Raw genomic sequence first — 144,179 nt, forward strand, 5'->3', positions numbered from 1 at the left:
TGCGCATGGATAAACATATGTATTTAAAGACTTTAAATATATTTAAAAATGCAAGGTTTGGTCAGTGCTGGGGAACAAGTCCGGTGGACATGTCTGTGACTAGTAATTGAAAAACACACAGATACTGTGAGGTGCAGACGAGGTGCAGCTCTATCAGAGCCAAAAGCACTCCCACTGACATCACTAGTGATGTCAGTGGGGCCGGCCCCAGATGGTAGGCGTTCCCATGGGAATGCCTCCATTTGGGCAGCCACACCCCCAGCACGCCCACCAAAGAAGGCGTGCTGTCACTCACCATCGACAGCATGCCCCCTTTGGTGCAAGATCCATAACGACGGCTTGGCCGTCATTATTCGGGTCTCACGCATGCGCACGATGGAGCCGCCTCCATCGTTTACATGCGCACTTGGGCAACATCGACCCGCTTGCGAGTGTTCTGCGCTCGCGAGCGGGTCTGAATCAGGCCCTTAGTTCAGACAGAAGTAATATCAATAATAGCAGTTACTGGATAAAGATATATATATATATATATATATATATGTCTGTATATATAAACCCATCATACTGATGCACATTTGCACACACACACACACATATATATATATATAAATACATACACTTAAACGATTGCATGTGAATCCACAATGCATGCACACATTTACACAGTTGCTATTGTAAATATAAACACACACACAGCACATGTTTGCGCTGTACACAACCCCTGCATACACCGCAGTTCAGATGCACAACACACACTGCTGAATTCCTGTAACTTCCTGTAACTGCTGAATTCCTATTTCTTATGCAAGCACTTATAGAAAAAGTTCCCTAGCATTAAGAAAAGGTTTTGTTAGACAATCATTATGATATAAAGGGTGCATATATGATATGTAAGGTATAGAACTTAGTAGACATGTCATGTCTGGTATCATACTGACACATACTTGCCTACTTTTGAAAAGTAGTTTCAGGGAGATTACATACTACAGTAAAAAGTGCGGCGCGCCATTGAGAGGCGTGTCCGGCACCACCCAAAAGGCGTGTCTAGATCAACCTATGGGCGTATCTATTGCCAATTGGGTGTGTTCTGGACCGAATTAAATTACAATTACTTTATGTAAACACTTGGCATGTGACACTAAGTCACCAAAAAATTCTGTATTGCTGACATAGAGGCAAAGTTACATCAGTACATTTCCATAGACACAGGGGCATAAGAGGGCCTTGCAAAAGGAAGTGTGGACAAAATAAGAATCTGCTCCCCCACAACCATTCTTATTAAAATTCTTCAGTAGATGACAACACAAATATAATAACAGATCTTACTATATGCTGACACCCTAGCCCCGCCCCCACTGACATTACTAGATCTCCCCCTGCCACATTAACATTACCAGATCCCACACACACACACACACACACACAAACATTCACAATAGATCCCCCCACACACACATATTAATAGATCCCACCCCTCACAAACACACACAGACTCCCCTCTCTCCTCTCCTCTCCTGCAGCACTAGCACTAACACAGATATACACACACTCCCCCCTCCTGCAGCACTGACACAATACAGATATACACATACACACACACATACACACTCCCATCTCCTGCAGCACTGACACAACACAGATATACACACACACACACTCCCATCTCCTGCAGCACTGACACACCACAGATATACACACACACACACACACACACTTCCCTCTCCTGCAGCACTGACACAACACATATATACACATACACACATACTCCCATCTCCTGCAGCACTGACACAACACAGATATACACACACACTCCCATCTCCTGCAGCACTGACACAACACAGATATACACACACACACTCCCATCTCCAGCAGCACTGACACAACACAGATATACACACACACACTCCCCTCTCCTGCAGCACTGACACAGTACAGATATACACACACACACTCCCCTCTCCTGCAGCACTGACACAACACAGATATACACACACACACTCCCATCTCCTGCAGCACTGACACAACACAGATATACACACACACACTCCCATCTCCTGCAGCACTGACACAACACAGATATACACACACACACACACTCCCATCTCCTGCAGCACAGACACAACACAGATATACACACACACACACACACTGCCGTCTCCTGCAGCTTCCTTGAAAAAGCCTCCGGCAAAACGCGCGTCGGCCTCACAGCTGGAGGGGATTCAGTGCGCACCGTAGGACCCCCTATATACTCCTTCTCATTCATTGCTCTCTCATTGGTTGTTCCTCACCAGGCTCCTTGCGCTGCCATAGGCAACAGGGACCCTAGGTTATGTGGACACTAACAGCAGAAGCAAGCTATACTGGTTTCATGTGGCGTATGTTAGTGACACTCATTCCACGTCTGATACTTGTAAGATGTGGGACAGCAGCATCTAACTAGTAAGTGCACTACTCTCATTTTTAATGACTATTTACTCAGTATTTATCTTCATTCTCCCAGATAGAAGGGAGGGACGCCTCCAATCGTATTTCTTTATTGGTATATAACATTGAAAATGGTGTTCAGCTATTTTAACTATATGTGTATGTCTTTTTGTTTTATGTTTGATATGTTTTAATATTTTGCCTTATTCTATACTAGAAAATTATTTGATTCACATGTGCATTGATTTGTCTGCATACCTGAGTATTTAGCAATTATATACCCCAATACATATAAATTTTTTGTGATACACCCTAATAACATCAGGATGTATGTGGCAATTATTACTACATACTAACTCAGTATCAAGATCAATTGTTTGACCTCATATCATTGCAGACAACACTAGAATAAATAAACATTTTTTCTTTTCTTGTGTGTATTGTCTGATATTGTATTATTGTCTATGTTTTTATTTGTGTGCCTGTCTTGCCGCCTCCCCCACATCTACTTTTTTTGCCTTATAGTATCTATTTTAACTTTGGCATTAATAAAAGTGATATTTTAATATTATTTTCCCACTTACTCTAACCAGAGTGTGCCCCACAATAGGAGTTTTCTTCTTCTTTTTTTGCTTTGACAACACAGATATACACACACACACACACACTCCCCTCTCCTGCAGCACTGACACAACACAGATATACACACACACTCCCCTCTCCTGCAGCACTGACACAACACAGATATACACACACACACTCCCCTCTCCTGCAGCACTGACACAACACAGATATACACTCACATAATCCCCTCTCTTGCAGAACTGACACAGCACAGATACACACACACACTCCCCTCTCTTGCAGCACTGACACAACACAGATATACACACACACACTCCCATCTCCAGCAGCACTGACACAACACAGATATACACACACACTCCGCTCTCCTGCAGCACTGACACAACACAGATATACACACACACACTCCCATCTCCTGCAGCACTGAAACAACACAGATACACAAACACACACTCCCCTCTCTTGCAGCACTGACACAACACAGATATACACACACACACACACTCCCATCTCCTGCAGCACTGACACAACACAGATATACACACACACACACACACACACACACTCCCCTCTCCGGCAGCACTGACACTACACAGATATACACACACACACTCCCCTCTCCTGCAGCACTGACACAACACAGATATACACACACACACACACACACACACTCCCCTCTCCGGCAGCACTGACACTACACAGATATACACACATACACTCCCCTCTCCTGCAGCACTGACACAACACAGATATACACACACACACACTCCCCTCTCTTGCAGCACTGACACAACACAGATATACACACACACACACACACACTCCCATCTCCTGCAGCACTGACACAACACAGATATACACACACACACTCCCCTCTCCTGCAGCACTGACACAACACAGATATACACACACACACACTCCCATCTCCTGCAGCACTGACACAGCACAGATATACACACACACACACACACACACACACACACACACACACACACACTCCCCTCTCCTGCAGCACTGACACTACACAGATATACACACACACACTCCCCTCTCCTGCAGCACTGACACAACACAGATATACACACACACACACACACTCCCCTCTCCTGCAGCACTGAAACTGACAACAACAGATATCACTGAGTTTTTTGCCTCAGCCTCTGAATTGTTAAACACTCACACAGCTCCTCGGGCTCAGACAGCTCGGCATCAGCTCCTCCTCCATGTGTCCTCCTCGGGATCAGACAGCAGGCAATCAGCTCCTCCTCCATGTGTCCTCCTCGGGCTCAGACAGCAGGCAATCAGCTCCTCCTCCATGTGTCCTCCTCGGGCTCAGACAGCAGGCAATCAGCTCCTCCTCCATGTGTCCTCCTCGGGATCAGACAGCAGGCAATCAGCTCCTCCTGCATGTGTCCTCCTCAGGCTCAGACAGCAGGCAATCAGCTCCTCCTCCATGTGTCCTCCTCGGGCTCAGACAGCAGGCAATCAGCTCCTCCTTGGTTATGGCTGAGCAGGGAATGCTGGGAGCATCCGTCTCTCCCAGCAGTCTGTGTGAACTTTGGCCGGGCAGTCAGCTGCTCTGTGCAGGGGGTGGACCCAGGAGACATCTCTCTGTAGTAAACAGACTCCCTCCCCCTGCGTCTTCACGTATTGAAGCCCTGGCCCTGCCCAATTACATCCAGACTCGCGCATGCACAGTCGGGGCTTTCTGCTGTGCAGAGAGGAAAGCGGGGGATTACATCTACTGTGCGGGATAGCGGGAGCTCCCACCTTAATTCGGGAGGCTCCCGCAGAATTTGGGAGGGTAGGCAAGCATGTACTGACACCCTGTTTAATTACAGATATCTGAATCTATCGGTGAAGGAGTCACATCTTGCATTCGGTGGTTATGGATTATAGGGAATCATTGGTTAGAATATGTATTTTGTATGTAGTGTTATTTCATCTGGAGGGATGGACCATATCCCTGTTGTCAACATATGAATTGTCCTATGAACTACAGCATACTACAAAGACCAAGAGCAAGAACAAATGGAATTATGTTTGTCTGTCTACATTGTTGTTATCTGTGATCTGTAAAGTTTATAGCCTGCTTGCTGATCCCAACATACAGCCATTCTCCTTAGATGACCACAGGCTTCTGGACTGATGACTGTATGCTGGGACCAGTGCGCATGCGTATGCGTGTACCTTTCTTTTTGAATGCACTAAGAATTTTTGTGCTTAGGAACCTTAATTATTGTCTGGACAGCGATTATTTCTCTCTAGCAATTTAGGGGTATTCATACATACATACATACTGGGCTGTCTGGCTACTGTGAAGATGCTGGCTAGCTACTATTGTCCATACATAGGGGCTGGCGGGCTACTTTTGCCCATATAGAGGCTGGCTGTTGTCCTGTCCATAGGGGCTGGCAGAGGGAGGGAGCTGAGAGCTGTTGGCTACTGTACTATTGTTGTGATAATAAGTAAATAAAAATAATAAACTTAGTAGTACACTCCTTATATACATTACAATACTGGGCTGGCTGGCTACTGTGAAGAGGAGGGAGCTGTTGCTGATGCTGACTGGCTGGCTACTGTTGTCCATATACTATAGGGACTGGCTCGCTACTGTTGTCCATAAAGGGGCTGTCTGTTGTCCTGTCCATAGGGGCTGGCTGTAGTGCTGTGTTCAGGGGGTGCACATCATTCAGGGTGCTCTCTTCACCTACCACCACCAGTGTTAAAATTTTATTTTATTTTATTTTCCTGTGTGAGTGCCGTGTTAGCCAGCCACACCTCTCATTGGCATAGGTAGGTGCGCAGGGGTGCTGTGCTCCTATCAAGGGGCTGCTTCCCAAAAATACAAATAATTTTTACAGGGGCTGTCCTGTGTGGTGCAGGGTTACAGTGCCCTTCAAAAATAAAAAACTTTTACAGGTGCTGTCCTGTGTGTTGTGCTGTAGGCTACCACCCCTGCTTACATTTTTAAATGTGCTATCCTGTGTGTTGTGGTGTAGGCCGCTGCCCTTTAAAAATAAAAAAAAACTTTTACAGGTGCTGTCTTGTGTGTTGTGTTGTAGGCCGCTGCCCTTCTTCAATTTTGTACAGGTGCTGCTCTGTGAGGTGCAGGGGTACGCTGCCCTTCAAAAAAAAACCCTTTTACAGGGGTTATTCACTCGATAAAAATAATGGAGGATAAAATAGGGGAAGATCAAGAACTATTTCCTCCTAGTGCAGACATTAACGATGAAATGCCATCAACGTCGTCAGCCAAGGCCGATGCCCAATGTCATAGTAGAGGGCATGTAAAATCCAAAAAGCCAAAGTTCAGTAAAATGACCTTAAAAATAAATTTAAATCATCTGAGGAGAAACGTAAACTTGCCAATATGCCATTTGCGACACGGAGTGGCAAGGAACGGCTAAGGTCCTTCCCTATGTTCATGACTAGTGGTTCAGCGTCATATGATGATGGAAGCCCTCCTCCTCCCACTAGGAAAATGAAATGAGTTAAGCTGGCAAAAGCACAGAAAAGAACTATACGTTCTAAGAAAATATCACAAATCCCCAAGGAGAGTCCAAGTGTGTCAGTGGTTGCGATGCCTGACCTTCCCAACACTGGACGGGAAGAGGTGGCTCCTTCCAACATTTGCATGCCCTCTGCAAGTGCTGGAAAGAGCACCCACAGTCCAGTTGCTGATATTCAAATTGAAGATGTCACTGTTGAAGTACAACAGGATGAGAATATTGGTGTAGCTGGCGCTGAGGAGGAAGTTGACGAGGAGGATTCTGATGGTGATGTGGTTTGTTTAAATCAGGCACCGGGGGAGACAGTTGTTGTCTGTGGGATGAAAAAGCCCATCATGGTCATGTCTGAGCAGAAGACCAAACATTCCACCTCTTTGGTCTGGAAATATTTCAGTACAATCTGGACAACTACTGCCTTGCCATATGTTGCTTATGTAAAGGTGTAATAAGTAGGGGTAAGGAAGTTAACCACCTAGGAACATCCTCCCTTATACATCACCTGCATTGCGTTCATAAAAAGTTACAATTTAGCAACTGTTTAGTTACTCCTCTTATGTTTCATACAGGTCTGCCTGCTGTTTAAATTTATACAGAGACTGATTAGTTACAGCTTCCTATTACATTGATGGGGACACAAAGACAATTACAGACTTTTATTTTAATTTTCATCACTTTTCTACCATTTTATTTTGCTGATTTTAACATAATTTGTTTGTTTATAGTTATATCTAATAAAGGTTAAGTTTTAACATTAAAGTATCTACAGTGACATATCAGTGCATTACAGTATATGGACTACTTTTTCTCTATTGTTGTGTATTAGGTTTACAGTCCAGGGATAGCACCACTCATATTAATCAAGATAATTAATTGGATCTATAATAAGAGAGGGTTTTGTTATATAGGTATTATGTACGAATCTCTTTGGTGCAACCTACTTTGTTTTGTGTGTACATAAAAAGTTACTGCCAAGTTCAGAAACTGTGGCTAAGACCATAAGCAGTCCAGGGACACCTAAATCCCTTTATCCTGTCATATCCAAGTGCCTGCAAACCACACCATCAACTCCCTCCTCGTCAATTTCCTCCTCAGTCAGGATTGGAAGTAGTCCTGCAAGCCATGTCATTGGCATGACTGACTCTTCTCCTTTCTGGGATTCCTCTGGAAGATCCTGCATTGCTATGCCTACTGCTGCCACTGCTGCTGTTGCTGCTGGGAGTTGTTCATCATCCCAGAGAGGAAGTTGGAACTACACTACTTCTTTTACAAAGCAATTGACCCTCCAACAGTCCTTAGGAAGGAGGATGAAGTACGAAAGCAGTCATCCTGTTGCAAAGCAGATAACAGAGGCCTTGACAGCTATGTTGGTGTTAGACGTGTGCGTCTGTTATCTGCCATTAGTGCAGTGGGATTTAGACAATTGATGGAGGTAGTGTGTCCCCAGTACCAAATCCCATCTAGATTCCACTTCACTAGGCAGGCGATACCGAGAATGTGCAGAGACGGCATAAAAAGTGTCCTCAGTATCCTAAAAAATGCAGTTGTACCCAATGTCCACTTAACCACAGACATGTGGACAAGTGGAACAGGGCAGACTAAGAACTATATGCCTGTGACAGCCCACTGGGTAGATTTATTGCCTTACGCAGCAACAACAGCAGCATCATCAGTAGCAGCATTTCAGAAATGCCAGCTCATTCCAAGGCAGGCTATGCTATGTATCACCGGTTTCAGTAAGAGGCACACTGCTTACAACCTCTTAGAGAAACTGAGGGAAATCATCGCCCAATGGCTTACCCTACTTAAACTCTCCTGGGGATTTGTGATATCTGACAACACCACCAATATTGTGTGGGCATTACATCAATTCCAGCACATCCCATGTTTTGCTCGCAAAATAAATTTGGTGGTGCATAATTTTCTGAAAAAGGGTGTGCAGGAGACTCTTTGTGTGGCCTGAAAAATGTCTGCCCACTTTTTCCATTCAGCAACTGGAGCACCAGCAAACACTCTTGAGCCTGCCCTGCCATCAACTGAAGCAAGAGGTTGCGACGTGGTGGAACTCAACCCTCTATATCCTTCAAAGGATGGAGGAGTAGCAAAAGGCCATTCAAGCCTATACATCCACCTATGAAATAGGCAAAGGAGGGGGTATGCACTTGACTAAAGTGCAGTGGAGAATGATTTCCATGTTGCGCAAGGTTCTCCAGCCCTTCAAACTTGCCACATGTGAAGTAAGTTCAGACACTGCCAGCTTGAGCCAGGTCATTCCCCTCACCAGGCTTTTGCAGAAGCAGCTGGAGAAAGTCAAGGAGGAGCTAAGATGGAGCAATTACGCTCGGTATGTGGGACTTGTGGATGAAGCCCTTCATTCGCTTTGTCAGTATTCTAGGGTGGTCAATCTGTTGACATCAGACCACTACATTTTGACCAACGTGCTCAAACCTAGGTTTAAAGCCTATGTGGTGTTTCTCTTTCCAGCGGACACAAGCCTGCAGAGGTGCAAAGACCTGCTGGTGAAAACACTGTAAGCTGAAGCGGAACTTTACACATCAACAACTCCTTCTTCATTTTCTCCCGCAACTGGGACTGCCAGGAAAAAACTTAGGTATCCTAAGCAACCCGCTGGCGGTGATGCAGGGCAGGCAGGACCAAGTTTGGACATCTGGTCTGGACTGAAGAACCTGCCAACAATTTCTGACATATCTATTGTCACTGCATATGATACTGTCACCATTGACAGAATGGTGGAGGATTATATCGGTGACAGCATCCAAGTAAGCATGTCAGTCAGTCCGTACCTGTACTGGCAGGAAAAAGAGGCACTTGGAGGCCCCTGTACAAACTGGCTCTATTTTAGCTAAGTTTCCCCTCTCCAGTGTGTTCTCCGAAAGAGTTTTTAGTGCAGCCAGGAACCTTGTCAGTGAAAGGCGTAGGAGGTTGCTTCCACAAAATGTGGAGAAGATGATGTTCATCAAAATTAATTATCAATTCTTCCGGGAAGACCAGCCTCCAGAAAGTACAGAGGAACCTCTGGTGGTGGATTCCAGCGGGGATGAATTAATACTCTGTGAGAGTGAGGATGTACACAACACTGAAGATGGTAAGGAATTGGTGGATGAGGATGAGGATGACATCTTGCCTATGTAGAGAAAGTTTGTGCAGGGACAGATTATTTGTCAGCTTGTTTTGTGGGGCCCAAACGAACCAATCATTTCAGCCACAGTCATGTGGCTGACCCTTGCACTGAAATGATTAGTTTGTTAAAGTGTGCATGTCCTGTTTATACAATATAAGGGTGGGTAGGAGGGCCCAAGGACAATTCCATCTTGCACCTCTTTTTGTTCTTTACATTATGTGCTCTTTGGGGCCTTGTTTTTCAAACTTCCATCCTGTCTGCCACTGCAGTGCCACTCCTAGATGGGCCACGTGTTTGTGCCGCCCACTTGTGTCGCTTAGCATAGTCATCCAGCTACCTCAGTGCAAATGTTTTGGCCTAAAAACAATATTGTGACGTGTTCAGAGTCGACTGGAATTGAGTGGAAATGAATGTTATTGAGGTTAATAATAGTGTAGGAACAAAAAAAACAAATTTTGTGATTTTAGCTGTTTTTATGCTTTTTTCCAAAAAAAATACAGATCCAGAACACAAAACCCAAAACACGGAAGGGTAGTTTTGGCAACACCAATCCAGATCCAAAACATGAAGAAAGATCCAGATCCAAACCCATAACACAAAACACAAAAAGTGGTGGTGCACACCCCTAATAGATGTAGATATATTGAGAGAGAGAGACACACAGACAGACACACAGCCCCTGATTAAGATCACAACAGTCAGAATAGTACCAGACATTACACTGACCTGTTGATATATGTGACAGCTGTTCTGTGACTTTGTGTTTCTCAGGCTGGTATTTCCACCAGCAGTTCAGCCTGTGCGGTTCCCAGTTCCCATCGGTTGCCAGGGGAGAGAGGTGGGTGGGGCTTCAGATGGCCACGGGTGGACGGGGCACTAATGTGGGTGAATAGACAGGCATGGCTAATGACTATTGGGGGATAGTGGGTGGGGCTTTGCTATGCCAGTGGAGATAACAGGAAAAAAAAATTCTGTCAGCACTTTCTAGCCTACACTACACTGGTTCATGTGGGCCTATTTTCATTGGTGGCCTGGAGCTGTAGCTCCACCTGCCCATTGTAAATCTGGCCCTGGCTCCAGGCCCATATGGACCTTAATCTGGCACTGCTTACACTATGTGGTACAGTATATATAACTGACTGCCTCCTTACACTGGGGAGGCAATGTACTAAGCTCTAGAAAGTGATAAACTACTAGTCACTCAGCTCCTGTCGTTACAGGCTGTGTTTGAAAAATAACAGTTAGGAGCTGATTGGTTAATTCTTCATTATTCTACAATTTCACTAAAAAAAACATCAAAATTTGCACCAAAAAATAGGCGAAAACAGCAAACGGCAAAAAAAAACTGCAGAAAAGCTTCTCCATCCCTGACCAGGCGAAAAAAAAATGCAAAATCCCTATTTTTGGCTAAAAATGTTGGGATTTATTTCAGAACACTTTAGACACCCCCCTAATGATAAAATGTGTAAATTGCATACTTTGGTGAAAAACGGCCGGGCAAATAGACTATGTCTACCACTGACTACCTCATTACACTGTGACTCTGGTATAAATACAATAGAATATAATACTGACCATAGGTGTGGGAGTGGACGGGTTTTCTGTCTATCCATCAATGGTGGCCACTGGATAGTGAAAGAGCCTTTGTAGTAGGCATGTTACAACAATGTGTGGGGCAGATAATGAGCGCACGTTCCTAGCGGTCGGCGGAGCCAGTCAGTAATAGCGCCCCCTTGCAGCCAGTGTTTTGCTCGCACTGTACTGTCTCAGCGGATAGCTGATCCATGATCCTGGTGGTGCAGCAGCTGCTGCTGCTCAGTCACTAGTGGAGAACATAGGAGTGGGTGGTGCCGATGCTGCTGAGAGGAGGACTGTACAGGGTTAAGCACTTATTATTATCACTCACCCAGGGATCCTGGAATGGAAGCTGGGACGGTGTGGGGGCTTGCAGGTAGCTGCTCCTCTCCAGCCTCTCCCTCTCCCCCCTGTAGCATGGCCCATCACTGCGCTCTTTGCTGGACGGGTGTGGATAGCGGTGTGGATGGACCTGGGCTAACAGGTGGGAAGGACCTTGCATGGAGTAACGTAGTGTGTATGTGTGTGGGGGGGTGCCTTTCCTGGAGTAACGGAGTGGGGGAGCCCTACCTAGGTTAGAGGAGTGGGGATACCCTGCCCGGAGTAGCAAAGTGGGAAGGGGGTGTCCTTCCTAGGGTAATGGGGAGTGATGCAGAGTAAAAATGGCTTGGTGCACAGCAGTGCCTGTGCCTGGAGCTGTATATAGTGTCATAAACATAATAACTAATGTTATATGACATCACAATAGGAATAGTTATCACGTGATACACCTATGTACTATGATAAATACCAGTGTGTCATATAGTTGATACTGTACATATAACACATACAGTTGATTAATAGACAGCTCGTTTTATTGCATATAGTATCAAGTGAGACTCTTACATTCCTCAACCCGGGAATTATTGAGGTTATATAAGGAAGCCAATGTGCATGGACTGGATAATATTTTCTTAACCAAATCACAGGTTATACCTCAGAGAAATTGAGGGTAAAGAGTACTGACTGAACTACCTATAGGAGCATGCAAACTCTATATATGAACCCTCTATTCCTGCCCTCCCTTATTCTTAAGTATATTACATTTAATGTATGATAGTGTATGTTTTGTGTTATGTCAAATATACAATTATATGATTTAAAAACAATACTGTTAATATAACAATAATATTAACAATATATTAATATGAAACAACAAAATAATTGCAATCACACACCATTATCTGGCTTGGATTAATGCATTTATTAAAATAACTAAAACTTTAATAAATGCACATCTGATTTTTTTATTTTTTGTAATCCACACTTTGAGGTAAATTTACTAACATTTGATTTTGCATATTGAGTCATTTGGCATTCGATTTGCATTCAATTTGTATTCGATTTTGCATTTGGGTATTTACTATAGGCCAAATCGAATGTAAAATCAAATGTAAATCCAAATTTTACTCAAATCGAACTGAAATAGAACATCGGTAAAACATCGATACTTTTGCATAGACCAACACACAAATCCCTTATTTACTATCATTCAATTTGAAATCAAACACAAAATCGAACTTCAAATCCCCAAATGAATAGCCCTGCTTCATGCTTTCGAATTGAGCATGAGCAGGTCAGATTGACACAAATACTGTACATGCAGACATCAGTGATATGTATGCATGCATCTTACTGTAAAAAGCTAAGAAAAAAATTAATTTAAAAAAGAAAGAGTGGGGTCACCCCCTAAAACAGAACCAGCACCGAACTTTTCATAGCCAGTCCTGGTTCTGGATTTACAGGAAAAAAATTGCGAAGGTTTCCCCTGTAAGATCCAGAACCAGCAGTGGACCCTTTCTAGCGGGGGACTGATGCTACAGTCAGTGGAGCCCTATCAAAGGGCCCCCTAGCTGCAGCATCATCCCTGACCACTAGTCAGCCCAGGCCAGGGATTCCTGGGGAGTTGGTGACCCCTCCAATAAAGGGGTTCCCCTCTCCAGGGCACACCCAGCCTAGGCTGATAGCCCGGGGCTAAGCCCGTCACTACTGGACAGTGGGTGGCGGGTTGATAGTAGATATGATATATCAGTAAGTGTAGTGTAATAATAGAAGACTTAAAACATTGTCTTTACAGTAGAACTGCAGGTCCCAGCAAGCCTCCCCCACATGCTGGTACTTGAAGAACCACAAGTACCAGCATGCGGGGCATTAAGGGCCCACTGTAGTTCACCTGTAAAGATATGTTTAAAACAACACAAGACACACACAACGTGACAGTAAAGTTTTAATACATACATATATACATACACACTCACACATACTCACCTACATTACCTGGAGTGGTCCCCTTGTCCCTGTAGGCATCCAAGGTCTTCTTAAAATAAAAAAACAAAATACGAGACCCACGCACTTAAGTAATAACCAGGATGGTTATTACTTCCCGACTGAAGTGCTCAGACACGGCTTCTTCCTTTGAAGGTCCGTGTCTGAGCGTTCATTGACTGAGAGAGGTCACCCCCCGCCTCTCTGCCAATGAACAGCTCCCTCCATTGTACTCAATGATGGGAACCACTGAATAAACTTTAGTTACCCTGCGGCTCTCCATTGAGTTCAATGGAGGGAGCAGTTCATTGGCTAAGAGGCGGGGGCTGACCTTTCTCAGCCAATGAACACTCAGACACTGACCTCCAAAGGAAGAAACCACTTCTGAGTGCTTCAGACGGGTAGTAATAACCATCCTGGTTATTACTTAAATTTGTGGGTCACGTATTTGGTTTTTTTATTTTAAGAAGACCTTGGATGCCTACTTTGGAACAAAGAGGACAGATCCATGCATAGGAGAAGGTGTGTTCTGTTTTGGGGGGGGGGGGGTACCCACATCATTATTTTTCTAAATTTAGCTATTTAGAAGCTTGTTACAGTCAGATACATGCAGGTATCTCAATGATGTCTGGATGTATCTGTGTGAAAATGAACTGCTCATGCTGAAAGTGAAAGCATGAAGCAGTTCTATGCAGTCGGGGATTTGCAGTTTGCTTTGAAGTGGGATTTGCCATTTGATTTGTACATGAACATGTCAAATCGAACAGCAAATCACTGTTCCAAACCGAACCAAATCGAATTTGAATTGAGAAATGCTTCTCAAATCAAATTTTAGTAAATGAGGGATTTGAAGAGGGATTTGAACATTCGATTTGAGTCGGTTTGAGGTGAGCTAAATCAAACTACAAAACGAAAGTCAAACTGACCCTTAGTAAATTTACCCCTTTATCTTTAAGCACAAACTCTCATTTATTTTAAAGAAGATTTTGCTGAACCATCTGAAAACATTTTATGTTGCATATAATAAATGTGATATGTATGCTGTCTTTTCCTGAATTATGCGCACATTATGACATTGCTTGCTGGAGTAGGGGGTTAATTAATATAATACTGATGTGGTGGGATACCAAGTTAGGCAGGGTACACACTAGTCAATATAGCTCTTGTTCCAACAACACACGGTATATCGGTAGCATATCGGCAGGTGTGTACACCTGATATGTCTGTGAATGATGTAGTTCACAGATATATGAGGTCGGCCCTGCAGCACAGCCGATGCAGATATATTGGTACGTCTGGCTGTGTGCACAGGTGATCTCCTGACCACCCGTACACTGGCTGCAGGAGACCGCCGACTCTGATATCTCAACTGGATGGGAAAATTTAAATGCCCGCCCCATTGTGATGTCAACCCAGACACTTCAGAGCTGCCGATTGGTAAATGTTTATAACTTACCAATCGGCTGCTCTGATGGGAGATCGCTCTGCCGATCGATACGTCATCACTGTATGTACCCAGATCAAGACATAACTTAACTTTATCTTAGTAATGCTTTGTGTTTATGTTTTTAAAAAGTTAATAAACACTGATCTAGTATCCTAGGGGGACATCACATAATTTATAAAATAATATAGGGTTTTAAATAAGTTACTAGGATTATCTTTAATACATTGGAACTTCCCCTGGTTTAATATTGTACTGATGGGGTGATATTTATTCTTTTGCACTGTATGTGATGAGTTACTAGTACTGGTGTGACTGGTATTCCTCCTTTTCTAGAATATATATATATATATATATATATATATATATATATATAATGCGAGTAATGTGCTTACTTTTTTTTAAACATTATATTCTTATAAAATTTTTCACACACAAGGAAAAAAGGGGAACAGAAAAGAAAAGGGGACAATGGGAGCATAATATAGGGCACGTCAAGGCCCAAGGATGGGTACACAACATATACACTTATACATAATTATATAAATGATGCAGGAAACCACAATAAGTGCTACATGAAATCTACAGATGGGTAGTTATATGAACTCTACCTGGAAAGGAAGCACACAGCAAAGAGGGCAGTAAAGTTCCACTTCTCAGTTACTTAGGGAATCCAGAATGCTAGGATCGGTCGTCCTACAATATGAGGAGGGGATTCCCTGTGTTTCTCGGTATTCACCCCAACTGAACCATTTCATAAGAAGAGATTAGGCTGAGAAGGAATATTTACAATCTTCTGTCTCAAATTCAAAATGTTTCTGTATCTTACCCTTTGTGATGTGCATACTTGGTACAGCAGCTGTCCTCCACAGCTGAGCAATGGTATATTTTGTGGCTATCAAAATATGACCTAAAAGGTACCTGTCATTTGATGTTATCTCCCCCGTATATTGTAATAAAACAAAGTGACTAATGGGAAGCAAAGTAAAGTCACAACCATTACTTTCTTAAGATAAAAACTACCAGTCAAATAGCCTGGAGTAGTGAACAGTTCCAAAAATACAGAAAATTACCCCACCTGTCCACAATAAGAAAATATGGATTGAGAGGGACATATATTATGCTTTCTATCCGGGGAAAGATACACTCTGGATTAATTTATTAAATATTTCTCAAATATTTATACACTGGGACACTTTGAAGCAGTGCGAAATATTATTGTCCAAACCGCCTCCGACAATGGCTGAGATAAGTCACTCTCCCAGTTAAGTCCTCTTAGTGTGACAGGCAAGCTTGCCTCTTTTAGCATCCAAAACTTGGAAGTGATACCACCAAGTTATACCCCTTTTGTGTCAAGAAAAAGTAAATTGTGCAAACTCATATGCAGGAAAAAACGGCTTACTAAGAGGGACAGGCAAGACACCCTGCAGCCAGTGTTTTAATTGCAAATATTTATATAAATCCTGAGCCAGAATATTGTAAACAGACTGTAAATATGAAAATGTAGGTAACCCATTTTCAGACATAGCATCCTCCAATGTGGATAGACCGCAGCTGGCCCAAGAATCTAACTGTAAATATAGTATCAAATTAGCTATTCCAGGCATGGAGATGGTAACAAGATATCATATGAGGCGGATACTAGCCAATGCCAAGCCAATATAGCAGCCAACACTGCCTTTGATATCCCAAACCTGAAGGATTAATAGATCCATGGAGCCATGAAAGTCTAAAGGTTTGTGCGAAGCCTCTCTCTAAGAACACCCAAGATTTAGAAGTCTCATCAAACCAATCTCTGGCTTGACTCAACAAACATACAGATTGATATTTTTCCAAATTGGGAAATGCTAATCCTCCATCCAGGTTGGGCAGGGATACCGTTCCTGTAGCTAATCTGGATCTATAGCCACTCCATACATAGTTTATGATCAAAGAATATAATTTATTGCATTGGGATTTAAGAATTGGTCTAGAGATAGTGCAGAATAAATATTACTACAGTTTTGGGTGCAGGACCATCTTGGTTGCAGCTAGCCTACCCAACCATGATACCTCCTGAAACATCCAATCTTTAGTGATCTTATATAAAACCTTAAGAAGCGGGTTATAATTACAGGCTAAGAAATCCTGCTTACAAGATATATGAACCCCCAGATAACTAAGAGATTGGGATTGCCAGGCATATTTATAAGTGGAATGCAGATTAACCAATATAGAGTATAATATATGTAAGGGAAGGGCCCAAGTTTTATTAGTATTTCACTTGTAAAAGGAGACTTCCGAAAAATCTTTAAGTTTGAAAGGCAGAGCAAGATATTTCTGCAAACAGACATCTTGTGTGAGGCACTGCCTCTCTGGGGGCCTTCGATGGAACCCATGTTGCAAATTTTTGCAGCTAGAGGCTACATTACAAGCATAGAAATCAGAGGAAAGCAGGCAGCCCTGGCAACTATCACTGAATATTGTGAAACCAGCAGAAAGAAAACCATTTACAAATATTCTCACCAAAGGGAAGGAGTATAAGGCTAGAATTGAGACTAAAATCCAACCTTCAAACCCAAAATGGAGTAGGACAGCTTTAAGGTAACCCCAATGGAGCCTGTCAAAAGTCGATGCTTCCTGCGTGTTGCAATACTCTATGATATTAAGGACATGGTGGGAGTTATCCGGAGCCTATCTGCCCAAAAAGAACTCTCCTGGTCCGCATGTATCAATGAGGGAAGTAAAGGACATAGGGCCTGATTCAGCAAGGAACACAATTGTTAATGAAATTGCTAATATGTTCGCAGTTTCACTGCAAAAGTATGCTAATCCACTGTGATCACTATGAACTCGCAGCACTAGTACCATCGGATCCTCACGCACACTTGTACAAGCCCTGACCTTACTCAAAAATTGCTATCTTCAGTGCACACTGTCAGGTCTCAGGCTGCGTAGAGCATCATAGTGGATAATTTATGCACACCCCTGCAATGGCGATCAAACACCCTGGCACGCCTGCGGTTTGCCAACCACTCCCCATCACCATCCACAAACAGCACTTCCTGTCAATCACTCTGCGATGGGTCTGCATAGTCATTGTGATTGTAGTTCCAATCGCCGTGGCCTGTTCGCACATGTGCACTGCAATGCATACACATGGGCAGAACGCAACTATCAGCTGATTGAGTGCATATTAGCAACTGTGATCCAAGTTGAATCAGGCCTATAATCTGATAGTGACCAATTTAGCTTACAGTTTAACATCTGTGTTCAATAAGACTATGGGACTGTAATTTTGAACAGAGGTTTGGGGAGAGAGCGATAATCTGTACTTCTAACATCTCTTGGGGGAACTTCCCTTACAAGCCTCTTTGAATGCAGACACCAACACCAAATTCCCCGTAAAGGTCTTAAAAAAGATAGAAATAAAAATAAATAACTCATTCAACCTCTTCCACCGACTAAGGGGAATCCAGGGACAGATAGATCTCAGGAGCAAGAGAAGGAAGATTTATCCCTTTCAAGAACTCTTCAATACCCTCACAGTGGGGTTGGGGATATTAGGATCGATCTCAAGGTTATACAAATGAGAATAGTAGTCAGCGAACATATTTGCAATCACTAGAGGATCAGAAACCTTAACCCCTTTGGAATAAAATATGTTCTGCATTCTTCCTCTTGCTTGCTTTCCCCATATCCTGTGTACCAATAGTCTATTGGCTCAATTACCAAAAATAAAGAATTTTTGGTTGAGGCGAGAAAGATGGACTTCATAGAGAGTAAACATTAACTTTCTCCCTCGCTTGGAGTCATTTTTTAAATTGTCCCCTATTATTAGGGTTTGCTTGAGCACCTCCAACCACTGCATTCAAGGAACACCAGAAATTATAGACAGGCATACTCAGGTTTATTGGTGTCTAGAAACAGGAACATCGATTGCTGGAGAGCCTGTTTATATTCTACTTGTGACAGCAAATAGTCATTTAGTCACCAGGGGGGACATACCTAAAACTAGTATCAGGGGCAACGGAACGATATTATGTTGGGGGCAACATAAAATTATTTTGATGCCTCTGCCGCCTTCCCCCCTCCATACCTCCAACTTACCTGGTTGTTGCTGGGCACGCAGGGACTGAAGTGACAGCCGCAGATGGTCAGGGGCTGTGATTTATAGCAATAGGTTGCACAGTAATGTGTGGTCTTTTAAGATCAAACATTACACCCAGGGGCACAGAGAGGGGGGAGTGGGTACAAATTACCTGGGCCCGGGCTTCCTGAGGAGCCTGGCAGGGGCCCGGGTCTTATGCCACCCCCCCTCTCTCATAGCATCTCAGCACACAGTGTGTGCTGAGCTGCAGTGGAAGGCTGCTCGTGGCTGCTGAGCAGCAGCCACAGCAGTATCCTATGCCTGTGGGGGGGCGATAACACTGATCATGCCCTCCATGGCATTGCACCGGGCTGAGGGTGCTCAGAGCGCCCTTGCCAGAGCGCAGCGCCGCTCTGCGGGCACTGAAATTTTTTCCCTGAAGGGGGTGTGGCTACACCTCCCGCGATTAGGCTACGACCCCTGTTACCTGGGCCCGCCGCAGCTGTTGGAGGGCCTGGTTACACCTCCTTGGTGCAGTTCAGGGGCTGTGTAGCCTTTTGCTATAATGCACATGACCATCTGCTGCGCCTTTCAAATGTTTTGGGGGGTGAGCTTCACCCCCTCCCATTCCGACACCTGTGACGACTATCTCAGACAAGAAACAAAGGAGAATGATCCGACCATGACATTGGTAAAATATGAAATTTCTTAATAGAGTGCAGAGTCCACTTATCACAGGGCTAAGTCAATCCTACAGTATAATCTATGCACATGTGAAAAGAATAAATAGTTCCTTGTCATGGGGTGTTTAGCTCCACACATCATGGCTCGTACTCTGCTATGAGTTGTTGGAAACCTCTAGAAAACTTATGGGGTTGACAAGAGCAAGGAGAAATAGTTTGAGACCTTTTCAATACTGGATCTAGAACCACATTAAAATCACCAAGTAACAATACAGCTTCCTTACTATATAACAAAATTTAGTAGAAAATTGAAGCTGACTGGTGTTAGTGGCATAAATAGACACCCATGTGATCTCTATCCCATCTAAACAGACAATTAGAATTAAATACCAACAATTTACATGTATGTTTGCTTGCCAGTACAAAGGGGCAATGTGTAGATATCAGAATGGCCACCCCTGCTTTTTTATGTATACTATTTGCTGTATAGTAGAGAGGGAAGTTTGGAAGAGAACATAGGGGTAACAAATTGTTGGAAGTGAGTTTCCTGAACTGCAAATATATGTGCTTTCAGTCTGGCAAAATGGTTTAGAGTGGGTTTCCATTTTTGCGGAGAGTTAGCCCCTTAGCATTAATTGATACAATTTTTAACCATTATAAAACATACATGAGATTGAAGCGCCAACAAAAGTGAAAAGGGAAGAAGGAAAAAATAACAAAAAACAACTGAATTTGCTTCACTTGAAGCCAAGAGTGGCCACCAAACCATGATAGCACTAATGGTGGCTGGGGGGTAGAGTCCTGTCTCCTATCACATAAAAGCTTAACTTATCATAAAAATGTATAACATCAACTAACCAAAGCAACCCAAAATCAACATATGGTGACAGGTAGAAAGTCTAGCTGAAAATATGGGGTATGCAGTATCAAAGCTAACTAACTAGGACAGGTTAAATTCATTGCTCTAGGCTGTAGCTGGTCCATATAGGAGGATAGCTAATTACAAAGTATCCAGTCGGGACTTCAATTTGTATGGAAATAGCATATGCAATGCTCAGCATTTGAAATCTGTACCGGATAACATAGTTAATAAAACGATATACTAAAGGAACTATAAGGAATGACCAAATGAATAGCAGCCTTGTCAAATGAGATACAGCTGAAAAGATAAATGCAAGTATCTGCAACAAATAACTTGACTTCATCCCGTTGGTCTCAATATGGCCCAGTACTGCTAAACCACGTGGCTAGAACTGGATTGCAGAGAAGTCCCAACCAGATTCCATGTGGCCAGTATTTTTGTGCTTTCCTCCAAAGAAGAGATCGTGACTGTGGAGCCATTGTGAGAGACAAGCAAATTGGTTGGGAATCCCCAATGGTACAGGATGCTAGCTTTCCGTAAAGCAATGGTGTTGGATTGGAGGGTTCAACGCCTAGCTAGGGTAGCCAGAAAGAGGTCTCTGAATACTTGAAGTTGGCCCGAAATCACTGCTGACTCAGCTCATTGCCTAGTTGCCTTAAGAATTGTCGCCTTAATATGAAAATAATGCATCCTCACAATTTAATATTTTTGTGCGGTAATCTGTCTCCCAAATTGTGAATTTTTTCTTTAAGAGCCACTACATCTGTCTGCAGTGTTTCATGGAGAATGATCAGGTCATTATAGGAGCCTACAACTGCTTCCAATTTAGTTTCCAGGTGATCTGTCTGACCACTATAATCATCTAAAGATTGCTGACAAGACTGGAGAGTTGCTCTAAATTCAGCCACTACTTCCTCTTTAAAAAGGGACAAAAAGGTGTTTCATGGAGTCCACTATGAGGGCCTTACTGTCACTAATCTGTCACAGTGGAGATCCAGAAGCAAAAGACATGAAGCTGTCACCGAAGTTAGTAGATTGACACTTCCTCTGCAAAGTAGTATTTCCCGCACTTTTATACTTGGATGCCTGGAGGGAAGGCTTGAAACATCCACCTGTGAGACTGTATGGGACAACTTTGCCCTGTAGGGGCCATAGTAGATAGGCAATAACAATTAAAATTTCAGAAAGTAGACTAAGAGGAGTGGCAATAATACAAGATAGAAGACATTCTGGCAGGTAATCCCAACACTTGTACAACTACCTGACAGCTGGAAGGGTTGTACCATATAGGGACAGTCCGTAAGACTCCTTGTGTGCAATATAGCTAGCTGTGTGACCATCCCTCAGCAGTGCCAAAGAAAGCAGTTAATCAGGGCAGCAACCCATAGAAGGAACAGACAAAGGGGAGATCTTCACATTCACCCAGCAGCCTTGAAAGAGACAGCCTCCTCCGGGGTCACAAAAGGTGTGGGGACTTAGAAGGGATGCAGTTGCTGCAGAGAACTCAGTGTCTGCTGGTAATGGAGTTCCCAAGATGGCTGCCGTCCTAAGCAGGAGCCCAGCATTGAGCGCTGAACCTGACAGCAAGCCGCTGAGAGCTGCCAGAGGATTCCTGCAGCCAGTAAGGAGACTTGACACCACCTCCCTGCACAACTCCTTCTGTGAAGCCGATGGTCACGGAGCGCCAGGCAACCTCTGGCAACCTAGGCTTCCCGCAGAATGAAAGACCCCATCCTCCTAAACACTCCTGGTGCAGCACTGTGGCACAAAAAGGAGACCTGTTCACAGAAGATGAGACAGTGAGTCCACAAGCGCCGTGCTGAGCCAGGTATAACTGCAGAGTCATATATTTAATGCTGAAGTACAGGAGCCCACCTTAGGCACATCTGCATCTGTTGACATCCAGGCCACTCCACAATGTGCTCAATTTTGAAAAACCCAGCAAATTAGTTGCACTCAAGCCATCCGTTAATGGTTCCACATAGCGTATACGAAACCGAATGCAAATATTTGCGTGTATGCAGAGCTGTATGAATCTACTGTATGTGACTACTGCCCCACTCCATACATGTGGTGTGCACTTGCACCAGTGCTATCCTTGGTGCAGGAGATCCATCTGAAAATAGACGTATCTTTGTGCCCTCACAGCTCCGCATAGGCCACAATTCTGTCAGCAGTCCCAAGTTACACTTGTGGAAACACCCATTTACCATAGCAGTTATGCCCTTTCAGTCAGTGGAGATGTGAATGGGTGGGTACGACTCTGAATTTTATGTGCATTTGACTCCGCAGCATGCACAGTACACAGATGGGCAGATCCATTCACATAATGTTCATCTCTCCAGCAGCTCCTTTGTTTTAATAATTAATAGTACTCCCAGCAGGATTTGGAGGAGGCAGGGTGCAGGAGTGCGGTGGCCAGACGGTGAAGGGAGCACAGCCCCACTGACGTCACTGTTGGGGGTAGTGTGGCCCCACCAATGTCACTAATTCAGGCGTGCCCAGCCAGCAGCATCACTAATGGGGGTGTGCCCAGCACCTACGGAGCTCCCATAATGTGAATAGATGCCGTGCGCACAGCATCTATTCATGCGGCAGCAGAACAGCAGCAGCCAGGCTCTCTCTCTCTCTCTCCCCCTTACTCTGCAGTTGGGTGAACTGTCCTGTCTAACCAAGTTACACTATCAGCCAATAATGCATTAGAGCTGCTCCCACTCCCCAGCACCTCAATATTCTGCCCGGACTCCCCAGTCTGTGAACATCTCAGAATTGCACCTACATACTATTGTCACAACACTATGCTAACCCAACCATACCTATTCAGCCTTAGTCCTAACCCTGCACTCTATACTGTGTCCTTACCACTCAACCCTACACTCAATTCTCATCCCCCTTAACCCTACATCCACTAGTCTGTCCTTATCCCTTAACCATACCTCCCAACATTTAAAGCAAGGAGTTGGGACCTTCGTGCACCAAAAAGGGGGCGTGGCCAGATCATAAAGGGGATATGGTCTGATGACACCCCCAGATTACATCACTAATGGGGCAAGCCCAGCATCTCCAAGATGCTGGGCTGCCCCCGTGCTTCACCAGTACTGTGAATAGATTCTATTCTCGCTCTACATACATGCTGCCCTGCATAGCAGAGCAGCAATGAATGCTTCTGCCAACTTCCCTCCAACCACGGGACACTGCGCCTCGCAGTCGGAACAGCGGGCCAGTCCCTGAAAAATTGGACTGTCCCGCTAAATGCGGAACAGTTGGAAGGTATGCCTTAACCCTGCACCCACTACTTTACCCTTAACCCTATTCCAAATACTGTATACTTACCCTCTAACCCTGCACTCAGTATTGTAGACTTATTTCCTAACAATAGTCTGCACCTGATACTGTATCTTTACACCTCTAACCCTGCACCAAATACTGTATCCTTATCCCCCTAACCCTGCACCCACTACTGTACCTGTACCCCCCTAACCCTGCTCTTAATACAATACCATTTACCCTCTAACCCCGCCACACCCAATACTGTATCCTTACACCCCTAACCCTGCACCCAATATTGTATCCTTACACCCCTAACCCTGCACCCAATACTGTATCTGAACACCCCTAACCCTGCTCCCAATACCGTATCTTAACACCCCTAAATCTTCACCCAATACTGTAACCTTACACCCTTAAGCCTACACTCAACACTGTATCCTTAGAACCCTTAACTCTGCACCCAATACTTTATCTTTACACCCATAGCCCTGCACCCAATACTGTATCTTAACACCCCTAAACCTGCACCCAATACTGAAACCTTACACCCTTAAGCCTACACCCAATACTGTATCCTTAGAATCCCTAACCCTACACCCAAAACTGCATCCTTACACCCCTAACCCTGCACTCAATATTGTATCCTAAGAACCCCTAACCCTGCACCCATTAATGTATCCTTACACCCATAAAACTGCACCCAATACTGTATCCTCACACCCCTAAACTTGCACCCAATACTGTATCCTTAGAACCCCTAAACCTACACCCAAAACTTCATCCTTACACCCCTAACCCTGCACCCATTATTCTAGCCTTAGAACCCAACCCTGTACCCAATACTATATCCTTACATCCCTAACCCTGCACCCATTAATGTATCCTTACACCCCTAACCCTGCACCCAATACTGTATCCTTACACCCCTAACCCTGCCTCACCTAATACTGTATTCTTACACCCCTAACCCTGCCACACCCAATACTGTATCCTTACACCCCTAAACCTGCTACACCCAATACTGTATCCTTACATCCCTAACCCTGCACCCAATATTGTATCCTTACACCCCTAACCATGCTCCCAATACTGTATATTAACACCCCTAAACCTGCACCCAATACTGTAACCTTACACCCTTAAGCCTACACCCAAAACTGCATCCTTACACCCCTAACCCTGCACCCATTATTGTATCCTTACAACCCTAACCTTGCACCCATTATTGTATCCTTACAACCCTAACCATGCACCCATTATTGTATCCTTACAACCCTAACCATGCACCCAATACTGTCTCCTAACACCCCTAAACCTGCACCCAATACTATATCCTTACACCCCTAACCCTGCACCCAATACTGTATCCTTACACCTCTAACCCTGCACCCAATAATGTATGCTAACACCCCTAACCCTGCACCCAATACTGTATTCTAAATTCCCTAACCCTGCACCCAATACTGTATCCTTACACCACTAATCCTGCACCCAATACTGTATCCTAACACCCCTAAACCTGCACCCATTATTGTATCCTTAGAGTCCCTAAACCTGCACCCAATACTGTATCCTTACACCCCTAACCTTGCACCCAATACTGTATCCTTACATCCCTAACTCTGCAACCATTACTATATCCTGACACCCCTAAACCTGCAACCATTACTGTATCCTTACACCCCTAAACCTGCACCCATTGTTGTATCTTTAGAACCCCTAACCCTGCACCCAATACTGTATCCTTACACCCCTAACCCTGCACCCAATACTGTATCCTTGCACCCCTAACCCTGCACCCAATAGTGTATCCTCAAACCCCTAACCCTGCACCGAAAACTGTATCCTTAGAACCCCTAACCCAACACCCAATATTGCATCCTTACACCCCTAATTCTGCACCCATTATTGTATCCTTACATCCCCTAACTCTGCACCCTATACTGTATCCTTAGAACCCCTAACCCTGCACCCATTATTGTAGCCTTAGAACCCTTAACCTTGCACCCAATACAGTATGCTTACACCCCTAAACCAGCACCCATTACTGTATCCTTACACCTCTAACCTGCACCCAATACTGCATCCTTACACCACTAACCAGCACCCATTAATGTATCCTTACACCTATAACCCTACACCCAGTAGCTGTACTAAGGGTGGGCTAACAGGGTAGTCCCCTTGGGCGCTGACCCCTAGAGGGCGCCACTGAGTCCCAAGAAGGTAAAAAAAAAATACCATAAAAAAAAAACAGCGCCGGTCCCGCCCAGGCACCCAGCTCCCTCCCTGCAAAGGCAGATGAATCTCACTCCAAAGCTCCAGCTCCCGCATAGAGCACTATGGGAGGGATGTCATGACGTCTCTCCCATAGATCCGTGGAGCCGGAGCTCACTCCAGAGCTCCAGCTCCAGCAGAGAGCACTATGGGAGGGATGTCATGACGTCTCTCTCATAGATCCGTGGTGGAGCCGTGGTCAGACCGGATGGCAGCAGACACAGGAGCGGGGCCTAAGGTAAGTATTGAGTTTTTTTTTTTTTTCAGAAGGGAGGCATGGGGGCATTACTACTAGGGGCATGTCTATAAGGGGGCATTACTAGTGGGTCATTTCTATAAGGGGCTTTACTACTGGGGGCATGTCTATAGGGGGACATTACTACTGGGAGCATGTCTATAAGGGGCATTACTACTGGGAGCATGTCTATACAGGGGCATTACTACTGGGGGCATGTCTATAAGGGGGCATGTCTATAAGGGGGTATTACTACTGGGGGCATGTCTATAAGGGGCATTACTACTGGGGGCATGTCCATAGGGGGGCATTACTACTGGGAGCATGTCTATAAGGGGACATTACTACTGGGACATGTCTTTAAGGGGGCATTCCTACTGGGGGCACTAGTATAGGGGCACTAATGGGGGCATTCCAACTTTGAGCACTACCATGGGGGGCATTCCTACTGTGGGCACTACTATAGGGGGCATTATTACTGGGACACTACTAATGTGGGCACTACTATAGGGGGCACTACTACTGTGGGCATTGTATTAGGGGCACTACTACTCAGTACTGTGGGCCTTGTGTATAAGGGGCACTAATTTGGGCATTGTGTAAAAGGGGCACCACTGTGTGTCATAACATGAATAATGGACTAATGTGTGGCATAATTTGAATTGGGGATACTGTATTATAAAGGGAATTACTGCATGTGGCATAATGTGCTATACAGGGCATTACTGCACGTGGCATAATTTGTTATACAGGCCATTACTGCATGTGGCATAATGTGTTATGCAGGACATTACTGCATGTGGCATAATGTGTTATAAAGGCCATTACTGCGTGTGGCATAATGTGTTATACAGGGCATTACTGCATGTGGCATAATGTGTTATACAGGGCATTACTGCCTGTGACATAATGTGTTATAAAGGTCACTACTGTGTGTGGCATAATGTGCTATACAGGGCATTACTGTGTGTGGCATAATGTGTTATACAGGGCATTACTGCATGTGGCATAATGTGTTATACAGGGCATTACTGCATGTGGTATAATGTGTTATAAAGGCCATTACTGCGTGTGGCATAATGTGTTATACTGGGCATTACTGCATGTGGCATAATGTGTTATACAGGGCATTACTGCCTGTGGCATAATGTATTATAAAGGTCATTACTGCGTGTGGCATAATGTGCTATACAGGGTATTACTGCGTGTGGCATAATGTGTTATACAGGGCATTACTGCGTGTGGCATAATGTGTTTATAAAGGGCATTACTGCATGTGGCATAATGTGTTATACAGGGCATTACTGCGTGTGGCACAATGTGTTATAAAGGCCATTTCTGCGTGTGGCATAATTAGTTTATAAAGGGCATTACTGCATGTGGCATAATGTATTTATAAAGGGCATTACTGTGTAAGGCTCATTACTGCACATGGCAATTATTCGCCATGAGGGGAGAGCTTGGGGGAAGCCCAGCACCTTCATAAGTGCTGGGCATGCCCCACAGTTTAATTAGTTGGGGGTGTTCTGCAAGGACACGCCCCCTTTCCAGAAGCGCGTGTGCTTTCAGCGCATGCAGAGGAACGTCATCTACAAAAAGATTTATTTTTTTTGGGGGGGGGGCGCAACTGTGAACTTTCGCCCTGAGTTCCACAATGTCTAGAACTGGCCCTGCTTACACCCCTAACCCTGCATCCAATACTGTATCCTTACACCCCTAACCCTGCACCCAATAGTGTATCCTCAAATCCCTTACCCTGAGCCCAATACAGTATACTTAGAACCCCTAACCCTACACCCAAAAATGCATCCTTACACCCCTAACCCTGCACCCAATATGATATCCTTACATCCCTAACCCTGCACCCATTATTGTATCCTTACAACCCTAACCTTGCACCCAATACTGTATCCTTACACCCCTAACCCTGCACCCAATAGTGTATCCTTAAACCCCTACCCCTGCGCCCAATACTGTATCCTTAGAACCCCTAACCATACACCCAAAACTGCATCCTTACACCCCTAACCCTGCACCCATTACTGTATACTTACATCCCTAAGCCTGCACCCATTATTGTATCCTTGCAACCCAAACCTTGCACCCATTATTGTATCCTTACAACCCTAACTCTGCACACATTATTGTATCCTTACAACCCTAACCCTGCACCCATTATTGTATCCTTAGAACCCCTAACCCTGCACCCAATACTGTCTCCTAAAACCCCTAAACCTGCACCCAATACTATATCCTTACACCTCTAACCCTGCACCCAATACTGTATCCTTACACCTCTAACCCTGCACCCATTAATGTATGCTAACACCCCTAACCCTGCACCCAATGCTGTATTCTATATTCCCTAACCCTCCACCCATTTCTGTATCCTTATACCACTAATCCTGCAACCATTACTGTATCCTTACATCCCTAACCCTGCACCCATTATTGTATCCTTACAACCCTAACCTTGCAACCAATACTGTATCCTTACACCCCTAACCCTGCACCAAATAGTGTATCCTCAAACCCCTAACCCTGCGCCCAATACTGTATCCTTAGAACTACTAACCCTACACCCAAAACTGCATCCTTACACCCATAACCCTACACCCATTACTGTATCCTTACATCCCTAACCCTGCACCCATTATTGTATCCTTACAACCCTAACCTTGCACCCAATACTGTATCCTTACACCTCTAACCCTGCACCCAATAGTGTATCCTCAAACCCCTACCCCTGCGCCCAATACTGTATCCTTAGAACTCCTAACCCTACACCCAAAACTGCATCATTACACCCCTAACACTGCACCCATTACTGTATCCTTACATCCCTAACCCTGCACCCATTATTGTATCATTACAAACCTAACCTTGCACCCATTATTATATCCTTACATCCCTAACCCTGCACCCATTATTGTATCCTTACAACCCTAACCCTGCACCCATTATTGTATCCTTAGAACCCCTAACCCTGCACCCAATACTGTCTCCTAACACCCCTAAACCTGCACCCAATAATATATCCTTACACCCCTAACCCTGCACCCAATACTGTATCCTTACACCCCTTACCCCTAATATGTTATACAGGGCATTACTGCGTGTGGCATAATGTGTTATAAAGGCCATTACTGCGTGTGGCATAATGTGTTATACAGGGCATTACTGCATGTGGCATAATGTGTTATAAAGGCCAGTACTGCGTGTGGCATAATGTGTTATACAGGGCATTACTGCCTGTGGCATAATGTGTTTATAAAGGGCATTACTGCGTGTGGCATAATGTGTTATACAAGGCATTACTGCGTGTGGCATAATGTGTTATAAAGGCCATTACTGCGTGTGGCATAATTTGTTTATAAAGGCCATTACTGTGTAAGGCACATTACTGCACATGGCAATTATTCGCCATGAGGGGAGAGCTTGGGGGAAGCCCAGCACCTTCATAAGTGCTGGGCATGCCCCACAGTTTGATGAATTGGGGGTGTTCCGCAAGAAGCGCGTGTGCTTTCAGCGCATGCAGAGGAACGTTTACACTCAATACTGTATCCTTACATCCCTAATCCTGCAACCAATACTATATCCTTAAACCCCTAACCCTGCACCCAAAACTGTATCCTTAGAACCCCTAACCTAAATTATTTTGCTGGTGGCTGCTGTTTATTCAAAGTATGGATGTACAGGCTCGGATAGGTTCGAGTTTGCTCGCCGAGTTCAGATTTTTCCCTCCAAAAACAGAACTCAGAAAGAGGCAAAACGTCATCTTGCATGGACAAACATCATCATTCCTGGACAAAAGTGGCTATAAAGTCCAGCAATGATGATGTTTGTCCATGCATGATGACGTTTTGCCTCTTTCTGAGTTCCGTTTTTTGGAGAGAAAAATCCGAACTCGGCGTGCAAACTCGAACCTATCCGAGCCTGCACATCCCTAATTCAAAGGAGTATACATTTGTGGGAAAAATGTATATATCCTTATTATATGCATCATGGGGAAGGGCCAGTGTGACAGCTGAGGACAGCGATGGGACTGCAGCTGGCATGTGTCTACCTCCAGCCCCCTCTCAGTAGGTTTGTCACCATGGGGTATATTTACTAAAGTTTCTGCTGGACATATGGGACTGGAGGAGCCTCCTTGTGGAGCATATTATTGTTGGGGGAATCCAGGGGGGAGTTAGTATTATTCTTAAACCGCCCCCCCTAAAAGTGAAGTCTAGATCCGCCACTGCCTAAACGTCCCTCGACAAATGCTATGTAGAATAGTGAAAACTGCATCAAAGTCCATCCAGTGATTCTTGAGATTAGCCCAAACAGACAGACGACAGCCAGGGACTTTATTTTATACTATGGGCCGTATTCAATTAGGTGCAAAAAGTCTAGTTTGGTGAAAGATTTTCGCATTGCGAACTTATCGCTGCATTCGCCAGTTTTGATGCAATCTTTTCACATACTTTCTCAATGCACGCTCCTGTTTTTCACCAGATCCTACATATGAAAACGCATATGTGCGATAATTGTGCAATAGGAAAACTAGCGAAAAGTACAGCACATTTTGGGGAAATCAGTCTGTACCCCATAAAAAGCCTAATTGACACTGGAAATCAATACAGAAGTGTATTAATAACTGTAATAAAAGTTTTGGGGTTCTTAAAATGAGTCAAATGGCTGTTATATGTATATTTGCATAAGTGGAAAAATTATATAAAGCAATTTCTTTTGAAAAAAATAATTGCTGTAGTTAAATTTGGGGTACATTAAAATGGGGGCTAGTACATTCTTGTGGCTATAAAGTGCAGTTTTAAAAAAATAAAAAAATTCACCTGCTATGGCCACCTGCAATCCTAAAAACCCTGTCCCATCCATACAGCCACCCAAAATACCTGCTTTAAACCCATTTTCCAACACTCTTTAAATTTTCACCCCAAAAATGACGTCATTATTAGGGGGAATTAAGCTAATTAAATTTTTGTTTATGTAATTAGTCATTAGGGTGGGTGTGCAAAGGGTTCTGAACCAATGGCCTGATTCACTACGGATTGCAATACTGCGTACGCATGCAGTTCAACTGCGATAGCAAGCTAATCCACTGGGATCGCAATGCACAACATAAGGATGCCCACTTTACCTCACACACATCCGTAATGTTTAGCAGAATAGCGAAACCATTGGTACAATCGAGTACCATCGCAGCCTCACGCACACTTGCACAAGCCCTGACCTTACTCAGAAATTGCCAACTTCAGTGCGGGATGTAGTCGGCCTCCCGGCATGTGGGATAGTGATGGTCTGAATACTGACCTGTGGCATCCCGACAGCCGGGATTTCATACCCAAACCCTTCAGTGTGTGCTATCAGGCCTCAAGCTGCATATGGGATCGCAGTGGAAAATTTATGCATGCCCCTGCAAAGGCATTCAAATGCCCTGGCATGTCTGCGTTTTGCAGACCACCCCCCATCACCACCCACAATCGTCACTTTCTGTCAATCACTCTGCACTGCGATTGCAGTCCCGATTGCAGTGGCCAGCCTGCGCATGCGCACTGCGATGCATACGCAGAGCAAAACAATCGGCAATTGCGTGCATTTTTGCAGTTGCATTTGGTAGTGAATCAGGCCCCAAATCCTCACATTTTTAGCCAATAATAGAGATCTTGCACATTTTATCATCTGGTCTAAGATGGTGAAAACTTTTAACCTGTTTCTGCCTGTGGAGTTTTTGCACATGCGAACAATTTGCAAGCAATTGGATAGCGCGATACGCATGTATGCATGAAAAGTTTGCACCGGCGAACACTTTTCACCAAACGCAACTTTTCACATTTGATTGAATACGGCCCTAAGTATAGATTTTGAAATCATGGAAATATGTGTAACAGGCTGACAACCCATGAGTAAGAAGACGTAGTGATGAGGATACATCTCCAGTTGTCTAGTTTTGGTGTAGTCTAAGCAGTCACACTCCCTTTCTAGGTATGCACACATTCTGCAAACGCAGGGGTCGCAACTTTGGGGCCAGAGGAGCAAACATTAGCTGATGGCACACCATACTTGAACATGATCATCAGTGGCATAACTAGGGTATATGGAGGCCAGGGCAAAATGAAAAATTGAGCCCCCCCACCTATGTACGCATGCCGAGGGTGTGCGCGCTGGGAAAATGGCACATGACACACCCCTTTCTCATCACTCTGAACATTCCATTTCATTCCATATGCACCTTAGTGGAGTGCCCCTTATACAGTCCCCCTTATGCAGTGCCCCCAGTAGTGGTCTCCCACTAGTGCCCTTATATAGTACCCCCAGTATGCAATGTCCCCAGTAGTGGTCCCCCTTATGCAGGCCCCCAGTAGTGATCCCCTATCCAGTGCCATTTGTACAGTGCCCACTGTAGTGGTCCTCCCTATTCAGAGCCACCAATTTTGGTCCCCCCTATGCAATGCCCCTTATATAGTGCCCCCAGTAATAGTGTACCCATGCAGTGCCCCGAGTAGTGGTACCCCCCTATGCAGTGCTCTTTAGATAGTGCCCCCAGTAGTGGTCCCCCCTATGCAGTGCCCTTAGTAGTGGTCCCCCGATGCAGTACTCCAGCAGTAGTGCCCCCAGTAGTAGTCCCCAGTAGTGGTCCCCCCTATGCAGTGCCCCAGTAGTAGACCTCCCCAGTAGTAGTCCCTAGTAGATGTCCCCCGCAGATGCAGTACTCCCAGTAGTAAGCCCCCTGTAGAGGTCTGCCCCAATGCAGTGCCCCCAGTAGTGTAGACACACAAGTTAAAAAAAAAAAAAATTCTTACCTGAAACCCCGCTCTTTCTCCTGCTCCCGCCGCCATCCACACCTCAGCCTTCCAAGGCTGGAGCGCTCTGCATTATGGGAAAGACGTCATGACGATAACCATAACCCGCTGCAGGACCTGGAAGGCGGAGCTCATGAGTGAGCTCCAGCCTGACTCTTGCAGTGGGAGTAGCAGCATCCAATGAGAGTTTGTCTGACTCATTGACTGCTGAAACACACACAACGCCTCCGCGAAGAGTAAAGGAAATAGTTAAGAGCAGCCGCAGCTGCATATAAAGAATAAAAATGTGAAACACATATATAAAAAAAGACAGTGAAGCGTTAAAATGTGCTATAAAGTAAAAATGTGTTATAATGCGGTGCCCTGCAGCAGATCAACCAAAGCAATCCAGGGGACCCATGCCTCAAAAATGAAACAAAGCTGCACCAGTCTAAATATTTGCAGGACTTACCTATATTGTGCCTCTGACTGGTGAGCATATTACAATGCCAGACTCCATGCTCTAAACCAATGTGGTAGGGGTGCTAGTCTGAGTAGAAAGTGTCTCAAGCTTTCAGGTGTGCAAATCAATGCACTGATTGGGGACCTACCCTACAGAGGTTACCTGGATGTGGTGGATAGGCCCATAACCTTGCCAAGATTATGCCACAAACCTCTACTTACTGCCAAATGTATATAGTATATACAGTATAATCAGTTAATTGGAGTTGTGCACTTGTATTTCTTCTTTTTGTGTATATATCAAAGGTCTCCACAGGTAGCACCTCCAATTATATTATATATATATATATATATATATATATATATTCAGGGTGTGTAGTGTGAGGCCCATTTTCTATGTGTCAGTAATGAGCCCAACTCATTTTGTCACATCTGCGGGACTTTTTCAAGTGTAGTCTATAATGCCTGTAAGGTGATTTTTGTGTAATTATTAGCCACTTTTAAAAATTTATTAAAAACACCTATAACTCCCACAGAGCCGTAACTAGACATTTTGGTGCCCTGGGTCCATACTTTAAATAGGGACAATGCTGGGGGTGTGGTCACACAATAGTACAAATTCAAATTACACTTCACAGCAGTGCAATATTATTTACATTACAGCGCACAATTGAGCCCCTTATTCATGTTACGCCATACAGTAGTACCCCTTATTCATGTAATGTCACACAGTAGAGTCCCTTATTCATGTTACGCCACACAGTATTGCCCCTTATTCACGTTATGTCACACAGTAGTAATGCCCCTTATACACATTATGCCACACAGTAATGCCCATTTCACATTATGCCACAAATTAGTAGTGCCCTTATACACATTATGCGACACAATGGTCTCATATAAATGAAACATATTAAAACAGGGCCTTAGTGCAACCAGGACTGTAATTATAGGGGTATAGTGCAGCGAGGACACTGTATACTGATTTACTGAAAAATGTATAAATGAGTATAACACCATATAGAGATACTGAAGGTGCTGCTGCCTGCTGCCCAGGTAGGAGGTTGACCTCAGGGGGTGTTGGTTGAGTGTGCTGCCATCACGAGGTGGGATGGGACAGGATGATACTAGATACTAAAACTGCTCTGGGGGGAGTACAGGCATGGGGAGACAGTATCTGAGCGGATGAAGCTGTCCTTCTCCTTTGTTCCGCTCACAGCCTCACACTCCTCCACCACTATTGGCCTCTGCCCCACTACTCCGCTGCTGCCATTGGCCCAGGGCACTGTCTGGGAGGTGGAGCTCCACACTGCATTGAAGAAGCCAGATGCACTGCAAGTGACATGCGGGAACCCAGCAAACAGTGCCACCCCAGGACAACCTCCGCACCACCCTAGTTAAAGCCCAGAACTCCCACCTGTAAGCCTCAATACAGTTTTTCCATCAATACAACACCCCATACACCTCTTACATCAATGAACCAAGTATTCTTCATTTCGCAGAATATCACCCCAAAAATGACAGATCATTATAGGTCAAATTAGGCTTAAACTTCCAAGTGCCTTATTATTTAGTAGGGATGGTATAGCAGGGGTTATTAACTAGGGCCCTGATTCAGAGCCACTCGCTGCTACTGCCCGCACACTGGGATTGTGGGCGTTTTTTTTTGTTCTCCGCCCGCTTGCAAAGCTGTGGGAGACCACCCACAGCTTGTGCGAGCGGCCTGGAGACCATTGCGATAATCGCGACAATCGACCTTGCGATGAGACACTACGGCAGGGTCTAGGCTGCCGCAAGGCCAAGTGGACTTCCTGCTCTAATAGAGCAGGAAGTCCACTACTGACATCAGTAGTGATGTCAGTAAGACCTCCCTACAAACACCAGCCGTTCCTAAGGGAACGTCTGCATTTGCCAAGCCACCCCCCTACCCGCCCACAAAACTGGGAGAGCTGTCACTCACAATCGACAGCCACCCCGTCTTGTTGTGAGCCCCATTGCAACTGAACTTCAGTTGCTCGGCAGGCATCACACACCCCGGACGAGGCGCATGTGCAGTGCCTAAACATCGGGCCGCTTGCGAGTGCACAGCACTTGTGAGCAACTCTGAATCAGGGCCTAAGGAGCTCCTTCTGACCCGGTCACTAAGGCGTGATCGCTCACTTCCAAAAGGGGCCGGATATTTAAATTAAGCCCTCGCACTGCATCGCGTAAGGACTCCCTTTATGTCTTAGCGAGCTAGAGCTCTGAGCGCTCGCAAGTGTATAAAGACACCCCCTTTTCCACTAGCAACACATGTCATCTTCAGGAATTATAGGATTAACATCGAGAGCCATCGGAGCTGCTTGCAGCCCATGAGGTTGGCTTTCCCTACAGCAAGCACTGCGATCAGTGCGGGCTGAAATACATGCAGGTGACATGTACAATGACTTTACATTGCTAATTATGCACGCCCATTAAACAGCATTTTGGCGGCCTGACATGCCTGCGTCCCCAACACCACTCCCCTGTTTTCAAGCACCTCCCCCTGTTACCACCCACAGACGGCACTACCTGTCAATCAAAGTACAGGTAGCGACCTGATAGTGGCTTACGAGCAAACAAAATCAGATCGCAAAGACTGGCTTGCGCAGATGGCCAAAAATCGCTCAGAGCGAGAGAGCGCAACTTAGCGACTGAGTCTGAATCAAGTCCTAAGGGTCTGATTCAGAGCCGGACGCTATTTGCGGAAGGTCGTTCAGATAAAGGGGCCGGATATTTAAATTAAGCCCTCGCTCTTTGCGGTCTGTTGACGCCTCTATGTCTGAACGAGCGAACAAAACATGCGGCCGCTATTTTCCAAAAAACGCCCACTGGCCGCTCGCACCATACGTCATCTCCGCTATTTATTTGATTAATCGAGTACATCGATCGGCGTCTGAACTGCTCGCTATTCTTGTGGTAGCATTTTCCTACCGCAATCATGTGAGCAGTTCAGGCTAAAAGACAACCAAGTGACGTGGTCAATGATGCTTCTTTGTTAATTATGCACACCCTTAAAACGCCCATTTTGATCGTTTGGCACGCCTGCATTCGGATCTCCACTCCCCCCGTTTTCAAGCACCTTCCCCTGTTACAACCCACAAACGCCTCATCCTGTCACTCAAATTAGCAGGCACTCGCTATTTTGCGAGCACACGAATTCCGGCCACACTGATTGGTTCGCGCATGCGTATAACAATCCATACGCATGCGCAGATGTGCGAACATTGCTCGGAGCGAGCGAGCGGCCGCTTATGAGCGGTTCTGAATCAGGCCCTAACTCTCATAATTTTGACCTTAAAATATAGCTTTCCTAAACTTTTCAACTGCTCAGGGTCTGCTAGAAGAAAGCCTCAAAGTTAATATGGCTTAATTTGCGCAGCTAGTAGGATAGCAAGAAACTCACACACAGCTGTGGTAATGTACATTTAGCCATGTCAATCTCTGTCAACTGGTTAACCCAGCTATATGAACATGCCCCTATGTATATTTAGCAACTAATCTGGTCAGGAGAAACATCTCATTCTACAATATTGCCCAAAACATGCTTATTTAAATGTGCTTTGATAATATTTGCATTTTGCTTTCTTCTTTAGTGAAATATGCAAAGTAAATTAATAGACTGACAGTCAATTATAGTAAATGAGTTTCAGTTTCTACACTATCTCCTCCATGTGAATTTATAATGACTAGATATGTGATTGACATTTGAAAGTGCAACATTGTTTTTAATATATAGATGGTGAAATTATAGATTGGGACAAAAAAGAGATACCGTAACATACAGGAGCAATAAACATAGAAAGGTTGTGCCAGATGCAGGGTCTGCTCACGGCCCGTTCCAAGCGAGCGGCCACTCCAAAGAGGGTGCGCAGTGTGGGATCCACTGTGCTGTGTCTGATTACTTGTAGCCTGGCTCGGGCAGCACTGGGCTCTTCCAGATAGACCAGCTGTGGCCCGATTTGGGTGTGACGCTACTGATGATGATGCAGTGGTGTAACATCATAGGTCACATTGCTGCATGCTGCCCCTGCCCGAGCACAGTGATGGAGTGACTTAGGGACTCAGGCTGTGGTAGGGTGCTGAGGGGCTGAGCCTGAGCTACTGATCAGCCTGGTAGCACCAGCACTGCAGGGTCTCCCGGCAGCTCTCTTCATCAGCCACACCTGGCAATGAATCACACTAGCCGCATCTGCTCTGTTACTAGGCTGTTTTCGCAGGCTCTCTCACCCTGCCAAACACCAGACCTGTCTCTGCAGACACTGAGGCTGCAGCTGCTGCTGGTGTTGCCTGAGGGCGAGGAAGGGACTGGGAGCTGCTCTCTCTCTCTTCTGTTTTGCTACCAACAGGTCAGGTCAGTCAATCTTCTGTGGTAGGGTGCTGAGGGCTGAGCCTGAGCTACTGTTCAGCTTGGTAGCACCATCTCCGGGATACTTTCTTCATCAGCCGCATTCACCGGCAAAACACACTAGCCACATCTGCTCTGTTACTAGGCTGTGCATGCAGACTCTCTCTCACCCTGCCAAACACAAGACCTCTTTCGCAGGCTCTCTCACCCTGTCTCCCACCAAACCTCCCCTACAGACTCTCACCATATCATCATGCTGTGGAGCTGAGCCTGAGCTACTTCTCAGCATGGTAGCACCATCACCGTTGGGTCTCCGAAATGCTTTCTTCATCAGCCGCATCTGGCGACAAATCATACTAGTCGTACCTGCTTTGTTACTAGGCTGTCCACACAGACTCTCTCACCCTGCCAAACACAAGACCACTCTCGCAAGCTCTCTCACCTTGCCACCCACCAAACCTGCCCTACAGACTCTCATCCTATCAACCACCACACCTGTTCCTGCAGGCTCTCTCACCCTGCCAAATACCAGACCTGTCTCCGCAGACACTGAGGCTACAGCTGCTGCTGTCCTGGGGGGGTTAGGGACTAGGAGCTGCTCTCTGTCTTCCCTTTTGCTACCAACAGGTCAGGTCAGTCTTCTGTGGGGGCTGGAAACTAATGTGTTTGCTTTTTTCCAATGGTGGCCAATATGGTATACATTCAGTATCCCGACAAAGGGGATGCCAGTGCTTAGAATACCGGCTCCGGAATCCTGACACCTGTCAGTATCCTGGCAACAGCATCCCAACCACCAGTTCCTGAAGGCAAGTAGACGGGGTTTGTGGGAGGGTTAGGGTTAGGCACTAGGGGGAGGTTAGGCTTAGGCACTAGGGGGATCAGGCACCGAGTAGGGGGGGATAGGGGTAGGGAGAGGGGGAGGGTTAGGATACCAACCAACAGGTGTCAGTATCCTAATCCTGTTGGGATGCCGACGTTGGGATCCCAAGCACCGGCATATACATAACCAGCCAATATGCTGTATTTGTTTTTTTTCGCTGTGTTTTTTCCTGTGAGAAGCCAACATGTTTTCTTTCCTGTGGGGGCCAGTGTGCTTTATTTATTTTGTTGTGGAGGCCAACTAGTGTGTTTATTTATAATAAAAATATAAGTATTCCTTATGGATATAGGTGGGATTTTTTTTTGGGGGGGGGCATTTCAAAATTTCTTGCACAGAGTGCTAGTAGAACTCGGGCCGGCCTAATATATAGCTAATCACAATTTTATTATATTGCTCATTGTATATGTTGAGGCATTCTATCTGAGATATACATACCTGAACTGGCCCTAGGTGGGAATGTCTGGGCTCCCCTTCTGTATATGCACAGATATAAAGGATATAACAGAAAATTGCAGGACAATCCAATTGCAGGACCAATCTGCATCAGTTACTGCCTCTCAGACAAGTAGTAGTGGATTTATTAAATGGAGAGTCTGTAGACAAACCCCAAGTATGTCCTGGGATACCTCCACTTTCCCTCCATCTCTCTCATGTGTTGGCCAATTGTTACTGTCAGTTCAAACAGAGACTCCAGAGTTTTGGGTATTCTCACATGCACCTTTTCATCTTGTAATCTATCAGAGAGAACCAAGCAAAATGTATAATTGAATAATGGAACAATTAAACCTTTGCAGCTTACCCTGACTTTGCTGGGTCACTCTTCTGCTCACCCCTCCAGATTGGCATTGTTTTTACAGGTGCTCTTGTTATGAGGGTTGGATTGGGTAGTTACTGTAGCATGACCCTGGTAAAATTCAGAAAAAAATCCTGTTATATACTGTATGTAATAGTGATTTACTGAATTTACTGAATTACCTAACCTGAATATCTTGATCTGAAATGAGCCCCTTGGGGGGCTTGGTCGCATCCCAACCTGTGGTATCGCTTCCCCTTGGCTACCGTCATATGAATTTGATCCACCAATCATCACAGTGGGCATATTATTAATTTTAATTTAATTTGTACACTCCAAGGATTCATAAATATAATACATAGCCAAGGGGAAGCAACAACACAGGCAGTAATCTGACCAAGACCCCCTAGGTGAAACATATATCTATTAAGCCTTTGTATGATTTGTAGGATATTGTCCCACAACCGCCTTGAGAGCTGGTATCACCTTGGCTAGATGCGGCCATGTAACAGCTTGAACAGCTGATTTGGAGAGTGGCTGTGGCCTGTGGGCCAGTAGATGAGATGCGGCCTTTAGGCCAGTAGCAGCCTATGGGTTGAATAGCAGCCTCTGGGCTGAGTAGCAGCCTTGAGGGCTGGAGTAACTTGGCAGGTTGTTGCCTTTTGGGCCATGTAGCAGCCTAAGGGCTGGTAGCAGCCTCTGGGCTGTGTAGCATCCTTGAGAGCTGGAGTAACTTGGCAGGTTGCGGCCTTTGGGCCATGTAGTTGCCTCTGGGTTGTGTAACAGCCATGAGGGCTGGAGTAACTTGGCAGGTTGTGGCAGATGAAGATCTGTACAATAATAAAGTCACTGGCATTGGTATGCCAAATGGAGTGTGGCCTGTGTTGCCGGGTTGACACAAGCAGCTCAGAAAAGAAATATGCCCACGCTCGGTTTTACCCTTATCATACATGGTACCAGCAGCATGACAATATTAATGCCATAAATGTATACAAAACAGAAAAACATTTGCTATTGGCGCTAACAGTAATATACTGCAAATTTATGTGTGTGCAGCAAATAAAACAAAGGGGATTTTCTCATGATTTGATCAAAGCATTTAAGCCTGTAGCCCAGCATCAAGGGACACCATTTTTCTGCAGGTCCCTACACTAGCATATATGCCCAGCACATCATTACATTGCAGTTAAATGTACTCACCTCCTAGATATAGAGGGACACATCTATACAGGGGCTGACACAAGCAGCTGATGCTGTAGTGCAGCCTGTGTCACTGGGTTGACACAAGCAGCTGATGCTGTGCTGTGTACTCTGGACACAGAGTACTGTCCGTGCCACCTGGATGACACGAACGGCAGAGGACAGGTATGCGAACCGTGCCTCCAAGATGACACTAACAGCAGGTAGATGATAAGCGAACTGTGCCGCCCAGATGACACAAATGGCAGAATAACACAATACAAATGACAGGAGAACTGGAGCTCGACTGGGTGACAGGAGACTAAGCCAGAACCGGAAACACAAATACTCTATCACCGGCATGGAGTGAAAGGCTGGCTGTAAGTTAACAGATACAAGGCCCAATCAGAGCAACTCTGCAAGCCTAGTAAATGATAGACTAGTGTGCACACAGACAAGATATTAATTAGCATGTAGCTGATACTGCACACAGACAGTGATTAATGAACACATGAGATCAACACACAGACAGGAATGACAGGCAAAGAGATAAACACAGACAATACAGGATTACATGCAGTTTCCTAGTAACAACAAAGACTGGAAACTGCAACCTAGATGACCTACTAACTGCAGATCCTAACAGTATCTGAGTCCGCAATCCGAGTGCCACCAGCTCAGATGGCACATGGTGAATGACACAAAACCTCATATTGGAAATATCTCCACTCCACTAGGCATTGCTTTGCTCTATCCAAGTACTCTCTCATCAGTAGCCACAGTACATGTCCTGCAATATCTCCTGACACCAGTACATGTAAGCTGTATGCATACTGACAGCAGAAGTACTTACTTGTTTCCATAACAGCAGCCTCCCATTGTCCTCTAATCTACCGTCCTTTGCACAAACATGACGATGTGAAAGTACTGTAGAAGTAGAAAGTAGAAGCCAGACAACTTAGGCATACTGGACTATTACTACATCTCACGCACACACACTGGACAATTAAGGATGTATCCAAAGGGTTGACAATGACAATGTCGACATTCAGATTGTTGACATCATAAAATCAACAGTTATCATGTTGACCTGGTTAAATTGCAAACAGATGTATTGTTATTCTTAGAATGTTGACAGGTGAAATGTTGACATTGTCAGTATGTCGACATTAGGGTTAGGCTACAGATGGGAGGGTTAGGGGTTAGACGCTGTCACAGAGCACCAGACACTGGCTGTTACTTACTGGGTCCAGAAGCACTGGGGTCCCGGCCAGTGGTGGGCAATGGGCAGGGAATCCCTGGCACCCGCTGCTGGTGTCCTCACTCCCAGCTCCCTACTTCAGCGGCATAAGTGTACAGGTGGCTGCAGCTCCCTTAGGGATGTGCACACCGCTCTGTGTAAAATTTAAGGATCCAGACACACTAGGCTCATCCCTATATATAGGAGACTCTGATCACTGAACAGTTCCAGAGTATAGGTTCACAACCTTACTCAAGCGTTTCTTAATCCAGTGATTCATACTGCTCGTTCCTGACCTTTAGCATGTCCATGACCTGATTCCGTCTCCTCCCTGGTACTGTGCTTGGTATTCTGGTTCTGACCTTGGCTTAATTCCTGACCCTGACACTGTCTGATTACTGGTACCATCTTGTCCGTTTGATTCTGACCTGGCTTGTTGACTATGTTTGTATGCCTTCATCGTACACCACTGTAATCCAGAGTACACCAGCACCTGTACTAGGGGACCGAGTCTGAGGGCCACAACTTGCATGTTGGATGCAGTTAAATCCAAACCTCCTTGCAGGGGTCCCTGGTTAATACTGCAGGCATGTTAGACACCGTGCCAGGGTCTCACCAATCCCGAAGTATGGACTAGCATCCACTACCTATCTGTTAGTTGCAGCAGAATACTCTGGCCCAAAAACATGGATGTGGCTGGTAATCCCTCACTATGGGAATTGCTTGAAAATCTTACTAGAGTTGAGAAGCAAAACCATGATCAGGCCTAGATCAAGCAGGGGCTATAGACACTGATACAGCAAGTCAGTTCCAATCAGTTGCCTCTGGTACAATAAGCACCATCTCCTGTTGTATCAGTTTCAGCTACCGGAAATTCCACGCCACTATGGATTCCAAATCCTTTGATATTTGATGGGAATTCCAAAGGTTGTCAGGGATTCCTGAATCAGTGTTTTTCCGGACTTCATAAGTCACCATGCAAGTTGGCACTCTCCATGAGGAGTTAATCTTGTTCTATATTCTTCAGCCAAGTCTGATTTTCCTGGGTCTTCTGTGCCTCCGTAAACAGGCTCCCACTTTAGATTGGAGTGAACCTCAAATCTTGGCATTGGAATCCCAGTGCAATTAGACCTGGTTGCCATCTATCAAACCTCCACATTGTGTCATCAGGAGTTCAGTCATCTCCCCAGAGGATCCTCTTCCAGCTCCACACCAGTCTTTCAGGGATGTATTCAGTAAAAAGAGAGTGTCAGACATGGATCTGTTTGTGGATTTGGACTTGAGGTTGCCAAGGGAGTGGGAAGTAAAAGGCTGGGTTGGAAGTTCGTTGGCTTGATATAGCTTTTCTTCATGCAGAAGAGAGCCGTCTGGAGAATGGCAAAAATATGGATAGCACTAGGATTGCTGGACTGCCGAGTAGTTCAGCTATTGCAGGATTATTGGGATGCAGAGTAGTACCAGCTATTCAGGAACACTGGGATTTGCCATAAAAGTTACATACCTCCCAACATGACCCATTCCAGGAGGGACAAAATGCTCTATTCCTTGATTTTCTTCTTACATTTTTTTTTATGCATTCTGTTTTCATTAACTTTCCAAATAGACATAAAGAATACAGACACAGACATTGCAATTTGATATTACAACAAAACTAGATCTGTTCACAATGACAATCATATGCCTGTCTTAGAGAAAAAAAGAGGAAAAAGCTGAAAAGGGAGAAAAAAGGAATATGTGTGGCTGTATGGTAAAAGAAAGAAAAGGGATCATTCAAGAATGTTCGAGATGTTGTCTATTGTGCACAAATTACATATGTTGCTATAAAGATGAAATATAATTTTTATAGTTTTCCGAGGATTTGTATTCCAATTTCCAAACAATGAATACTGGTAAAATCAGAGGATTTATCTAGTGAGGAGCTTAAAATATCTTCCATAGACATAAAATAATTGATCTTATGAAACCAATCTTTGTGAGAGAGAGATTTATTAGAATTCCAAAGTATAGGAATAACAGAGCGCACTGCATTACTAAGATGGCGAAGTAGGGATTAATTATATTTGGATATCGGGTTTGGGGAGTAGTTAAGTAGCCAGAAAGTGGGAGGTTGATAAACGGGGACAGTCCCACCATATCTTACGTAAAGATCCTAAATCAGGAGAGCACCGCCAGCAGGAGTTAGAGATAGATGGATACACTGCATGAAGCAGAGAGGGGTGTCTATACCATCGCATTGGGATCTTATATTGTGTTTCCTTAGTACAAATAGAGCTTGAATGGGCCTTGAGGAAAATATTCTGCCATTCCAGGTAAGACAGGGAGAGACCTAAATCTTTTTCCCAGGTCCTGCTCAGGGTGGGTGGGAGGCAGCCTTTTCCAATACTAGCAACTGGTATAGGACATGGTGTGTGTGGGAGGGGTAGTGGGGAGAGACACAAAGCTTCTCAAAAGGGGTAAGAACTCTATTAGCTAAGGCCACTTAATTGTCTGAAATTAGAAAATGACAAACTTGGTATTATTTCCAAAAATTGGAAAGAGGAATATCCCATTTTTCTCAGATCTGTGAGAATTGTTTAAAACCTGCAGTAGTTACCAGTTGGCCATCTCTAAAAGGCCTGTAGTGGTCCAGTTGGGGAAATGGGATGGGTTGACACCCGGCAGGAACCTGGGGTTAGCCAGAAATTGGGTGAGAGGGCCAAAGACTGAAGATATAGAAGGGTGTTTTCTCAAAGACTTCCAGATGAAGAGCATAGAGGAGATAGTTGGGTGAGGAGGAGAGAACTTGGAAAGTGAGGGCAACCATGGTACTACTGTATTTCAGGGTGTTGCTTCATGAAGCAGCCTTCCAAGGCAACCCATTGTTTAATGTTTCTATTCCCAGTCCATTTGAGAATTCTACTTAGGTGTATGGCATGATAATAAGATTTAATATCAGAAAGTTGAAGAACATTTGACTGTTTTGAGCATGACAATAAATCCTGTCTTATTCTGTGTCTTTTCCGGGACCAAATTAACTGCCAAATCAGTAAGGCGAGTGGACGGAACCAAGTCTCAGGCACTCCTATCGGTATGGACTGAGGCCATAAAGCAACTTAGGAAGCATATTAATGTTAACTACATTCATTTTCCCTACCCAGGAAAGCTGCTTCAGATGCCAACTATTATAATCTAAACTAACTGAGGAGAGGAAAGGAGAGGAGAGGGGAGAAGTTAGCTTGAAATAATTGTGAGTGAGTTTACTCCCTAAATAGGTAATGTAGGAGGAGTGCCATGAAAATGGGAAGGCAGCTTGCAAGCCAGCTACTGTAGAGGTGGGGGAGGAAATATTGAGGGCACTAGATTTTTAAAAAATAATCTAAAAATTGGACAACTTCCCATGGTGGCTAACAAATCATCGGGAATAATGCAAGTTTGTGTTCCACTCCACCAACTTGTATGCCTGAAACAAGTGAATTGGCTTTTATAGATCTTGCTAGGGCTTCTATGCACAGCACAAAAATTAACGAAGATAATGGGTATCCCTGTTGGGTACCATTAGTAATAAAAAATGCCTGTGAAAGTGTATGATTGACTATAACTCTCACTGAAGGAGTCACGTATACAGTAGCTAGGATTATTTTTAAAGCAAGGGGACTTAATCCCATGTGACCAAGCACAGACCTAATATACGTCCAACTGATACTGTCAAATGCTTTTTCAGCATCAGTGGACAGAAGAATAGTGGGTATATTTTTCTGTGATGCTAGATGTATAAGATTAAGAACTTTTATGGTGTTATTGCGTGCTTCTCAACCTCTAACAAAGCCTACCTGATCACTGTGGATCAGTTGTGGAAGAAGGGGATGAATTCGGTTGGCTATGAGTTTGGCATTTAATTAAATGTCAACGCTAATGTCAACCTAAGTAGCTCGGGCATGAGGAGGGGTCCTTACCTGGCTTAGGTATGACTGAGATGTGTGCTTCCAAGGATTGATTGGAAACCTGGGAGTCTGCAGAAAAGGCATTAAAAGTGCAAAGAAGCATAGGAGCCAATGTATCTTTAAATGTTTTGTAGTAAGCTGTTGTTAGGCCATCAGGGCCAGGGCTTTTACCTGAAGGAGATGAAAACAAGGCCAATTCACCTCTTGTAGAGTAAAATGAAGTTCTAGAGATTCTCTATCTGATGGTGAAAGGGTAAGAAAGACACTGAAGAAAGGTAGTCCAAGATATCTTTAGGAGAAGGATGGGCTGATAACCAGGGGGAGGAACCTGCCAGGTTAGAAAGAGCAGAATAATACCACTGAAAGCAGGAAGCAAGTTTAGAGGTCAGCAAATGTGACGTACCCAAATTATCTTTAATAGTGTGTATATAGCTCTGGCAAGAAGCTTCCCTGGTTTGTTCCTTCATTGGTAAAATAAACGTTTGCATTTCCGCAATGAATATTTAACTTTGTCAGAAAGTAATTTATTGAGTGCTGTGCGTGTTTCTGATAACTCAAGATAGACGTCACCAGAGAGAGAAGACTTGTGGGAGGTCTCAAGTTGTCACACATGCTGAAGTAGGGCTAAGAATGAAACAGTTTTTTTGCTTTTTAATATAGGAGCCTAGTTGAATAAATTTGCCCCAGAGAACACACTTATGTGCTTCCCAGATAGCAATCTGGAAAACTTTGAGAGTGACATTATGGGCTAGATTATCAGCAAGAGCCAATACAATCTCAGCTCTACAATGAGCATGTTGTAAAAGAGACTTGTTGAGCCGCCAAGTCCACTGTCTAGATGAGGAATGGGGTAGAGTTAATGTCAGAGAAATTGGGGCATGATCTGACCATGTAATCTAACCTATTGTAGCATCAGCAAGCATATGGAGGATGTCTATGACTCAAGAATAAATAGTCAAGGCAAGAATATTTTGTGAGGATGAAAGTAGAATGAGTAGTCACAATTTGAGGGGAGCATGATCCTCAAATAGTCGGCCAACTAGTAATCATGAAACACTCTACTAAGACTACAGTACTTGGCGTTTGAGAAATGAGGGAAGTTATTAGAGGTATCAAGGGTAGGATCTAGAGTCCAGTTATGATCTCCACCTAAAACTGCAATGCCCTTAATCAGGGGGTCAATCTGATTCAGGGAAGATTTGAGAAAAGTGTGGTTCTGAGCATATAAATTGATGAACATAAAGGCCTGATTGAAAAGCTGACAGGTTATCAGGAGAAGTCTACCTGGAATCAATATGTGGCCAAAAATTGATGATGGGGAGTCTATGTGATAAGAGAATGACTATGCGTTTAGATTTCCCTTCAGGGCTGTTGCTAAAGAAGGTGGTGGGGCAATGGCAATCATGGAGGGTAGGAGCTTGTGAGTCAGATTTAAAGTGGGTTTCTTAAATAATGGCCACATATACCCTGTCAACCCAGAGTGAGTGTAAAAGTTTGGAATTTTTTTCAGGAATATTTAGGCCTCGGCCATTAATGGAGGAGATTTTAATGTTAACCGCTGAAGTCATCAGATAAAATTAGATAGAAAGTATAATGGCGATCCACAGGAAAATGAGGGTAGGAGGAATAGTGAAAGAAAAAGTATAAGAAAAAAAAGGAACAAACATAGGAAATGTACGATACAATATTAATAACAATAATACAATTCTCACAACTGAGACCACGGACTGTGATATACAATCTGGCATCAGAGTGGGTGAGAACATGAATTGTGGGGAAGGGAGCATAGGGGGTCTGTGTCGAACACAGCCTCATTAATAAAAAGGATAACATTTCAATTCAATGACATCTTGAATATATAAACTAACCTAGTAAAACAAATATAATGAGACAGACAACAATATAGAAGTATACAAAACTAGAATTTTAACACCTAAAGTTATTATAAAGTTATTATTATTATGGTGATTACCAGTGGCTGGCAACTTTTTGCCTGGGGAGCAAATGCATGCAGGCGGCCCTGGCAGAGGGGTAGCGTGTAGCCAGGGTGCCTGAATAACATGCGTGCTATGGCACCCCCCCTCAAGTGTTCCAGGGAGGAGGCGGGTCCATATGGGATTAATGTAAAGTAAAAATAAAGATTAGGAACAGCCCCGTCGTGGTGCCCATATGCAGTACCCCCTGTGCCCCAGGACAGGATACCCTTATGCAGGCCTCCAGTAGTGCCCCCAGTAGTGATCCCCCTATTCAGTGCCCCTTATACAGTGCCCCCAGTAGTGGTCCCCCCTGTGCAGTGCCCTTTGTGCCCCCAGTAGTAAGCCCCTTATATAGTGCACCCATTAGTGGTACCCCCTATGCAGTGCTCCTTATATAGTGCACCCATTAGCAGTCCACACCACATGCAGTGCCCTCAATAGTGGTAACCCTTATGCAGTGCCCCTTAAATAGTCGCCCCAGTTGTAGTCTCCCCCCTATGCAGTACCCCCTGTATTGACCTTTTTATAGAGCCCCCAGCAGTGGTCCCTCGATGCAGTGCCCCCAGTGGTAGTCCCCTCCACCCTATGTAGTGCTCCTAGTAGTAGTCCCCTCCCCCCTATGCAGTGCCCCTAGCAGTTGTCCTCTCCCCTTGTAGTACCCCTAGTAGTAGCAGTCCCCCCTTGTAATAGTAGTCCCCCCTTGTAGTGCCCCCAGTAGTAGTCCCCCCCTTGAAGTGCCCCCAGTTATAATCCCCAGTAGTGGTCCCCCTTTGTAGTCCCCCCCTGTAGTACCCACAGTAGTGATCTCCCCCTTGTAGTACCCCCAGTAGTGGTCTCCCTCTTGTAGTGCCCCCTGTAGTAGTCCTTCCCTCTTGTAGTGCCCTCAGTCCAGTAGTGGTTCCCCCTTTGTAGTGCCACCAGTAGTCCCCCCTTGTAGTGCCCCCAGTTGTAGTAGTCCCCCCCTTGTATTGCCCCCATTAGTAGTAATCCCCCCCTTGCAGTGCCTCCATTAGTGGTCTCCCCCTTGTGGTGCCCACCAGTAGTGGTCTCCCCCTTGTAGTGCCAGCCTTCCCCTAGTAGACACATGTAGTAAAAAAAAAAAAAAACACTTACCTGAATCCCCCCCCGCTCCTGCTTTGCCATCCGCTCCTCCGTCTGTCCTTCCCAGGCCAGGCCGCTCTGCATTATGGGAGAAATGTCATATGTTGTCATGACGCCTCTCCCATTGCCCACTGCGGGAGCCGGAAGATGGAGCGGTTCCTGCAGTGGGCGCAGCAGCAGCTAATGAGAGTCTGACAGACGGCTGTGTGTTTGTCACTTGTGTAGCGCTGACCGAACTCCGTCCGGTCAGCGCTACACATGCGGTGCAGCCTGTGTCACAGTGACACAAACTGCCCGTGGCCCGCGGTCCCGCATGAAGCTGTGGCCCGGGGGGCACATGGCACCCTGCCCCACGGCCCAGCCCGCCACTGGTAATTACTATCAGTACAAAGTAGGAAAGGTACTGATTGCATAGAGAATGTATATTGAGAACACTTGAAGAACAATGTTAGCATTGGAACCTAGGTGGAAAGAGCCTGAAACCATTTTAAGGTCATTGTTCACAATACACAATCTACAACGGAATCTAGAAAAAAATGAATAGGAACAATAGTAGAAACGGTAGTAAGACCTCAGGTGTCATCCATCTCTAGGTGATCAGAAGTATGTCTCGGGTTCTGGACTTTCTGCCAGGAAGTATTCTTTTCCAGATGAGAGGGTGAGTTCAGCTGAGCCAGTGGGTCCTTCTATTCAGGTGTCTTGATGAGTTGGAGGCCAAGAATAGCACAAAATGAGGGAAGGTCATGGAGAGAGTGTTGTTCCATTAAAATGCTTACCCTCGGCTCCAAAATTAGTTGATGTGTTCATACAGGAAATCAGATAATATCAAGGTCAGAAACGAAGCCAAGGTCACATGGATTGGGGCACAATTTACTGTACCTCTAAATTCTGTAGGTCATTATGTAAGTGCTTTTGGGTTAACCTAAGTTTCTTAAAAACCCTCAGTGTATTGGTTAGACGGATCAAGTAAACCAGGACCTGGAGACGATTATTTGGATGTATGTGTATGCTAATCAGGATGAATGGATATCCCTGTTGCCATGGGCTGAATTTGACAATAATAATCTGTTTCATGAGACATCAGGTCATTCTCCATTTTTTATTCAGTATGGCCTGCATCCTATTCTACCAGAGTTACCAGTCCTTGGGTCAGTGTCCCTTCCAGCTATCTGTGGTATGGTGGACCAGTTCTTCAAGATCTGAAAGGAGGTAAAAAGGAATCCTTGCAAAGCTTCCAGATGGTATAAACTGTTTGCGGATAAGAAGAGCAGGAGTGCTCCTTTACTAAGGCCTCGTGGCAAAGTGTGGTTGTCAACTAAACACTTCTGATTAAAAGTTTCTACCATGTAGTTCGCTCCCAGATTCATTGGTCCCTTTCAGATTCTCTAGGTGATCAATCCAGTGGCATTCAGTGTAAAACTTCTTGGCACTCTCAGAATACCTAATACATATCATGTCTCTCTTCTCAAACCTCTGGTGCTTAGATGATTTTCAATCCCCTCGCAACCCTCCCTCCGCAATTCCAGTAGAACATCAGGATGAATATGAAGTGAAGCAGATCTTGGACTCCAGTGTTTCTTAAGGTTCTGTTCAGTTCCTGGTGGATTGAAAGGGGTATGGACATGAGGAGCACTGCTGGGTCATGGCTTCAGATTTTCATGCACCTCAGCTCGTCCAGAAATTCCAGCAGATGTTTCCTTACAAACCTTTTGTTGGGTGTTCAGTGCCCACCCCTAGAGGAGGGGTAATATTGCAGTGCACCGAACACCGGCTGTTACTTTCCAGGTCTGGCAGTGTTGGGGTTCATGCCAGCAGCAAGCGGCAGGTGGGGAATCCCAGGCACCCTTTGATGGTGTCTGCAATCCTGTCTCCCTCCATCAGTGGATTCAAGGTGCAGACAGTGGCAGCTCCCTTAGTGATGCACGTGCAGTTGTGTAGAAAATTTAAAGGGAGAGATGCGAAAGTCAGGCGTGAAATTTCTGTGGCCTCTCACTATATGAGGGCTGATTGAAAAGTATTGAGACTGCCTCTGTTTTTTTGTCCCATAGGTAGAAGTGACAATGATATGCTGGTTATTGTGAAGCTCATACATCGATGTGTCTGAACGTGTGGTTGGACTGCCATATTCTTCTTTGTTTGGTCACAGCGAGTGGTAGATCTTCATGTTTCGTAATGGCGGATGAGGAAGATGTGTCTGTAAGATTTTGTCAGAGATATGTGATTGAATTTTGTGTTAAACTTGTAAAAAGTGGAAATAAAACTCAATAAATGTTACGGCAAGATTACGGTGGAGAAACAAACAGCCGTGCTGCAGTATTTTGGTGTTGGAAGCACTTCAAAGAGGGTAATATGCGAGTGTTTGATGAGGCACATTCAGAGAGACCATCCACCATGGTTACAGAAGTCAACATTGCCAAAGATGTGGAGATTTTGCAAAATGACAGAAGGTTAACTTTACTCAAACTTATGTGACACGTCAAAATCGATGTCAGGAAATATGGTATCTTCTCCTAAATTCGACTGGTGTTCTTGCACAATTCAACTCGTTGTGGCATCTGCTCTTTTGTGAGGTGTATGGGTACCCACTTGGCACACACACAATGCATTTTCAGAACCTTTATCACAATATGATGAACCCGTGTGAATGAGATGCCAAGTGAGCCAAAAGTTTGCGTAAAGTTAACCTACTGTAATTTTGCTAAATCTCCACAGCTTTGGCAATGTTGACATCTGTAACTGTGGTGGATCCTCTCCCAGAACGTGCTTCATCAGTCACTCACATATTACACTTTTTAAAGTACTTCCACCAATGAAATACTGCAACACAGCTCATTGTTTCTCCACCGTTTGCTTACCGTAATCTTTCATGAGTTTCATGTCTGCTTTTTCCAAGTTTAACACAAAATTCAATCACACATTTATGACATAATCTCAAAGATACCTCTTCCTCATCCGCCATGATGAAACAAACAAAGATCTTCGACTCGCTGTGACCAAACAAATAAGACGACGGCAGTCCAACTGCTGGTTCAGACACATCGATGTATGAGCTTTACAATAACCAGCAAAGTGTTGCCATGTCTACCTGGGACAGAAAAAATAAGGCACTCTCATTATTTTTCAATCAGCCTTTATATATAGGAGACTCTGAAATCTGAACAGTGCTAGAGTATAGGCTCCCAACCTTACTCCAGCATTCCTTAATCATGTGATTCTTACTGCTCATCCCTGACCTTTGGCTTGTCCATAACCTGATTCCATCTCCTCCCAGGTACTTCGCTTGGCTGTCCAGTTCTGACCATGGCTTCATTCCTGACCCTGATAATGTCTAATTCCTGGTACAGTCTTGTCTATTTGGTTTTGGTCTGGCTTGTTGACTAAGTTTGTATGTCATCATCATACACCAGTGTGATACAGTGTACACCAGCATCTATACTAGGGAAGCAGGTCTGATGGCCACAACCTACGTGTCGGATGCAGTTACAGTAACTCCAAACTTCCTTGTGCGGGTCCCTGGTGAATATCACTGGCACCAGGGCCGGCTCTACGGGTGTTCAACCTGTGTGGTTGCACAGTGGTGACACCCATAGATTGCGCACCCAATCCCAACATCCCAATTTCAGCGGGACAGTATTGTCCCGCTGTTCCACCCATGGGCAGAAGTGGCTTGCAGGTGGGCAAATCAGGAGTTTGAGGACCCTCACTGCCACAGCTGTGCGGCAGTGCTGTGGTGGTGCCAGACCCCGGAGACTCTGAATTGATGCTGCGCGCATGCGCATGACATCCATTCAGTGATGGAAGAGGGGCTGTGGGACGCCCAGCTAGTGAGGCTCTCCCCAGCCTGAAGTTATTTGGAGGTGGGCATGTCTCCTAATACCATCATGTAGGGGGTGTGGAATATGATAATTAGTCCACGCACCCATTTTCGAGTGCCGAAACAGTGTGCTCTGACCCCTGGAGCCAGCCCTGACTGGCACATTAGACTCCACACCTCAGTATTGGGTCTTGCCAATCCTGAAGTAAAGGCTAGCATCCACTGCCTATCAGTGAGTTGTGAGGGGCTATTGGGAGGGTTTGGGGTAGGAATTAGGGATAGGGAAGAAATACTCACCCAAATGCTGAGGGACTGGTGGTCTGACATGGGAGTGACAGTCACATGACTGCTAGGACCCAGGACACACCTCTGAGCAGCAGGTCAGTAACCGATATGTCAACATTCTAACATATCGACATTTCACCACTGTCTACATGATGAATGACATGGACAATGTTGACATTATGACTAAGTTGACATTCTCCTGTCGATATGATAAATGTCGGCATATTTTACCCATCCCAGACAATTATTGCAGTAAATACATTCAACTATTCAACAAAATGTGTTGCTGCCATAAAAAATAATTGTGATTTCTGTTTTTTATACTCAATATATAATTGGTTTATAAAGCTGCTATAAGTGCTAAACTATTATGTGCAACTGTTAAAAAGGGAAAATTCATGCACAATTTATTTTGCATCATTTGAAATGTTTATCAGCCATGAGCAATGATTCGGAAGCTTGGCTCTCACTCATAAGTATATTATTTCGGCATCAGTATACCGATGCCTGGCATCCCCTCCACCGGCATCTTGACCGCATCCCATTGTGAACAAGTAGTGATTCATTCATTTATGAATCCTATACCAGTGGTTCCCAAACTTTTGTGAATCACTGCACCCAAAAGTAGCAGCATTTTTGTCATGGTTACCCTAGGCCAAAAGTTTTTTTATTAAGAAATTTAGCAACAATTATTAAATTAAGTAAATTGTGCTTAACGTCATCCTTAGGTTCAGTTGTGGTGGTAGACAATGTTGCACTTCTGTTTAGACATGTATTTTATGATTGGCAGTCACCAACCCATCGCATTCCTGTAAGTGCATCCAGTTTGGGATCCACTGGTCTATACTCATTATAAAATTGTTTTTTTTTATAAAACTGCTGTAAATGTGAAAAATGCATACACAATTTATTTTGCATCATTCAAAATGTATCTCTGTCATGATAATTGATTGGGAATCTTTGCCCTCACGCATAAATATAATATTTTGAAATAAACTATTAAATATATGTAAGTAGTTAATTACTTAATTAACTAACCTGAATATCTGCTCTCTGAAGTGGGACCGTCCCTTTTTGTTGCTTAATACAGTGCTATTACTTTCAAGGAACATACTGTACATCTTTATATGCTCTGTTGGTTTGAATATATTACTGTCTATTTTTCCAATAAATATTCTGGTCTGAAGTGGAACCCTCATTACGCATAGATATACAAAGTGGAACGAAACTGACTTCTACTTGTATATGATTGCTATGATTTTGTGACAATGTTTAAGCTCTCTATTTGATTTGAATATAGAAACACTTATATTTGTGTTCCTTTTATATGTGTCATATTTTTCTATTATAGATATTTATACAGCTATGATAGAAAAATTACTTTGCCACAATTCATTTGATGTATGATATTTTTCACTAATTATTGTCTACATATTTTTTTGTAAACAGTGTTATATTTTCACGCTGGATTTAAAATAATATAATTTTCTCTGTACAAATAATTACATGAGACGTCTTAATATTGAGAAATTGTTTTATTCTAAATACCCTCCATTCAAAAAACCTTTTTTTTTCTTACCACCAATAAAAGTTAAGTTTTAATTAAATAATGAATTAATTAATCAGTCAGTCAATCCCTTCTTCCAATGTACAACTGTGTGTCACAACCGGGCAGTAGGAATACCTCTGTTGAGGTTAAGAACTGGAGGGTTAGGATAGCCATGAAGCAATGATGGGGGTGACAGACTAAGGGCCTGATTCAGACCCACTCGCGAGCGGCTGTCCGCTCGCAAGTGGGTCGATGTTCTGGACTGAGCATGCGCACGACGGAGGGAGCTCCGTCGTGCGCATGCGCCAGATGCGACGAGCGAAGGAAAGTCCTTCGCTCGTTGTGTCTGATCAAAGGGGGTGTGCTGTTGATGTTGATTGACAGCACGCCCCCTTCGGTAGGCGTTCCGGGGGCATGCCTCCCTGACGGGGGCGTTCCCACTCCCACGTGATGTCAGTGGGAGTGATTTTGGCTCTGATAGAGCCAAAATCACTCCGGAGCTTGCGGTTGAAAACCTCAACCGCAGGCTCCGGCTCGCAGTTTCGATGGTCGCGATGGTCAAGACCATCGCGGCCATCAAACTGCACGCTCGTATAGCCTGTGGGTGGTGACCCACAGCTATACGAGCGTCCAGGAGGACGCTCTCATTTTCATGGAGGCCGGCCCTCATTCAGAGCGTGCGCTCTGCTCAGAGCGTACTGCTCTGAATGAGGGCCTAAGTCTTCTAATTGCAGCAAAACAAAGGTTTGGCTAGACCTGCCCAGAGTCTAACTCACTTGGTGGTTTTCTCCAGAGACCCCTCCAATTGGGATTTAGTTTTTGCTTCACCAAGTGAGCAGGTCGCGGCCCTCTGGACAGGTACCTGGGAGCGACAGAAGACCATATCAAATTTTATGAGAAAATCACTAACACTGGGAACATTAGAAATAACACAGGGAGACTGGGCATAAATTAACACTAAAAGGAACTGAAATAAAGAGGCACTAGAAGCACTAGAGGAGTATGATCCAGAGATAGGCTTGGTCAGGAAAACACAGGGAATATCCTCAGAGTTGCACTTGAGACACACTAGAGCCATTGACACAAACTGGTAAAGGTACATGGAATGAGTACTTGGGAATACACTTGAGATGTACAGGAGGTGCACACAAGAACTTGTACTATGATCCGGGTATTGAGTACACAAAGATGCAGTGGGGACGCACCAGGAGTGTGGGGACGGACTTGTACTGAAATACAGGAACTTTGGAATAGAGACTTGGGAATAGAGAGAGATATCTCTCTCAACTGTGTACCTGAACAAACCATATTGCAATGCAAGGGGTGTAAATACAATTTTTTTTTTCCATGTGGTGTAAATACTGGCTGCTTTTGCATGTAGCCCACAAATACTGCACAGCTTTATTATTACTCTACAATTTAGATGTCAGTTTGGAAACACTCCACCCAAATCTAAATCTCTCTGCACTTTTTAAATTTGCCCCATCTGCAGTGTAGCATGGTTTCACCAAGATGATCAGTTGAGAGAGATATCTCTCTCTAATCCCACATCTGAATCAGGCCCTGAGTACACAAAGATTGTCTGGGAACGTACTGGATTTGCCGAGATGATTTTGAGGTCCGGGTAATGAGTACACAAAGATGCTCTGGCAACAGACTGGACATGTGGGAACAAACTTGTATTGAGACACAGGAATTGAGTACACAAAGTTGCTACTTGAGACACACGGGAAGTGCAAACATGAAGGCACAAGTACTGGATACACAGAGAATACATAAACACTGGAAATAAATACACAGGTGCTCTTGAGATGCACCAGAGGTGTGGGCACAGACTGATACAGGAACACAGGTAGTGAGTACATGTAGGTCTCAGAAGACAACAAGAAGTCAGAAACACTGAGGAAAGTAATACAGTGATGTTGATCAGGCAACTTCCTGTTGCAGGAGTCAGAACTAAATACCACTAGGCAGTTGATCATTGGATTGTGAGATCAGTTGAGAGACCACAGGACTGCCATTGGAGGAGACTGATGAGGTGAAGATGACATGGCTGCACCCATGCCCGCTACCACAGGAACCGGGATGCACGCATGAAAGTCCTAGCAAACCCCGGGGATAATCCTCAGCCATAGCTCACCACAGCACACCAGGCATCCAAACACCTCGGACCCCAAGGACGCCAGTTCAGCGGTGAGTAAAGGCTGATCCCAGACCACATGCTGACACTTTGCCCCTAACAAAGAGTCTTCTTTTCTCGCCATTTCTGGAATTTCATATTTGGACTCTAGGGAACACCACCGACTACTTTATCTAATATTTACTGGGCTTTTCTTATAAATATACATTAAATAGTTGTTTAGACCAAGAGTATTTTGTAGACAGAGCATATTGAATGGAGTTAGCATGCTGTAGACTAATACCCCTGTTACACCAGAGCTAAAACCCAGGTTATTGCAGGGTTAACCCATGTAGCTTCTTGGTGTAAAAGGGAACAAGGTTGGATTCCTGGGTCGAGTGACCCGGCAATCCAACCAAGGTAAACTTGCAGAGTTTAACACGGGAATGATCCATGGATCCCTGCAGTGTAAATGGTGCGATCCGGGTCATGGTCACCTGGAGCTCGCTGCAGGCCTGTGATTAGCCGGCTTCAGAGGCGCTTGGAGATGATGTCATCTCCAAGCGTCCACTTCAATGCCAGAAGAGCCAGGTCACTGCACACCGGTGTGAATGGCACAGACTCGGGAATATCCTGGGTAGGCGCCGGGGAAATTCTGGGTCTGTTTCGGATTGGAACCCTTTTCCAACCTCTGGGTCAGACCCAGAAATGAGGTTTAAAACTGATATTGAAACAGAGGTGAATATATTAAGTGTCTATTTTGAAAGGGATATTTTTGATCAGAGGTGCTGTGTGAGCTGTGAGTGAGGTATGTGATGCAGGTGATATATCTATTGGACCATAGTGCAGCGCAATCCAAGCTTTCAGCCATGAAGAAAAAGGATTTGCAGATACAGTACATGTGTAAAAGGAGAGAAAGGAGAGGTTGAATGTAGCTGCATATGTGTCCTGCAAGTTTAGTGTGTCCTGCAAGTTTAATGCAAGCCTGGGAATGGGCAAAAAGGTGACGTACTGTATGTACAAGGTTCTGGAAGGCTTAACATTGAAAAAAAGGAGAAGGTAATAGATATATGATGAATTGGGATAAGCAGTACCACCTATACAGGAGCACTGGGATATGCAGTACCAGTTATGCAGAAACACTGGGGTAATGTAGTCAGTTTGAGAGCAGATGGGATGCCGGCTGTTGAAATCCTGTCATCGAAATCCCAACCCAGTACTAAATATAGGTGTCAATCCCAACACCAATTTAGATCCCAATCCCGGAATCCTGACATCTGCCATCCCGATCGTAATTATAGTGGTGTGCCTTAGTTGTTAGGCACGTCATACATAATTGCTGGGATAAGCAGTACCAGCTATTCAAGAGCACTGGGATTGTGCAGTACCAGTTATGCAGGAACACTGCGATTTGCATTACCTGCTCATCAAGAGTGGGACTACTCTATTAACTTGTTGCCTGGTTTGAGCCAGGAATTGCTGGAGGTAACAATAGCACTGGAGTCAATAGGCAGATCATTTGCTAGAGAGATTCCTAGATTAGGATACAGCAGGTCTGAAGACACTAAAGCACTGGCAATCAGGAAGTGCAGTTGGACTTCCTTTATACCCCTAGGTCTCCAGTGATTGGCCCTTGCCACCAGTGTACTCCAGCCTGGTGCCATAGGGCTACTCCAAGCGGAGAGATGTAATGATGTCTGTCCCATAGTTCCGAGGAGCAGCCAGGTGAACCAGATGGTGGCAGACATAGGAGCGGGGTTTAAGGTAAGTATTGTTTTTTTTGTGTAAGTGTCACTACAGGGGCATTACTATGGGGGCATTACCATATGGGCACTAAAACAGGGGCATTACTATGGGGGCATTACCATATCGGCACTACTACAGTGGCATTACTATGGGGGCATTACTATATGGGCACTACTACAGGTGCATTATTTCAGGGGCATTACTATAGGGGCACTGCTGCAGGGGGCATTACTATGGGGGAATTACCAGGGGGGCACCAAATTACTGTATTGCCTCGGGTGACAAAAATACTAGCTTTGGCGCCCAGGTACAGCTCCATGTGAGACACTGATCATTGTGGCCGCTGAGAGAAAAAATGACCTGCAGACAGAAGGTGCCAGCGGAGATGTGCTGGGGCACACTCACAGAATGGGAGGGGTGAGTAAGCACCCAGTGGAAAAGAACAGCATGCACCCATTTTGTGAGAGGCCACTAAGACACTACCAGCTCATCAGGAGTGGGACTACTCTATTAACTTGTTGCCTTGGAAAATGCTCCCTTGTGGAAGTGTTCCCTCTATCACTTCCTGAGGCCTAGGCGGTGTCATAATACTTCAAGAAGAAACTTGAGCATGAGTTCATCAGAGTCTAAAATCTCCCACAAGAACTGGCATATTCTTTGTAAAGAAAAAAGATGGTGGTCTGAGCCCATGCAATGATTATTGGGGCCTGAACGACATTACCGTTAAGGACTGGATCCCCTTATTTCTGATTTTTGAGCTTTTTGATTGAATAAAAGGGGCAAAGATTTTTACCAAATTAGACCTTCGCAGGGCCTATAATCTAATCAGGATCTGATCTGGAGATGAGTGGAATACAGTGTTCAACTTCGTGATGGCCCTTTTGAGTACTTAGTCATGCCGTTTGGATTAAGCAATGCTTCTGCTATTTTCCAAAAAAATATGAATCATATTTTGCAAGACCTGTTATATAAGTACGTAGTGGTATATCTGGACGACATCCTGATATTTTCTGAAGAAGTAGTCAGCCATTGTCAACACATTAGTGAAGTACTGTAATGTACTCTGGTCTAATCTGCTCTTCCTAAAGCTACAGAAGAGAGAAATGCTCCTTCAAGTGAAAGGAGCTGACATTCCTGGGTTACTACATTTCAGGCTCTTGCCTTTGGATGGATCCATAGAAACATGCTGCCATTGTCAACTGGCCTTGTCTGATTGGGTTAAAAGTAATACAATTATTCCTGGGTTTCTGCAACTTCCATCATCAGTTCATCTGGAAATACTTCTCTATTTCAGCTCCCATCATTGCTCTTAGCAAGAAAGTTCAAGACACTTGAGTGTGGCCTCCTGAGGCAAAGGAAGGTTTATCATCCTTCTGAAACAGTATTTTATTTCATCACCAATTGTAAGACCACCTTAATTTGACCTACCTTTTTCCTGGAGGTGGACGCTTTTATGGTAGGAGTTGGGGCAGTCCTTTTGCAGACATAGGAAGATTGCAAGTGGTATTCCTGTGGGTTCTTTTCCCATAAGTTCTCTTCTCCAGAGAATAATTATACCATTCTGGATAAAGAACTATTAGCCATCAAGTTGACCCTTCAGGAATGGTGATACCTGTTGGAGAGTGCAAAATTTCCAGTGACAGCTTATAGAGATCACAATAACCTGACATATCTCAAAACAGCTCACTACCTAAATTACCGTCAGTCTATATTGTCATTATTATTTGATCGCTTTAATCTGGCGAATACCTACCATCCAGGTAACAAAAACACTAAAGCCAATGCTTTTTCCCAAGCATTCAGTTCTGCTAATGTGGAACAGGAATGGTATAACAAGCTCATTCTGAACCCTGCTTGTTTTTATAGCAAACACCTTCAAGGTCAAGATTCCACCAGGTAAAAGATTCATAGCAGCCTAAATCTGGCCTAAACTACTTCGGTGGGCAAACATTCATCACGCTTTACTGTTCATGCAGGTGTGAGAATAACTCTGTAACTAATCCTTAGAAACTATTGGTGGCCATCTGTGCATGGTTATGTCAAAGACTTTGGGGCAGCCTGTACTACCTCCACTCAACACAAGATTCCACCTCATTTTCCCTCAGGATCTTTAGGTCCACTATCGATGTATGATCACCTGTTGTCCCATATATCTATGGACTTTGTCACTGATCTACCATCCTGTCAAAACTTCAATACCATATGGGTGGTGGTGGACAGATTCCCCAAGGTTGCTCATTTTGTTCCATTAAAAGGCTTTCCCTTGGATCCAAAATTAGCTGATGTGTTCATACAAGAAGGGATACAATATCAGGGTAAGTAACAAAGCCAATGTCACAAGGGTCTTCCCAGGACATTGTCTTGGACCGTGGGGTGCAATTTACTCCTAAATTCTGGAAGTCATTATATAAGTGCTTTGGGGTCAACCTAAGCTTCTCACTATCTTTAGTGTAATGGATAGATGGAACGAGTAAACCAGAACCTGGAGATGTTTATTTGGATATATGTGTATGCCAATCAGGGTGACACAGTGTGGTTGTCAACTAAACACTTCTGATTAAATGTTTCTACCATGAAGTTCACTCCCAGATTCATTGGTCCCTTTCAGATTCTTCAGGTCACAAATCCAATTACATTGTCTAAAATTTTCCTGGCACTCTCAGAATACCTAATACATTTCATGTCTCTCTCCTCAAACCTATGGTGCTTAGTTGATTTTCAACACCTTGCAGCGCTCCCTCTGCAATTCCAGTAGAACATCAGGATGCATCCAACACCAAAATTCTGCAGCATGGCTCAGTGTTTCTCCACCATATGCTTGAAGTAACATTTCATGAGTTTCATTTCTGCTTTTTCCAAGTTTAACACAAAATCACATATCTCTGACGCAATCTCAAAGATGGGATCAGTATGAAATACCACCGGAACTTTGTTTGCCAGTTCAAATCCTGATGCCACAAGCCCGGCACCAGAGAAGATACCGACTACACTAAAGGTAAGTACTAACCTTACCCCCCTTTAACCATAACCCTCCTTTAGAGGTTCCTAACCCTAACCTCCCTCCCTAGTGCCTAACCCTAACCCCTCTCTAAGTGCCTAAACCTAACACCCCCTTCCCCACTGCCTAAACCTAACCCTCCTGGGGGGGTGCCTAACCTTAACCCCCTTCCACTAGCCTAACCCTGACCCTCCCGCAGGGGTGCCTAACCCTAAGTCCCCAAAGAAGCACCTAACATAACCCTCCCCCCTGCGGCTGGCTGCACCCAGTGCCCGGCTTACCTTCGATTGGTATTCCAGGCATTGGGCTCCAAGTGTAGGTAAAATGACAGGTGTCGGAATCTCAACGCCTGTCATTAGACCCCCGACAGGATTAGACAGTTGGGAAATCAGTGGTTGGCATTTCAACCATCGGATTCCTGACTGTATCCCTCAAAGACACATCTTCCTCGATGAACATACGAAGATCGATGTATGAGCTTCACAACAACCAGCAAAGTGTTGCCACGTCTAACTGGGACAGAAAAAAATAGGCACTTTCATTATTTTCAATCAGGCCTCATATATAGGAGACTCTGAGCACAGAACAGTACTAGAGTATAGGCTCCCAACTTTACTCCAGCATTCCTTAATCATGAAATTCTTTCTGCTCATCCCTGACTTTTGACTTGTCAGTGACCTGATTCCATCTCCTGTCTGGTACTGCACTTGACATATTGTCTGATTCCTGGTTTGTTTGTTTGGTTTTGATCCGGCTTGTCTCCTACATTTGTAAGTCTTCATAGTATACCAGTGTAATCCAGAGTACACCAGCATCTGTACTAGGGATAAATATGTATAAAAGGGAGAAACTGATGAGTATTAGCGCTCCCCTAAAGACTTGATGTTATAGAAAACCTGCTGCCAAAATATGAAGGATGTGCAAATACTTCAACAAATGTGTTTTAGAAAAGAAGATAATCGGCTGTGCTTATCAATAACTGTTAGAAGATTTTAATTATGATAAAAAATGGATCACGATATGTATGAGATCATATGAACAATAAAAAATCATTCAACAGAATATAGAGAAATTTTACATACAAATAATATACAATTGAATGCAGTACAGTCAAATGAGAAAATAAATATTCGTGGTGATAAATAAAATAAAAATTAATCAAAAATCAATTGATTTTCAATGAATGAATATAAACAAAGCTTATTTAAATAGAAGTTTTCTAGTTAGGTAAATAATTCAGAGCAACTACGCTAATTGGCAGTATGATGTAACTCTGCTCCAAACTTTTTAAATCACTGTACTCTAAAGTATTAGCATTTTTGTCAAGGCTTCCCTAGGCCAAAAGTTTTTTTATTAAGAAATTCAGCAATAATTATTAAATTAAGTAAATTGTGCTTAACTGTCATCTTTAGGTTCAGTTGCTGTATGTGGTGGTACACATGGTTGCATTTCTGTTTGCCATGTATTTTATGATTGGCAGTCACAAACTCGTGGCACTCCTGCAATGCATCCAGTTTGGGATCCACAAATTGGTTTTCATAAAACTGCTGTAAATGTGAAAAATTCATAGACAATTTATTTTGCATCATTCAAAATGTATCTCTGTCATGATAATTGATTGGGAACCTTTGCCCTCACTCATAAATATAATATGTTGCAATAGACTATTAAATATATGTAAGTAGTTATCTACTGCATTACCAGACCTGAATATCTGCTCTCAGAAGTGGGACCCTGCCTTTTTGTTATTTAATACAGTGCTATTACTTTCAAGGAACGTACTGTACATCTTTATATGTTCTGTTGATTTCAATATATTACTGTCTATTCTTCCAATAAATATTCTGGTCTGAAGTAGAACCCTCATTGCGCATAGCTATAGAAAGTGGAATGAAACTGAGTTCTACTGGTATATGATTTCTTTATTAATATTAATTTAATTGAAAAAGTAAAAAACAATTCAATGGGTGCAGCCCCTGGCTGAATAATTAATAAAAATAAAGTAATTGGTGCAGCCCCTGGCTGTAAAATTGATAATAAATTAATTTAAAAACAATTCATTGGGTGCAGCCCTTGGCTGAATAGTTAATAAAAAGAAATTCATTGGTGCAGCCCCTGGCTGTAAAATTGATAATATTTTAATTCAAAATCAGTTCATTGGGTGCAGCCCCTGGCTGAATAATTAATAAAAAGAAATTAATTGGGTGCAGCCCCTGGCTGTTAAATTGATAATAAATTAACCACTTAACTGATGATTTTTCCAGCAAAACTGGTCAGAAATTACATGGTCTGCAGAAAAGTCTGGGTAGTCAGAAGAGATCTGTTCTGCACATGTGTAGAACAAATATTCTCTTCAAAAAAATAGCCAGATGGTGCAATCTCACCTTGTCATTTGAAGTACAGCTGGCTGCATTTGCATCAAAACTGACCACGTCAGTTAGGTGGTTAATTAAAAAACAATTCATTGGGTGCAGTCCCTGGCTATAAAATTTATTATAATTTCATTAAAAAACAATTCATTGGGTGCAGCCCCTGGCTGAATAATTAATAAAAAGCAATTCATTGGTACAGCCCCATGCTGTTAAATTAATAATAAATTTATTAAAAAACAATTCATTGGGTGCAGTCCCTGGCTGTAAAATTGATAATAGATTAATTAAAAAACAATTCATTGGGTGCAGCCACTGGCTGAATAATTAATAAAAAGCATTTCATTGATAAAGCCCCTGGCTGTAAAATTAATAATAAATTAATTTTAAAAAAATCATTTGTCCTAAACCAACCATAACATTAATTTAAAATGTCATGCAGCAATGCCCCAATCAGAACATAATGGATAGGAAAAAGGTGCAAGATGGAATAGTCCTTGGGCCATCACACCCACCCTTATGTTGTATATGAAACAGGACATTCACAGTTTAACAAATCAATCATTTCATTGACAAGGACTGCCAATTGTGGCTGAAATGATTGGTTTGTTTGGACCCCCATAATAAAGGCTGCCAATGTGCATTGGACATGGAAATGAAAATGATCCCATACACAAACTGGCTTTACATTACAATTTGTCATTGTTCTTGTCATCCCCATTAGTGTGTACATCCTCTTCTTCACACAATATCAATTCGTCCCCGCTGGAATCCACCATAGGCGCCTCTGTAATTTTCTGATGTAATTGTTGGTAGAGGTCTTCCTCGTGGAATTTGTAATTCATTTTAATGAACATCATCTTTTCCACATTTTGAGGAAGTAACCTCCTATGCCAATCACTGACAAGGTTGCCAGCTGCACTGAAAACTCTTTCGGAGTACACATTGGAGGGTGGGCAACTTAAGTAATGCAAAGTCAGTTTGTGTATGGGACTCCAAATTGCCTCTTTTTCCTGCCAGTACTGAAAGGGACTGTCTGACATACCTATTAGGATGTTATCTCTGAAATAGTCCTCCACCATTCTGTGAATGGAGACTGCATCACACATAGTCAAGGTAGAAGACATGTCACTAGTAGGCAATTCTCTCAGGTCTGACCAGATATCATTTTTTAGTGAACGATCTGCATGACCAGTAGGCATTCTATAAGGAAAATTGAGTTTTTTCCTGGAAGCTGCAGAAACTGAAGGAGGACATGATGGCATTTCATGTGCGGCTGCAGCTGACAATATTTTTACCAACAGCTCTTATCATAGTTCTAGATTTCAGTCTGTTGGAAAAAAACTCACAAGGTAGGACTTAAACCTAGGATCCAGAATGGTCGGCAAAATATATTTTTCAGATTTCAATAGATTGACTACCCTTGGATTCTGGTGAAGTGAATCGAGGGCTTGATCCACCAGTCCAACATACTTTGCGCAATTGCTCCATTTCAGCTCCTCCTTCAGTTTCTCCAGCTGTTTTTGCAAAAGTCTGATGAGGGGAATGACCTAACTGAAGCTGGCAGTGTCTGAACTAACTTCATGTGTGGCAAGTTCAAAGGGTTTGAGAACCTTGCACAACACGGAAATTATTCTCCACTGCACTTGAGTAAGGTGCATTACCCCTCCACGGCCTATGTCATAGGCCATTGTATAGCCCTGGATGGCCTTTTGCTGCTCCTCCATCCGCTGAAGAATATAGAGGGTTGAATTCCACTGAGTTACTACCTCTTGTTTCAGCTGGTGGCAGGGCAAATTTAACAGTACCTGCTGGTCATGCAGTCTTCGACAAGCATTTGAAGAATATCTAAAATGTCCGGATATTTTGCGGGACACCGAGAGCATCTCCTGCATGCTCCTGTCATTTGTTTTAAAAGTGTTGCAGCACCAAATTAATTGTGTTAGCAAAACATGGGACGTGTTGGAATTCGCCCACATGTAATGCTCTCACAATATTGGTGGCATTGTCCGAAATTACAAATCACGAGGAGATTCCAAGTGGGGTAAGCCATTTAGCAATGATTTCCTTGAGTTTTTCTAAGAGGTTCTCAGCGGTATGCCTCTTAGTGAAACCAGTTATACAAAGAGTAGCCTGCCTCTGTATCAGCTGTCTTTTGGTAGATGTTGCTGCTGCTGTTGCTGTTGTGGGCAATACACCTGCCTAGTGGGCTGTCACAGTCATGTAATCCTTAGTTTGCCCTGTCCCACTTGTCCACATATCAGTGGTCAAGTGGACAGTGGGTACAACTGTATTTCTGACGACATTAATAAGGTTTTTTTAATGTCCTTGTACAGACTTGGAATTGCTGTTCTAGCAAAGTGGAAACTAGAAGGGATCTGGAGCAAGTACACAGGACCTCAATTAACTGTTGAAAACCCACTGAAGTAATGGTGGATACTGGAAGCACATCTAATACCAGCATAGCTGTTATGGCATCAGTAATCCGCTGTGCAACTGGGTGATTGCTGTCATACTTGTTTGTCCTTGCAAATGATTGTTTGACAGTTAATTGTTTTTTGGAGGATACGCTAGAAGTAGTCTTCCTCCTGGTCCCCTTCTGGGATGAAGATCCATTCACAGCAACAACAGCAGCAACAAGCATAGTCATCAAAGATCCTTCTGAGGAATCATGGATAGGAGAGGAGTCAATCATGCTTTGAATAACAACATTGGATGCAGCAGGACTACTCCCGATGATGAATGAGGATGTTGATGATGTAGGTGTTGGTGTTGGAGATCATAGGCACTTGGATCCCACAGAGAGGGAGCAGGTAGGTGACACTTGACTTTTTACGCTTTGTGTTTTGGAACTTGGCGACATACACTTTGATATTTGATGAATGTGCTCCAAGTGACGAAACAAGGAGGAGGTTCATAGGTGGTTTAGGTCCCTCCCTCTACTCACATTTGCTTTGCAACAGTCACATATGGCTTGACAACTGTTGTCTGGATTGGGGTGGAAATTATTCCACAAGAGAGAAGTGGATTTTTTTGTCTTTTGCCGTGGCATGACAACAATGGGTTTTGCCTTTTTCAATCCATGGGCAACAGCTGATGCCTTAATTACACAAAGGACATCCTCCGCATCAATATCCTCATCACCAATATCTTCATCATCAACATCCTCATCATCCTTAGCACCTTCAACTACCAAAATATCCTCCTCCTCCATGTGCAATTCCACAAAAGCATTCTCGATGACTATGTCTGCAAAATGTTGACAGTCCTTCCCCACATTTACAGAGGGCACACAAATGTTGGAACTTGGAGGATCATCCAGTACACTAGTCTTTAGGTCTGGCTTACACTTGGCAACTGCAGACACACTTGAACTCTCCTTGGGGATTTGTGATTTCAATTTCTCAGGGCACACAGTTGATTTTTCCAGAGCTGTCTTACTCATCTTAACAACTCAATTTTTTAATGATTCCACCACCACTACTACTACTACAAGCAGAAGGGCTATCAGAATCAGAACCAGCAGTCTTCCTAAAGAAAGGCCAAGGCCTTATCTTTCCTTGCCACTTCATCTAGTGAATGGCATGTTTCCAATTTTATTTATCTAAAGGCAAATTTCTTTTAATTTTTTTTTCTTAACTTCAGTAAAAGAAGCTTTACCATAAAGATGGCATGACTTAAGCCCTGGGGCATGGGCCTTCATAGAGGATGTGAAAGTTGATGGCCTTGCACTGCTGGCGGCAGCTACAACATGTGGTTCTTTGCCTTCCTCTCCTGTCATGTGACAGCCCTCCATATTTTCTGCAGTCTTGAAGCAGTGTCACAAGCACCAATAGTGTAGCCAAAGTGTGGTTACAAAATTCACACACGTGCAGTCGTGCGCACACAGACACATTTTAGACAAAAATAGACAATTTATTTATATTTTTTTTTAGGTCCAGAACTTGGACACAGAGCACAGATTGATGACGACTGGAGTCGGGCAGCACTAGGTTGCATTTCTGACTTGCTTTATCTTGTGCAGTAAAGCCTAACAAACACACACAGACAAATATTAGACAAAAAAGGACATTTTTTTTTTTTTTAGGTCCAGAACTAGGGCCCAGAGCACAGATTAATGATGACTGGAGTTGGGCAGCACTAGGTTGCATTGCTGACTTGCTGTATTTTGTGTGGTTAAGCCTAAAACGCACATACACAGACAAATATTAGACAAATAAGACAATTTTTTATTTTTCAGGTCCAGAACTTGGGCCCAGAGCACAGATTGATGATGACTGGAGTTGGGCAGCACTAGGATGCATTGCTGACTTACTGTATCTTGTGCGGTTAAGACTAACATGCACACACAGACAAATATTAGACAAAAAAAAAAAATTCAGGTCAAGAACTTGGGCCCAGAGCACAGATTGATGTCGATTGGAGTCGGGCAGCACTAGTATGCGTTGCTGACTTGCTGTATCTTGTGTGGTTAAGCCTAACATGCACACAGATTAATATTAGACAAAAATGTTAATTTATTTATTTATTTTTTTCAGGGTCAGAACTTGGGCCCAGAGCACAGATTGATGACGACTGGAGTCGGGCCGCACTAGGATCCATTGCTGACTTGCTGTATCTTGTGTGGTAAAGCCTAACATACACACACAGACAAATATTAGACAAATAAAGACAATTGTTTTTTTTTTTCAGGTCCAGAACTTGGGCCAAGAGCACAAATTGATGATGACTGGAGTCGGGCAGCATTAGGTTGCATTGCTGACTTGCTGTATCTTGTGCAGTTAAGCCTAACATGCATACACACACAGACAAATATTAGACAAAAAAAACAATTTTTTTTTTTTTTTCAGGTCCAGAACTTGAGCCCAGTGCACAGATTGATGATGACTGGAGTTGGGCAGCACTAGGATGCGTTGCTGACTTGCTGTATCTTGTGTGGTTAAGCCTAACATGCACACACAGACAAATATTAGACAAAAAATTACAATTTATTTTTATTTTTTTTTCAGCTTCAGAACTTGGGCCCAGAGCACAGATTGATGATGACTGGAGTCGGGTAGCACTAGGATGCGTTGCTGACTTGCTGTTTCTTGTGCGGTTAAGCCTAACATGCACACACAGACAAATATTAGACAAATAAAGACAATCGATTTTTTTTTTCAGGTCCAAAACTTGGGCCTAGAGCACAGATTGATGATGACTGGAGTCGGGCTGCACTAGGTTGCGTTGCTGACTTGCTGTATCTTGTGCAGTTAAGCCTAACACGCATACACACACAGACAAATATTAGACAAACAAAAATAATTTATTTTTGTTTTTTTCAGGTCCAGAACTTGGTCCCAGAGCACAGATTGTTGAGGACTGGAGTTGCTCAGCACTAGATTGCATTGCTGACTTACTGTATTTTGTGTGGTTAAGCCTAAAACACACACACACACAGACAGACAAATATTAGACAAAAAAATAATTTATTTTTTTTCAGGTCCAGAACTTGGGCCCAGAGCACAGATTGATGATGACCGGAGTCGGGCAGCACTAGGTTACATTGCTGACTTGCTGTACATTGTGCATTTAAGCCTAACACGCATACACACACAGACATATATTAGGCAAAAAAAGACAATTTATTTTTATTTTTTTTCAGGTCCTGAACTTGGGCCCAGAGCACAGATTGATGACAACTGGAGTTGGGCAGCACTAGGATGTGTTGCTGACTTACTGTATTTTGTGCTTTAAGCTTAAAATGCACACACACACAGACAAATATTAGACAAAAAAAGACATTTATTTTTAATTCTTTTTAGGTCCAGTACTTGGGCCCAGAGCACAGATTGATGACGACTGGAGTTAGGCAGCACTAGGATATGTTGCTGACTTGCTGTATCTTGTGCGGTGAAGCCTAACATGCACACACACACAGACAAATATTAGACAGATAAAGACAATTTATTTTTATTTTCAGGTCCAGAACTTGGGCCCAGAGCACCAATTGATGATGACCGGAGTCGGACAGCACTATGTTGCAACTTGCTGTATCTTGTGCTGCTAAGCCTAACACGCACACACACACACACAGAAAATAAATTGAAAAAACATTTACATTTTTTGGGGTCCACAACTTGGGCCCAGCTGGATGCAGCAGACAGCACAGCACCAGCCAAGATGGATCAGCACCAGCCCTGATAGAAGCAGTAGGCAGCACAGCACCAGCCCAGATGCATCAGCAACAGCCCAGATGGACACAGCAGACAGCAGAGCACCAGCCCAGAATGGATCATCACCAATTCAGGACACAGCAGACAGCACAGCACCAGCATGTCTCCCAGCCCTACACTACCCACCCTACCTGTTCAGTCTCCACAGCCAGAGTGAAATGGCGTTCACTGCGTCGTCCCTATATACTACATAGATCATAGAGATGAAAGCTCACGAACTGCAAGATTTGATCTCTATTGTTTTGCCTTGGCTTGAGATCCTGGGCTGGCAGAGGAACCAAATGCACGTTCGGTTCTCACCCCAGATCTCAAAATTCGGGTGAGTTCGGATCACTGAGATCCGAATCCGCTCATTTCTATATTGAGGGGTTGGAATTTGTGGTCCCGAGTCAATGAAGGAGTCAGGAGTAAGGGGCCTGCTTGTTCAGTCTCCTCATCCACAAGCATCAGATGTAAGCGAGACCTGACCTAGGGTGCGGAGTCTAACCTGCTGGGAGGTGTTCACCAGTGACCCCTCCAAGCGGGATATGGGTTTCAGCTGCACCTGGCCGGCAGGTCGCGGTCCCCAGGTCAGGGATCTGATGAGAGTGGGAATAAGGAAAGACACCGAACTTTGGCCCTCTGGAAATATAATCTCTGTACCACTAGTACAGAGAAGCACAATAGAGATGTTTCCTGAAGAGGTGCGGTGGCAGACCAGAGAAATGAAATCCACTGAATAGTATATTCTGCAGCTAACACTGGAGAATGAGGATATGCTGCTGATTCGAGGAGAAGGAGGATCTGTACTTGTACACCACTGTGCATACTGAGTACAAGGCAAGGTGTTCTGTAGTGATATGGAATGGAGTACAGTGTCAGCTCTAAGAGGTCCTGCTATGTCTGTAATATGTAATCAATGTGGAAATATATAATATGATTATTGTTCACATGGATTAAGTTTATAAGGTAGTGTCTATTTAGTCTCAGTGTGATCCACCTAATGCAAGCTGTAGGGTGGGTGTTCTTATAATGACAATTTTAGTGTTCGGTCAATAGTAATCAATTGCTTGTTTGCAATAACTTGGGGCAGGAAAGTTCATCTGTGTCTCAAAGAATAAGTAAGGATGATGCTCATTAGTGATGGCAAGTTGTTGAAAACTTCTCTCCTCTCCAGCTGGTAACTGTATCAGTATGTTGCCACTCCACCTAAGGGTTCACACAAAAAAAAAAAAAAAACAAGGTGTCAGGTACTTGTAGACACTATTGTACAGAAACGCTGGGTAAGATGTGCAACTTACCAAGGTTCTGATGTTTTCCTGCTGGTCCACCTGACGTATTACTGTGGCTCAGTTGATGTGTGTGGGTGAGGGGGGGAGGAGGGGGAAAAAAGGCAGCAGACTCTGTGGTCCAATTGGTACACATAACACTATGTGCAAGGAGGAGATAAAAAGGTTTTGTTTGTTTCTCTGCCCTCGTGCCTGTCTTGGCTTGTGTGTTTGCAGGGAGTATAAAAACACTAATAGTCAACACTACTCCAATGCATGTGTCACAATGAATAGCACATACATATAGGTCAGGATTTGGGATGGTAAAAATATGGTGTTCCAGTGGCCCAACATGTTTCATCCCTCACCCACACACATCCACCGAGCCACAGGAATATGTCAGGTGGACCAGCAGGAAAACATCGGAACCTGGGTAAGTCTGCACATCTTACCCACCATTTCTGTACAATAGTGTCCACAAGTACCTGACACCTTGGTTTGTTTGTTTGTTTTTTTGTGTGAACCCTTAGGTGGAGTGGCAACATACTGATACAGTTACCAGCTGGAGAGGAGTGAAGTTTTCCACAACACGCCATCACTAATGAGCATCATCCTTACTTATTCTTTGAGACACAGAGTCCTCCCTGTATATGGTGGAATGGACTCTGGCATCTTAGTCGGCCACCCTTTGAGGATGTAGAATTTCGTTAACACATCGGATATGGTTCTATCCCCCGATCAATCAGGCAATCTGAACACAAGAAATTATTAGATCAAATTAATTTTTCTCCAGGTTTAAAATCATTAGTTTGCTTCAGGCATGTTAGTAAATAACACTTCAATTCCTGTTGTTCTTACACATTGTCATGAGAACCTGCACAGTAACCTCATAATATTTTCACATGAGGCTACCTGGCAAACAGTATCTCAACGGGAGACAGACAGGTGGTCTGGGATGATCTTGATACTAGTACCTATCACATTTCACATGTTGTAAAAGATATTACTTGTGAAATGAGTATCCCTTCTATCACTAATTCTAAGGATACTGTATTGATACAAAAATCAGTCACCTACTGCTGCACCTGATGTCTCACTGTTCACGCTAGTGAGGGGAAGCCGGCACTGTGCCAATCCCAGGCAGAATCCTGACAGTACCCCATCCTTTTAGGCTGGACTCTGGACACCAATAAAGGTTCGGCTGGAACTTCACAGAAAAACATGATCAGCTATCCACCAGGAAAAGTGAATATCTTCTAGATGTAATCCTCTTTAACTCAAAACTTCCAAAAACCTTGAAAGATCTTCACTAGGAGTAGAAGGAAAACACAAATCTTGAAAAAATGTAGTACTTGAAAACACAAGAAAATCAAAGAATCTTGCTTGAAGACATAAAAAGAATTGGGTTCCACAAGACTTGAAAACTAATTTTCAGATATCTTCCCAACTCTCGTATCCCAAAAAATTATTCTCATCTTCATGATCTGTAGACCATTCATCTTCACTATAGATGGAACTTTCATCATCCACAAAGTCTTTAGTAATGCCTAAAAAAGGAGTATTTTTAATAACTAAAGCACACAAAGATTTAGCATGAGGAACTGTGGAGCTCCCAATTTTCAGATCGTGTTTAGTACGGAAAGAAGAACTTTTCTTTTGCAGTGTAGTAGCTCTTACTGGTAATTCTTGGAAAAACACATAACTAGGAAGAATAGGATCAAATATCAAATGGTCCTCAGGAAAAGGTGTATTGTCATGTACAGGATTGAATTTGGATTTGAAATCTATATCCAAAAGAAGAACAGAAGAGCTAATATGTTTTGTAGCCCCAAAGGGTTCTGGAGATGGGCTGAGGTAAGCCAAACCAATACTGATGGTATCAGGTTGTTGGCCCCTAATAGGTTTTTTAGTCTTTTTTCCCTTCCATTTAGAATAATGTGGATAGCATACCCTACCTTAGCACCTGTATGAAATACACACACAAAATGTACTCAACTTGGTGTGTCACACGAAGTCTTATTTTTCAAAGCTCACTTCCAAATGGTGTTGCAGAATAACACATATATGTTGAGACATGTAAGAGAGGAATATAGAAAAATCTAGTGCAGATTGTAATGTGATTTTTCGCACAATCTCTTACAACAAAATTCTTATGTGTAAGGCAAAATAGATCATCTCCTATAAGTGTTTATATTAAAAAAACACATTTATTTGAACAAACAGCAAAACACATAGAAATAATGAAAATAAAGGAAGTTCTCAAAAGCGTTGTATCTTCCTTAAATGTACAACTGGTACATAATTTATCACAGGTGAAGTTGGTCTCCTATCAGAATCCAGAGTAACAGATGCGTATAACCACTGAAAAGATGTTGTTTAACCCGGGTCAATTCTCAGCTATCAATCCTCATCTGTCCCACAATGATTCTGGATGGGTCCTGTGGTATCCCTCCTCTGCCGCTGTTACTCTGGATTCTGGTAAGCTGCCATTTGAGCGCAAGGAGTATAATACTTCTTTTTCTATTATTTTTTCCCTTCCAGACAGATTGAATTTGCTCTGTATATGTCACGACCAGGGGTGACAAGCTGCCGAGATGACAGCGCTTACCGCTCCGGGTGCTGTGGCATGGCATTTCCAGCAGAGATGCAGGTTCCTGGAGAACAGTGCTGGGTGCTGTGTGTCTCCACAGACCAAGGGCTTCCATCTGGAGGCAGGTGAGAGGGGCTGAGACTGGCAGCGCTTCCGCGCGGTGACCACTGGGCGTGGCCATCTTGGATTTGTGTCACATGTTGTTTCTGGCCAATCAGGTTCAGTCTGGGCTGGGGAGGCTAGCAACCAATCCTGCACTACCTGAGGGTACTAAATGGCTGTCAAGAAGTACTAAAGGGCTGTCAAGAGGCAAGTGCAACGTCTATCACAGCGTATGCTGTGAGCTAGTTCTCTGTGCTCCCTTGCTCATTTAAAGTGCCATTACCAGTGTGTTTCTGCAGACTCACCTCTCAGCCTTGGTGTGGTTTGCTCCTGTTACTACCGGTCTCCTTACCCAGACTACCTGCTATTACCCAGCCTACCCCGGGTTTCTGAGTTCTGCCAGTGTCTCGCAGCCTAGTTCTGATCCCATCGTGTGCCACTCCTTTGTCAAAACCGGATAATTGGCGAAGACAGAATCTGTTTGCAATTGGAATCTGCGCAATGCTGTCTTGTAAAGGGCCAAGACTCCATCTTAGAAATAAAATCTCACAGCACTATTTTGTAAACAAAAGGTACATAGTCAGCCTTCCTCAAACACAGGCAGACTAGACAGGGAGGCTCCGAAAGCACAGCTGGAAGCCTCCTTCCTGTATGAGAATTAAATTCACTGTATAAACAGGTAAGTGAAAGTATCTTGATTGTCTTTCACTGGTTTAAATTTTTATTGAAAAGCGTAGGAGTTGTCTCAGAATGGGAGCCACGCAAACAGTAGAAATGTTAGGCAATGATGTGCTGCTAATGGAGGCGCCGATCAGATCGGCCCGTCGTATCATGCATAACTAAGTACGGTACTTATGCAATAAGGTATTGTGATATATGGTTTAATATGACGAGAATGAGTGTTAGTCCGTTCCCCAGACTTGGTAGTTTTGATAAAAATGTGTTAGATAATGTCCAGGATCACATCAGTATGGTGCGATCCCGAGAGCAAAAAGATTAAGTATTTTGATTGTTTAGAAAAAATATGGCAGCATGAAGGGGATGACTGGCTTAACAATGTGCAAACGAAGCAAACTAGCGTCGTGAGCACATTACCATAGAATAAAACCCGCAGCGCTGAATTGCAATGCGTGCGAGCTGTGAAATAGCGCGCACGTGCTGTACGGTAGCATTGTGGAAGGTAGTACAGATGGTTCACGCGCACCACCACCGTCATATGCGGATGGGGTGTAGGTACAGTCAATGTGAAAACCCATAAAAATGTAAGAGATCCAGAGTAAGGTAGCTTAACTATTGTTTATTTTCTCCCTCCCATAGCCCAATTACCAGTGCCCTCTTGCTTCCATATAAGGGAGAGGTACACTGCACATAGACACAAAAGCCTCAGGGTCCCAGGGACTAACCCAGTATTGTTTGTCAAAGCTTTATAGAACTGTTTAAAATCTTTTCAGCCCGTATGTTTAAATGATATTAAACTGTTTTGTTTTATCTCTCATATACAGGACGCAAGGCTGCCAAAGACATACGACAGCCATACCCGGCTAAGGTTAAATATTTGAAGTACTGCCCTACCCAGGGGACAAGGAAACAATAGAACCGTAGACATTTATAACAGAATTTTTTTATTGCAGGAATTTTTGTATCAATACAGTATCCTTAGAATTAGTGATAGAAGGGATACTCATTTCACAAGTAATATCTTTTACAACTTGTGAAATGTGATAGGTACTAGTATCAAGATCATCCCAGACCACCTGTCTGTCTCCCGTTGAGATACTGTTTGCCAGGTAGCCTCATGTGAAAATATTATGAGGTTACTGTGCAGGTTCTCATGACAATGTGTAAGAACAACAGGAATTGAAGTGTTATTTACTAACATGCCTGAAGCAAACTGTAATGATTTTAAACCTGGAGAAAAATTAATTTGATCTAATAATTTCTTGGATTCAGATTGCCTGATTGATCGGGGGATAGAACCATATCCGATGTGTTAACAAAATTCTACATCCTCAAAGGGTGGCCGACTAAGATGCCAGAGTCCATTCCACCATATACAGGGAGGATTAATCTACCGGAGGAGATACAAGGCGGAGACGAGGCCGATAGCATGGACCTGTCGATCGCGAGCTTGTGCCGGGAAGATTAAAAGGTGACTGTGAGCTATCTGAGCTATAGAAATTGCAGATCAGTGTTGCAGCAATGGACCAGTCCGCTGTGTTCATTTTTGTATTCTTTTTCAGAGTTTTCACCATCCTGGGTTGCTCGGGGATTCCTTGTTTCGGTGATGGGGTACTGATACAGAGAATGGGAGTTGATGTCGGCATTGATGCAGAGGAGTCGAAAGGAGGAGTGCTATACCAAACCAGGGGAGTGCCAGTCCAATATGTAGTGTATAATAATGTAGCCTGAGTTTGAGTGGTCATGCATGAATATAACGTTTATGTTGTTTTAAGACATCTTAGGTAATGCAGTCCCAACCCCTTCCAAGGCTCTCCTTATAGGATAGGTGCATCCCAACATCTTTCCCATGATCCCTTAAGGATCCGCGGTGTGCGTATAAGGACAGTTTCATGTCCCTCCCGGAGATGCATTATCTGAATGGTTCAAATGACCATACTGTGTCATACCATAATAACATTGAACGGTATGTTCTCATGCATGGCTAAACAGATTCAGAACAGGTTGTGATAGTGCTTGATTGGCTATCAAAGGGTGGACTGTGAAAACCGGATAATTGGCGAAGACAGAATCTGTTTGCAATTGGAATCTGCGCAATGCTGTCTTGTAAAGGGCCAAGACTCCATCTTAGAAATAAAATCTCACAGCACTATTTTGTAAACAAAAGGTACATAGTCAGCCTTCCTCAAACACAGGCAGACTAGACAGTGAGGCTCCGACAGCACAGCTGGAAGCCTCCTTCCTGTATGAGAATTAAATTCACTGTATAAACAGGTAAGTGAAAGTATCTTGATTGTCTTTCACTGGTTTAAATTTTTATTGAAAAGCGTAGGAGTTGTCTCAGAATGGGAGCCACGCAAACAGTAGAAATGTTAGGCAATGATGTGCTGCTAATGGAGGCGCCGATCAGATCGGCCCGTCGTATCATGCATAACTAAGTACGGTACTTATGCAATAAGGTATTGTGATATATGGTTTAATATGACGAGAATGAGTGTTAGTCCGTTCCCCAGACTTGGTAGTTTTGATAAAAATGTGTTAGATAATGTCCAGGATCACATCAGTATGGTGCGATCCCGAGAGCAAAAAGATTAAGTATTTTGATTGTTTAGAAAAAATATGGCAGCATGAAGGGGATGACTGGCTTAACAATGTGCAAACGAAGCAAACTAGCGTCGTGAGCACATTACCATAGAATAAAACCCGCAGCGCTGAATTGCAATGCGTGCGAGCTGTGAAATAGCGCGCACGTGCTGTACGGTAGCATTGTGGAAGGTAGTACAGATGGTTCACGCGCACCACCACCGTCATATGCGGATGGGGTGTAGGTACAGTCAATGTGAAAACCCATAAAAATGTAAGAGATCCAGAGTAAGGTAGCTTAACTATTGTTTATTTTCTCCCTCCCATAGCCCAATTACCAGTGCCCTCTTGCTTCCATATAAGGGAGAGGTACACTGCACATAGACACAAAAGCCTCAGGGTCCCAGGGACTAACCCAGTATTGTTTGTCAAAGCTTTATAGAACTGTTTAAAATCTTTTCAGCCCGTATGTTTAAATGATATTAAACTGTTTTGTTTTATCTCTCATATACAGGACGCAAGGCTGCCAAAGACATACGACAGCCATACCCGGCTAAGGTTAAATATTTGAAGTACTGCCCTACCCAGGGGACAAGGAAACAATAGAACCGTAGACATTTATAACAGAATTTTTTTATTGCAGGAATTTTTGTATCAATACAGTATCCTTAGAATTAGTGATAGAAGGGATACTCATTTCACAAGTAATATCTTTTACAACTTGTGAAATGTGATAGGTACTAGTATCAAGATCATCCCAGACCACCTGTCTGTCTCCCGTTGAGATACTGTTTGCCAGGTAGCCTCATGTGAAAATATTATGAGGTTACTGTGCAGGTTCTCATGACAATGTGTAAGAACAACAGGAATTGAAGTGTTATTTACTAACATGCCTGAAGCAAACTGTAATGATTTTAAACCTGGAGAAAAATTAATTTGATCTAATAATTTCTTGGATTCAGATTGCCTGATTGATCGGGGGATAGAACCATATCCGATGTGTTAACAAAATTCTACATCCTCAAAGGGTGGCCGACTAAGATGCCAGAGTCCATTCCACCATATACAGGGAGGATTAATCTACCGGAGGAGATACAAGGCGGAGACGAGGCCGATAGCATGGACCTGTCGATCGCGAGCTTGTGCCGGGAAGATTAAAAGGTGACTGTGAGCTATCTGAGCTATAGAAATTGCAGATCAGTGTTGCAGCAATGGACCAGTCCGCTGTGTTCATTTTTGTATTCTTTTTCAGAGTTTTCACCATCCTGGGTTGCTCGGGGATTCCTTGTTTCGGTGATGGGGTACTGATACAGAGAATGGGAGTTGATGTCGGCATTGATGCAGAGGAGTCGAAAGGAGGAGTGCTATACCAAACCAGGGGAGTGCCGGTCCAATATGTAGTGTATAATAATGTAGCCTGAGTTTGAGTGGTCATGCATGAATATAACGTTTATGTTGTTTTAAGACATCTTAGGTAATGCAGTCCCAACCCCTTCCAAGGCTCTCCTTATAGGATAGGTGCATCCCAACATCTTTCCCATGATCCCTTAAGGATCCGCGGTGTGCGTATAAGGACAGTTTCATGTCCCTCCCGGAGATGCATTATCTGAATGGTTCAAATGACCATACTGTGTCATACCATAATAACATTGAACGGTATGTTCTCATGCATGGCTAAACAGATTCAGAACAGGTTGTGATAGTGCTTGATTGGCTATCAAAGGGTGGACTGTGAAAACCGGATAATTGGCGAAGACAGAATCTGTTTGCAATTGGAATCTGCGCAATGCTGTCTTGTAAAGGGCCAAGACTCCATCTTAGAAATAAAATCTCACAGCACTATTTTGTAAACAAAAGGTACATAGTCAGCCTTCCTCAAACACAGGCAGACTAGACAGTGAGGCTCCGACAGCACAGCTGGAAGCCTCCTTCCTGTATGAGAATTAAATTCACTGTATAAACACATTTTGCAATTTGCAGTTTAAGAACATCAGAAAAATACATGTGTGCTTGTGTGTGTGTGTATATGTATATATATATATATATATATATATATATATATGTGTGTGTGTGTACATGTGGCCCATCATGCGTGGACTTTATAATATCACACAGACTTATAGTGATCCTTCCCAAAATCATACTGGCATGGCCACACACATACATAAATGCCCTTCCAGCTTAGTGCTGCTCGCTGAGTGCCCCACCGACCCTCAGACGCACAATGCAATTCAGTGGTGTTTTCCCCGCATACATACATTTAAAAGAAATGGTCCCGTAACGCAAAAAGGATAATTAAGAAATGATTGTTTTCTGTAACTATGGCTTAGTAAATGACAATTGGACTGTGTGTGGAGCCGTACTGATCTACTCTGTTTCCGCAGCATTCCAGTGACATCAATATGAAGATCAGAACATGCGGCTATGAAATATGAATGTTAGAGAGAATATCTATTTGAAATGTTGTTTTCCATAGCAGCTTAGATTTGCATGTGAGGGATACAAAAGGAGGTTGGAGACCTTTTGTATCCATTTGGAATTGTCCATTAAATGCCCTGTAACAGATTTCTAACTTTTACCAAAAGACAATAACATGGTGTAGGCCTGTTTACATTTTTGTCCAAAGGACTGGTTATTCCAGTCTAATCAATAGAGCTAGCTAGCTGAGAGTAGAATCTAATTAACAGTAGTCTCAGGTAACCCAAAAGGATACTCCCTTTCTGATGACCTCACAGGTTAAAGGGGGTGGGAACCATAGCATGCACACACTTGGAGAAACAGACTGGGACACACTTGCAGATTTTAGAAGGAAGAGAGAGGTACACTCCCTGACCAGACAACGGAATAATGGGTCTCAGTTCCTCTGGGTTATAGCTGAGTATAAAATGTGCAATATTTAGCCTATTTGGGTGTCTGTAGCTATGTTTGGTGTTAATCTGTTATTAGCTTAGCATGGTGTGTGGTTTGTAGTTTTCTAAGGATAATCATGGGTCTGTGTTGGCATGCAGTGGATGATATGTTGTCTGGTCTGTGCTTTTCATCTGCACTGTAGGGTACAGTGGTCTGTTGTCAGCATGCAGGAAAGGGATTGATTGTGGAGTTGTCGTGATATTTGAGGATGATTGATGCTGGTTGATTGAGACCCTCTGGTGTGTTCTGTGTTGGGGCCTTGCCATGTGTTCTGTGTTGGGGCCTTGCCATGTGTTCTGTGTTGCGGCCTTGCCATGTGTTCTGTGTTGCAGCCTTGCCATGTGTTCTGTGTTGGGGCCTTGCCATGTGTTCTGTGTTGAGGCCTTGCCATGTGTTCTGTGTTGGGGCCTTGCCATGTGCTTGAGCGGTATCTCTGCTTGAGAGAGATGGGCTTGGTGTGTGTTGTATACTCATGAATGTGATCATAGGGTGGTGTCAGTGTTGTATCATGGAGGTTGAATTGATGGCAGCTTTGAATGGTCGTGGGTGGTTGCTGTGTGGTGTTGTGTGAGTCAGATGGGTATGTTGTCTGTGGTTTGTTGGAGATGGCTTGCCTCCATTTGGGTTGAACAAGGGAAATTGTGATTCTGCCCAGTTGTGGTGTTGAGTGGGTCAGATAGGTATATTGTCTTTGTTGTGGTTGTGGTCATTGATGGATGATTTGCGGAGTTGCAGCTTGGTGCAGGATGGAGTTTGCCTAGGGATCATGAGGCTTGCAAACAAAGGAAAAACATGTGTTTTGGCCCTTCCCCCTCCCCACGGTCTAGTGACTACTGGATGAGGTCTGTAGTAGGATGGTATTGTTGTATATTGGAATCAGCTTGTGTGGTACATGTTGGAATATTAAATGGTGCAGTGTTTGCCTGATGTGTTGGCATATGATATCCAGCTTGCATATTTAATTAACTATGGCATTATGGGAGATTTCAATGAGGTAGCTTCATAATGGAGTTTGTTTGTAGACCATGCGGTTTGAACAATAGGGCAGGAAGCATTCCCAACCCCCCCTCACACACAAACACACACACACTCCATCACAAGCCATCTTGAACATGTGCTTGATATATCTCTCATTGTATTTTAATGTTTCTCTTTTTCTCTCTCTCTCTCTTTCTCTCTCTCTCTCTGTCTCTCTGTCTCATATTGCTCATTGTATTTTGATCTTTAATAACTGTTTCATGTATTTTAACTGTACCTTATGACCTAATGTTTGTACAATTTATTTGCGCTCATTATTAGATCATAGCGTTGTAACATCTGTACTTTTACCTGAATAATAATCTTTAGCGCTTCAAACCGCTATTCAACTGTCTTGGTATTTCATTAATGGTATAATCAAAATAGCAACATCTTGTGGTTTTAGAAGGTACAGGCAGGTTTTGTCTTAGAGGTTCTAGGCAGGTGAACCTTAGAGGTTTATAGGCAGGAATGTATTAAAAAGGTTTATTTATGAATTTAACACCTTCATGAGTCATACTCCCCTAAGGCCGGTTGCTTTCAAGTACCAGCAAACGAATCCTCATTCATCAACCGACTCCACTCCGGGTCCAAGTGGATGCCAAGCCATGACAGTTTGCACTGGCCAAATTGATTCGGCCAGTGGACAGGATCTGAGGGCTGACTTGCTCCAGGGTATCGCCAGTTGCCTAGAGGGACTAGAGGCGTCTCAGCGTCAAATGGCACCGTTCCTGCAGGAAATGTCTCTTCGTCAGGATACGCTGCAAGCTTCCCTGGTTACTGTTAATAAGCCTGCCACCACCAACCAGCCAGCAGCTCCAGCTGTCCCTGTTCCACCTGCACCATCTCAATTGCACCTTCCAACTCCCAATAAGTTTGACAGGATCCCCAATTTGTGCCGTGGGTTTCTCAACCAGTGTGACGTCCACTTCACACTTCAGCCTGCGAACTTCCCATCTCCAAAATCCAAAGTGGCTTATATAGTGTCTCTACTGACCGGTTCTTCCCTGGACTGGGTTTCACCTCTCTGGGAGAGGTCCGACCCATTACTAGACAACTACTCTGAATTCCTCACATCATTCCGAAGGATTTTCGATGAGCCTGGCAGAACAACCTCTGCAGCAACGGAGATCCTGCGACTTCGTCAAGGGAACTGACCAGTCAGTCAATATATCATTCAATTTCAAACGCTGGCTTCGGAACTAAAATGGAATGAAGAAGCCCTGACTTCCACCTTTTGGAATGGATTGACAGATCGCATAAAAGATGATCTCGCCACTCGAGATCCACCGGCTACCCTCAACGAGCTTATCTCTCTTTGCAATAAAGTGGATTTGCGGTACAGAGAACGGCAGAGTCAGAAAACTAGGGGAGATCGCTTTAGGTTCCGGCCGACCTTTACTCCAACCCTTCCTCCGTCTGAACCTGCGGGTGATGAACCCATGCAGATTATCCGGGCTTGCCTCATGGTAGAAGAGCGGCAAAGGCGCCGATGAGAAAGTCTATGCATGTACTGCGGGGAGACAGGTCATATGGTTGCAGCCTGCCCACATCGTCCGGGAAACTCCCAAGCCTAATTATGTGCCGGAGACACCAGGTTAGGAGCGATGTCCCTGTCTCCATCAAAAAATGAATCTACCCTCTCCATTACTTTTGAGATCTCCGTTGGTTCTAAAACTGTTCTTTCTCTCCTCAATTCAGGGGCTGCTGAAAATTTTATCACTGCTGAACTTGTCCAGAGGTTTCGGCTTCCTGTCTCCTCTCTTGACCACACCATCACTCTATCTGCAGTAGTGCCAGTGCCAGTTCGTGTCGGAGCTCTCCACACTGAAACTATCTGATTCTTAGTAATTCCCAAAGTCTCCCATGAAGTCATCCTTGGATACCCCTGGTTACGCAAGCAATCCCCCAATATTGATTGGGGCACCATGCAGATCTAGTCCTGGGGAAAAACTTGTCAAGTATCCTGCCTTCCTCAAATCAAACCCGCCAAAGGTAGTTACATTGCAACCACTACTCCAATTCCCTACCAGTATCGCTCCTTCTCTGATGTCTTCTGTAAAACCGGAGCGGATATTCTGCCTTCTCACCGGGAGTGGGACTGTCCCATTGAGTTGATTCCTGGCAAAACTCCTCCGCGAGGTCGTACTTACCCACTCTACCTACCCGAGACTAAGGCCATGTCAGCATACATCCAGGAGAACCTGCAAAAGGGGTTCATTCGACCATCCTCCTCACCGGCAGGGGCAGGATTCTTTTTTGTGTCTAAGAAGGATGGAGGCCTGCGTCCTTGCATCGATTACAGGGGCTTAAACGATATAACTATCAAAAATCGCTACCCGATAGCCCTCATTACCAAACTTTTTGATTGAGTAAAAGGCGCTACTATTTTTATCAAGCTGAATTTAAGAGGGGCCTACAATCTCATTAGGATATGAGCCGGAGACGAGTGGAAAACAGCATTCAATACTTAAGATGGGCATTTTGAATACCTGGTAATGCCTTTTGGTCTCTGTAACACTCCTGCTGTGTTCCAGAACTTTGTGAATGAGATCTTTTGGGACTAACTATATATCTCTGTGGTAGTATACTTCGATGATATTCTGATATTCTCCTCCAATATTGACAGACATCGATCCCAAGTCAAGGAAGTGTTAACTCGCCTACAAAAGAACCACCTGTACTGCAAAGCTGAAAAATGCGTATTTGAAGTTCCCTCAGTTCCCTTTCTAGGTTACATCGTTTCAGGTGCCCGCCTTGAAATGGATCCCCAGAAAGTTCAGGCAATATTGGACTAGGTCTTGTCCGAATTCTTTGAAGGCAGTACAAAGATTTTTGGGCTTCGCAAATTATTATCGATGGTTTATCAAAGGATTCTCCACTCTCATGGCACCCATTTCCGCCCTAACTTGCAAGGGGGCAAATCCCTCCCGATGGCCTCCAGAGGCTGAAACTGCCTTTCAACTCTTAAAGCAAGTCTTCATTTCCGCCCCTGTGCTGAGACAACCCAACATTAACTACCCATTCATTCTTGAGGTAGATGCCTCTTCTGAAGCAGTAGGGGCAGTACTATCCCAGAAACTCGAGGACAGCAAGTTTCATCCCTGTGGCTTCTTCTCAAAGAAATTTTCCCAAGCAGAAAATAATTATCCCATTGGAGAGCAGGAATTATTGGCTGTGAAACTAGCTTTTGAAGAATGGCGTTATCTTCTAGAGGGCGCGATGTATCCCATCACCGTTTATACAGATCATTGGAATCTCCTATACCTAAAGAATATTCAGTGCCTTAGTTCCCGCCTGGCTCGATGGTCAATATTCTTTTCTCATTTCAATTTTACTTTAACTTTTCGCCCAGTCTCACTAAATCAAAAAGCAGATGCTCTCTCTCGTTCACTCTCCTCCGATGCATCTTCCGAAGGTCATAAGGAAACTCCAGTTCTAGACTCCAGAGTATTTGCTGCCACTCGCATTCAACCCCCTCCCGGGAAGACCTTTGTGGCCTCAGACATGCGCAAGCAGCTTTTGAAGTGGGCTCATACCTCTCGTTTTGCCGGACACCCAGGCATACGCAAGACCTTGGAATTCCTCCAACGATCATACCGGTGGCCTGCTATGAAGTTGGAAATTGAAGCTTTTATCGCCTCCTGTCCACAGTGTGCTCAACATAAAACTTCCAGACAGGCTCCTGCCGGCACACTCCTACCTCTGTCAGTACCAACCCATCCTTGGACACACCTTTCCATGGACTTTGTAACGGATCTACCTGTTTCTAATGGGTTTACCACCATCTGGGTTGTAGTGGATCGTTTCTCCAAAATGGTTCATTTCATTCCACTCAAGAATTTGCCATCTGCTCCAGAGTTGGCTCAGTTATTCATCGACAACATATTCCATCTCCATGAACTTCCAACTGAGATTGTTTCTGATAGAGGGGTACAGTTCGTAGCAAGATTTTGGAGAGCTTTATGTTCTATCTTTCAAATCAAACTGAATTTTTCAACAGCTTACCATCCTCAGTCTAACAGGTCTACAGAGAGGGTCAATCAAGACCTTGAGACTTTCATACAAATTTACATGTCTTCATCACAAGACAACTGGGTGGATAGCTTACCCTGGGCCGAATTTGCCCATAACAGCTACTATCATTCATCCATGGGGCAAACCCCATTCTTTGTAGTTTTTGGACTGTATCCCAGAGTACCAGAGTTTCAGGAATTTCCAGTCTTCGATGTACCAGCAGTAACCTCCACTCTACAGAAATTCTCTCAGATTTGGACTCAGGTCCATTCCTCCTTATGAAAAGCCTCTCTTCGATATAAATTAACAGCGGCCAAAAAAGGAGAGCGGTGCCCGACCTAAAAATGGGTGACTTAGTATGGCTATCCATTCGTAATGTTTGACTTAAAGTGCCGTCCATGAAATTTGCTCCTCGTTTCATTGGTCCATTTCCCATCATTCAAGTGATCAATCCAGTAGCCTATACATTAAAACTTCCGTCCTACCTAAAAATACCAACTTCTTTTCATATTTCCCTGCTGAAACCTCTCATCCTGAATCGCTTTCGCAAGACTTTGCCACGCTCCTCCAAAGTCATGACTGAGAGGGGTGTAGAGTTTGAGATCAAACAAGTCCTGGACTCTCATTTTCGTTATGGGCAGCTTCTATATCTACTGGATTGGAAAGGTTACGGTCCCGAAGAACATTGTTGGGTGAAAGCTGAGGATGTCTACTCTCCTCACCTAGTGCTTAAGTTTCACTCTGAGAATCCTGGTAAACCAAAGAATGGTCCAGAGGCCACCCCTAAAGGAGGGGGTACTGTCACGACCAGGGATGACAGGCTGCTGAGATATCAGCGCTTACCGCTCTGGGTGCTGTGGCATGGCGTTTCCAGCAGAGGTGTAGGTTCCTGGAGAACAGCACTGGGTGCTGTGAGTCTCCGCAGACCAAGGGCTTCCATCTGGAGGCAGGTGAGAGGGGCTGAGACTGGCAGCGCTTCCGCGCGGTGACCACTGGGCGTGGACATCTTGGATTTGGGTCACAAGTCGTTTCTGGCCAATAAGGTTCAGTCTGGGCTGGGGAGGCTAGCAACCAATCATGCACTACCTGAGGGTACTAAAGAGCTGTCAAGAGGCTCTTTAGTTACCAGTGCAACATCTATCACAGCGTATGCTGTGAGCTAGTTCTCTGTGCTCCCTTGCTCATTTAAAGTGCCATTACCAGTGTGTTTCTGCAGACTCACCTCTCAGCCTTGGTGTGGTTTGCTCCTGTTACTACCTGTCTCCTGACCCCGACTACCTGCTATTACCCAGCCTACCCCGGGTCTCTGAGTTCCACCAGTGTCTCGCAGCATAGTTCTGATCCCGTCGTGTACCACTCCTTCATGAGTCATACTCCTCTAAGACTGGCTGCTTTCAAGTTCCAGCAAATGAATCCTCATTCATCATCCGACTCCACTCCGGGTCCAAGTGCACACCAAGCCATGACTGTATAATTATGAGAAGGAATTAAAGCAGTGTACCTAAGTTTAATGTCTGTAGATGGTAAACTCGAACTAGAGGCTTTAACAGTGAAGGTGTCAGTAGGCGAAACCTGGTGTGCATTAGAATGGGTAGAACCCAATGACAAGGTCAAATCATTGTAAAACAATCCATCGTTTTCAAGGGAGATAGTCTCGGAAAATGATTTCTCCCTGGTCGAAGAGTAGATTAATTCAAACAACCCATCCACATCAATAATCTTGATCCCAAGACTTTCTGCCATCTTCCATTAGGATTCATCATTGTCACCATTCATGATGAGGTAGTTGGTTTCCTTTCTAATGTTTTCCATAACTTTGCCCCCAATAGCCTCTATTAATGACTTGAGTTCCTTTTTTCCCAAGAGTCCTGAAACCTCTAAATTCACAAACATCAGACCCTCTCTGTAACTATTAACTCCTTGGGGAGTCTTCTCGATATCAAGAGCTTGTGAAGAACATTCGAGAATAGAAAAGGAAGAGTTCCCCACTGGGATGGCTTAGTCACTTAAAGCTTTCTCCTGAGACAATATTGGAAACTTCCTCTTGGGACATGAAACTCAAAACCCCCTACTGGGTTATGACACTGGAAAACCCCTCCTGGGTTATGGCACTTGATTCTCCATCTTTGAGAGATGGACTTGAGACACCCTCCTGGGGCTTGAAACTTGTAACCTCCTTGTGGGGCATGAAACTCCCTCTTGGGGTGAGAAACTTGAGAACCCCTCCTAGGGTATAATACTTGGAAACCCCTCCTGGGGTATAACACTTGAAATGGAGACCCCCTCCTGGGGTACAAGTCTTGAAACCCCCTACTGGATTGCAAGACTTTAAACCCCACCTTGGGGTGAGAGACTTAAAACCCCTTCTTGGGGTGTGAAACTTGACACCCCCTCCAGGGGTGCAAGACTTGAAACCCCTTCTTAAAAAGATAAACTTGAGATCCCTCCTCGGGTATTAGACTTGAATCCCCTTCTTGGGGTAGAGAACTTGAGATGCCCTCCAGGGGTATGAAACTTGAAACCCACTCTTGGAGCAAAAAGTTTGAAATCCTCTCTAGGAGTGTGACAGTTGAAACTCCATTTTTGGGAGAGAGACTTGAAACTTCCTGTTGAGGTGAAAAACTTATGACCCCCTCCTGGGGTAAGAAACTCGAAGCTGAGACCCCTCCAGAGGTATGCGACTCTAATATTTCTCCAGCAACTGGCGAAACAAGTGTGTCACTTGAAGCTGGCAAGTCCAGTGTCTCCCTGGCTGTAGATGGGTTAGACATCATTCCTTGGTTCCCTGATCTGGAGTAAGAGTATCTTGTTATAGGACCCCAGTCAAAATGTTGAACCTTCTTTAGCATTGTAGATTTTGACCCTTTGCCCGAGACTGAGGGAACTGTGACTGCAGATGATGAATGAGAAAAACTAGAAACATGAACACTGAAATGCAGACCTTTGGTATCAGAATTAGGCTGGCGGATGGTACAGTCTTTTATAAAATGGACGGAGTTCCCACAATACAAACACAGAAAAAACACAGAAAAAAATCCCTATGCTGCTGGCGTTCAGCCTCAGAAAACTTAGGACATGGAAAACTCTGATGTTTTACTTTATTCTATGCAGAGGAGGATTTAGAAGATTCAGAGGTAACACCAAGAAACTCAGGAATGAACTGAAAACATTTTGTGAGGGAGTATTGTACTTGTTCCAGTAATTGCAGGAAGGTAGTCAGATGTCCGGAGTTATAAATATTAGAGTACTGGAGGGGTTTAATGGTAGCAAATTGGTTTCAACACCCAGAGAACCCTCAACTTCCATATTTGGCCTGATCAAACAGTCATGTTTAGCGTCCTGGAGTCCTCTACTGAGGGGCTGGAAGTTGTGGTCCCGGGTCAATGAAGGAGTCAGGAGTGGGGGTGTCCTAATCCACAAGCATCGGATGTTGGTCGAGACCTGACCTAGGGTGCGGAGTCTAACCTGCCAGGAGGTGTTCACCAGTGACCCCTCCAAGCAGTATATGGGTTTCAGCTGCACCCAGCAAGCAGGTTGCGGTCCCCAGGTCAGGGATCTGATACAAGTGGGAATAGGGAAAGACACACCGCTTTGGCCCTCTGGAAATATAATCTCTGTACCACTAGTACAGAGAGGCACAATAGAGATGTTTCCTGAAGAGGTGCTGTGGCTGACCAGAGAAAGGAAATTCACTGAATAGTACATTCTGCAGATAACACTGGAGAATGAGGATATGCTGCTGACTCGAGGAGAAGGAGGATCTGCACTTTGTACACCAGGCAAGGTGTTCTGTAGAACTGCTGTACAAGATTATGTTAATAGCAAACAGGCAAATATGTTCTGTCACACTGCTGCACAAGGATATGGCACTTTGTAAATAATCGCAGGAAAAGGCACTTAAATTAGCACACACTGGCAAGGTGTTTTGTAGCACTGCTGTACAATGATATATAAATAGCAAACATGCATAGATGTTCTATCACACTGCTGCACAAGGATATGGCACTTTGTAAATAATCACTAGGACTCAGTACATACAATAGGAGATGTACATAGAACATACTTCCCTACTTTTGAAAAAGCATTTCAGGGAGATTGTGAAAGCAGCACCTATGAGCGTGTGGTAAAGTGGGCGTTTCCTGCTACATCTGAGAGGCGTGTCATAAAATTGATTTACATCCACATGTAAATTATCCCAAAGCAGTTAGTAAGATCTACTTGTTGATGTAAACTCAGTGATATGTCTCAGAAAATACATGTAACCATAGGGATAATTGTGCCTTATAACCAATGTAGGGAAATTATACTAATGATCACATTTTAATGTATATATCTCTGTTTTTTCTTTTATATAACAGTGTCATAATGGGGGTAAGGTGAAATGAGGGAGATTGGTAGACTCTTCAGGGAGACAGGTAGATTGCTACTATTTCAGGGAGTCTCCCTTACAATGAGGGAGAGTTGGCAAGTATGACATAGATTATACTGGAAATACCATGGGGAAGAGTCTCTGGAAGATTGCATGTGAAGCCTGGACAAAGCAAACATCCACCATCTGGGAATAATGAAGTTAATTTCCTGTTCACCTGGAGTCCTGTTTATACTAGGGATGAGTGGGTTCAGATTTCCATAATTTGAACCCCCTCCGAGCCCCCTGATCCGAGCTGGGAACCGAGTCAGGCTTGGGGTTTCCCACCTGGCTCAGATCTGAAATCGAGGCAAAACATCATCATCCCGCTATCGGTTTCTCATGGGTTTTGGATTCTATAAAGGTCCCGTGATGCCCGCCATTTTTCTTTCCAGCTGTGGAGTGTGCAGAGTTAGGAGGGAGCTGGGAGCTCAGTGTTGTGTGTTAGACTGTTAGTTATAAAAATAAAAAATAATAAAGTGCTGGCTGGCTACTGTGAAGAGGGAGGGAGCTGTTGCTGATGCTGACCATAGGGGCTGGCTGGCTACTGTTGTCCATATACAATACATAGGGGTGGGCTGGCTACTGTTGTTGTTGTCCATATAGGGGCTGGCTGTTGTCCTGTCTATAGGGGCTGGCTGGCTGGCTGTAGTGCTGTGTTGTCCAAGGGGTGCTCTCTTCACCCACCCCCAGTGTGAAAAGCTGGGCTGGCTGGCTACTGTTGTACATAATAATATATACATAGGGGCTGGCTAGCTACTTTTGTCCTTGTCCATATATTGGCTGGTTGTTGTCCTGTCCATAGGGGCTGGCTGTAGTGCTGTGTTGTCCAGGGTGTGCACTGTCTGCTGTAGGGGTACGCTCATACAAATAATTTTTACAGGGGCTGCCCTGTCTGCTGTAGGGGTATGCTAAAACAAATAATTTTTACAGGGGCTGCCCTGTCTGCTGTAGGCGTAGTCTCTAACAAATAATTATTACAGGGGCTGCCCTGTCTGCTGTAGGGTTACGCTCATACAAATTATTTTTTACATGGGCTGCCCTGTTTGCTGTAGGGTTACGCTCATACAAATTATTTTTTACATGGGCTGCCCTGTTTGTTTTAGGGATAAGCTCTTACAAATTATTTTTACAGGGGCTGCCCTGTCTGCTGTAGGGGTATGCTCATACAATTACAGGAACTGCCCTGTCTGCTGTAGGAATATGCTCCTACAAATAATTTTTACAGGGGCTGTCCTGTGTGTTGTATGCTGCCCTTCATCAAAATAATTTTTACAGGGGCTGTCCTATGTGGTATAGGGGTACACTCCCTTGTGCCTTGTGTGCCACCCACTTGTGTCACTTAGCATAGTCATCTAGCTATCTCAGTGCAATCTTTTGGCCTAAAAACAATTTTGTGATGTGTTCAGAATAGACTGGTAATGAATGTTATTGAGGTTAGTAATAGTTTAGGAACAAAAAAAAAATTCTGTTATTTTAGCTGTTTTTATGCTTTTTTTAAAAAAAAATACAGATCCAAAAAACAAAACACGGAAGGGTGGTTTTGGCAAAACCAATTTAGATCCAAAACATGAAGAAAGATCCAGATCCAAAACCAAAACACAAAACACAAAAAGTGGTCGGTGTACACCCCTGGTTTATACTCCCAGGTAGCTGTCCATTGGAAGAATGATTCACTGAATATGGCTGTGCCCAAGATCATCACTACAGGAACTCTGATATGGAGGATTGTATGACAGTCACCTGAGCCCCGGGGAGAATACTCAGCAAGTCAGCTACTGCTGCATCAGACATCTCACTGCTCACGCTAGTGAGAGGAAGCTGGTGCTGCATTAAGCAACAGCCGATCTCAGGCAGAATCCTGACACTAAGATTTTGTGACCATGTTTAAGCTCTCTATTTGATTTGAATATAGAAACAGTTATTTTTGTGTTCTTCTTCTTCTTATTATTATTATTATTATTATTATTATTATTATTATTATCCTTACACAGTATATAAATGAGCACACAACAAAAAACAGTTAATAGTAATATAAAACAATACAGGACAAGGATATGGTTTATGCACATAGCTGCATAACACAAGCAGCAGGGCCTCAGCAACCAAGTGTTAGGTACCAATTGGGGAGCTGGGAGTAAATGATACTATAAGTAGGGGGAGGAGAAGCACATGAGGAATGAGGGCCCTACTCATGAGAGCTTCCATTCTAAAGGGGAGGGGCAGACAGATATGGGTAACACATATGGCGTAGATTGTGAGGAAGGAGCATGGAGCAGTGGGTGAGGATATGAGCTGCAGAATGTGCGTGTATAAGATGACCTGATGTTATGTCAAACTTAATTTCTTCATACATCTATCGTTATGACAGAAAATAGATTTTGTTTAGTAACTTGAGAGATGTAGCGCTTTAATTTTTGTGTGTTCCATTTTAGCATCTACATACATCTTGCTAAAAATGCAGCTATTATGGGACTGTCCCACCATCCTAATATAGTAGTGAATACTTTAGTCCCAGCTGCTGAATGCTATCCATGCTCCTGTGAGTGGGTGCATCTCACATGCCAGACCCACCCACAAATGAGTGCAGCCATGCCCAACATGCTGTGGTCCCACAGGATGTTGCTGTATCTGGGCCCAGAATTTATTTTGGCAGCCCTAAAGGTGACAGGCAGAACCATGAGGGAATGAGGCTTAGTGGTGGGGTAGCAAGGCCATGAAAGGAGGGAGGTGGTTGAGAGTGGAAGGAACAGGAAAGGCAGGGGAAAGGAGCAAAGGGTTGGAAATCAGACTGATAAAAGGAGAAAAAAGGGGGAACAGCAAGTGGGGAAACAAGAGGGGGAGGATAGGGATGGATAAAGTAGAGGATTATGTGGGCACTGAATAAGGTGCTATTTGAAGTAAGGGTGTTCATGCTGTGGAAGAGGTAATAAGTAAAATGAAAACTGGACTGGAGGCTGTGTTATGTAGAGACAGTGTGGATAAAAGTTGTTAAATGTTCAAAAATACGGGTAAAATAATAGTGCTGTTAATGTATGAGCGCAGCTCCAAAAGTGAAATATAAAAAGAGGTATGTGAGTAGTGGGTGCAGGAATTTGTTATTAAAATAAAGAATGTTTAAAGTGGACAGATGAAATGCAATGGAAAAAGGCAATACAATACAAACAGGATTTTCTATAGTATGGAGGCAAAAATTACAATGTATAGAGCTGATCCAGTCAGAAGTGTTTTGAACAACAAAGATCCATCAACAAGAGCAGCACGCAGCTAGGGGAGCTATGCATACAGCAGCTAATGGTGAATTTGGTAATTCACATAAGAATGTTGACTGTTGTCATTCAAAAAGTGGTCTGGTTAGAGGATGTTTTCCCTCAGTTTTCCTCCAGTTTAACTCTGGCGTAACTCCATCATAGTTATCAATTTGTAATTACACTTTTCATCTAACACAGACTAATGCAGCCACAGGGTATGCAGCCTTATGGATCACAAATAACTAAAGTTACAAACATGTCTCTGTGTGCTCACTGTTTGGGACCCACCCCCTGTTCTCAACATACACTAAATTGGGATGCAATAAAGTCTAAGATAAACAATTTGTGAGAAGGGGGTAGAACACAATAAATTCCAAACGTCCTTTATAGAAAATGCTACTAGTATAAAACTGGAGACAATTTACCTAAATAATTATTCAAAGCTGTGAATATTCATTCAATATAACAGCATCTGATGGGAGCAGTGGTGCAATTTACCTAAGTAATTTTTCAAAGCTCTGAATATGCATTCATTATAACAGCATCTGATGGAAGCAGTTGTGCAATTAACCTGCAATGAAGAGACAGAAGTCACATCAGTCTTTGCATGGTGTGCATATGGCTAATAAGATTTCCGGCGTAACTCCATCATAGTTATTAAATTGGAATTACACTTCTAATCTAACACTTTTCATCTAACACAGACTAATGCAGCCAAAAGCTAAGCAGCCTTATGGATCACTAATTTGATCATATATGTGTGTCATATTTTTCCATTATAGATATGTAAACAGCTATGATTGAAAAATTACTTTTCAACAATTCATTTCATGTATGATATTATTCACTAATGTCTAATATTATTTTTAGAAACGTTACATTTTCTCACTGGATTTTAAATAAAATAGTTTTCTCTGTACAGAAAAATACATGAGACGTGTTAATATTGAGAAAATGTTTTATTGTATATACCCTCCATTCACAAAATCTTTTTTTTTCTTACCACTAATAAAAGTTAAGTTTTAATTAATTAATTAATTAATCAATCAGTCAATCCCTTCTTCCAATGTTCAACTGTGCCCCTAACAAAGAGTCTTCTTTTCTTGTCATTTCTGGAATTTAATATTCTGACTATAGGGAACACCACTAACTACTTTATTTAGTATTTACTGGGCATTTCTTACAATTATACATTCAATAGTTGTTTAGACCAAGAGGATTTTGTAGACAGAGTGCATTGAATGGAGTTAGCATGCTGTAGACCAGTGGTGTCAAACTCTGGCCCTCCAGCTGCCATGAGACTACAAATCACAGCATGCCCTTTCCCAGTTTTAGCATGCCCTAATAGCAAAACTGTGGCAGTGAATGCTGGGATGTGTAGTTCCACTGCAGCTGGAGGGGCCCAAGTTTGACAGCACTGCTGTAGACTAATACCATTTTTACACCAGAGCTAAAACCCAGGTTATTGCAGGGTTAACCCTGGTAGCTTCTTGGTGCAAAAGGGGACAGGGTTGTATTCCCAGGTCAATTGACACTGCAGGGTTTAACACGGGAATGACCCATGAAACCCTGCAGTGTTATCAGCGTGATCTGAGTCATGATGACCAGGAGTGCGCTGCAGGCCTGCCGATTAGCCAGCTCCAGGGCCTCTTGGAGGAGATGTAATTTCCAAGCATCCACTTCAGTCCCGTAAGAGCCAGGTCACTGCACACCAGCACTGATTTGTGAATATCCTGGTTAGGTGCCAGGGAAATTCTGGGTTTGAGCCAGATAGGGACTCTATTCCAACCTCCAGGTCAGACCCAGAATTTAGGTATAAAAGTGGTATAATTGAAACAGAGGCGAATATATGAAATGTCTATTGTGAAAGGGATTTTTTTGATCAGAGGTTCTATGTCAGCTGTGAGTGAGGTAAGTGATGCAGGTGATAACTCTATTGGACCAAAGTGCAGCACAATCCCAGCTTTTACCAAGGAAGAAACAAGGATTTGCAGATACAGTATGTGTGTAATAGGAGAGAAAGGAGTAGAGAGGTTGAATTTAGCTGCATGAGTGTCCTGCAAGTTTAGTGTATACTGCAAGTTTAGTGCAAACCTGGGAATGGGCAAAAAGGTGACATACAGTACTGTATGCACAATGTTCTGGAAGGCTCCACATTGAAAAAAAGGAGAAGGTTACAGATATATGATGAGTTGGGATAAGTAGTACCAGCTATTCAGGAGCACTGGGATTTGCAATGCCAGTTAGGCAAAAACAATGGCGGTATGTAGTCAGTTTGACAGTGGACGGGATGATGGCTGTTGATAAACCTGGTGTCGAATGCGCCAACCCGGGACTAAATATAGGTGTCAATCCCAATGCCAGTTTAGATCCTGGAATCCTTACATCCGCCTTCCCAATTGTAAGTATAGTGGTGTGCCTTAGTTGTTAGCTGTGGGGGGAGGGTTATTTTTAGGCACCATGGGGGTATTAAGGTTAGGCTTTGGGGGTTAGGTGTTAGGCACCACTGGGGGAGTAAGGCACCACTAAGGGGTGTTAGGGTTAGGCACTAAGTGGGGATGGTTAATTTTAGGCATCAAGGGGAAAGGATTAGGTTTAGGCACTAACTGGGAAGGTTAGGGTTAGGGTGCAAGAAGGGAGGGTTAGGGGGAGAAGGTTGGAAGAATAGTAACCTTATCCGACACCTGTAGGGATAACGAGAATGGGAGGGGTGAGTGACCACCCAGCAGAGAAATGCAGCATGCACCCGTTTTGTAACAGTCAACTGAGACAATTCCAGCTCACCAGGAGTAGGACTGCTCTATTGACTTGGGAAAATGCTCCTTTGTGGAAGAATGTCCCCCCTCTTGCTTCCTGAGATCCATTGGGGTCTGAACGCCATTACCATTAAGGACTGGTTCCCCTTTCTTCTGATTTTGGAGCTCTCTGATTGAATAAAAAGGGCAAAGATTTTTACCAAATTAGACCTTAGCAGGGACTATAATCTAATCAGGATCTGATCTGGAGACAAGTGGAAGACGATCTTCAACACTCGGGATGGCCCTTGTGAACTCTTAGTCATGCCATTTGGATTAAGCTATGCTCCTGCTGTTTTCCAAAAATATATGAATCATATCTTGCAAAGACCAGTTATATAAGTACGTGGTGGTATATCTGGATGACATCCTGATATTTTGTGAAGAAGTAGTCAGCCATTGTCAACATGTATGTGAAGTACTGTAAAGTACTCTGGACTAATCAGCTCTTCTGCAAGCTACAGTAGAGAGAAATTCTCCTTCAAGTAAAAGTAGCTGACATTCCTGGGTTACTACATTTCAGGCTCTTTCCTTTGGATGGATCCAGAGAAAGTCACTGCCATTGTCAACTGGCCTTGTCCAATTGGGTTAAAAGTAATATGACACTTCCTGTGTTTCTGCATCTTCTATCAACAGTTCACCTAGAACTACTGAAAATACTCATCTATTGCAGCTCCTATCACTGCTCTTAGCAATAAGGTTCAAGACACTTGAGGAAGTTTTTTCGTGCTTCTAAAACAGTGTTTTTTTTTCAGCACCATTTCTAAGACAACCTTATTGTGACCAACCTATTTTCTGGAGGTGGATGTTTCCATTGTCGGAGTTAGGGCTGTCCTTTTGCAGACATATGGAGAGGGCAAGTAGTATTCCTGTGGATTATGTTCCATAAGTTCTCTGCTCCAGACAAGAATTATACCATTGTGGATAAAGAACTATTAGCCATCAAGTTGGCCCTTTAGGAATGGTAATACTTGTTGGAGGGTGCAACATTTTTGAGTCAGTTTATACAGATCACAATAACCTGATATCTCAAAACAGCTAACTGCCTAAATTACCGTCAGTCTAGATGGTCATTATTATTTGATCGGTTCAATCTGGTGAATACCTACCATACAGGTAACAAAAACACTAAAGCCAATGTTTTTTCCCGAGCACTCTGTTCGGCATATTATACCCAACCTGGACAATTTTTGCAATAAATATATTCAACTATGAATAAGGGAGAAACATTTCATGCACCCTTTATTTATGCATCAACAAAATGTGTTGCTGCCATAAATAATAATTGGAAATTTCTGATTTATACTCATTATATAATTGGTTGCATAAAACTGCTATAATTGTAAATGTATTATGAGCAACTGTTAACAAGGGAAAATTCCTGGACAATTTATTTTGCATCATTTGAAATGCTTCTCTGCCATGAGAAATTATTTGGAAGCTTGGCCCTCACTCATAAGTATTTTATTTCAGCATCGACGTCTGTCATCCCCTCTAGCAGCATTTAAACCGCATCCCTTGGGAACAAGTAGTGATTCATTCATTGGGAATCCTATACCAGTGGCTCCCAATCTTTTTTGAAACAATGTGCGCTAAATTTTCAGCATTTTTGTCATGGCTCCCCTAGGCCAAATGTTTTTTTTGTTAAGAAATTCAGCAATAATTATTAAATTAAGTAAATTGTGCTTAACTGTCATCCTTAGGTTCAGTTACTGTATGTTGTGGTAGACAAGGTTGCACTTCTGTTTGGCCATGTATTTTATGATTGGCGGTCACCAACCCGTGGAACTCCTGCAAGTGCATCCAGTTTGGGATCCAGTGGTCTATATTCATTATAAAACTGGTTTTATAAAACTGCTGTAAATGTGAAAAATCCATGCACAATTTATTTAGCATCATTCAAAATGTATGTCTGTCATGATAATTGATTGGGAACCTTTTCCCTCACTCATAAATATAATATGTTGCAATAAACCATTAAATATATCTAAGTAGTTAATTACTTAATTAACTAACCTGAATATCTGCTCTCTGAAGTGGGACCCTCCTTTTTTGTTGCTCAATACAGTGGTATTACTTTCAAGGATCGTACTGTACATCTTTATATGCTCTGTTGATTTCAATATATTACTGGCTATATTTCCAATAAATATTCTGGTCTGAAGTGGAACCCTCATTACGCATAGATATAGAAAGTGGAACGAAACTGACTTCTACTTGTGTATGATTGCTATGATTTTGTGACAATGTTTAAGCTCTCTATTTGATTTGAATGTAGAAACACTTATTTTTGTGTTCCATTTAAATGTGTGTCATATTTTTCAATTATAGATATTTATACAGCTATGATAGAAAAATTACTTTGCCACAATTCATTTGATGTATGAAATTTTTCACTAATTATTGTCTAAAAAATTTTTTGTAAACAGCGTTATATTTTTACACTGGATTTAAAATAATATAATTTTCTCTGTACAAAAAACTACATGAGACGTGTTAATATTGAGAAATTATACCCTCCATTCACAAAACCTTTTTTTTTTCTAACCACTAATAAAAGTTAAGTTTTAATTGATTAATTAATTAATTAATCAGTCAATCCCTTCTTCCAATGTACAACTGTGCCTAAACAGTCTTCTTTTCTCACCATTTCTGGAATTTCATATTCTGACTCTAGGGAACACCACCAACTACTTTAATATTTACTGGGCTTTTCTTATAATTATACATTCAATAGTTGTTTAGACCATGAGGATTTTGAAGACCTGGGAATGGGCAAAAAGGTGACGTACTGTATGCACAAGGTTCTGCAAGGCTCTACATTGAAAAACAGGATAAAGATATAGATATATGATGAGTTGGGATAAGCAGTACCAGCTTTTCTTGAGCACTGGGATTTGCAGTACCAGTTATGCAGAAGCATTGGTGGGATGTAGTATGCTCGCTGGCGGATGGGATGCTGGCTATTGAAATCCTGGAATTGAAAGCCCAACCCGATACAAAATCCCGGCATCAATCCCGATGTCATTTTAGATCCCGATGCCGGAATCCTGACATCTGCCATCCCTATCATAAGTACAGCAGTGCTGCTTAGTTGTTAGCCATGGGAAGAGGGTTATGTTTAGGCAACATGGGGGGGTAGTGTTGGGATTTGGGGGTGGTGGTTAGGCACCACTAAGGGGGTGTTAGGGTTAGATACTAAGGGAAGATGGTTAAGTTTGAGCATCAAAGGGGGAAGGGTTAGGTTTGGGGACTAATGGGGATGGTTAGGGTGCAAGAAGGGAGGGTTATGGGGAGAAGGAGGGAGGTTTGGTAGACTTACCCAGCCCCTGTCAGGATACTGAGCATCAGGATGCCTCTGTCAGCATTTTGACAGCAGGCATCCCGACTGACGGTATTTCATATCCAACCCACACTGAGATTTTCCTTACCAGTTATGCAGCATTGCTGGGATAAGTAGTACCAGCTATTCAGGAGCACTTGGATTTGCAGTACCAGTTATGCAAGAACACTGAGATTTGCATTACCAGTTTTCCAGGATTACTGGTTTGAGCCAGCAATTGCTGGTGGTAACAATAGCACTGAAGTCTATAGGCAGACAATTTGCTGGATAGTTTCCTAGAGCATGATACAGCATGTCTGAAGACAACAAAGCACTGGCAATCAGGAAGTGCAGTTGGACTTACTTTATACCCCTGGGTTTCTAGTGATTGGCTGTCCCTTACTTCCTGCCTCTGGTCTCTCACTATACTGTGATCATATGAATCAGGACTAAGATGTCGGCACCCAGGTCTGGCTCCGTGCGGGACTCCGATCACTGCGGCTGCTGAGAGAAGAAATGACCCGCAGACAGTGGGAGCCAGTGGAGATGTGCTGGGGTGCACTTACAGAATGGGAGAAGTGAGGGAGCGCCCTGCAGGGAAGTGCAGCACACACCAATTTTTGGGAGTGGGACTGCTCTATTGTTTTGTTGCCTCGGAAAATGCTCCCTTGTAGAAAGGCTCCTTCTCTCGTTTAATGAGGCCCAGGAAGTGTCCGAGTACATCAACGGGAATCTTGAGCCGGAGTTCATCAGAGGGTCCAAATCTCCAGCTAGAACTGGCCTATTCTTTATTAAGACAAAAGATGGAGGTCTGATTATCGGAGCCTGCTTACCATTACCATTAAGGACTGGTTCCCCTTTCTTCTGATTTCGGAGCTATTCGATCGAATAAAAGGGGCAAAGATTTTTACCAAATTAAAGCTTTGCAGGGCCCATAGTGTAATCAGGATCCTTTCTAGAGATGAGTAGAAGATGGCCTTTAACACTTGCGATGGCCCTTATGAGTACTTAGTCATGCTGTTTGGATTAAGCAACTCCTGTTGTTTTCCAAATATACATGAATCATATCTTCCAAGACCTGTTGTATGTGGTGGTATATTTGGATGACATCCTAATATTTCTGAAGAAGTAGTCAGCCATTGTCAACACGTTTGTGAAGTACTTTAAAGTTCTCTGACTAACTATCTCTTCTGCAAGCTAGAGAAAACATTCCTGGGTTACTACATTTCAGGCTTATGCCTTTGGATGGATCCAAAGAAACTTTCTGCTATTGTTAACTGTTAACTATTGTTAACAGCCCTGTCTGATTGGGTTAAAAGTAATTCAATGCTTCCTGGGTTACTGCAACTTCTACTCATCTAATGCAACTCCCATCACTGCTCTTACCAAGAAGGTTCAATACACTCAAGCAGAGGAAGCTTTTTGTCCTTCTAAAACAGTGTTTTATTTCAGCACCCATTCTAAGACATCCTTATAGTAACCAACCTTTTTCCTGGAGGTGGACGTGACCATGGTTGGAGTTTGGGCATTCCTTTTGCAGACAGATGAAGAGGGCAAGTGGTATTCATGTGGGTTTTCCTTAAGTTCTCTGCTACAGAGAAAAATTATGTTGTTGTGGATAACAAACTTTTAGCCATCAATTTGGCCCTTCAGGAATGGTGATACTTGATGGAGGGTGCAAAATTTCCTGTGACAGTTTATACAGATTACAATAACCTGACGTATCTCAAAACAGATCACTTCCATAATTACCATCAGCCTAAATGGTCATTATTATTTGATCGGTTCAATCTACCAAATACCTACCATCCAGGTAACAAAAACACTAAAGCCAATTGTTTGTCCCTGTTACAATTTCCTAGGATCACAGTGTAAACCTACTGGTCACTGGTACTTAGACGACGGCCTGGACTTAAACTCAGAGTAGTAATGGTTTAAAAAGATCTCCTAGGAAGACCAGAGGTGAACGTAATACTAAAGAGCAGGTGGAATAAATTTGGCACGGTACAACTGCGATGGGCTGATTGGCCATAGAGCGAATAGTTCGGCTGGAGGAGTTGATGCAGCTTGTTCATCCTGTGGAATTGATTCAGCTAGTTTAGCTGGAGGAATTGATTTGGCCTATACAGCATGTAGAATTGATGCAGCTGGTTTAGCTGGAGGAATTGAAGTGGCCTGTATGGCCTGTGGAAACAATGCAGCTAGTATAGCTGGAGGAATTGTAGTGGCTTGTACAGCTTGTAGAATTGATGCAGCTAGTTTAGCTGGAGGAATTGTTGTGGCCTACACGGCCTGTGGAATCAATGCAGCTAGTGTATCTGGAGAAATTGATGTGGCTTGAAGTGTGGCTAAATTTGCCATAGAGCAGCCAATGCTGCCGGAGGACTAGATGCTGCCTTGGTACACTGTGTTGCAGCTTGGTTCACCATGATGTGGCTAATATAGCCAGGGAACTTGATGCAGTCTTGGTACACCGTGGTGCGGCTTGTTTTGCCGTGACATGGCTAATACAGCCAGAGGACTGGATGCGTTCTTGGTACACCATGGTGCAGCTTGGTTTGCCGTGGCATGGCTAATATAGCCAGAGGACTTGATGTGGCCTGGAGCGATCGAGGTGTGGTTAGGATTGTCGAGATGCTGAAAAAGAATGATGCAGCAGGAACCAGAAGGGCACGTACATAGACGCTATAGCAGGCAAAGGCCATGAGGACGTTGCCAGGTATAAAAATGGTGAAGCAAAGGAAGATCATCCCGGACTCCCACTAATGCGAGATATCATCCGGCATCCAGATCGCCTAGCAACCGTGATGCAGTTCCTACAAGACCAGCGGAAGTAGTGGGAGCGGCCTCCGAAGAGTAGGAATGTGAAAAGCTGTACTGGTGATTTATAACAGTCCTGAGCATTCAGCTCTGCTAAAGTTGGAAAGGAATGGGATGACAAGCCCATTCTGAACCCTGCAAACACCAGCAAGGTCAAGATTCCGCTAGAGAAAACATTCATAGTAGCCGAACTTAGGCCTAAACTACTTCAGTGGGAACATTCTTCACTGGTCAGGCAGGTGTGAGAAGAACTCTGGAACTAATTCTCAGGAACTATTGGTGGCCATCTGTGCATAATGATGTCAAAGACTTTGTGGCAGCCAGTACCACCTCATTCTCCCTCAGGATCTTTATGCCCACTTTTGGTGTCTGATCACCTGTGGTCCCATCTATCTATGAACTTTATCACTGATCTACCATCCTGTCAAGACTTCAATACTATATGGGTGGTGGTGGACAGATTCCCCAAGGTTGCTCATTTTCTTCCATCAAAAGACTTACCCTTGGCTCCAAAATTAGCTGATGTGTTCATACAGGAAATCAGACAGTATCAGGATAAGGAATAAATCCAAGGTCACACGGGTTCCCCAAGGACATTGTTTCAGATTGTGGGGTACAATTTACCTCTAAATTCTTGAGGTCATTATGTAAGTGCTTTGAGGTCAACTTAAGCATCTCACCATCTTAGTGCAATGGCCAGATGGAACAAGTAGACCAGGATGGATGTATGTGTATGCCAATCAGGGCGATTGGGTCTCCCTCTTGCCATGGGCTAAATTTGTCCACAATAATCTGTTTCATGAGACATCGGGTCATTCTCCATTTTTTATTCAGTACAGTGCATCTTGTTCTACCAGAGTTACCAGTGCTTGGTTCAGTGTCACTTCCAGCCATCCGTGGTATGGTGAACCAGTTCTTTAATATCTTTAAGGAGGTAAAATAGAATATATGCAAAGCTGTCTCAAGGTATAAACTGTTTGCGGATAAGAAGATCAATCAAATGTTTCTACCATGAAGTTCGCTCCCGGCTGTTACTTTCCAGGTCTGGCAGCTCTGGGTCCCTGCCGGTGGCAGGAAGTAGGTGGGGAATCCCCAGCACCCTCTGCTGTTGTGTCCGCATTCCTGACTTCCACCTTCAGTGGCATCAAGGTGCAGGCGGCGATGGCAGTTCCCTTAGGGACGCACGTGCAGTTGTGTAGTAAATTTAAAGGGACAGTTGCACCAGTCAGAGGTCCATGTTCTGTGGCTCCTCCCTATATGAGGGCTGATTGAACAAGCAGTAAGAATCACATGATTAAGGAATGCTGGAGTAAGGTTAGGGGCCTATACTCTAGCACTCTTTAGTGTTCAGAGTCCCCTATATATGAGGGATGATTGAAAAGTAATGAGACTGCCTCTGTTTTTCTGACCCATAGGTAGAAGTGGTAATGCTATGCAGGTTATTGTGAAGCTCATACATATATGTGTCTGAAACTGTGGTTGGACTGCTATAGTCTTCTTTGTTTGATATGTTTCTTCATGGCGGATGAGGAAGATGTGTCTGTGAGATTACATCAAAGGTATGTGATTGAATTTTGTGTTAAACTTGGAAAAAGTGGAAATGAAACTCATGAAATGTTACGGCAAGCATAAGGTAGAGAAACAAATAGCCGTACTGCAGTATTTTGGTGTTGGAAGCACTTCAAAGAGGATAATATGCCAGTGATTGATAAGGCGCATTCAGAGAGACCATCCACCATGGTTATAGATTTTTCAAAATGACAGAAGGTTAACTTTATGCGAATTTTCATCACACGTCACAATCTATGTCAGGAAATAGGGTATCCTCTACCACATTCAAACAATATTCTTGCACAATTCAACTCATTGTGGCATCTGCTCTTCTGTGAGATTTTTGGGTACCCATTTGGCACCCACACAATACATTTTCAGTTTCCTTATCAAAATATGATGAACCCGTGTGAATGAGATGTCAAGTGAAGCCGAAAGTTTGTGTAAAGTTAACCTTCTGTCATTTTGCTAAATCTCCACAGTTTTGGCAATGTTGACATCAGTAAAAGCGGTGGATTACCTCCCAGATCGTGTTTTGTCAGTCAATTGCGTATTACACTCTATAAAGTACTTCCACCAATGAAATACTGCAATATGGCTCATTGTTTCCCCACCGTATGCTTGCCATAACTTTTCATGAGTTTCGAATCTGCTTCTTCCAAATTTAACACAAAATTCAATCACACATCTCTGACGAAATCTCAAGGACACATCTTCCTCATCCGCCATGATGAAACATATAAAGATCTTCCACTCTCTGTGACCAAACAAAGAAGACTATGACACTCCAACTGCAGGTTCAGACACATCAATGTATGAGCTTTACAATAACCAGCAGTGTTGCCACGTCTACCTGGAACAGAAAAAATGAGGCACTCTCATTATTTTTCAATCAGCCCTCATATATAGGAGACTCTGGGCCTGATTCAGAGCCGCTCGTAAGTGGCCACTCATTTGCTCTGAGCGATGTTTGCACAACTGCGCATGCGTATGGGTCGTAATGTGCAAACCAGTCATTGTGGTCAGAAATCGTGCGCTCGCAAAACAGCGAGGGGCTGCTAATTTGATTGACAGAATGTACCGTTTGTGGGTGGTAACAGGGGAAGGTGCTTGAAAACGGGAGAGTGGAGATCCGAACGCTGGCGTGCCTAATGGTCAAAAGGGCATTTAATGGTAGTGCATAATTAATAAAGGAGCGTCATCGACCACGTCACTTTGTTGTCATTTAGCCTGAACTGCTTGCAGTGATTGCGGTAAGAAAAACCTACCACAAGCACTGCGAGCAGTTCAGATGCCTTTCGATGTACCCAATTAATCTAATAAATACCGGGGATGACATTTGATGCGAACAGCAAAGGGGCGTCTTTACAATATAGAGAGCGCATTTTTCGTTCGCTTTCTCAGACATAGAGGCATCAACAAACCGCAAAGAGCGAGCACTCAATTTAAATAGCCGGCCCCTTTTTTGGAACGACCGTCCACAAATAGCATCTGGCTCTGAATCAGGCCCTCTGATCACTAAAGAGTGCTAGAGTATAGGCCCCCAACCTTACTCCAGCGTTCCTTAATCATGTAATTCTTACTGCTCGTCCCTCACCTTTGGCTAGTCCGTGACCTGATTCCATCTCCTCCCTGGTACTGCGATTGGCAGTCCACTTCTGACCTTGGCTTCTTTCCTGACCCTGATATTGTCTGATTCCTGGTACAGTCTTGTCTGTTTGGTTTTTATCCAGCTTGTTGACTATGTTTGTACATCTTCATCGTACACCAGCATCTGTACTAGGGAACCAGGTCTGAGGGCCACAAAATGTGTGTCGGAGGCAGGTAACTACAAACTTTATTGTTTGGATCCCTGTGACTATAACTTGGACATTAGACTCCCTACCTCAGTACTGGGTCTTGCCAATTCTGAAGTATGGGCTAGCATCCACTACCTATTAGTGAGTTGTGAGGCACTAACAGGAGGGTTAGGGGTAGGAATTATGGATATGGGAGAAATACTCACCCAAACACTGGGGAATTGGTGGTCTGACACGGAAGTGACAGTCACATGACCACTAGGACCCAGGAGACACCTCTGGGGCAGCAGGTAAGTAACCGCTGGGCCACAAGAAATGATATGTCAACATTCTAACATTTTGACATTTCACCACTGTCTACATGATGAATGTTGACATGGACAATGCTGACATTATGACCAAGTTGACATTCTCCCATCAACATGATAAATGTCAGCATATTATACCTAGTCCGGACAATTATTGCAGTAAATATATTAAACTATTAATAAGGTAGAAACATTTCATGCACCATTTATTTTTGCTTAAACAAAATGTATCAACATGATAAATGTCAGCATATTATCATGGCCAGTGCTAGGCTTCTAGGCACCCTAGGCAAAACTCCTGCCTGTGCCCCCCCTCTCGCACTCATTTAGCCCTTCAGGTGAAAATGACTTTGCATCAGTGGAGTGGCATATAAGTTTTGTGTATGCAGTCATGATTTTTTACCTTGTAAAGATGGCAACTGCAGATCAGTATTGACAATAGGCCAATGTAACTTAGATATTTTGTTTATCTGAGAGCTGAACTGGTTATAAGAATTCACCCAGATGAATTTGTTAGGATTTTTATTTTTGATATGACCTTGTAGTAATTCTTGCCTAGATACACTAAGAACCTTGCGTTTAGCAGCTAACAGATGTTCCATTTCATATCCGTGTACTCTGTATTTTTGAATCATATTAAGCAAAGCATAATTAACCTTCAGACTTAACCTTCAGAGGGTCACTAGTAATCCTCCGTACTCTTAAAATTTTTGAGTAGGAAAGTCCATGATTGAGTGGAGTAGGGTGATGACTCGATGCTAATGCACTGTTATTTTGTATCATCACAGCAGTTTTCTTCACTGTACCTATTGGTTATGCACATGCGTGATGTGGTTTCTCCATGCCCCCGGCTGTCGCATCCTAGTGACGTCATCTAACTGTCACACAGGTGAAGTGCAAATGAGCCTTGAATAATAAAGAGAGAGTGCATGCGCATACCTCCGAGAGACTGATAAAAGGAGAGTCTAAGGCATTATGAAATTACACTGATTGAGGAAGCCGCTGAAAGATTAGGTGGAGAAACACATTTTATATCTTCCAGAGACGCCAATGCCGGCAATACAGATTCACATTCATTCACATGCTGAATGTAGTCTGTAAGGGTACCCGCAGAGACCAAAAGCCTTTACCGAGGGAAGCCACAGTAGGCATATTGCCCGGAGGATTCTTATGGAGCACGGACATGGCCACTTTGATATTATACAGGTGCAAAAGCACAATTAACAGAGATGTGTAGCTGCAGTAAGCTATCTGCTTTGAAGATCCCCAGACGCGGCAGACGTACATCCCGGTAAAAGGAATATTCTATTCTTCTAATTTTTATGCTATACTCCTTTATATTTTACATGGCCAAGTTGGACATAAGATTAAGATTTTTTTATTATTAATTTTTTGAGAGTAATCTCTTGGCTCTAAAACATAGCTTAAGGCTCATGAAGGAGTGTGAACTAAGTGTACCTACAATAGCAGGGAATAATGCTTCTTAAAGGAACAAACATACTGTTCAAAATACATGTATCTCCTCTTAAACTAAAGAGTATTTTTGTGGAATCAAGACTATTAATAGTCTAAAATAATATACACAGTAAATATATTTTATTTTTCTCATCTAAGGATTATACCTGAATCAGGACTGCTGACAGTCTGAAACAACACACTGCCCAGAAACTGATCTAGACAGTGAAGTTATATGCTGTGTATCAATTTGGATTTGAATACATGATTGCTACAATTGTATCTGTATAACTATACAAATAGTGGAGGTTTCTCTACTGAATGAGTATCCATGGTCTATATCTAAGACAGATTTAAATGATATGTGCACATTGTTTTATAATACAGGTTAGATCAAGGTTTAAATTTATTTTTAATATTCTATATGTGCTGTGGGCCCATTATTTGTGATGTATGTTGAAATAATTAATAAATAATTGTTGGCTTGTATCTGGTATATATGGTTGTAATACCATTATATTTTTATTTGAACCAATAGGGATATATTAAAATGTACTAAACTTTTAGCTGATTCAGCGCTTTCTTATATATATATATATATATATATATATATATATATTCTTTTTGTCAAACATAATGATTAATGAAGCTTCAGATTTGAGTGGTAACCTCCACACACGAGTCCAATTAGAACATGGAGCCGCTTTTAGTTTTTCAGACTCTGACAGCGACAATCTCCTTTTTAAGGATAATCTTATTTCTGTTGCTGGGAAACCAGACAATTTGAATTTGTACCATGTTCTTCTGAAATTAAAACGCAGAGAGATTGACTACTACTATTATGGGGTTACATTATCGGATTATATCAGAGACAAAAAAATTCCCAGAGGATTTTGTATAAACAACGTCCCAACCATCAGATGATACAACATTCCTTTTTGTAAAAAATGGACATCCATTTTAAATAAGTGTAGCTTTGACCTCATGCTGGCAGTAATAGAGGAGGTGACACGCGAGTTAACAGATGTTAGATCTGAAGTCAGCTCGTTTGAAGCAGCACACAAACCGACTTTCATTGCCGACACTACTAATAATTGGCAAAAAAAATTAAGACAGCAAATTGAAAAATATAAAAAGGAGCACATTGCCTAGAAGAAAAATAAAATGGACAAATGAAACAAAGATTATGACTGTCATCTAGTTTATCTCTGGCTTACTGGAGGTGAATATCCACGCTCGATGTTTAAGAAGCGCCCAACATCTCGATTCCACCGGTTCAGATTAGAGACAGTTCAGTCTAAGGAAGACACTTCCTCAGCCAGTGAAACAGAACCCATACATCATCCCCACGGTCAGGTCCCTTTAGGAGAATGTACCCATGCACAAACAACACACATCGGAGGAAATACACCCGACGTGGGGTCAGTGGAAAAGATCGAGGTGGCAGATGTCCTCCACTTCCCCAACGGAAGTAACTGAACAAATTTTCAATCTATCTTCCTGATCGTTATTCTACACCGAAAAACAAAGATTGGCTAAAGGGCTCAATTTTGTACACACTTCTAGACTGAACCCATTTAAATGGAAGGTGGAACAATTTAAGTTTGCCAGACAGCTTCGCCTCAAAGATTTTCTTCAAACTAAAGAGAGCATGACTATTGTTTCTGCTAATGCTTTCCCTATCTCCTTGCCGAAAATATCTAAATTTGACCCGCCTTCTATGAACCCATCTATTAAAACTTTTGTAGATTGGTGGATTGTGAGACACAACAAGTCTTTAAATGAAATAAACACATGCATTCCAATTTTTCATGGGCAGAATGGGCTGCTTTGAGATCCCTCAGTCAAGATACAGAAACCATCATTAGACCCGCCGATAAAGGTGGTGGAATTGTCCTTGTTAATCGGTGTGACTACATCGCTGAAATAAACAAACTGATTGATGATGCGACATATCAGAGGTTAGATTCTGATCCAACCATACAAGTTAAGACCGAATTAGATACAATTCTACTTACTGTGGTCAACAATAAAGTAATTAGCTCAGAAACTAAGGAGGCTCTAACCACTGCACATCCCATCAAACCGTTACTATACACCATTCCCAAGATCCATAAAGATAATGTAGATCCCCAGGGCAGGCCTATTATCTCAGCCCATGGTTCATTATATCAGTCAATAGCCATCTCCATGAATAATTTCCTTCAACCTTGTGTACAGGCACAATCCAGTTACCTTAAAGACACCAATATGTTGCTTTATAAGCTAGATCAGATAGCAGAAACTCCAGCTGGGAGCTTATTATGTACCATCAATGTTAAGGAATTATATATGTGCATTCCTCATGATCAAGGGCTAGTCACAGTCCAGAAGTTGATTACTGACAATCCACTGTACATGGATCCAGAAATTTAATTTTTTCTTGTGTTCTTGAATTTAACCCTTAAAAGAAATTATTTTACATTCGATGGCAACCATTATCTACAGCTCAGGGGCTGCACAATGGGATCATGCGTAGCCCCTTTGTTTGCTAATTGTTTTATGTTTTGCATTGAACAGGACTTATTTTTCAGTCTACTGTCTATCAGTACAAATATTTTGATGTATATGCGATACATCGATGACCTGCTTTTGCTCTGGACTGGGACATTGACATAATTTTCATCATTGATTGACAAACATAACGCTTCAGCATCTCCTGCCAAACTAACTTTTTTCTGCAGATACTCAGCGAGTGCATTATCTGGATGTCTGTATCCAGATTAATAATGGTAATTTTATTACTGACCTATACCCTAAACCCACCGACAGAAACAATCTATTATTAGCATCGAGTCATAACCCTACTCCACTCAAACATGGACTTTCGTACTCACAAATGTTAAGAGTACAGAGGATTACTAGTGACCCTCTGAAGGTTAATGATGCTTTGGATAATATGATTAAAAAATTCAGAGTACGCGGATATAAAATGGAACATGTTATAGCTGTTAAACACAAGGTTCTTAGTGTATCTAGGCAAGAGTTACTACAAGGTCATATCAAAAATAAAAATCCTAACAAATTCATCTGGGTGAATTCTTATAACCAGTTCAGCTCTCAGATAAACAAAATATCTAAATCACATTGGCCTATTGTCAATACTGATCCGCAGTTGCCAACTTTACAAGGTAAAAAAATCATGACCGCATACCAAAGGGGCCATAATTTGATAGACTATTTAGTCAAAAATTATGTTTACTCTCCCATCCCACAAAAGAAGAGTGGAACCTTTCTTGGACTACAAAAACCAGAATGTTATAAATGTGTCAGTTGTGCAACTTGCACATACTGTATATGGTCCCAGGAAACTCATTCTTTCATCCATTTTCTGGCCAAAAATTCAAGATACGACAACATGTGACTTGCACCACAAAATTTGTAGTGTACCTTATTAGTTGCCCTTGTGGCCAACATTATGCTGGCAAAACCAAGTGGGCATTCAAAGAATGCATGGCCACACATCGGTCATCAATCAAATTGGCTTTATCATCTCGAACAAGTGACCAGCCAGTGGCCCGTCACTTCTGTGAGGCGAAACACAGCCTCACCACATTAAGATAACATATCATAGAACATATTCCGGTTCAGAAGAGAGGGGGTGACAGGTCTCTCAAATTGTTGCAGGCTGTGTCTCGTTGGATTTTCAGATTGGACACTCTGTCCCCCAAGGTTTGAATGAAAACCTAGGGTTATCTTGTTTTCTATGATATAATAGATACCGTTTATGTCGTATAATGCATTCAATTTTGTTCCTAGTATAGCTTCAACATTGTGGTATAGCCATCCATTTTCCTTTGCAGGTACTAATCCTTGTCAGATTGATTTATATACTTTCATAGCAAGGTCTAGTTATTTAGCTAAATTTTTTTATAGATTTATATTTTGTGTGTGATGCAAATTCTTTGTGTATTTGTTTACAAACACTTATGTTTGTGTCAGCATTTTGTTGGTTTGATTACTTCATTTATGTATGACATATAGTTTATTTAATATTGAGAAATTATGTATTTGTAACCAGCACTTGACATCACTTCATGCACTGTTATTTTATATCATCACAGTGATTTTCTTCACTGTACCTATTGGTTATGCACATGCGTGATGTGGTTTCTCCATGCCCCCGGCTGTTGCATCCTAGTGACGTCATCTAGCTGCACCCGGGATGATGGCAGACGGAGGCATGGATGGCCCTGACATTTATATAGGTAAGCATTTTTCTGTTTATTGTCACTTCACACCCTGACAAAAATGCAAGAAGAGAATTGAAACAATCAGTGTTTGTCATTTTGTTCCTGAGTGCCGCCGCAACTTGTCTTTTATGGATGTGTGGTCATGAGGATTCATGTTTACATTGGCAGGCACCGGCCATCCAAGTCATCATTCTATATGGGTCTATTAGAGGAGTGCCGATTTTGTGATTCTTGATAGATATATATACATATGTACACACATACACACACATTTACACAACATATATATATATATATATATATATATATATATACACACAGTATATATATATATGAATATATATATACTGTATACACACATTGTATATTATATATATCTATACACAGTACATATATATATATATATATATATATATACACATAGGCTTCTAGTTACAAATGGCTTCCACATGTATATTTTTCCCAGTCTACTTACCTCTGCAACATGTGAGTCACGGATTGTGTGGAGAGCCCCCCGGTGTAGAGGCCATCAGGCTGTAGAGCCTGTGTTGGCTCGTGGCTTCTGCATCAGCAAAGGAGGGGCAGGGCACATAGGGAACCTGTTACTGCAGGCGGAGGGTCAGAGTTGGTTTGACGGTGACACAGTGACGGGCACCCACCACTGGGGTAGGCAGGTGTCACCGGATCTCTCAGGTTGCAGGAGTTGCTTACAGGAGAGGGTAGACCATTCCCCCTCTCCATGTAAGCCTCAGTGGCCGCCCATCAGGTCCCGGTGCACATAGGCAGCTGCCCAAAGTTGCCTAAAGGAAGCACCGGCCCTTCATATTATACCCATCCTGAAATTATTGCAGTAAATATATTCAACTATTAATAAGGGAAAATATTTCATCCACCGATTATTTTTGCATCAACAAAATGTGTTGCTGCCAGAAATAATAATTGGGATATCTGCTTTTATACTCATTATATAATTGGTTGTATAAAACTACTATAAGTGTAACACTATTATAAGCAACTGTTAGGAAGGGAAAATTCATGCATAATTTATTTTGCCTAATTTGAAATCCTTCTCTGCCATTCTGCCATGAGAAATGGTTGGGAAGCTTGGCCCTCACTCAAAAGTATATTATTTTGGCATTGGTGTACCGACGTCTAGCATCCCCTTTGCCAGCATCTTAACCGCATCCTTTGAGAACAAGTAGTGATTCATTCATTGGGAATCCTATGCAAGTGGTTCACAAACTTTTTTGAATCACTGCACCCTAAAGTACAGGTTGAGTCTCCCATATTCAAAATGCTTGGGACCAGGGGTATTTTGGATATCTGAATATTCCATATTTTGGAATAATTGCATACCATATTAAAATGTCTTAGGTATAGTGCCCAAATCTAAACACAGAATGCATTTATGATTTATATACACCTTATACACACAGCCTGAAGGTAATTTTATACAATATTTTCAATAATTTTGTGGCTCAAACAAAGTTTGCATACATGAAATTTATTTGTGTCATATACAGCTTATACACACATCCTATAGGTCAATTTATACTTTATTTTTAATAATTTTGTGCCTTAAACAAAGTTTGAGTGCATTGAACCACCAAAAATCTAAGTTTTCACTATCTCAGTCATGCTAAAAATATTCTGTATTTCGGAATATTCCATATTTCGGAATGTTTGGATATGGGATACTCAACCTGTATAAGAATTTTTGTTATGGCTTCCCTAGGCCAATAGTTTTTTTTATTAAGAAATTCAGCAATAATTATTAAATTAAGTAAATTGTGCTTAGCTGTCATCTTTAGGTTCAGTTACTGTATGTTGTGGTAGACAAGGTTGCACTTTTGTTTGGCCCTGTATTTTATGATTGGCGGTCACCAACCCGTGTCACTCCTGCAAGTACATCCAGTTTGGGATCCACTGGTCTATACTCATTATTGGTTTTATAAAACTGCTGTAAATGTGAAAAATGCATGCACAATTTAAAATGTATCTCTGCAGGGGCGGATTGGGCCGCCGGGACACCGGGCCGGTTCCCGCTGGGCCGGCCCTTGTGTTCCCTTTAGTGGCCGCTGCCCATCCTTTACTCACCCCTGCTGACCTGCCAGTTGCCGCGCTGGCACGATCGGAGCTTGGCTCCGATGGGCAGCTCACTAAAGTAAATAAACAAAATGTCCGCCGGGGGAGCTGCTGCGCATGCCCAGCAGCAGCAGCTCCCCCCATAAGCCCTTGCGGAGCCCATCAGTCACCACTGAGGGCTCCGCCTACATGCCGTCTGCGGCCCGCCCCCTCTTCAGCGTCTGGCTTCTCTGACTCTGCAGCAATCTGCCTTGCCCAACACACACACAGCAGACAGCACAGGAGTACACAGGAGCTTGCACTGACCTGCCAAGCATTCTTGTACTGGAGCTGCCTGCTGCCGCCCACAGCTAAGCCCCGCCCTCCCGACATTTGGCCCCGCCCCCTTTTAAAAACCGCGAATCAGGCCAGTGACCCGGACCTCCACCAGAGTCACCTCTTTTCTCTTCCCCCTCACCACCTGACCTGGCTCTTTTCTCCTAGCCACCTGACCTGGCTGCCTCCCCTCCCCACCTGACCTGGCTCTCCCCCCCTCCCCACTTGACCTGGCTCTCCCCCCCTGACCTGGCTCTCCCCCCCTCCCCACCTGACCTGGCTTTCCTCTCCTCCTCATTTTGCTCCCCCATCTGACCTGGCTCTCCCCCCCCCTCCCCACCTGACCTGGCTTTCCTCTCCTCCTCATTTTGCTCCCCCATCTGACCTGGCTCTCCCCCCCTCCCCACCTGACCTGGCTTTCCTCTCCACCTCACCAGGCCTGGCTCCCCCCCCACTGACCTTGTTCCCCAACCTGGCCTGGCTCTCCTCCGCACCTGGCCTGGCTCTCCTCCACACCTGGCCTGGCTCTCCTCCCCTCCCCACCTGACCTTGCTCTCCTCCCCACCTGACCTGGCTCTCCTCCCCACCTGACCTGGCTCTCCTCCGCACCTGGCCTGGCTCTCCTCCGCACCTGGCCTGGCTCTCCTCCCCTCCCCTCCTGACCTGGCTCTCCTCCCCACCTGACCTGGCTCTCCTCCCCACCTGACCTGGCTCTCCTCCACTCCCCACCTGACCTGGCTATCCGAACAAAGGCAGTCTCCAGTGCCGATGGCGTCCAGCTGAAGAGGAGAAATTGAGTGGAGAAAACAGAAGAAGCAAATAGTTGCCGAAAAAAATGTAAGTGTTTTATTTTAAATGTTTATAATATATCTATTTAATAAGGTAATATGTGTATGTGTATTCATTTAATAAATAATATATTTAATATTTTAAATTAAATATATACAGTGTATATTTAATTCAAAATATTAAATATATTATTATTATTATTTAGTATTGATGTGGTCATATTCCCGACTGTTGGGATTATGGCAGTCAGAATGCCGTCGAAGGAATCACGACACTTATCAGAATACTGGAGGTAAGTACTAGGGTTGGGGGAGAGTTAGGGGTAGGCACTAAGGGGAGTGTTAGGTTTAGGCTGCGAGGGGGGGTTCATAGATTAGGTTTAGGCACTAATGGAGTTAGTTGTAGACTGCGGTTTGGGAGGGTTAGGACAATGGCCAGCTCAATGTAACCATCCTGCCCTGCGCTGCAGGGAAGCGGCGGCCTGGGGAGTTGCCGCCGCTGCCTACTCCATTTCCCGGTATTTTGTTACCAGCGGGTGCCCAGCAGCTCCTTCCCTGAAGTGGCAGCTGGAGCCCACTCCTGAACTCCACCTTCCACAGTGGGTGAAGGGAGAGACGTCATGACATCTCTCCCATATTGCCCAGCCCATGGACGCAGTAGTTAGACAGTGGCGGACGCAGGAGCGGGGCTTCAGGTAAGTATAGTATTGTGGTGTGTGTGTGTCTGTGACTTTATGTGTAAGGGGCACTACTACTGGGGGCATTGTGTAAGGGGCACTACTACTGGGGGTACTGTGTAAGGGGCACTACTACTGGGGGTACTGCGTAAGGGGCACTACTACTGGGGGCACTACTTCTGGGGATACTGCGTAAGGGGCACTACTACTGGGGGCACTGTGTAAGGGGCACTACTACTGGGGGTACTGCGTAAGGGGCACTACTACTGCCTTGCCTTTATGTGACTACCAAAAAGTAGAAGGGACGGCCCTGATTCAGAGCGAGTGCTCTGTCAGAGCATCCGACTCTGAATCAGGGCCTCTGTGCTGTCTCTCCCTCTAGGAAGGGGCACTACTACTACTGTGTAAGGGGCACTGCTACAACTGTGTAAGGGGCACTACTACTGGGGGCACTGTGTAAGGGGCACTACTACTGGGGGCACTGCATAAGGGGCACTACTATTGTTGACATTGTATAAGGGACACTACTATGGGCATTGTGTATAAGGGGCACTACTGTCGTAACGGGAATAGGGGACACTACTATGTGGTGTAATGTGAATCATGGGCACTATGTGGTGTAATGTGAATAAGGTTGTGCTACTGTGTGGTTTAATTTGAATTGGGGAAACTATTGTGTGACCACGCCCCCTGTGGGACTATGCCCCTTTGTGTACCGTGCGCACTGTCCCTTTGTAGAAAACTGGAAGGAAGGGCGCAAATGTAATAGTTTGCAGGAGGATGCCAAACACCCTAGCCCCTCCCCTGGATGGAATTATTCTCCTCCCTTCACAGACCGGAATTGGTATGATATTCCGCCGGCAGTTCGATTCTCAGCAGTGACAGCCTGAGAAATGCAGAGATCCCAGCAGCGGAAGCCCGACAGTGCTGGAAATCCCGATCGTCCCTAAGGTATGTATATACTAACCTAACCTAACCCCCTAAGCCTCATTAGGGGTGCCTAACCCTAACCTCCCCCCCACCTAGTGCCTAACCCTAACCCCCCCTTCCCCGCTGCCTAAACCTAAGTCCCCCCCGTGAGTGCCTAACCCTAACCCTCCCTCCCCCTAGCCTAACCCTAACCCTCCGTCCCCCCCGAGTGCCCTAAACCTAACCCTCCCCCCCGCGGCTGTGCACCGGTCTCCTGGCATTGGGAAAATGACAGGCGTCTAGATTTAGACGCCCGTCATTTATCCCACGCTGGGATACAGCAGTCAGGAAGCCGGCTGTAGGGATTATGTCAGCCGGCTTCCCGACTGCATACCCACAGACCCCACCCCCACAACTGACCCACCCCCATTAGGGCTGCTACCGCAGATTTCCCGGGCTGGTTTTCCATCCCAATCCGCCCCTGTATCTCTGTCATGATAAATGATAAGGAACCTTTTCCCTCACTCATAAATACAATATGTTGAAATAAACTGTTAAATACAGTATATGTAAGTAGTGAATTACTTAATTACCTAACCTAAATATCTGCTCTCTGAAGTGGGACCCTCCCTTTTTGTTGCTCAATACAGTGCTAATACTTTCAAGGAATGAACTGTACATCTTTATATATTGTTATTTTCAATTTATTACTGTCTATTTTTCCAATAAATATTCAGGTCTGAAGTGGAACCCTAATTATGCATATCTTTAGAAAGTGGAATGAAACTGACTTCTACTTGTATATGATTGCTATGATTTTGTGACCATGTTTAAGCTTTCTATTGATTTGAATATAGAAACACTTATTTTTGTGTTCCTTTTATATGTTCTCATATTTTTCCATTATAGATATTTAAACAGCTATGATAGAAAAATTACTTTTCAACAATTCATTTGATGTATGATATTTTTCACTAATGTCTAAACATTTTTTTGTAAACTGTTATATTTTTGCGTTGGATTTAAAATAATATAATTTTCTCTATACCTAACAAATACATGAGACGTGTTAATATGGAGAAATTATTTTATTGTATATACCCTCCATTCACAAAACCATTTTTTTTGCTTATCACTAATAAAAGTTACATTTGAATTTAATTATTTCATTAATTAATTAAATAATGAATCAGTCAATCCCTTCTTCCAATGTACAACCGTGCCCCTAACAAAGCATCTTCTTTTTTCGCCATTTCTGGAATTTTATAATCTGACTCTAGGGAACACCACTAACTACTTTATCTAATATTTACTGGGCATGTCTTATAATTCTACATTCAATAGTTGTTTAGACCAAGAGGATTTTGTAGACAGTGCGCATTGAAAGGAGTTAGAATGCTGCAGACTTATACCCCTTTTACACCAGAGCTGAAACCTGGGTTATTGCAGGGTTAACCCGATTGGCCGGCTTCATTGGCGCTTGGAGATAACATCATCTCCAAGCTTCCACTTCAATGCCGGAAAAGCAGGGTCTCTGCAGATCTGGCTCCGGTGTGAACGCGTTGACTCTGGAATATCCTGGGTCGGCACCGAGGAAATTCCGGGGTCTGCTCCGGATTGGAACCCTGTTCCAACCTCCCGGTCAGGCCTGGAATTTCAGTATAAAACCAGTATAATTGAAACACAGATGAATATATGAAGTGTCTATTTTGAAAGGGATATTTTTGACCAGTGGGGCTGTGTGAGCTGTCATTGAGGCAAGTGATGCAAGTGATAACTCTATCGGACCAAAGTGCAGTGCAATCTCAGCTTTCAGCTGGTAAGAAACAAGGATTTGCAGATATGTGTGTAACAGGAGAGAAAGTAGTGTCATGCAAGTTTAGTGTGTCCTGCAAGTTTAGTTCAAACCTGGGAATGGGCAAAATGATAAAGTACTTTATGATATATAAGAGGGGTTGGGGAGGTAGGAAGGAGGAATGATTGCACAGGAATGTTTAATTAGTGAGAGGATCAGTATACAAAAGATGAAAACAGAAAACATAATGTGCCACCTAGGACTAGGCTATATGTATCAGAAAAGAGGAAGAGAAAAGAGATAGATGCCATATGAGGGGCACATATAGTTACTCGTGGGAAATAATCATGCAATTCCTATAATCAAGTGATTGAATTTATCTATCAACACCCAAGAAAAAAAGAAAAAAATATAAGAATTTACTACATTTGATATAGTAAACAATCGTATTAATATACTTTATATAAAGCTTAATGGCACAGATGTTCCAAAATGCCTATAAGCAGACTCATTGCCTACAAATATCTCAATAAAGGAATAAGCAGTGAGTCATCCTATTATCAGTAACAATAACAAGTAACATAAAAAACATATTCACAAAAAATAGCACTCTAAGGTGCAGAAAAAGGTGAAATTAAACAAAATATAAATACTGTTGAAATGAAAAAAATACACAGTGTTAAAATGTTGAACACCACGGATAACCACCTTAGTGCAATTAATATTGGTAGCAGAGACATCCCTCAAATTCTACCTGGGAGAGTACATATAGCACAAAGTTGATCCTAACATGTGATAGGTAATAAGAGATGTGTATTTATATACGTGGGATCTGCTGTTTCACATCTTATAAATAGAGGATAGAAAATGAGAGTCCCAAATACTGGCACAATGAAAACAGATAAGCTGCTTCTGCCTTTAAATCCTAATCACACCCTTATCCCTGTTGCAAAATAGCAGTGCAGAAAGTCCTGGTGTCTGGCAGTAATGAGAGAGCAGAAAAAAAGTAGAAGTAAGTACCTGACACTCAGTCTCCCTTCAATTGTGTTAGTCGTGGTGCAGGGTGCGCACTGTAGAACCCCCAGCAGGCTGACCAATGCAAGTTTTGTTGGGGCTTTGTCAAGGAAGCACAAGGCTTTTGTATTCAGACCGGGATTAAATAGCGCCGGCTGTTAGCTGATAGGTTGCCATGTCAGATTGTCAGATAAATCTGCCAATCCACGCACAGTATCAGTTAGAGGGGCGGGACTGTTCTGATGACATCGTGTTCATCCAATCAGTGAGATACCCACATCTTGTCGGAATGACAGCTGAGTTTGCAACACAGTAGTTATAAATTAATACTTATGGCTACACTGCAGTGAGAGAAAAATCAAGGATAACTTATAGTGAGTAGATTATGTGTATTCAAAATCATATATATTACTCCTCCCTGGGAATTTAGATGGTATATGATCTTTATTATTGTCATATAATTGTCACTGACTATGAACATAGAGGGGTTAATTAGCACAGTGAAGTGCAGTTCCTGCTTCCTAATGGCTGTCAGATTATAGCAGCACATCCAGCAAGAATGTATGGAGATCACAAATTAGTGTTAATGTTAAACATATAGTTGCTCTCCTCCATCTCTTGATATTTTTCTCTGAATAGTACAAGGTATAATTTGAGACAATTGTTATTACTATGCTAGATTGTTATTATTCATATCACGCGGTCATATACTCTTACATCATACATTAGAGATAGTAATATAGATAACCATACATACAGATTAAAGTTCTTCATATCGTTAATATTCTCATTGTGTGAATTAAAAAAAGGCTTATACTTATATTTACATCTAAGTTGAAGAAGTAAATATATATATGTATAGGACAAGGTATAGTAAATAAGTTATTATGTTTCACACGTCTATAGGATCTTAGGCCCTGATTCAGACCCACTCGCAAGCAGCTGTCCGCTCGCAAGTGGGTCGATGGTCTGCACTGAGCATGCGCACGACGGAGGGAGCTCCGTCGTGCGCATGCGCCAGATGCGACGAGCGAAGGAAAGTCCTTCGCTCGTTGTGTCTGATCAAAGGGGGCGTGCTGTCAATGTTGACTGACAGCACGCCCCCTTTGGTGGGCGTGCCGGGGGCGTGCCTCCCTGATGGGGGCGTTCCCAAGGGAATGCCTACCGTCTGAAGCCGGCCCACTGACATCACTAGTGATGTCAGTGGGAGTGATTTTGGCTCTGATAGAGCCAAAATCACTCCGGGCCTTGCAGTTGAAAACCTCAACCGCAGGCTCCGGCTTGCAGTTTCGATGGTCGTGATGGTCAAACTGCACGCTCGTATAGGCTGTGGGTGGTGACCCACAGCTATACGAGTGTCCAGGAGGACGCTCCATTTTTATGGAGGGCGGCCCTCATTCAGAACGTGCACTCTGCTCAGAGCGTACGGCTCTGAATGAGGGCCTTAGTGGTATATGATCCTCAGTTAAGTCGGTATATGCACAAAGGTTGCCGATCTTTATAAATATCGAGAGATTGTTGAAAATAATGAAAGGCAGTTCAAGTTCCCTAATTACAGCTGTATTATAACAGTACACCTAGCAAGTGTACCATTCAATGGCATGCTGATAAAGGCTGACTGCATATGACAAATCTCCTCCATACATTATTATTTCTCTCTATTAGTACACATAATAATTAAAATACAGTAAAGGTTGAGTCTCCCATATCCAAAATGCTTGGGACCAGGGATATTTTGGTAATGGAATATTACATATTTTGAAATAATTGCATTCCATAATGAGATATTTTGGGAATAGGACCCAAATATACACACAGAATGCATTTATGTGTTATATACACCTTATACACACAGCCTGCAGGTCATTTTATACAATATTTTCAATAATTTTGTGGCTCAAACAAAGTTTGTGTACATACATGAAATTCATTTATGTTTCATATACACCTTATACAAACAGCCTGAAGGTAATTTTATACAATATTTTTAATAATTTGTGCCTTAGACAAAGTTTGTGTACATTGAACCATCAACAATCAAAGGGTTCATTATCTGAGTCATGCCAAAAAAATCCGTATTTCGGAATATCTGGATATGGCAGACTCAACCTGTATTCCTTATAGACAAAAAAAGGGGAGAGAAAAATAAAAGAGATGGGGTGGGGGGGGGGTTAATACGGGGGGGGTGGGAGGGGGGTTGAAAAGGAAAAAGGAAAAAGAAAAGGAAAAGAAACGAGAAACAAATCTAATTAATGTTGTTTTAAAATTTAGAAACACCATACCATGCTATCCCGAAGAAGTCAGTTATGTTATAAGAGGACATTATAAGTTCAATATTGTGCTTACTTGTATTAAGATATAAATTATGCAATGTTTATTCAGATATCATATAGTTAGATAGTTAGCTACATTATGATAATTAGTCTGTATATGAAAAGGGAGTGTGTAATAAGGGCAATAATTTAAAGTGAAAATAAGATAGGTGCAGGGGGGTAAGAGTAGATTAACACAATTGTGAAAGTTAAAAACTGATCACTGTGAATTACAAAATATAACAAAAAATCTAAGTGTAAAAAGATGTTTGTTGTATCGTAAGAACAGATGAAAGGTTTTTACAAACCCCCAAATGTGAGTAAGAGAAAGAGAGGGGGCAGAGATGGAGGGGAGAGGGGGAGGGAGGGGGAGGGGAGAGGGGGAGGGAGGGGGGGGAGGGGAATAGGCCCAAGAAGAAAAACTCATGCCCGCAGATGTAGTGTGAGGAATATATATATATTTTCAGTAAGGTCAAATAGGAAAAATAAAGAAGATATACATATAGTATAATAGAGTGCTTGCATATGTATATATACACATGCTTACAAACATAAATACTTACACATGTTGCAATATGAATATGATAATGACCCTAATAAAGAACAATACTGTGATAATATACTGTGATCAGAGAAAAGATTGTTTGTCAAAGGTATAAATAAAAGTGAAAAAGATGAGGATAGAACATGATGTAGATCTGATGCTGGAGTCTTACATATATAGATTGAAAACTCATTTGTATGATCATATAGTAAAATTAAATATCAAGGAAGGGACTATAGTTAATTATTTCATTCATCCCTTGGGGATTAACAGAACCCATATGGAAGGTCCATTCACATTCCTTCTTTAACAATTCTTTTGTTAAGTCTCCTTTTCTGATGTTCATTGATATTTTTTCAAGACCAAAAGCTTTCAGGTCCTTATATGATCCATGATGTTGTAGGTGAAATGTTTAGCAACCGTTTACATTTTTTTTAATTTCTGTTGATCGGATTAAGCATGTTTGATGTTCCCTATGTGTTCCAGGGGCCTATTCATCATAACTAAACTTTCTCTGGAGGTAATTAGGTTTAGAACTCGCATTGAGTTCTACCTAATTACCGGAGGAATTCATCATTCCTCCTCCTCATAACTATCTATTCCGAAAAGCTGTCATTTTTGCGATGACAGCTTTTCAGGAAATAGATAGTTATCCCTCTCTACACTAACTTATCACAGCTGGAAGCAGTGCTGCGCATGCACTGTTACATCTGTAAAACCAATGCATGTGCAGCACTGCCTCCAGTTTGTGTCTCCCCCCTCCGCTCACCTGCCCCCACTCCCCCCCGCTCACCTCACCTCCTTCCAGCACTTATCTGCCCGTGCAACAGCCTCTGGCTCCATCTGCTATGCTGTCATGTGGTCTCCCAACAGCACACAGCACTGTTTAGAAAAAAAATAAAATGGTTTTTTTTTTTTTCTTAACTTTATTGTGTTCTGCTGGGAGAACATATGAAAGCATAGCAGATGGAGCCAGAGGAGAGACCAGAGCAGCGGAGGGAGACGCCGGGGACCTGCCCACACTGACACAGGTAAGTGTAACCCGCTATACGCCACCTCACAGTGGCGAATAGTAACTCCATCAAATTCCAAAAATACATGATTTTTGGAATTTGATGAATACCATAATTTCCATATCCCCATACTAATGTATGGGGAGTGTGGAAATTAACACAGGTGGACTTAGCAAGGAGATATCAGTGATATCTCCTGTGTTAAGTTTCTTCCGGAATACTAAAATAATGATATTTAAGGAAAATGTCCTTAAAAACATTATTTTAGTATTGATGAATAGGCCCCCCAGTATCCTTTGTTTCAGTGGCCTGGTTGTCATTCGTATGTAACGTTTGACACAGGTACATTCAAGATAGAATATCACTGCATTAGTATTGCAGTTGATAAATTGTCGAATCTGATGTCTTTTTCCAAATCGATCAAAAACCTCTTTCATCTTGACAATGTTGGGACAGGCTTTACACTGGCCACACGGAAAAGAGCCTTGGGTTATTGGTTTCTTCTTACTTTCTGTAGTGAAGTGGCTATGAACAAAGATGTCTTTTAAGTTTTGTGCCCTACGTCAGCTGATTTGAACTTTTGAGTCAAGATGTTTATTGAGATCTGGATCAATCATCAGAATATCCCAATGTTTTTGAAGGATGGTTCTCAGAAAATTATACCTTGTACTATTCAGAGAAAAATATCAAGATATGGAGGAGAGCAACTATATGTTTAACACTAATTTGTGATATCCATATATTCTTGCTGGATGTGCTGCTATAATCTGACAGCCATTAGGAAGCAGGAAATGTACTTCACTGTGCTAATTAACACTCATGTGCTTCTCTTTATATTTTCTTCTGCTCCTTACTCCCCATAAGGGCACCTAACACTTGACTGCCAACTCCCTGCTACTTATTGTGAGTGTTTTAATCACTATTGCAGCAATGTATATAAATCATGTCCTTGTCCAGAACTGTAATGTACTGTAAGTTACTTGTTTCTTGTTCAGTTATTAGTTCTATGTACTATGTAAGGTGCTGCGGAACACTTGTGGCACCATATAAATAAAGGATAATAATAATAATAATAATAATAATAATAGGCAGTGACAATTATATGACAATAACAAAGATCATATACCATCTAAATTCACAGTGAGGAGTAATATATATGATTTTGAATACAGATAATCTACTCACTATATTTTATCCTTGAATTTTCTCTCACTGCAGTGTAGCCATAAGTATTAACATATAACTACTGAGTTGCAAACTCAGCTGTCATTCCGAAAAGATGTGGGTATCTCACTGATTGGATGAACATGATGTCATCAGAACAGTCCCACACCTCTAACTGATACTATGCGTGGATTGGCAGATTTATCTGAAAATCTGACATGGCAACCTATCATCTAACAGCCGGCGCTATTTAATCCCGGTCGGAATACAAAAGCCTTGTGATTCCTTGAAAAAGCCCCAATGAAATGCGCGTCGGTCAGCCTGCTGGGGGTTCTACAGTGCACACTCTGGACCCCTGCACCACGAATAACACAATTGAAGGGAGACTAAGTGTCAGGTACTTACTTCCACTTTTTTACTGCTCTCTCATTACTGCCAGCCACCGGGACTCTCTGCACTGCTATTTTGCAACAGGGATAATGGTGTGATTAGGCTTTAAAAGCAGAAACAGCTTATCTGTTTTCATTGTGCCAGTACTTGGGACTCTCATTTCCTGTCCTCTATTTATAAGACAGGAAACAGCAGATCCCAGTTATATAAGTACACAACTCTTATTATCTATACCTATCACATGTTAGGATCCATTTTGTGCTATATGTACTCTCCCAGGTAGAATTTCAGGGATGCCTCAACCACCAATATTAACTGCATTAAGGTGGTTATCCGTGGTGTTCAACATTTTAACACTGTGTATTTTTTTCATTTCAACACTATTTATATTCTGTTATTATTTCACTTTTTTCTGCACCTTAGAGTGCTATTTTTTGTGAATATATGTTTTTTTATGTTACTTGTTGCTTATTGTTACTGATAATAGGATGACTCACTGCTTATTCCTTTATTGAGATATTTGTAGGCAATGAGTCTGCTTATAGGCATTTTGGAACATCTGTGCCATTAAGCTTTATATACAGTATATTAATATGATTGTTTACTATATCAAATGTATATTCTTATATTTTTTTCCTTTTCTCTTGGGTGTTGATAGATAAATTCAATCACTTGATTATAGGAATTGCATGATTATTTCCCACGAGTAACGATAATATGTACAAAGGTAATTGCAAGAATGTCTCAGTGAATCTCCTATGATTGGAGAATTGTCCTTTTGTTTTGTATATAAATCTAACCTGATAGGTGATCCTAGCCATTTTTTCTTTATTAATTTTAATTAACATCAATAACATTTAGAGTTTTAAGGTTACTAATTTTCATTATAATAGGAGTGTGCCTCTCATATGGAGTCTTTCGCTTTTCTCTTCCTCTTTTTTTGACATACTGTATGAGCAATGTTCTGGAAGGCTCTACATTAAAAAAGGGAAGGTTATAGATATATGATGATTTGGGATAAGCAGTACCAGCTATACAGGAGCACTGGGATTTGCAGTACCAGTTATGCATGAACACTGGGGGGAAGTAGTTTGCTGACGGATGGGATGCCAGCTGTTGAAATCCTAGTGTCTGAAGTCCGACCTGGGACTAAACGTAGGTAATGAAATCCCGATGCCAGTTTAGATCCTGACACAGGAATCCAAACAGCCACCATTCAGATTGTAAGTATAGCGTTGTGCCTTAAATGTTAGCTGCTGGAGGGGGGGTGGGGGAGAGATATGCTGGGCATACACTATGGACAAACATCATAATTCCTGGACAAATTGATGATGTTTGTCCATGCAAGATGACGTTTTACCTCTTTCTGAGTCCCATTTTTTGGAGGGAAAAATCCGAACTTGGTGTGCAAACTCGAACCTATCCGAGCCTGCACATCTCAAACAAAAAACCTGACATATCTCAAAACAGCTCACTGCCTGAATTACCATCAGTCTAGATGAGCGACTTTCAACCACTGTGCCACTGCACACTAATATGAATAAAAATAAAAATTTGTTTTTTTTTATGTGGAGGCGATGTGTATTGTGTTGCTGTCTGTGGGGGCCAGTGTAAATATGTTTTTTTATGTGGAGGCAATGTGTATTATGTTGCTGTCTGTTGGTGCCAGTGCAAATATGTTTTTTATGTGGAGGCAATGTGTATTATGTTGCTGTCTGTCAGGGGTGGATTGGGCCACCGGGACAGCGGGATAGTTCCCGCTGGGTTAGTCCCCTCTCTCCTCTGCTGGGCTGCTTTACACTGACCACCGGCTGACTGCGCTGATGGCTGCTACAGTGATCTGGCAGCAGTCATGAATGAGCTTCTGTACATGTGCAGAAGCTCATTCAGCAGTAAAATGTGAAATGGCCGCGGGAGGGCTGCTTCAGCAGCTCCTCCCATGGGCCATTGCGGAGCATGAGAGTAACACCTCGTGGCTCAGTCTCCGGTTCAAGCAACCACTACGCCTACCAGTTCAGGAGCCAGGAATGGGGCAAAGGGCAGAGCAGCCGCAGGACTGGCACCAGGATTCAGGGGAGCGGCCGCGAATGCCACCGGTTACTAGAACTCTGGAAATCCCCATTGAGGTCAGTCTCTAGCAGGTCCGTTTCTGGGGGTGGGCAAGCTGTGCGATTGCACAGAGCATCCCCCCACGATGGTAAAAATACTTAACACAGTTAAATCCTAACTAGCCCACTGCCCCTCCACCATTGCACAATGACAAGCAGCCGGATCAGACGCCCGCTTGTCATTGCAGTTGACCTACAGTCATGGTCCATGAAACCGCCGGAGTGGAGTATAGTCTAATTTTCCACCCGGTCAAGGTATACATATCGACTGGGAGGACTATTGCAATGCTGTCAATATCCAGCTCCACCTCCTCTGGCTGCGCAAAGTGGCATGATGATGTCACACCGCCACCGCACATCTGCCCGCCCTCCTGCAGCATGTGCTTCAGCACTGTCACTGTGCCAATCTGCCAATGAAGAGGAGCTGCTCCTCTGGCTAGGGCTGATGTTAACCCACCTGTCAGGCTGGCTGTCACTGCTTTGATGTGGGAGGGAGGGGGGCTGCATTATATAAAGTATATAAGTTAAATTATTTACTAATTGTAATGTTTAATTAAATTATATATAGATAATTTTAAGCCAGCAAGGTTTATTTCACAAAGCAATCATCACTGTATATAGACCTGTTGACGTTTCAGTCCATTGAGATGAGACCTTTGTCAAGTCATATTATCATCAAATCCAATCAATCAATCACCACAGAGATCAATCATGTACTTCATGAGAAGCCAGTTTAAACAACACTCTCCATTGATTAGACAACCTCACCTCCCCAGCTGTGGGGAATCAATCCCATATAAATCGGAAGTGGCCTCAAACCCAACTATCTTTACATCCTAAATTATTGCTTAATTGCAAGTGTGGGTGCCCGCCCGCTGACCTGCTCTCTCATTTCCTAAGCTCCTCCTCTTCCTTTCAGAGAGACGAGGAGCAGGACTGAGAAGAGTCAGACTGAGATTTCACTTGTTAAGGTGCGCATCCACTACATTGTAATCGTACCGTCGTTCCCCATCCCCTGCAGTGCCTACACTGAACGATTGTTCGTTCAGTGTAGGCACCCTCCATCATCCCTAAACATGGCTAATCTGATGATTGACCGCCATGTTCAGCTGATAATTGATGTCGGAAATGACTAGCGGGAGCGCGCATCGCTGGTCGTTTCCAACATTACAGTGCACAATTTGTGCACGAATAATGAGCGATTGCACTTGCTCATTAATATCACGGAGTGGATACGCAGCATAAGTCTAGTATTGTACATCAATATTTGTTTGAAAGGATGACAGGAGCATAATGTTACTTGCACAGAGGGGGACAGATGCATAATGTTATGTGTACAGAGAGGGACAGATGCATCATAATGTTATGTATACAGAGAGGGACAGATGCATAAAGTTATGTGTACAGTGGTGGACATATGCATAATGTTATGTGTACATAGGAGTACAGGTGCATACTGTTATGTATACAGAGGGTGATGGGATGCTGGAGTGTTTTTTTAAATGTATTTAATATGGACCTGTTTATATGGCTTTAAAAAAATGTAAAATGCTAGCACTGGGAGCCAGATGGGATAGAAACTGCCCTGGTCACTAGCCAAACACTAGAGAAGAGGGATCAGGGGGAGGCAACACCACAGCAGAGAGGAGGCCACAGAGCTCATATACAGGATATGCTTAAATAGAGACTGCACTACAAGATTCTTGTAAATAATCATTAATGTATTGGCATAAATGTTTCAGAGTCCCTGTGGCTATGTTTACTTGATTACCTTGAAAAAACAGCCACAGGGGCTCTGAAACCAGGTGGTGTATGCCAACACATGTATGATTATTTACAAGAATCTTGGAGGGCCACAGTCTTTATTTAAGCCTGTCCATATTACTACTGAGGCCACCCAAGGAGTTGTATTTATCAGAGAGTACCAGTCCAGTCATATATATATTATGTGTGTATATTTGTGTGTGTATGTGTATATATATATATATATATATATATATTATATATATATATACATACATACAGACATACATACACACGCACACACACAGTCTATAGGAAGGCACTCCTAAAAAACAATCAACCACCGTGATGCACAGCGCACCCGGTGCAAAAAATATCTGAGATTGGTTTCAATACTTAATATTAATTGAATATATGCAAGGGCGGATTGGGCCACCAAAAAAGCAGGAAAGTTCCTGCTGGGTCAGTCCCATGCCCACATGTCTGCTGGGTGGTGTCTAAAGTGATCGGAGAGCAGCTGCAATCGGGCAGTGGCTACAAGCTCCCACGCATTTGGGTTAATAGCCAGCAGTGGCGTAACTAGGGCAGGGCGAGCAGGGTGCTTGCCCTGGGCGCCGTTGGACCAGCGGCACGGGGGGGCTCCACTGGCCAAGGTTCCGGCCAACCTGCCCTAGTTAGCCAGTGTAGCGATGACCGCAATGAGTGCAGTCAGCGCTACACATTTACACAGGACCCGCGCTAGGCTTCCAGCGTCAGTCCTGTGCTGCACGCCTGAGCCCATTCCCTCCCCCTGAGCACTTGCCCAATAGCGCCAGGAGGCAGGCTCAGGCTGTGCATAACACACGCATCACCGCCAGCACTGGCGGCAATGCATTTGTTAAACAATAGCCAATGAGAGTCAGATAGACTCTCATTGACTGCTGCAGCACCCACTGCAAGAGCCGGACTTCCGTCTGGCTCCTGCAGTGGGTAGTGGGACTGACATCATGCTGAGTGCGCCAGCCTGGGCGGGAGTGGCGTCGCGACCAGGAGCAGGAGCAGAGATTCAGGTAAGTATATTTATATATATATATATATTTTTTTTTTTGGTTTAAACCTATCTGCACAACGGGGCAGGGGGGTGGCTAATACTGGGGGGGACCTCTACTGGGGGAGGGGAGGCTACTACTGGGGGGACCTCTACTGGGGGAGGGGTGGCTACTACTGGGGGGACCTCTACTGGGGGAGGGGTGGCTACTACTGGGGGGACCTCTACTGGGGGAGGGGTGGCTACTACTGGGGGGACCTCTACTGGGGGAGGGGTGGCTACTACTGGGGGCTCCATTTGGAGGACCTACTCTACTGGGGACTACTACTTGGGGGGGGAACTACCACTGGGGGCATTATAAAAGGGGCCTACTACAAGAGGCACTACACTTGGGGGACCACTACTGGGGGCAATAATAGGAAGGGCCACTACAGGGGGCACTGGATAGGGGGGATCACTACAGGGTGCCTGCATAAGGGGACCACTACTGGGAAAACTGCATGGGGGGGACTACTGCTGGGGGCACTATATAAAGGGCACTGCATGGGGGGGACTACTACTGGGGGCACCATATAAAGGGCACTGCATAAGGGGATACCGCTACTGGGCAAACTGCATTGTGGGGACTGCTACTGGGTGCACTGCATTGTGGGGACTGCTACTGGGGGCACTGCATAATGGGTAACACTACGTGGGGCACTGCATTTTGGGGGGCCACTACTGGGGGTACTGAGTAAGGGGAACTAATTGGGGGCTGTAAAAGGGGGATACTGGGGATACTGTATAAGGGGCACTATTATGGGCCTGCATAAGAGGGACCACAACTGCATACTGGGGGTACTGTATAAGGGGTATGCCCCATTTTTAATTGACCACGCCCATTTTTTTCCGCGAACGCCTACGGCGCGTGCACATCTATGTGATGTTGGGGGGGCTCCCTTTTAAAATTTGCCCTGGGCTCCAAATACCCTAGTTATGCCACTGATAGCCAGTGCCTGTGTGCTTTGCTCTGTGTGGCCTGGTGTAGGAGTCTGACATAAAGTGAATTAGAGGGTGATGGGCATTCTTGGGCCATTACAGGTTTTTGGCTTATTAGATGCAGACGTAGCGCAGTATGGCTATGTTACTCTAGAGTCGTAGGTGTGTCGCTGAAAGTCGCTGTGTACAGAGACTCTGAATTGCTCACATTGGAGGCCACGCTCAAACGGATGATCTGCACCTAGCATAGGGCTAGTGAAAGTTTCAATGGTGACATCTAAAGACACACAAAGCATGACTGCATCCTCTGTAGACACTAATAGTGGGCATCACAGTCCTTTCACATTCGGACACATGGATGTGCACCAGGGAGGGGAACTGTACCGACATTAGCATAAAGTCACAGACAAATTTGCAGCAAAAGACTCAAGGAAAGGAGCAACTGTGGCCAACTCAGAATCAGGCCCTATGAGGAGGGATTCCGCCCCCCACGATAGACCCCACCCCCTCAACAGACCATGCCCCAATTAGGGCTGCTTCCATAAATTTCCCGGGCTGGTTTTCCATCTCAATCCACCCTTGCTGTCTGTGGGGGCCAGTGTAAATATGTTTTTTTATGTGGAGACAATGTGTATTATGTTGCTGTCTGTGGGGGCCAGTGTAAATATGTTTTTTATGTGGGGGCAATGTGTATTATGTTGCTGTCTGTGGGGGCCAGTGTAATTGTGTTTTGTATGCGGAGGCAATGTATATTATTTTGCTTTCTGAGGGGGATAGTGTGATTTTTTTTTAATTTGTGGGCCAGTGTGTTTTATTTTGCTTTCTGGAGGTACCAGTGTAATTGTGTTTTTATGTGGGGACCATGTGTATTATTTTGCCTTCTGTGGGGGCCAGTGATTGTTTTTTTAAATGGGGGCCAATGTGTTTTATTTTTGTTTTATGTCGAAGCCAATGTGCTTTTTTGGTTTCCGTGAGGCCAATATATGTGCTTTTTTTTACCACCGTGGGGACCATTGTGTGTGTTTTTCTTCATGGGGGACAGATGGTGTGCCTTGGTACTTTTTTTTTTCATTCTTTTTATTGAATCAGAGACATAAAGACAAACAATTCAATTCGACAGTAGGTCAAAAATATTTTGTGGATACATAATAGCAAACAGCATCAATTTGGTTTAAAAAAATACCAGGGTATATATGATACAAAATATAAATATCAAAATGATGAAAATATAAAAATAGTATAAGTAATATATGTGAAGGACACACCGTGTGGAATCCCACTATTGAGCCACTGGGGGATCATTATCCAACAAACGTAGGAGGTACCACGAGGAAGAAGAAAAACATTTGATAAGAAGTTGTTGTGTAGCTACTAGAAGTGTAAAAATATAGCTTTCCCATATTTCAAAAAATGGATTCTTTGTCCAAAGAAGGCTCCACCCAATCCATTTGGAACAAATAAAATAACTTTTCTTTAAATAATGAAAAGGGGGGAGTGTCTGGTTGAATCCAAACATGTAAAATAGTTTTCTTAGCAGCTGCGATAATTGCCAACAATATTTTGCGACAACCCTTTGTGATACATTGGTCTTGGGGGTAAATATCCAATATTGCCCATATAGGATCAAATGGCACAAAATTAATTAAATTATCCAGAGCGAATTTATGAACCCTTAGCCAAAAAACTCTAATCAGGGGGATGGATCACAGACAGTGAAAAATATCTGCGTTGTCTTCCACACTGTGGGGGCATGCATGTGAGGTCGAGGATCCCATCAGGAAACTACGGTGTGAGCTAATATATGTTCTGTGATAAACATTTAAAAATAGTTCCTGATAAGAACTAGCAGAGATAAGTTGACAGGAGTCATATAAATTCTTGAGCAGTATATCAGGCGTGAGTTGAGGGAATTGGTGAGACCATAAGGGCAGACCTGTTTGAAGAGTTTCGTAGTCCAAATCATCTCACAAAAATAAGTAGTGGTGGGATATGGCCTTGCATGAAGGGTGGGCAACCGATAGTAATGCATCTAAATTGTTAACCCAGTCTTTATCAGAGAAATATTTGGTGACTTGCCTTATACAATGTTGTACTTGGTAGTAAGCAAAAGGAAAACAGGATAAAAACTCAAATTTCTCAACTGCCTGATGGAACGTGAGAGGGCTCCTAAGATTATAATCTACCAGAAATCTCACAGAGGGAATATCCCAGGCTGCCCACATTGATAAAGGGATTGTAGCATACCCATGTTGAAATTCTGGGTTTCAGATCAGAGATACAAATAGAGTTTTATGGGTATTCAATCCCTGTTTGTGCCGTTATATGTGCCACATCCGATGCGTGGTCCACAAAAGAGGGTGATTTCACAGTCATGAAGGTGTAAAAATGAGATTAGGTTGTAGTCCATTAGAACATTTTCTTCAAGGACTAAGTCAGTGTAGACAGATGTCTGGTAAGTGTCATAATAAAGCGGCATGATTATAATGGACAATATTATGGAAATTAATTCCTCCATTGAATTTGCATTGCTGGATACGAATCAGACCAATTCTACTACGTTTATTGTTCCAAATGAACTTGACAAATGATGTGTTAAGTTTTTTTATATCTTCTTGAGAAAGTAATAACAGTAGAAATTGGAAGACATAGATTAATCATGGAATTGCTACCATTTTGAGCAAGCTTGCCCTACCCGGATAAGAGAACTGGATGATGTCCCCAGCCACTCAGAACCCCAAGTAAGGTTTTAATAGCCCTGGATATATTAGTATGATAGAGAGATGAGGGATTTTTAGTTAACTGAATGCCTAGATATGTAAAACTCCCCTTTGCCCAGGTAAAGGGTACATTGGTGTGCCAACGTGGATGAGTAAATCCAGACCGTAGATATAAAGCTATAGATTTTTCCGAATTTACCTGGAGTCCAGAAATATTTACAAAGTCATTAAGCACAGACAATAGATATGGTTCAGAAGTAGTGGGCTGGGACAAATACAGGAGTACATCATCAGCAAACGCTGTTACCTTAAGTTCACTAGCACCTATCTTAATGCCTCCAATATTAGAGTCTTCCTGAATTAGACGAAGTAGGGGGACCAGTGACAAATTAAAAAGAAGAGGGGACAATGGGCATCCCTGCCTAGTGCCTCTATGTAGTTTCATCATGCCTCCTAGCAGTCCATTTATTAGAAAATTAGACTGCGGGGAGTTATAGAAATAACGTATTAAACTAATAAAGTTAAATTCGCAAGTAATTTTCCCGGCTTGTTACCCCAGCTAAAATATTTATTTTTAACATAATCTAATTTAGATTTGGTCTGAGATAAAAGGGAAGACTCTAAGAGACGACGAGCTTGTTTATTTAACAAAAAAGTTTCATCATTGGGAGCATCCACATACAGTCAAGTCCATAAATATTGGGACATTGACAGAATTTTCAGATTTTGGCCTCTATTCAACACCACAATGGCTTTAAAATGAAACAAACAAGATGTGCTTTAACTGCAGACATTCAGATTTAATTTGAGGGTAATTACAAAACTGTAATCTGGTCTTCCTGTTTTTGTGGCTCACCAATGGTTTGCCTCTTGTGGTGAACCCTCTATATTCACTCTTGTGAAGTCTTCTCTTGATTGTTGACTTTGACACATGTACATCTACCTCCTGGAGAGTGTTCTTGATTTGGCCAACTGTTGTGAAGGGGTTTTTCTTCACCAGGGAAATAATTCTTTTGTCATCCACCACAGTTGTTTTCCGTGGTCTTCCGGGTCTTTTGGTGTTGCTGAGCTCTCCGATGCAGTCTTTCTTTTTAAGAATGTTCCAAACAGTTGATTTGGCCACACCTAATGTTTTTGCTATCTCTCTGATGGGTTTGTTGTGATTTTTCAGCCTAATGATGGCTTGCTTCACTGATAGTGACAGCTCTTTGGATCTCATATTGAGAGTTGACAGCAACTGATTCCAAATGCAAATGTCACACCTAGAATCAACTCCAGACCTTTTACCTGCTTAATTGATAATGAAATAACGAGGCAATAGCCCACACCTGTCCATGAAATAGCTTTTGAGTTGATAGTCCCATTACTTTTGGCCCCTTAAAAAGTGGGAGGCACATATAGAAACCGTTGTAATTCCTACACCGTTCACCTGATTTGGATGTAATTACCCTCAAATTAAATCTGAAAGTCTGCAGTTAAAGCACATCTTGTTTGTTTCATTTCAAAGCCATTGTGGTGGTGAATAGAGGACAAAATATGACAATTCTGTCAATGTCCCAATATTTATGGACCTGACTGTATGCCTGAAAAGCTACGGCTATAGTTTTCTGCAAAGAAGCATAGCGAGACCCCTCCTCTCATCATTTTTTAGCAAGATAACTAATAATACTGCCCTGCATTACGGCTTTGGACGTCTCCCAAAACAAAATCAGAGTATCCCAGTGGCCAACATTGTCATCTAAATAGTTGTTCCAATTGCGGGCTAAAAATTTTTTTAAAATCTTCAGAGTTTGATAAATAAGAAGGGACTTTCCAAAGGCGTGAGGATAACATAGGAGAGGGGTAATGAAGAGACACGCTTATTGGGGCATGATCTGACATTACGATATCTTCCATGGTCGCATTTTGTACGTAAGAAAAACAAGTATTCTCCTATTAATATACAATCAATCTGTGATAAGGAACAGTGGACAGCAGAGAGGTGTGTATAAGAAAGATCGGTGGGATTAAGTATGCGCCAAGGATCGACTAGGTCACACGATGTCTTAATTCTAGTGAGGTGTTTCCAAGAAGAGCTTCGCAGTGAGGCAGGGGGGAGACTTATCGATATGTGGATCAGCCACTGTATTAAAGTCACCGCTCATCACTAGGCCTGGGGTGTCTCGTTGAGTTAAAAATTGGGACAATTCTAGTAAAAATTCTGCATGGTTATTTGGAGCATAGATGTTCAATAGAGTATATTTGACTTCATGAATATGTAAATCTAAAAGAATAAACCCACCCCCTGGATCTTAAAATTTATCTAATATCTGATAATTGCAATGAACAGTTCAGTAATATTGCAACTCCCCAATTTTAGTATAAAAAGGAGCAGAGATGCACTCCTGGATCCAACCACCCCTTAAAGTGGAGTTATCTCCAGCCCTCCAGTGAGTCTCCTGCAAAAATACTATCTGTGCCTTAAGGCATTTTACATGTGTGCTAACTCTCTTTCTTTTGATAGGTGAGTTAATACCTTCCATGTTCCATGAAACTATATCAAGACCTGAGCTCTGAGGCAAAGATAACGGATCTTGCATCAAAGGACAGTAGGTCATCCTATACCCTTAGAAGGGAAACAACCATTAAAGATAATTAATGTAAAGTAAGGCATCACCCCGACCCAGCTCTCGGGGAGATCCAGCCATGGTAAGGGGCCCACACAGCACATCACCCCAACAACAATAAAATTCCATAGAGAAAAATTATACAACAATACTATACAATGAATCCACAAAAAAATAATGCATGACCAGTAAAAAAATAAACATGTCTCTGAAAACACCAATTTTCTAGTTTTCCAACCAAAAAAATTGAAATGCCTCCCTCAAACAGGGAGAGTAAAATGATAGGTAACAGTATTACTAACAAAAAAACATAAAATATTCCAAGTAATAAAGTACTGGCTGAGACCAGCCTGTAAAACATGAGATAGGAGCACTCCAGACTCTAAATATTAAAAAATCTAATACAGATACTATTATGAATACAATATATAGAACCATACAGAGTAGTAATAATTAAGATTAAGCTTCAGGGTGATGAGCAGGCGACCGCAATGTGGGAGGATTATGTAAAAAATTAGCTTTGGCCCTATCTGGGTCAGTGAAAAACTTTGTTTGGCCATCTATGTCAACTCGATGTCTTGCAGGGAAGAGAAGAGCGAATCTAAGGTTGCTCTCTTCTAAGTGGCAACAGACCGGAGAGAAGGCCTTCCTTTTCTGTGCCTCCGTGGCAGAGAAATCCTGAAAGATTAATATACGGTGATCTTCAACTATTATTTGAGGGCATTTTCTAGCAGCAGCTAAAATTTTCTCTTTGACCCTAAAGTCTAAAAATCTGGCAATAACAGGATGTGGGCGGTCGTTGATTCCATTCCTCTCCGGGCCTAAGCGGTGAGCCCTTTCAATTTGAGGTGGGGTGGCATCCGTAGAAAGGTTCAAAGCACGAGGTAATTTAGTACTTAAATATTCCATTAGTTGCAGACTGTTTACTGATTCGGGGATCCCAATAAAACGCAAGTTGTTTCTTTGATTCCTATTTTCTAAGTTGTCTAGTTTGTCAGACATTGAGTTCTGGGATTGAGTTTGGGTTTCAATGGTGGCTTGTAGAGAGTGTATAGTGTCTACTGCATCACTCAAATGTTGTTCGAGGCCCGAAATGCTGGAGGTATTAGAGTCAACTTTAGTCATGGCCACATCTAAGAAGGCTTGCATAGCATCAAACTTCTTGTTTATTTGAGGAAGAAAGGTCTTGGTCATTGCCTCCACCATCTCTGCAATTGATGCAGAAGCCGCAACAACCCCCTGTTCTGAGTGAGTAGAATCTGAAGTGTTAGAGGAACCTGAAGCCCCTTGTGAGGATGAGGCTTTGTTACTAGCTGTTTTATTTCTGCCCATTTTTTATGGAGTTTCCTGCGACAGATCACCGGGTTACATTAGTTTATTAAAATATTTATCGATTCCACGCTGACTGACCAAAAAGAGAAAAAAATATATATATTGTGGTCACCTGCTATATTTTTTTTTTTTTTAAAAGCTAAGAATTTATGGCATGACAAATATGAAATGAGACCTGGAGTATGAGCTCCCACCTAAATCTGTTAAATCACTTCATAGGTCTCGCTGTCAAAATACAAGACCACCTCATTTGGGTGCAGCAAAAGGGGTCTCCAGAGTAAAAGGTCAGGACATGAGGGGACCATCAGTATCAGCACAGTTCCGAGGGCTGCAGCAGACCTCCAGGTATGTATTACTCCTCAGCAGCTACCACCAGTGAGAGGCAGCCAGATCCCCGGCTGTAATGGCAGCCAAGGTGGAGGTCTTTTATAGAAGCAGCAATGGAGGTGCCAAGATGTGTGTTCTGTAGCAGAGGCGCCATGAAGGAGGATCTCCCCGGTGAACAGCAATGCAGGGGATTCCAGGGTGCGCACCGGACAAGTGCGGCAGTCACCCCCACTGCCGATGCACCACGTGGACACCAGTCAGAGACTCCGGGCTTTCAGTCTTTGATGCACAGGTAAGTATACGGAGAGGGGAGCAGGTGTCTGGCTATGGAGACTCCCACAAGCCACAGTATAATTCTGGAGAAAGCAGGGTAGTAGTCCAAAGCCGTCAGCTCCCAGGCAGAGTTGATTTATAAGCTCTCCACTCCAGGCAGTATATTAAGAGACTCTGGACACAAACTTCTATTAGGAGGAGAGAGGTCCACCATTCACACTAAGGGGAGCAAGGACACAAGTCCAGCATAATAAGAGGGGCACTCCGAAGGAATCCACTCGGGGGTAGGAGCCCCTTACAAGCTTTTCAGAGCAGGTATTGTATACATCACAGCGAACAGATCCTTGGTGTGCTATATCCCGCCAAAACGTGGGCAGTTCAGCTGCCTCACAGACCTTTTGCGCAAAAAACTTGGCCAGACTCCGGGGATTGAAAAAGCAGGCTCTGATCTGCAGAATGATTAGATCATCTGAATCCAGCAGATGTCTGCCACTAAATTCTGAGTTTCACAGGCAGCTATGCTAATTTTAAATCAGGAATAATAGCCTAAACCAGCAGTGTAAGACAGAGCCTGAATAAATAGTGGCCATCTTGGATGCCCCGTCCCAGGAAGTCGCCTTGGTACTTTTAAAAATTTGTTCGGTGTGCCACAAGTTCAAAAAGGTTGAAAATCACTGGTCAAGATGGTCATTATTATTTGATCGGTTCAATCTGGCAAATACCTACCATCCAGGTAACAAAAACACTAAAGCCAATGGTTTGTCCCGAGCATTTAGTTCTGCTAAGGTTGAAAAGGAATGGGATTACAAGCCCATTTAGAACCCTGAAAACACCAGCAAGGTCAAGATTCCACCAGGGAAAACATTCATAGCCGTCAAACTTAGGCCTAAACCACTTCAGTGGGCACATTCATCACTCTTCACTTGTCATGCATGTGTGAGAAGAACTCTGGAACTAATTCTCAGGAACTATTGGTGGCCATCTGTGCATGGTGATGTCAAAGACTTTGTGCCAGCCTGTACTACCTGCACTCAACACAAGTTTACACCTCTTTCTTCCTCAGGATCTTTATGCCCACTATCAGTGCCTGATCACCTGTGGTCCCATATATCTATGGGCTTTGTCATTGATCTACCATCCTATCAAGGCTTCAGTACCATATGGGTGGTGGTGGATAGATTCCCTAAGGTTGCTCATTTTGTTCCATTAAAAGTTTTACCCTCAGCTCCAAAACTAGCTGATGTGTTCATACAGGAAATCAGACAATATCAGGGTAAGGAATGAAGCCATGGTCACACGGGTTCACCAAGGACATTGTTTTGGACTGTGGAAATTGACCTGTAAATTCTGGAGTTCATTATGTTAGTGCTTTGAGGTCAACCTAAGCATCTCCCCACCCTTACTGCAATGGTCATATGGAACAAGTAAATCAGAACCTGAAGAAGTTTATTCAGATGTATGTGTATACCAATCAGGGTAATTGGGTCTCCCTGTTGCTATGGGTTGAATTTGTCCACAATAATCTGTTTCATGAGATATCAGGTCATTCTCCATTTTTTATTCAGTACAGCCTGCATCCTGTTCTACCAGAGTTACTAGTCCTTATGTGATTGCATTTTGTATTAAACTTGGAAAATGTGGAAATGAAACTCGTGTAAAGTTAACCTTCTGTCATTTTGCTAAATCTCCACAGCTTTGGCAATGTTATCAGCGGTGGATGGTCTATTAGAATGCACTTCATCAGTCACTCGCATATTATCCTCTTCAAAGTACTTCCACCAACGAAATACTGCAACACGGCTCATTGTTTTTCCAATGTATGCTTGCCGTAACATTTCATGAGTTTCATTTCTGCTTTTTCCAAGTTTAATACAAAATTCAGTCACACATCTCAACGCATTTCTCCGCTGTGAATATTGGCAGTTTCATCAGACACCCTCTGACAAAACTGCCAATATTCACAGCGGAGAAACATGTAAGGGTTTCCCTTACATACCTACCAGCTGGTTTCTTCCACACTTTGCCAACAACGTATGTTCCAGCAATCTCCAGGGATACACGTGTGAGACCTGTCACATCAGCCCAACTGAGGTTAATGCGGCTTTGCGAGTGATGACTGGAGAATCCCGTCTGTTTTCTGCTGACGGCAGGACTTTTTGCATAATGGCCAGCGGGCGGTAAGACACATTATTACAACTGATTTATGGGAACCAGTCTTTAACACACGTGTATGGACAGTACTTTATCTTACTGTGACTAAGGTTCATACCAATGAAGATATGCTGAAGAACCTCAGAATCACTTTCTACAGATGACAAACATTAATTGGTGCTTTGTTATTAAGTACCAACTTCAAAACAAACGTATTTATACCTTCAAGGGTGAGATTTAAATTAAAGTGACTCTGATGTCTGAAACACATTACCTACCTGGATAATCAAAACCATATGGTGGAACTGTTTTTTCTTAGGGCAATTTTTGAGATACACCTACTGCAGAGGTGTACCCAATTTGCTTAGTTAGACTATTCTCATATTTATCACCAGCTTTGTGTATGTTTATGTGTGTGTTATTGATGTGTTATTTTTATGTTATTTTTATCTAATTATTAGGGGTGTGCTCCGGCCACTTTTCGTGTTTTGTGTTTTGGTTTTGGATCTGGATCTTTCTTTGTGTTTTGGATCTGGATTGGTTTTGCCAAAACCACCCTTCTGTGTTTTGGGTTCTGGGTTTTGTGTTTTGGATCTGTATTTTTTTTAAAAAAAGCATAAAAACAGCTAAAATCACAGAATTTGTAGGTTTTTCTGCTCCTATGCTATTATTAACTTCAATAACCTTAATTTCCACTCATTTCCAGTCTATTCTGAACACCTCACACCTCACAATAGTGTTTTTATGTCCAAAAGGTTGCACCAAGGTAGCTGGATGACTATGCTAAGCGACACGAGTGGGCGGCACAAACACGTGACCCATCTAGGCGTGAAACTGCAGTGGCAGACAGGATGGCAGTTTGAAAAACTAGGCCCCAAACTGTACATAATGCAAAGAAAAAAAAGAGGTGCAAGATGGAATTGTCCTTGGGCCCTCCCATCCACCCTTATGTTGTATAAACAGGACATGCACACTTTAACAAACCAATCATTTCAGCGCCAGGGTCTGCCACCCAACTGTGGCTGAAATGATTGGTTCGTTTGGGCCCCCACAAAACAAGCTGGCAATTAATCTGTCCCTGCACAAACTGGCTCTACGGAGGCAAGATGTCATCCTCATCCTCCTCATCCACCGATTCCTCACCCTCTTCAGTGTGTACATCCTCATCCTCACAGAGTATTAATTCGTCCCCGCTGGAACCACAGGTCCCTCTGTACGTTCTGGAGGCTGGTCTCCCTGGAAGAGTTGATAATTCATTTTATGAACATCATCTTCTCCACATTTTGTGGAAGCAACCTCCTACGCCTTTCGCTGACAAGGTTCCCGGCTGCACTAAACACTCTTTCGGAGTACACACTGGAGGGGGGGCAACTCAGGTAAAATAGAGCCAGTTTGTACAGGGACCTCCAAATTGCTTCTTTTTCCTGCCAGTACAGGTACAGACTGTCTGACATGCCTACTTGGATGCTGTCACCGATGTAATCCTTTAACAGACAGACGCACACTTGTCGCTGCTGCTTTGAGGATGCAAGTGCGGCTACAGCCCACACAATTCACAAAGACAGAAAAAAAAAAAAGAATATTTTTATTGTTTGTGGAGCGCACTTTGAGGGTTACACCACCCTTTAACAGACAGATGCACGCTTGTCGCTGCTGCTTTGAGGATGCAAGTGCGGCTACAGCCAACACAATTCACAAAGACAGAAAAAAGAAGAAGAATATTTTAATTGTTTGTGTAGCACACTTTGAGGGTGTCACCACCCTTTAACAGACAGACGCACGCTTGTCGCTGCTGCTTTAAGGATGCAGGTGCGGCTACAGCCCACACATTTCACAAAGACTGAAAAAAAAAGAACAATATTTTAATTGTTTGAGAAGCACACTTTGAGGGTGTCACCACCCTTTAACAGACAGACGCACGCTTGTCGCTGCTGCTTTAAGGATGCAGGTGCAACTACAGCCCACACATTTCACAAAGACCGAAAAAAAAAGAACAATATTTTAATTGTTTGAGTAGCACACTTTGAGGGTGTCACCACCCTTTAACAGACAGACGCACGCTTGTCGCGGCTGCTTTAAGGATGCAGGTGCGGCTACAGCCCACACATTTCACAAAGACCGAAAAAAAAAGAACAATATTTTTATTGTTTGTGTAGCACACTTTGAGGGTGTCACCACCCTTTAACAGACAGACGCACGCTTGTCGCTGCTGCTTTAAGGATGCAGGTGCGGCTACAGCCCACACATTTCACAAAGACCAAAAAAAAAAGAACAATATTTTTATTGTTTGTGTAGCACACTTTGAGGGTGTCACCACCCTTTAACAGACAGACGCACGCTTGTCGCTGCTGCTTTAAGGATGCAGGTGCGGCTACAGCCCACACATTTCACAAAGACCAAAAAAAAAAGAACAATATTTTTATTGTTTGTGTAGCGCACTTTGAGGGTGTCACCACCCTTTAACAGACAGATGCACGCTTGTCGCTGCTGCTTTGAGGATGCAAGTGCGGCTACAGCCCACACAATTCACAAAGACAGAAAAAAGAAGAAGAATATTTTTATTGTTTGTGTAGCACACTTTGAGGGTGTCACCACCCTTTAACAGACAGACGCATGCTTGTCGCTGCTGCTTTGAGGATGCAAGTGCGGCTACATCGCACACAAGTCACAAACACATTAAAAAAATAGTTTTTTATTTTTTGGAGCACTTTGAGAGTTACACCACCCTTTAACAGACAGACACACGCTTGTCGCTGCTGCTTTGAGGATGCAAGTGCGGCTACAGCCCACACAATTCACAAAGACAGAAAAAAAAGAACAATATTTTTATTGTTTGTGTAGCACACTTTGAGGGTGTCACCACCCTTTAACAGACAGACGCACGCTTGTCGCTGCTGCTTTGAGTACAGTATCATATGCAGTGACAGTAGACTTGTCAGAAATTGTTGGCACGTCCTTCAGTCCGGACCAGATGTCCAAACCAGCCCTTGACTTATGACACAGGTGCACGCTTGGCGCTGCTACTATGTTGATGCACGTGCGGCTACATCGCAAACAGGTCACAAACACATTAAAAAAATTGTTTTTTATTTTTTGGAGCACTTTGAGGGTTACACCACCCTTTAACAGACAGACGCATGCTTTTCGCTGCTGCTTTGAGGATGCAAGTGCGGCTACAGCCCACACAATTCACAAAGACAGAAAAAAGAAGAAGAATATTTTTATTGTTTGTGTAGCACACTTTGAGGGTGTCACCACCCTTTAACAGACAGACGCACACTTGTCACTGCTGCTTTGAGGATGCAAGTGCGGCTACATTGCAAACAAATCCCAAACACATAAAAAAATAGTTTTATATTTTTTGGAGCACTTTGAGAGTTACACCACCCTTTAACAGACAGACGCACGCTTGTCACTGCTGCTTTGAGGATGCAAGTGCGGCTACAGCCCACACAATTCACAAAGACAGAAAAAAAAAGAACAATATTTTTTTGTATGTGTAGCACACTTTGACGGTGTCACCACCCTTTAACAGACAGATGCACGGTTGTCGCTGCTGCTTTGAGGACAGTATCATATGCAGTGACAGTAGACTTGTCAGAAATTGTTGGCACGTCCTTCAGTCCGTACCAGATGTCCAAACCAGCACTTGACTTATGACACAGGCGCACGCTTGGCGCTGCTACTATGTTGATGCACGTGCGGCTACATCGCACACAAGTCACAAACACATTAAAAAAATAGTTGTTTTTTTTTGGAGCACTTTGAGGGTTACACCACCCTTTAACAGACAGACGCATGCTTGTCGCTGCTCCTTGAAGATGCAAGTGCGGCTACAGCCCACACAATTCACAAAGACAGAAAAAATAGAACAATATTTTTATTGTTTGTGTAGCACACTTTGAGGGTGTCACCACCTTTTAACAGACAGACGCACGCTTGTCGCTGCTGCTTTAAGGATGCAGGTGCGGCTACAGCCCACACATTTCACAAAGACCGAAAAAAAAAGAACAATATTTTTATTGTTTGTGTAGCACACTTTGAGGGTGTCACCACCCTTTAACAGACAGACGCACGCTTGTCGCTGCTGCTTTGAGGATGCAGGTGGAATCTAGATGGGATTTGGAACTGGGGACACACTACCTCCATCAATTGTCTAAATCCCACTGCACTAATGGCGGATACCAGACGCACGTCTAACACCAACATAGCAGTCAAGGCCTCAGTTATACGTTTTGCTTCAGGATGACTGCTGTCGTACTTCATCCTCATCGCTAGGGACTGTTGGAGGGTCAATTGTTTAGTAAAAGTAGTGATGTTCCTACTTCCTCTCTGGGATGATGAACAACTCCCAGCAGCAGCAATAGCACTAGGAGGAAGTGGTTCTTGATCTTTCCCTATTTTATTTTTATCGGAGAAAGTTTGGTCCTCCATTTATGTTATATTGATATATACGTGCGGCTAAAGCGCACACAAACACAGAAAATATTTTTTTATTTTTGCTGGAGAGTAGTGCACTTTGTGGGTTACACCACCCTTTAAGAAATGAGCCAGCCGGTTCTTTACTTATGGGACACAGGCGCACGCTTGGCACTGCTCCTTTGTTGATGCACGTGCAGCCACAGTGCACACAAGTCACAAACACAGAAAATATAT

Source organism: Taudactylus pleione, unplaced genomic scaffold (assembly GCF_031769625.1).
Source record: "Taudactylus pleione unplaced genomic scaffold, aTauple2 ptg000032l, whole genome shotgun sequence".
Taxonomy (NCBI): domain Eukaryota; kingdom Metazoa; phylum Chordata; class Amphibia; order Anura; family Myobatrachidae; genus Taudactylus; species Taudactylus pleione.